The 121,896-nt window shown below is 35.1% G+C and overlaps 2 protein-coding genes across 16 annotated transcripts in view; one reads left to right on the top strand and one right to left on the bottom strand.

Moving 5' to 3' along the window:
• The first annotated feature begins 14,641 nt into the window (after positions 1 to 14,641).
• On the top strand, positions 14,642 to 61,259 carry LOC125650510 (MAM domain-containing glycosylphosphatidylinositol anchor protein 1-like). Of its 14 annotated transcripts, XM_048878874.2 has the most exons (10): positions 22,598 to 23,352; positions 26,917 to 26,996; positions 28,314 to 28,764; positions 51,841 to 51,971; positions 56,106 to 56,316; positions 56,546 to 56,575; positions 57,760 to 57,783; positions 58,858 to 59,148; positions 59,694 to 59,735; positions 60,118 to 61,259. In XM_048878874.2, exons 3-10 carry the CDS (start codon positions 28,695 to 28,697, stop codon positions 60,249 to 60,251), a joined length of 933 nt encoding a protein of 310 aa, XP_048734831.2. In that variant the 5' UTR covers positions 22,598 to 23,352; positions 26,917 to 26,996; positions 28,314 to 28,694; the 3' UTR covers positions 60,252 to 61,259. The 14 variants fall into 14 exon arrangements, with proteins under 14 accessions (XP_048734832.2, XP_056020800.1, XP_056020803.1 ...); XM_048878875.2 differs by lacking the exons at positions 22,598 to 23,352; positions 26,917 to 26,996 and adding an exon at positions 14,642 to 15,011; XM_056164821.1 differs by lacking the exons at positions 22,598 to 23,352; positions 26,917 to 26,996 and adding an exon at positions 21,338 to 21,404.
• Positions 61,260 to 86,464: 25,205 nt separating this feature from the next.
• The window catches only part of LOC125651417 (gamma-tubulin complex component 4-like), a 35,625-nt gene continuing 193 nt past the window's right edge, over positions 86,465 to 121,896 (bottom strand). The window contains exons 1-16 of one of the 2 annotated variants that reach the window (XM_056164820.1): positions 120,057 to 120,095; positions 119,472 to 119,607; positions 117,120 to 117,283; positions 114,469 to 114,525; positions 112,753 to 112,832; positions 110,725 to 110,920; positions 109,715 to 109,886; positions 104,411 to 104,535; positions 102,785 to 102,941; positions 102,376 to 102,480; positions 102,089 to 102,203; positions 100,702 to 100,879; positions 100,318 to 100,452; positions 99,504 to 99,620; positions 87,578 to 87,717; positions 86,465 to 86,593 (exon numbers count right to left, since the gene is read on the bottom strand). In XM_056164820.1, coding sequence (XP_056020795.1) covers positions 86,587 to 86,593; positions 87,578 to 87,717; positions 99,504 to 99,620; positions 100,318 to 100,452; positions 100,702 to 100,879; positions 102,089 to 102,203; positions 102,376 to 102,480; positions 102,785 to 102,941; positions 104,411 to 104,535; positions 109,715 to 109,886; positions 110,725 to 110,920; positions 112,753 to 112,832; positions 114,469 to 114,525; positions 117,120 to 117,283; positions 119,472 to 119,607; positions 120,057 to 120,080 — 1,908 coding nt within the window. In that variant the 5' untranslated portion in view covers positions 120,081 to 120,095 and the 3' untranslated portion in view covers positions 86,465 to 86,586. Of the gene's footprint in view, positions 86,594 to 87,577; positions 87,718 to 99,503; positions 99,621 to 100,317; positions 100,453 to 100,701; positions 100,880 to 102,088; positions 102,204 to 102,375; positions 102,481 to 102,784; positions 102,942 to 104,410; positions 104,536 to 109,714; positions 109,887 to 110,724; positions 110,921 to 112,752; positions 112,833 to 114,468; positions 114,526 to 117,119; positions 117,284 to 119,471; positions 119,608 to 120,056; positions 120,096 to 121,896 lie in introns of those variants that run through there. The other variant, XM_048879996.2, reaches the window with a different exon arrangement.

Raw genomic sequence — 121,896 nt, 5'->3', positions numbered from 1 at the left:
CCGACAACCTTGCTTCCATCACATTTTGCATGGTTTTCTCGTAGACAAGCTCTTAAGAAAACACCTTATGTAAGTTGTCACAACTTATGTAAGGTGTTTTTCTTAAGTCATGAGTTATTAGGTTCCATTTCCGGAACTCTGTTAAAGACTGAAACTATTACATGCATTAATAGAGATATCTTTTCAACCTAAAGAGATATATAACTATCTCTCGAAGTAAAAGAGATATCTCTTGATGTAAAAATTAAAAGAGATATCTCTCAATGAAAGACATCTCTCTATAGTGAAAAAGGTATATTTATAAGTTGAGAGATATCTTTTCAACCTAAAGAGATATCTAACTATCTCTCGAAGTAAAAGAGATATCTCTTGATGTAAAAATTAAAAGAGATATCTCTCAATGAAAGACATCTCTCTAAGTGAAAAAGGTATATCTATAAGTTGAGAGATATCTTTTCAACTTAAAGAGATATATAACTATCTCTCGAAGTAAAAGAGATATCTCTTGATGTAAAAATTAAAAGAGATATCTCTCAATGAAAGACATCTCTCTAAGTGAAAAAGGTATATCTATAAGTTGAGATATATCTTTTCAACCTAAAGAGATATCTAACTATCTCTCGAAGTAAAAGAGATATCTCTTGATGTAAAAATTAAAAGAGATATCTCTCGATGAAAGACATCTCTCTAAGTGAAAAAGGTATATCTATAAGTTGAGAGATATCTCATAACTTAAAAAGGATATCTCTTTGAAATAAGAGATATATCTTTAGATAAGAGAGATGTCTTATTTTCCGAATAAATAGTATAACAGATTGTTGTACAAATTATTTCATACAAAAAGACTTTCATATTTTTGATAGTTGCAATTTATATATTTTCGGAAGTGTGATTTTATAAAACTATTTTAAAAGTAATATCAAAGAATTATTGGGGGATATTTATTCTATTCACGATTAGTGTTAAGCCACTCTCTCCCTCTCTTGGACCGAACGTACATGAGAAAAGAAAGAATAATGAACGACATGGGTATCACCGAAACCGATATTGATCCCGATGCATTTAATAACCGGACACACTGCCACAAAGTCACCACTATATCTCCCGGTACCGTTGCTAGGGAATTGTGAAACAAATATTAATTATATCATGGTATCTCTATGGAATGATAATGCTGTCACATGTTCCATCGTCCCATCGCTGCGGTGATACGATGACAATGGTCCAATGATACGATGACAACGAATACGATAAAATATTAAAGTTTGTTTCGTTACATTTCATAGAATTGAGTAAAATAGAAAGATAGTCATAAAAACAGGGGCAATATGAATGTATACCGGTTCTGATATGAATAGCAAAAATGCATACAATACTTTAGACTCAGAAACATATACATGTATTTATACATGTACAATGAAGTATCGAACAGGTAAATATGTACATATACTTTTCCTCAAACAGAGAACAATTTTGGGACGATATTACAAACTTTGATCTGTGAATCTGCAGAATTATGTGCCCTTGATGAAGAAGATTTATATACATATATGTTAGGCAAAGCCCCAATTTATCCACTGTCAGAACAGAAGGAAAAAAAGTTACTACTTATGTGTGGGAATTATTTAATTAAAGTTTTTGCTATATACAAAAGGTGCATATGAATTTAAACTAAAAGTTAGTAGGCCTAATACACTGAGTTCCATGTATTTCACATTTCCCTTTTTTTTTATTCATTTACATGTAATTTTTTTCTTTGCTCTCACATTTTCATATTTGTACATATGTTGTATGATTCACCCTTAATGTAATATATAGATTTCTAATATACTCTCTGCAAAGAGGAATAAAATATTGAATGAATGAATGAAGTACGGTAAATTATAATTCATTTTAAAATACAGATCATTTATGAAATTCCTCTTGTGATAAACACCCAGTAACATCTAAATATTAAAGGGGGATATATGAAGATAACTACAGGATCCGCCTATTCCTTTAACGCGGGGAATATAATGCCAACTGACATAAATCGTGCATTGAGATGTCACATTTAGCCTCCAATTTTTTTTTCTTTTTCAAATCAAACAATTATAAATAACAACAATACATTCTGTTTGCAATTTAAAAGACAGTTAAAACTAAACAGAATTAATCAAGAAATTCAAAGTGGTAAAAAAGTAAGCGTAAATATATCGTATACAGTATTTTTATTTTAAGAAACTCATGAACTCGTTCATCTATTTAGTCGTATTACTGTTTTCTATTTGTTGATTGGCTAAAAACTGTAACAATAACGATTTGACCATTCACTTATAAGAAACTGAGTGTTTGAATTACAAATTGCACGTCAGTCTTGTATTTTTGGCATTCACAATTAAAACACGAATAACTGTAGAAGCAACTAAGGAACAAAACAAAATGGCGGCGCCCATATGGATCACACAATTTTCAGTGAACGTATGTAGAGATTATTTCTATTCATTTGCTGATTTTCTCCTTTTTTCCCCTTTACATACGTGTTACCTCTAGAGCCTTGCTTCGCGGACGGACCTTCGACCCGTCCGACTAATAAGGAAATTCAAATAACATCGACAAATGTTTCCGGTTACCTTGCTTGTGTTAGCCATAGCTCCTATCAAACGCATGCGTATATACACATATTAAAGATGGTAATGGTATGATGGCATCGCCATCGCGGAGATGGTACAACGGAGAACATTGCAGCAATAGGACTCCATATATCTCGGCTTCGTTGACTTCGTCATGTGGGGGGTAACGCAACGATGCGTTTGTAACACCTTTCTGTTTTGAATTTGTTCAGCATCCACACCGGAATTAAAATATTCCTCTTTGTATTTCAATTACCAGAAGTGTAGAAAAAAATGTTGCGGAATTTAACATATCTTCCATGAAATTCTAATGATAACATAAGATTCCTGTGGATTGCACTCTCTTCAACAACAATATTTGGGGCGGGAAGTTAATGTTTTATTGAAATAGATGCAAAAGAGATAAGTGCATGTGGTAAATAAATGAGCCTAGATAAATATAAAACACATGTAAATTGCCTAAATGCTACTAAATTGCAGGTAACGACGAAATAATGTTAAAGAGCAGATATTGAAGTAAGCCTTTGGTTACCGTTAACAGGTGTTGATTAAATTAATCGTTATGCTACAAGATTAAATCAAGTAAATAAGCTAATTCCAGATATGCACGCCATCGTTGGGTTAATTAGATTTCTTCTACATGCAACACTTTTCTGAGAACGAAGGCAATTTAGACAAAGCCGCACAAATCTTACCACCAAAAGGAGGTCGGTTATTTCGAACACAAACAGGCGGAGAAGGGATAAAAAGACCAAATTTTATGTTACGAAACAGACACCTTTCATGTATAAAAGAAAAGCAATTTCTTTGAACTCGAAATTCAGATATTTAGTGTAAACCGAACACGTTTGATAATGAAGAAAGGGGGTAAATAATAAAAATTCTGTGAAAAACTTATTTGAAATGCTTTGGGGATATGTGGTCTTATTCTTCAGCAACTTTCCGATCAGTTTATAACTGTAATTAGCGGCAGTGGAACCTAAATTCTCAGCATATATATTGCACTAAGTCTGTAAGGAAACATTGCGGTGACTCTTATTGAAATCCAACAAGTCTAAAATTTAAATTTAACATATTTTATGAATAAACTCAAAAGGATCGGGCAATAGGTATAGCCTATATAGACTCTTTCCCAAACAAGTTTACGACCAACATACAGCTGTTATTCTAAATGTTCATTTTAAGTTTCCTTTATAGTACAGGGGTATGCGAAAATCAATGCAAAAATATATGTGCAGACTGCTCTGAAAATTGCATCACAATCCTTTCCCTTGCAAAACATCATTACGGATTACCACGCTTGTTCTGTCCCTTGATGCAAGGAATTAACCGTCAGTTGTGCAAGAAATGTTTAGCTTTGGAGATGTTTCTTAAAGATGTAAAACACTGAACATTGCAGAAATACACAAAAAACACAAATTGGATGTTGACTGCGTGTGCGTGCTCGACTGGACTAACAGGAACCATGGTGTTGTTTTTTTTATATATATAAGGAACAATTAACCCTTTATTATAAACGTCTTTCCTATCCCATTTAAATAAATTTCATTTTGGTTAACTAGTTCATTTCGGGGTGGGACAATTAAATGCTTTTTGTTGATTGATTACAAAACTTACAAGTAGATAACTAAAAAACTAGTCCCCATGGACCTATTGCCGACAGACATTGCTGGCAATATCAATATGCATTTTTAGCGAAATTAGTGTCTTTAGATTCCTTTATTCCAATAACAACATCGTAACATTGTAATAACAGGGTAGGTATTCAATTACAAACACTTGTCTCTAGGGCATAAAGAGTGAGGATTGATGAAGCAATAAGATGTTATCTCGATATATAAATCAAGCTGACGATGGTGGCAAACTAATACGTCAGTCTTCATTAGATTTAATAAAAGATGTGCGGTATATTGTTCCATGAGAGTCATTTTCAAGCGAATGAAATTGGAATTGATTTGTCAATAACCGAACGCCTTAGCTACATGTTCAAACATCATCAACATGTGTGCTGACTGGTCAACGCATTTAATCTCCTCGGAATTGCCAAAAACAGTACGTCACATCAGAACAGACTCTGGAGAGGTAAATAATAGTGTTCAGTTTTGCTTGCAAAACCATCGATTCACGATATTTTTCACTACGTGCGAAAACAGTATGTGATAACCGGGTTTTGAATCCCTCCTTTATATAAATCATTAATGAACTAAAGAAATGTGTTGAAAGTTTTATTTTTTGATTGTCTAAAAGAAAACAGTTGGGGTTTATATTTTACAGTTGGTGAAAAGGCAGGTGCGACTCTCTGAATTGTTTGGGTATTAATTTATAGGACAACTTCTTGAAACTCTGTTAAGTTCCATATGCTGAAGTCGGCAATACACATGTACTGTGTCGTTTTGGAGGTCTTGTAATGCTCAATAAATTACAGTTACATACTAGATTGAGTCCCTCCATTGATGATATCTGGCAGATACATACTAGACCGAGTCCCTCCATTGATTATATCTGACAGTTACATACTAGATTGAGTCACTCCATTGATATCTGACACTAGATTGAGTCCCTCCATTGATGATTCGTGATGGCCTGGCGTTACAGTTACATACTAGATTTGATTCCGTCCATTGATGATTTGTGATGGTCTAGGGTTACTGTTAGATACTAGGTTGATTCCCTCCATTGATGATTTGTGATGGTCTGGGGTTAGAGTTACATACTAGATTGATTCCGTCCATTGATGATTTGTGATGGTCTGAGGTTACAGTTACATATTAGATTTATTCCGTCCATTGATGATTTGTGATGGTCTGGGGTTACAGTTACATATTAGATTGAATCCGTCCATTGATGATTTGTGATAGTCTAGGGTTACTGTTAGATACTAGGTTGATTCCCTCCATTGATGATTTGTGATGGTCTGGGGTTACAGTTACATACTAGATTGATTCCCTCCATTGATGATTTCTGATGGTCTAGGGTTACTTACTACGCTAAATGCTTCTCTGCTTCTTGGTTGTTTGAGGGTGATGTTGAATTCAAGCACCGGCGTTTTATGAACATTTGAGATTTCAGCTGAAATGTTTAGCTATCGCTGCTGTGTGAAGGTTTGAAAGTTGGGTTCGTCTATTGCTGGTTTTGGTTGTCTTCCACCTCCTGCAGTTACAATCTAGGTTGAGTTCGTTGCTCCTTATGATGGTTTAAGTTTATACATAGTATTACAAACTAAATTTGAATCACTTCATTGCTATTTTCTGATTGTTTGGTGATACAGTTCCAATGTAGGCTGATTCAACTAGAGATAAACAAGAGGTGCTGTGAGCAATGCTCACTAAGAATACCCCCCGCTTACCCCAATCTCCCAAAGGGTGTTGGTAATAGGTATAAACTTCTTATTTTCGCAAACTTCAGAATAAACTTCAGTATTATGATCCAAAAAATGAAAAAAGCCGTTAAAGAATTTAAATGGTGATATGGTGACTGTAGGTGGAAAGGATAACGCTTTAGAGCCCGGAAACTATATTGCTAATTCGATGTCCAGTGCGCTTGACCTTTGACCTTTAGACCCCAAAATCGGACTTATGTTAGTATCTGATAAACAAACCTATCAGACTTATGTTAGTATCTGAGTAAATAAACCTATCAGACTTGGGTTAGTATCGGAGTAAATAAACCTATCAGACTTGGGTTAGTATCGGAGTAAATAAACCTATCAGACTTGGGTTAGTATCGGAGTAAATAAACCTATCAAGCGTAGGTTAGTATCTGATTCTGACGCTTCCGAACACAATGTGCTGTAGATACATAAATACTCTACAGACTGTAACATTCAATCCACATTCTGTGCTGGACTGTACTTTTTACGGTTGTGGTGAATTCAGGGGCCTAACCTATATCTATATTGGTTAGTTACAGACTCTTCCTATATAATCTGTGTTCTGATGAAAGTGATTGGAATCTGAAGTCTGCACGCAAACCGAAAATTAATTGTTACGTGTGGTTTTTGGCCCATATCTTTGACTGAAGGAAAGATCTTTCATTCCTTCTTCTTAGAGATGCCAAAATAATTGAGTTCCTGAAAAGCTATTTCTCTTGAAATGATTCTGCAACGTTTACTCTTTTTCACACGAAGTTGAGAGTTGTATTCGGTTGAAATCAGTCATTACATTCATATGTACGTGTTGAAAGCATTTACTCTGAGAATGAATAAAAATAAAAATCCCGCAAGTTTTCTCTTTCCATATAAATTGTGACTTACAATATCCTATCAACCTTCATTTTCTGAAAACTTGTTGAAATAAAATGTTGACAGTAGGGAAAAGGTTTTCAAATACTAGTATTGTTTATATACTATCGAGAATTCTAAAAGTACTATTTACAATACATCGCGGTACCCAGTCTTGTCAAACACTCGTACTATAGTTTCCCCAGTTGGTAATAGAAAACCTTATCTACGAATGAAATTGTCACCGCATTAAGTTATTTGCCTGCACCATTCCCTTTATACATTTCATTAGACAGAGTAAAACTAGGACATTAATTGTATCGTAGACCCTATCAATTAACACGACCTTGACCGAGGAATTCATTATATCCGTGGAAGCTTCATTGTCCTGAATGGACATAAATGTTCATTAACAAGACGTTCCCTTCTAGTTCAAAGTCCTCCACACACTCGATCTCCTAAGTGTCACGTTGTACATGGCATCCAAAAACTGTTTTAATGGGAATTAAATTATCGTTCGTCTATACTGGCTTACGGCCATCATCCACCATCACGGATAAAAAATTCAGGTGGCGCTGCATTGTTTGTACTGCCTTTGACCGCTGTTTGTTTAAAACTACAAGTCATTTTCAAAAGGAAAAATCGACAATTTTAAATTTTGATATCAATAGAATTCAAACTAATTCATGATTTGGTAACAATCACTAACCATGCCACTTATTCCAGAAGCAAACAAAAAAATCTAGTAATTGGAAACTGTTACTGACATATAATTCTGAGAAATAGATGTATATGGGATACTCGACAAGTTGAGACACAAATTGAATTTAGAAGTTATACGTATTTCTGAAAACTTTAGGTATACATTTTTCAATATAATATTTTTATCTTTCATCTTTTCTGAGTTTTCCCATGGGCATTAAGTATAATCTTATCTGCAGGCATTTAAAGGTACACTGTGTATGGGTATCTGAGCCAAACAATCTTTATATGAATTTGAGTGCAGATATATTTTATGAATGTTAGAATTAAAACTTTTCATCGATTCTCAAGCTGAATAACCTCATGTTCATATAGTTATTTGACTAAAATCTGTATTTGTGTTGAATATTCATGAGATCCGCCATTATTCAACACAACTGCGCATGAGCGCGGGGAAATACAACATTGAAGTCATGATAACGAGTGTCGTTAACATAACGAAATTAAACAAATAATTTGGACATTGCATCACTGATTATTGATTCATTATGGACCAAAGATTTGTTTGATTTATGATAACTTTGAAACACGCGCGTTACCGACCGTCAACACAGCGACAGATAGTGGGGCCAGGTAAGAGGTATAGATATATGGTCATTTCTCACCAATTCGTGGTATCCATAGATTCGAGGCATTTTTTGGTTTCATTGTTGCGCATATGTTATATACCACCACCACCCCCCCTCCCCCCGAGAAATTGAAAGTACAGTTGCTGTATAAACTCATTTTCTATGATGGAAGTTTCGGCAAAAAATGCCAAAGAAACAACCCAAACAAGGAGATATTACCGGCAAACTAACAACTAACAAACCGGATGATTTCAGCTTCTCCATCGTCAACTTCCCATATTCATGTAGCAATATGCCATTATCACCTGCATATGGTGTTTATATCTCTCAACTGATTCGATACGCAAGAGCTTGTTCTGCTTATGATAAGTTTTTAAATCGAAGCAGGCTACTGACAAACAAATTGATGGTGAAGGGGATCCAACAGTCTCGTTTAAAGTCAGCATTTCGCAAATTCTATGGTCGTTAGAACGATCTAGTTTGCCAATACAACCTATCATTGGGTCAAATGCTGTCTGACGTGTTTCATACCGATTGTTAGGCCGTTCTTGGCACACTGATTTTGACTACGGATAACTCCGTTTACCTAATCAAGATTTAGGGCTCACGGCGGGTGTGACCGGTAGACAGGGGATGCTTACTCTTCCTGGGCACCTGATCCCATCTCTGGTATATCCAGGGGTCCGTGTGTGCCCAACTCTCTATTTTGTATTCCTTATAGGAGTTATGAGATTGATCACTGTTCGTTATCTTTACCTTTCATTAAATCATGATGGAATTACTAGTATGCCGAACACTTTGGAAATGGCACATTGTTTATGAATTTGCAAATATCATGGATACATGAGATACCCGCCTATATTAATCGTACTCAAGTAAATATAAATATGATATACTGGCGCTGAGTTACCTTTTCAAACAATACACTTAGTCATACTGAGACTGTTTAAAGGATTTGTGATAGTAGAGTCAAATTACCACACTTGTTTACATATCGATTGTTTATATTTCTCCAGTACGTTTATTTGATGTCTTGGCCCCGAACACCCTCCTGATAGTGCATGAACAAGGAAGTATATAAGTTCACACTTGACGTTCATACAAATCAAAAACTGGCTACAACTAATCTAAAAAACACATATTCCACCGTCTCATCCAACTAGTAAAAAGAAATCTTGAACAATATATTTACTACCACTATGTCCTTGAACGTTTCTACCTTACTTGAAATTTAATGGATGTTGCCATCTTCATATCTACATCTGAAATCAGAAAACAACAATATCACTGCACTCTCGTCATGTTGAACTGAAAAATGGAATTTTTTGGGGGTCCAACCCTATTTCAAAGTGGGCCATAAAACGGCATATTCTGTTCCCTATTTGCAAGATATATTTTATAAGTTAATTATGTCAACATGCGAGAGTAAGTCGACATGCAAGATGCTTCATTCTTCAGAAAATCCAATATTAAGATTTAATATCCCAGTCAATGGGACGAATAAATATGAGTTACCGTATCCATACTGGATTCCAAAACTGCATAAAAACCCTTACAAACAGAAATATGTTGCTGGGTCCAGTAAATGTTCTATCAGTCCCCTGTCTTTGCTCCTCACCAAAATATCAACTGAGGTGAAGAGAAACAACAAATGTATTGTCCTACAACATATACGAGAAACGATGTAAATCAAATGTGGATTCTAAAAAATTCCAAAGAGCTTTTAGTAGATCACAAAACTTTTCCAAAATCAATGACATCAAAACGTTTGACTTTTCGACGCTTTACGCAACCTTTCCACACAATAAATAAAAGACTAGGCTTTTTTTTTTTTTACACCATAGACAGCTGCATCTTCAATAAAAATGGAACACGAAAATATTCATATCTTGTGTAAACTATTCTCTGTAATTAATATTTAAAAAAATATGCTGGAGTTCCTCATTGACAATATATACGTAGTTTTTGGTGATCAGGTCTTCCAACAGTCTGTTGGAATATCCATGGGCACGAACTGTGCACCTTTACTAGCTGACCCGCTTTTATAATCTTACGAATCAGAATTTATTCAAGAGCCTCTACATGAGAAGAAAAATATTTTGCTGCGGCCTTCAACTCGACATTTAGATCTGTCGACGACGTTTTATCTAATGATGATACTCATGTCAATTTGATTGATTGATTGTATCTTGCTTAACGTCTCGCTCGAGAATTTTTCACTCATATGGATACGTCACCAAGACCGGTGAAGGGCTTCAAATTTAGGCCTACAGTGTATACTCGGCGCTGACGGCCATTGAGCAGTGAGGGTTTTTTAGCGTGCCACATTTACTGTGACACGGGACATTCGTTTTTAAGGTCATCTCCGAGGACCCGTGACATTCACATCTGATGCCGAGTGTTTGGCGATGGAACTGTCACTACCTATTTTAACGACTTCATGAGTTTCATGATCCCCGGGGTAGGGGTTCTGACCCCAGGGCGGGGCCAAACTTGTTATATAGTGTTTATGTGTAAAACACTTAAATTACATCTTCTTCAGTGCTATTGATACTAAATTGAAAGTAAATAGATATTTAGAAAGAATACGTAGTCCTTTACCAAAATTTTAAATTTGATTATTCCAGGGGTAGGGGTTTTGGTATCAGGGTAGGGCCAAAATGGTCAGTTATTAAATGTGTGAACAATAGACATTTTTAACTTCTTGATAACTATCATTCCAATTCTTTTCAAATTTGGTATGAAACATATTTGGAACAAAGGGAACATAATTTGTAAATTTCAGGATCCCTGCACCCCTGGGGCCTTAGGGGCAGGGCAAAAAATGACAAATTTTCAAAATCTTCTTCTCAAGAACCACACATATGTAAGAAAAACTAAATGCATAGTGATGTAGAACAGAAAGGCCTCTACGAAAATTGTAAATTTCAAGATCCGTGGGGTAGGGGTTCTGACCCCAGGGTGGGGCCACACTTGTTATAATGTTTATGTGTAAAACACTTAAATAACATTTTCTTTAGTGCTTTTGATACTAAATTGAAACTAAATGGATAGAGCAGGTAGTCTTTTACCAAAATTGTAAATTTGATTTTTCCCAGAGTAAGGGTTTTGACCCCAGGGTGGGGCCAAACTTAGTATATAGTATTTATGTGTAAGTTTGCTGATACTGTATAAAATCTAAATGCATACTTAGGAATAGCAGAAAAGGATGTACAAAAAATGGTGAATTTCACAACCCTGGGTTATGACTTTAGGATTAGTTCAAATTAGTCATATATTTTGATGTTTTAATGTTAATACACCTATGCTTTAAAGCCTTTCATCAGTGTATGCACTTTTGAGGGCAGTGAAGTTTTAAGAACACATCTTGCTTTATACTGTTGCTGAACATTAGAATTTAGCGTAGATATTCAGAACAGGCAATTTTTTCTAGATTTCATAGCCCATGGAAGTAGTGATACTTTTTCACTAGTATTCAGGTGACCGATAAGGCCTGTGGGCCTCTTGTTTATGATTCTCATATGAAGCAAATCATTTGATCCACATATGAAAATCATATGTGGATCATATGTGGCAAGCATGCCTGTATACCATTGTCGCCTGCATATGGTGTTTATGTTTCTCAACGGATTCCATACGCACGGACATGTTCTGTTTTGGATCGAGATGGGCTACTGACGAATGGCTAGATGTTGCTGGGTTTTTACGGTCTCATGTGAAGTCAGCATTTAGCAAATTCTATGGTCGTGGTGGCGATTTAAGTTTAAAATGCGGTCTGTCGTTAGGTCGGTTGCTTCTGATGATACCGGTCGTTGGACCGTTCTATGCTGGTTATGGCTGCAGATTGTTTCGTTTGATTAATCAATATGTGGGGCTCACGGCGGGTGTGACCGGACGGCAGGGGGTGATTGCTCCTCCTCGGTACTCTGGTGTGTTCAGGGTTCCGTGTTTGTCATGTTCTTGATTTTGTATTCTTTGTGCGAATTGTGAGATTGATCACTGTTCGTTATCTTCACATTTTATGCCAGAACTCTTTGGTTACTTACGTCCTTACTTATGGAGCGCCAAATTAACAAACTCAAATCATTGGAGATATCTTTCATTATTTAAAGAAATAATCAATCCATATGATGCGTGCAACAATTCAATCAAAGATCTCTTAAAATAATTAATGATATCTTCAAATCTAAATTATTTGCACGCATTAAATTGAATTGTTGATAGCATTAATTATTCTGTTGAATTGGTGCACGCAATAAGTGAATTGTTGCTCTTTTTAAATGGTTTGAGGATATCAACAACTGAATTGATGTGCGCTATAATTCATTTGAGGAGAGCAATAATTCAATTAATGCGCGCATCAATTCAAATAATGCGCACAAAAATTGAATTATCGTTTTCATCAATTGCATTATTGCGCGCATCAATCAGCAATAACTCAATTATTGTCCTCTTCAATTGAATTAATTAAATCATGAACTCAATTGAAGTGGGTAATGATTCTTTTACAGGGAGAGCAAGTATTTAATAAGAGATATCTTCAACACAACAAAATCATTTGTAGCAAGCTGTCAATATCTCAAGAGAAACATATGAAATAATTCTACACCAGTTAATTGTCAATATCTCAAAAATAACATATGAAATAATTCTACACCAGTTAATTGTCAATATCTCAAGAGTAACATATGAAATAATTCTACACCAGTTAATTGTCAATATCTCAAGAGAAACATATGAAATAATTCTACCAGAAAAATGTAAATTTTTCATAAGAAATTAATGACATGGAAATAGATCTACACCAGAAAATGGTCAAAATAGTTGTACACCAGTAAGCTGTCAATACATGTATTTCGAGATAAACATGAAATAAAGCTACACCAAAAACTCAATATCTCAAAAATATGAAATAGTGAGCTAGTACATGTAATTACCAACAAGACCACGTATCTTCCCCGATGTTTTTTCACCATAACACTACATTTCTTCTCTGAAAAGAAGTTTAAATCGCGGACATGAAGCGTGAATGAGTGTGCTCATTTACCAACTAATTAATTGATACCGATTTTTTTTTTCTTGGTTACTAATTACTAACTAAGTTTTTCGAGGACTTTAAACACTTTTAATTATGCTCATGGTGCAGATTTGTTTAATGTCTTTAACATCAGTTTATGTTCTACAGCAAGCCAACCAAGGTACCATCACAGAAAGAGTTTTTATATTTTCATTTATGATGAAATGTTGAAAGAAAGAAGCAAATTAGTGCATGTGACTTTGGAAAAAAGTACTCAGTGTAATTTGTTTGTACTTTTAAAGAATAATAAAAAAATATCTCATTTATTTTGTTTCATTAACAGAATACCGATTCATTGGCGGTCTTATTGGTTCACCTAATTCTTGAGGACGAACCATCGTCAGTGCCCAGTACACGTTTCACCTGCATCACGGCATTCACAGACTACTGCTAGCATGCATTATGTATGTAGATAATTTTAGGATTTATGTCTGCTGTTTGCAATGCCAATAAGCTAATCATGCACATTACACAAAACTCTCTGCGGTGTCTCTGTGCTCCCTGCTCACCGAATAGACTGTTATTAGATATGGTATGAGAGACAGACAATTTGTTATTTGCATATCTTTATGCCCCCGAGATTTAAGGTTGGGGGGGGATATTGTTTTTGGCTGTTTGTCCGTCTAGAAGTTTGATAACTTCGACCATAAACTCTGAAACCATGTGAGACTGAGATTTTTTTATTGAAGAATTCAAAGGTCAAGGTCAAAGCTTCATTATTTCCGGTCTGAATGAAGGTCCAGGTCTAACTTACCACCACCATCAATTTTGGCTACAGTCTGGGACGTCTATTCTTATCTTGGTGGTTGTATTTGTTGATACTTTAATTTTGTTGTGCTTTGTTTTAGTTTTGCAAAGCGGATGTGTTTAAAAACACTGGTTTTGTACCCCCCAAAAATGTCGACAGAACTGCCTTTTTGAAGGAAGATCTATGACATTATCGGATAAATTTTGAAATGTGAGTCTCTACAGTAATCCAAGCCTCTAAATAAACTACAAGAATGAATGTTTTGTCTTTACCGTAATATGCAACTCAAATACCATTTTTAAAGTGACGAGAAAGTCCAAGAAATTTATATTTAAACAAGATTTGTTTTATCATTATTCAATTTGTTTAAGAGCTTTGAATTTAACATGTTTTATTGACAAAACATCAAAAGTATTAGACATAGTTAACAACACAGATTGCCCACTCCCAGTACAATAATTTATAATCTTTGATTAAGAATTTATTAGAATATTTCTTTGATAAAATATGAAAGGGTGGACATAGAAAAAATTAATATCCTCTCATTTTATTTTTTCATATGAAGATAAAAAGGAATTGCATTTTATCAATCTTTTTCGACAAAGGCTTATATGAATTATACATGTTGGTTATATAATAATGCACACATGAAACAGATCTGGTTGTGTTGCTTCCAGCATAAATATCGTAGATCTGATGTACGAGAGAGGTTTGATCGTTAGCTTACATGTGGATCCCCGGATAACAGTCTATGCTCAACACGAAACAACGGAGTCTTCGTACAGTGAAAATCAGAGGTCATCTTTCGGTTGACTTACTTATTGTGTTAGGTGATTGGATATACCATTTTCTGTAAGAACTATACGGGCGTGATACCATTTCTTAATGGCGGCAACAATTCCAATTCTGTCCGTGATCTCCTTTGAAAGAGTAGATTTCCCGCCACTAAATTGTCTTAGCAGGCGATACCTTGTATGACTTCACGCGGAATGTATGCATTTTCACCAGCCAAGGTTGTACATTTGTAAGTATGAAATATGACTCTGAGTCTGTTTTATTGCGTTTTCTTTGTGGATCTATTGGAAAATACAATAGTATTCAATTACACACCAATGTGGGGGGAAATTTACATGGGTCTATTTAACGTGTTTAATAAAAAAAATTAAAAAAAATTGGTCGATAATCAAGAATTTGTTTCATATTCCAATCGATTTCAAGGTCATCGCCAGATAACCATGCGGTGTAGATCGGACTAACCATTTATGTGGCATTAAGTGAATAAGTAAATGAAAAAGATTTCATCAGAATATTGATTTTATTGCACATGGTGTGAATTCACAAGTTGTACATTGTTGATATTTTGTGGAAAAAATCTTTAAATTTAGATTTTCTGTTATCAAAACTTGTGAATTCACCAACTAGAGATGCCTTGTGATATCGTTTTGGAATTGATAAGGGGAACCATTTACCCATTCTTCTGTCGAAATGTTGCGAAAGCAACAGATATTCTTTGATAGAGGTTTTCTAAACAAACTCGTTTTGAAAACCAGTATGCATTCAATGATTCTGTCATAGAAGGTAACCATTAAATCTGGTTTTTATCATCAGGTGGTTACGCGTGTGTAGCTAATATAAACTTGCCTTGTAGGTTCTGACGTTCTAGAGCCCTTTGAGAAGTTCCTCACTTTTCCGCCGTTTTGTGAAAACCCTTCAGCTACATCATATTTTACCTACAGGGTTGTTGAAACTGTCATGTTATTATCTAAAGATTTACTATAAAAATTCAGAAACAAAAATGAAGTACCCTGGTATATTGAGTGACTAAATATTTCGAGAGAGTTGAAGTAGCTTTGCTAAATCAATTATATCTAAAGTGCAACCTAGAGAAGGGTTTCGTTTTTATCTTCACATTTATTTTTTCATCAATATTTCATGCAACATTCACTCGTAAGTAACACATATCTTCGAAAATATTTGAAACTAATCACTGTGGAATTAATATTTAGAAAAGTAACGTGTATACTATGTTGACATATATATATATATATATATATATATATATATATATATATATATATATACATATACATAATGTATATATATGTATGTATGTCATATGTTTAACACTTGAAAAGCATTCCCGTGAGGATCTGGGTTAGAATAGGTCCTCAATACCCCCTGCTTGTCGTAAAAGGCGACTAAATGGGGTGGTCCTTCGGATGAGACCGCAAAACCCGAGACCCCGTGTCACAGCAGGTGTGCACAAAGGCGGTAAGCGCCAAGCATAGGCCTAAATTTTGCAGCCCTTCACCGGCAATAGTGATGTTTCCATATAAGTGAAAATTTCTCGAGAGGGACGTTAAACAATATACATTCAATCCTGAAAAGCATGTTGTTCTACTAAAAATACCAAAATCATCTACAATCCAGATTTGTTAATCAAGAAAATGTATATGAGTTTTAATAAATAAAAGAAAATTTACTTTCGCGTTTTTTTTATGTTACCTAAATGAAAAGAACAGTCACAAAAAAGTGCCAAAAACAATTTAACACCTTGTTTTATCGTCAGGGGCTATATACAACTAAAATGAATTTGATAAAGCAAATATTTTGGAATTTGAATAGTGTGAAATCAAAAATGAAGAACATGCAAACTTTATCTTGTAAGTCGCATGATACCTGTTATCAGTTTCTCGGAGAAAATGATTCTTTTCAAAGGCCAACCCAGCCATCCTTATAGAAGATTAATAAAATGGCGCGCGAAGCTTTGGGATTAATTGCGCACTAAGTGGCACATGCAGAGCAGAGATAAGAACGACACTGATGAACGCAATACACTGTTGAAATATCCCAAGGTGTTTTTCACGGAAGAAAAATTAATTAGAATCAAGGCTAGATTTGTGAAGAAAGTTTGCAACTTGTCGGAAATATTTTCACCAGTGTAGCATATAAAATATTTGAGTTGCATAGAGAATTCATTTCGTTTCCCAATATAAATGAACGAAACAAAGAAAAAGTACAGTACTTTTTTTTATTTTCAGAAAAGGAAATAGACAAATACATAAGTGTTTCTGTCATCCTTCTATTCCAGTAGATGGGAAAGACTGTTCATGGCCTATTTGAAATACTGTAGTCTATCTAATATTTGCATACTTGTGCATGACAAGGAGTCCATAAATTGCCAAGAGATTTTGTACATATACTTGTCTTTCTAATAAGTATTAATCCGGATTTTGGGTTCTAATAAGTATTAATCCGGATTCTGGGTTATTTTTAATTGATTCGGACATTTTTTTCAGACGAAGAACTTATTTTTATGTTAAAGAAAAATCCGTGACTTTAAATCCTCTCGACGGCCGGAGATTTTGAAGAAAGTTCCTCTGAAGGGGGTGGGGTGGGTAGGAAAAAACATTAAAAAATATGTTTCAATACATATTCTGCCTCACGAAAAAGTATGTTTAATATCCTACAGAATGAGTCTTTAGTGCCTAAAGGTCAAGGCGCAGGGGTCACTCCGAAAAAGTAATACTAGTATGAGCGAAAGACTTCCTTTTGGGGAAATTTTTCACCTTTCTACCTTCCTTTTCTTTTGTCATCTTCTATTGAGTTTTTTCTTTCTTTTGACGCATATACTGGATGCGTTTCTGTTCAGCACCAGTCCAATTTTGAAGGGTAGGGAAATCCAGGGAAATGCTTTCATGAAACTCCTACGTTTTCACATGTTTGAGGATCTATAGAATTAGACAGGATAAGGGCAGGGCTTTATCATTTTAACAACCATTCCTCCTACGATCCATTCTAAATATATTATAATATCCTCTCCTGCAGCCTAGCGCAGGGGTCACAATCTGTAATTTTTGGCCGTTACAGATTTTTACACTAAGGCTGCGCAGAAAGAATATGCCATTATGACGTATTGGAATATTGAATAAATAGCGAGAAAATTGAATTGTGAAGCAAGAAAATATGATAAAGTACCCATCCATAGGATACTAAATGCTAATGATACATGGTGTCAGCACCAAGCAAGCCCTCAAGCATCCACGCCCTCCGCACTAGAAGCTTCCGTTAAAATTCTAGTCATTTTAAAGCAATCTAATTTTTCGGATTAAGTAAATGTTCATTCATTCGCGATGCATAATATCAATACGCACACTTTTAATGAATGAGATTTTTTAGAAACCATTATTATTAGATACTATATGTATTTCATCATTGAATTTGCTTACTAGTAAACGAAGAGATTAGTATAAAAAAGTTAGTAATAGAATCAAAATCACATCACTGGCGATCTTGTATAGACAGATAAAATTGTGAAAGTACCTGCACAAGGTGTTTTTTCGTGGGGAATTTTTATATCTTTTGTTAAGTCAAAAATCAATCAAAGATCGAAAATATTGTTTGGAAAATAGTCTGTCTGTAAATAAGCTTGTGGAGATATGATAGTTGATGCATTAACTCCAGAGAGAACATTACATCGCCAGAATGAAAAATATGGAAGGGTTCCGATTGAGTTATGTGCAATTTGGCTGAGAAAACTTAGAGGCGCGTATTTCCTTCGATCACTGTTCATCGGTGTTTCAACACAAGCCCGGAACAAACAAGGATCATAAACTTCAGAAATGACCCGTGACATATTGATATTTTTTGGGGTGAAAGAATGCAGATTGAAACCTTTTGATTCCAGAGCGATGATCCAGCTTTGTCTAATGACGATCCCATGTGTCGAATAACTTCTGAAAACGTGTAAAGCGATTTTTGAGCCAGTTTTGCCTGTTTGTAAGCGGTTTTTAGCATGATGTAGTAGTAATATTGAAAAGAACTGTCTTTCTTATCTGGTAAAAATAACAAGCATACGGGGAATAAAAATAAGCCCCAACTATCAAAGTGCTGAAAATATGATAACAAAAATGCATGCAACTTATGTACAAAGAGGATTTCGAGAATAGATACGATGTAACTAGTTGTGGTAACGAGAGGGTTAAAACTGTTCAACATTTTGTATTACTTGCCAGATTGTTCATGTTTTCTCCAGAATTCGTTATTAATAATAATGATATTGTCTTATATAAATAATTTACTCTAAGGTGCTTTATAACAAAGAAATATTTAAAATTGACATGGATGTATACAGTTGATAAATAGTGTTATAAGGTTAAGTAAAAGAAATCAGTTTTAAGAATGATACAAATAGGACACACATTAATTTTTTTATAATCGAATTGAAACTAGAGGGGGAAATGGCAAATTGTGTCCACACTGCATTTTCTTTCTTTTTTCTGCATGATTTTATGCTTCGATTGTATTGTATATACATGCAAACCATCGGTAAGGAGGGATATTCTCCGGACAGTTTGCGAAGAATTATACGGAATTTCCGAATGACAGGGTGACGCTTTAATGTACAAAATATTCATGTGTGTTAATCTAATTTCTCAAACGTCCTTTTGTTACCAGTTTCATGTATAAAACACCATTACTATTACATTTGCAAGACACTTCGCATGTATAATATTGGTTACCAATGGCAAATGACTGTTTTCCAGATTATTTGAGACATGAATGAATCTAAATATTGGCATGTGAGCAGGTTTCTTAATCCAGCGTCGGTTCACAGTTTGTGTGTAATAGACGGCTAAAAACCCCAGGATTCTTGCGAAGAGTTCATTCCAGTCTCTAGAGGTATTTCTTCAATAAACCATGTTTGGCAGAAACTGTAAAAAATCAATCATCTCTCAAGTGGTGTGTTCTATTGTGCCGTGTATATAGATATGACCTATATTTTTTGGACAAATGTAAAACATCTGCAGGATTTACCGTTGGTAGTTGGTTGTATATGCTTTTCGATAGCAACACACTTTCCATTACATGTCGTAGACACGACAGCGTGGGCATACGGGCTGCAGACTGGTGTTCCTCCTGAGAATTAAATGAATTTGCATTGATATAGGCCTACTTGGAAGACAGCGGTCTTTACTCTTTAATCTCTTTCAGCAAAGTAAAATTTACTATAATACCAACGTGTTATATTCCCCATATACAGCTGTGTAAATTCCCTCTTGATTAAAGGTGCTTCATCTTTTCTATGCTACAGTATTTAATGAGCAACATATTGTAAATATCTAACTTAAAACCCCAGGGTTTTTTCCATAACAGTCCACTTTTGTTTTCAAAATATTTTCAAGTCCATTATTTTTTTTTCAATCTTGTGGATCCCATGGGGGGTGGGGGGGGGGGTTAGAATATGTCCTCACCACACCTTGCTTGCCGTAAGAAGCAACTAAATGGCGCGGTCCTTCGAATGAAACCCCAAAACTGAGACCCCGTGTCACAGCAGATGTGGCACGATAAAGATCCCTCCCTGTTCAAAAACCATAAGCGCCGACCATAGGCCTAAATTTTGCAGCCCTTCACCGGCATTAATGACGTCTCCATATTAATGAAAATTTCTCGAGAGGGACGTTAAATCAATCTTGTCGAAAAATAACAGCATACATTATACGTTTAATGAATTTTTATTTCAACCTATAAACAAGACCAGAATCAACTCTCTTTACGAGAAATATCCATTATTATGAGAAACATGCACGTATGACTAATAAATATCAAATATGTAAATCAAAATTCAGTAGTCTCCAGTTCCTCATCAGAATGTGTGTATACATATTTATATATCTGCATAAACAGGATTGGACACCCTGCTATATTTGTATGAATGAAATGTAAGGGTCACTCATCAACTCTAATCACCGAAGATATTAATAAAGACCGGAACTGCAATTCCTGAAGGATACCTTGTACTACTTGAATGTCATACATAACTACCAGATGTTATACACAGAATATCGGCCAAGGGAACTCTTACTCTTTGGATTATTCCGATAAGCCGGGCTTAGACACCATTCATAAAAACTGGCCTGGGATCAAAGACGCCATATCAGTGTCATGCATCGGTCGCAATTGTCTTCTCCAAATATCTCTATCCTATGAACGCTTGCCGATTGCTCTTTATTGCGTACGAAGAACAAATCATTTTCATGATGTATTGATTGGAGGATCCTATTTGTACATAGATAATTGGATAAATATATTCTCAGTGGTACGCTTCTGAAACCCGATATCCCTGCTTAATTGATGTCAAAAACATTCACTCACGATATCCTACCACAAAATAAATCTAACCCCAGCCATAATGGAGGGATGTGCATTTCACTGGTCAATTGTCAGCTGATTGTTGAATGTCGAAAGCCAATTGGCTATAATATAATCATTCAGATGAGCTCCTCTAAATCTTTCATTGGCAGATAATCTGAAGGTTTCGAAACCTGTGCAATACGTGTAGTTATTGATAGGTAACATACAACTGATATGTACAGTGTAGCGTGATTCAGCGAATGTCAGGAATGAGTTTGATTGGGTGAGTTTAGTTTTTACTATTTAGGAATGTTTGTTCTTGAAAAAAATATCATTTTCATCATCTTCAGTCCATAAAAAAGGCCACGAATGCTTTTGGTGACTTTCGGAAATTACAAAAATGATGCATCGTAGCAATGGTCCCGAGTTCAGTTTATGTATGATTTTATAACGGGGCTAGAAACAGACTAACTTCACTCATATCGAGTTGCTTCCCCCAGTTAAACCGTATTTCAGTTTAAAGCATCGATTTGAGAACGTAAACCTTTTCAAAATTGCGCAGAGCCCTGTCCAGAGACTGTGTTCTCCATAACTTCATGTCAAATTCTCGAAATTAGCATCAGCGTAGAAATTCGTTGTCGCGACATCCTCGTGTTAGGTAGCACGCTTGGTGTAAGGTATCTTTTCATGTTTGACATCAACAAGACTTTTTGCAAATTCTTCCATGACATTTTGTAAATACATGTATAAGGTAATGCATGTTATGTGGTAAAGTTTTGTCATGTACAATATTAATGAAAAAGTACACTTTTCACTTCGTTTATCATGCTTAACTCGAATGGTATCGACACTTGCTAATTAATCCCTTGTGCTACAAATTGCAATTTCGCCTTAGCAAATTCTTACTTCAAAATGTTTTGAAGCTTTAAAGATTATTACAATGTAATACTTCTAGACATTAAATATGTGTAATTATATTTTCATAGGAGAAGATTCACCTCTTCCTATTATTCATTTATCGAGTTCAGAAACCGTCCGTGTGTTGATTCTGCCCTACTGTACAATCACAAAGTTTAAACTGATCGACTGTGTCTTAACAAAACTGTTTATTCGTTGATTCTGAAATCTTTACAACCAAATAATCGAACTGCCTTTGAAGTGTTAGGAATGAAAATGAAAACATTTGGTCAGAAATCGGGCCATTAGCATCAATAACAAAAACTCAATAACGACACTGATGAGACTAATGCGCCATGCTGGGGATTTTCATCACTATCTTTTTATAACGGAGGGAGTGAACAAATGTTCAATATGTTTATCATAAATCGTTCATTTATGGGACAAATCCAACTTTATTGATACGAAAATTATGAGATATTCCCCTTTTCATCTATTGTTGGTGTCCACTTAAGCATTCAATGGAATTTACCCAATATATATATGTCAGGATCAATTTAAGTTGCAAAATGCATTCATCCATTCAACTGACATTAGGAGAAAGTACACGCAAAGAAACAAGCATCGTGTTTATTTCACATCTCAAAAGCCTAGGACTTTTTTCTTTTGGAAGGTAAAAAAAACAACCCAGGTACACGATTATCGACCTTTTCATCCACTTTCTGTTTCAATTTTGGCGGTAGCTATACTGTAAATTGTCAGCCAATCTTTGGGCTGTCAAATTTCTTGGATTCACAACAGCAAACGCAAAAAGGTGCTATTGTAATTCATTAGAACATGTTACGAGGCGCTGGCTACAATCTCCGCCTTCTGTCATATTCTGTTGTGCAAGTCACAACCATCTGAGCTACATTGCAGCAATTAGTGGCTTCAGCGAAAGGAGTTTTACTAATTACACAAAATTACTCGCTTGTGCTATGTATGCGGTATTACTTTCATATTTTTCTTTTCGGATGAATATCGGGTGATCGATATGAACTTTAACGAAGGATTTCGATACACAGGCGGGTTCTTTAATACTTCATGAAATAAAAAGAATACATGCGCCACTAAACGGCACAAACTACCTGAGTGATATGCTTGTTCCGTTCCTGAGCAAGCTACAGGGAAGGGATTTGATTTCAACTGTGTCTATAATCAAATTAACTTGAAAACTGCGATTTTCTCCTCGTTTCGCCTTTTGTGACGAGGTTTTCTGCGTTGTGCATGACCTCAAGTGAGATATTATTCTCGAGAGGAAAACACGTTTTGTCATTTAATCGCTTGTGACAGAGGTATGTATTTTTGTGTCTTAATCAATTGGTGTTTGCTGTCAGCAATTTCTATAGTGTAAAATTGATCGCAAAAACATATATAATGTACTGTGATGACTGTGATGGGACTCAAATTTCCGAAAAAAAATATATCCATGAAGAATATATATATATATATATATATATATATATATATATATATATATATATATATACTTAAATACTCATATACTAAACGGTTTCTTGTTTTTTTAAAAAATCTTTTTACCTATATTTTACCGATCATCGCGAAAAGTAATTATCATATATATATATATATGTGTGTGTGTGTGTGTGTATAATATGATTCGATTCATCTTAACCATTATGCATTTTATTATTTCATGGTAGCTCACAACAAAATGCAATTTACTAGGACTAAATGGAACAAAGTGTTTACTTATTTATTCTGTATATCCAACATATAAAAGGTCTCAGTGCTTGATCAATAATACATCATAAACTCGTCTTTTGTTCTATGCACTTAATTGTGACTGATTGTTGAAATTTACTATCTAGATCTCGTATAAGGATTTTTTTTTTTTTTTTTTTTTTTTTTTTTTTTTTTTTTGTGGACACGGGGAAACAAATTCTTAGTTTGATATTCACAAGATCATCAATTCAAGTACATGTAACCTGACAACTCTCATAGTTTAAACGGAATCACACTACGATTGACTTTATGAAATGTACTAGTACATGAATTATCAATTAAACTAACTATTTAAAGTCCCTTACGCTAAGTCCTTGTGAAACATTGAACCATTTCCGACTTACAAACTAACTCTCTACTGGTCATTTGTTAGAGGCGCGATAATCTAAGGCTTATAGTCTTTTGATTAGGCCATCTTGTCGAAGTCGAAAGACAAACAGGTGCCAACATTCTTGTAAAACTTGTTTCTATCTGACCCTTGGTGGGTGTCGGAGATTAGTGTTAGAGAAGGGAATTTATATCAAATCCTTGCAGTTTTCTTATTTGAATATATGTCATGTCTTGTGCACAGCAGTATCAATACACAGAGCGGGACATTCCCTTGCAGCTGGGCATAGTTTAATAAAAGAACGGGAACATTTCTATTTCCTCTCTGCACTCCGACACAAGCGAAATAATTGGCTTTGTAAAATAAAGGCAAAAAGAGAAAGGCTGAAAACGTTGCTCATGTATTCGGGGTGCCAAAAAAAAGCTCAAGATGAAGATCTTTAAGTGTAAAATTCGTGTGTTTTATGTGTTTTTGTTTAGTTGACTTACAAAACGGTGCTGAAAGTTTGGCGTTTTGTGGCCAGTTTATATGGTTTAACGACGTTGGTACAAAGTAGGGGTCAAAATGAACTAATTCCGACAAATATAACACCTATATGTGACCTAATAATAAAACTATTAAAAGTAAAAGCTCTCTGCATTGTAAATATTTGATCATACGGAGCTGAAGAAATATGTTTTTTTTAAATATACTTCAAATACGCTTCTAAATTTTATAATTGTCCTGATTTCATAATCGTTGTAAAAACGTCAGCGATTTCCCACAAAATAAGATAAATGCAACACGGTGAAATTCAATGGTGATATTTTAAAAAAAATACATTATAGCTGTGATGGCCAAAGATACATGTTACTTGATGATGAAAATGACAACGATATTCTATTACATGAACAATGGTGCAAATATCGCGACGACGAGAAAGAAAACATTGAATAGATAAGTAATAAAAGTACCAATCGTGTGTGTGATTGCATAAGCCATCTCAGGTCTGGGTTGGCTAAATATGTAGTATGGAGTTTATGTACTGTGTAGGAGGATGGCCGTTTAAAACAGGGGTTAGAAATCAAATTGGTCTTTTTTTTCTGTTTCATTTTCTTTTAAAATCAATGACTGAAGTTCAAGGAAACACATTATGATGAATGAAATTGCCATAAGAATACAGACAGAAAAAATAAAACAAGCCACGATAGCATTCTGTCAAGTTATATCGAGGACTTTGACAAAACTCGTTCTGACAGGCGTGATGGTATATTCAAAGGAAATATGCGTCTAGAATTTTTTCTTCTTTAGCATTATTCAAATACGATGCACATGTGGTCAATCAAACATCCTGGTGGTCGATCCTGACGAAAAGTCGATATGACATGCCAAGTTCCATCCATCGACATTTTTTACGTTGCAGTCACTTGTCCCGATATGTCTTTTGGTCAGGGTCATCGGTACTGTAGGGGGGCCGCCAGCATCGATTTTTCAAGGGTGCTTCATTTTATCGCTTTGAAATATTTGGAAATATTTAGCTTGGCTGATTTGGACAGTTTAGATTATGATTGTCGTATTTTCGAGAGAAATGGCAGGTCTTTAAATGGAAGAGGTTCGGGCTGTGGAATCAGCGGAATGAGTAGAAGACAACGCTCCAAAGTATCTACATAGCTTTCAAAACATGGAGTCCCGTGGGGATCCAGGTTAGAATAAGGTCCATAGTACCCCTTCCTTGTTGTAAGAGGCGACTAAATGGGGCGGTCCTTTAGATGAGACCGCAAAAACTGAGGCCCCGTGTCACAGTAAGTGTGGCACGATAAAGACCGTAAGCATAGGCCTAAATATTGCGGCCCTTCACCGGCAATGGTGACATCTCCATGAGTGAAAAATTCTCGAGAGGGGCGTTAAATAATACACAGTCAATCAATCAATCAAAATATGGATTCCTGCATACCCACTGAGAAAGAGCGTACATGTAGTAATTTTTTCCATGTTCACTATCAATTTTCGGGAGCTTTTAGACAATTCAGAAAAATAGATTTCATTTCTACAAATAGGTGTCGCTGGTTATGCATATATATATCTTCATATTATAGTATAAACAAATATTTGTATTATCCATCGGAAAAACCAACAAGGGCGTATCGCTGTGTTTGTCCTCCTGCTAAAAAGCTTTTAAAAACCACAATATCTTGGGCTTATAATGTCTCTGATAAGATGTGAACTAAAAGAAGACTAACAGTTCGATTTTGTCAACGTGTCAACCTCGCTTCAGCGAAAATATTACAGGCTAAGTATTTTATCTGCGTATCATCTTATTTAGCGCCAATGAGATTTGATTGATTGTGAAATCAGCATATTTCAGTTGACTGGACATTCATAGTGAAGAATTATTCGGTTTTTACCAAAGAGACATGCAACTCAGGATTTAATTTCCGTCTGGGATTGATAAGGAACTCTACCGTGTTTGACAATCCAACCAAAGACTTGCAAACAAGGATTTCAGTTAAGAAAAAAATAAGAAAACCCTGCAATGCACATTCAATGAAAAAAAGGAGATGCTTTTGTATCGTGTATAGAAACATGCAAGTTAAATTTTTTTTAGTCAATCTATCGAATTTTATATTCTTAAAAAACAGATATAACCAATTGTATACTTTGTACCTTGCACTCTGTATATTCTAAATATGATGCTTCATTTAGTCCCCATTGCTTTCTATGCATTATTAAACATGGCTGGGATGCATAAAGCTTTTTGCTGGGTTCTAGATTAGATAAGCCTTCAGAAACACTGAATTTGTTTTAGATAACAGAAGCATATTTCCGGTTCCTTTGCTTCCATGGAGCCGGATAGAACAATTCTTTTGCAAAGACACGCGGATACAGGTAACCGACAAAGTCCTTTGTGTTGTGGAAATTCTGCACATATGTACATACCCTTCCTCGATGGCATGACAGAAAATTACATCTTTGTTAATCAACTGTTAATGGGGTGCTTCCATATCACAGCTATTACCGACTACCGAGCAAAGGGGCGATTAAAACCTGCTTAATAACATTTACGGAAAAAGCCATATACCAAATGATTGCAGCAAAACAAACACAAACGTTTTAGTCAGAAAATTATCACAAAATTTATAGCTGGCGGTCTTTTGTTCCGTAATCGGTGGATATTCAAAAAAAAAAAAAAAAACACCAAACAAACACCGGCTATATCGAGGGTGCAGCGGTGCCTGTAGAGGGATGCGCGACGCAAAAAGCGTTTGGTTGGAACGCGCACGATTGCAAGCGTCTAGGTCAATCTTGAACGTGACACAGTGTAATGTCATTAATATACATGTAGTTACTATCAACATGTAACATGACATTTATTAAACTGAGAAATAAACTTTGTACCCAGTTCTAATGGTTTGGTTTGAACGCATTTTATTGCAATACAATTACAAAGGCATCAGGCTCATGTTCTACAAAAAATACATTGTACATGAATTTTATAGCATGTAAAGTGCCGTAAAGATTGATATACCAATACTGTACACTAACATCCAGCTATAGTTTTATATAAAGACGGTAAATATATGTGTACATTTCTAGATCAACAACTTTGTTCAATAAATGTGTGAATGATAGAGAGAAAATATTAATTTTCCTCATTACTGAGAGAAACGTCACTTCACAGTAGAACACGAGTGTTCACAATATGAAAGTTGTCATTTCTAATCGTCTACATTAACGAGAACAGGTAATAGATAAGTAGAGATTGATGGCACATTCTGATAGGTAAAGTTTGATAAGACAAGCTATATTGAAATTTTCTGATTCTTTTGATATGAATTAGAAATACTCACTATGAAAACGAATCATTGGTTTCGTGTGGAATATGTATTGCAGGCATATTAGTGCCCACTGCATTTTTTTCAAAACATTAAACTTTAAAGCGTTCCTTTTTTAATGTACGTGAAAATAATTGACTCACAACAAACCAAATAATTGGAATGTTTATACATGCATAATTTTAAGGTGCATCATGTACTAGCTATTTTTAGACAATAAGATACAGGTAAGGAAGAGGTTTTATTACAGGTGTTATAAAGTATCGTTGACACAAGTAGGACATACAAAATTGAACCGATTACTGAATATGTTTTATATTTCAAAATATTTTTAAAATTTGACAAATACTCAGCTTTTTTATATTTCCAGATGTGACAGAAGCACACAGCGTTAAATGGATGGTTAAGGATTCATTCAATACAAATACTTTAGCAAACAAAACAACGATCGTTAAATACTGAAGTTATCTAGCGTCAGTGTTTAGAGTAGACCGAGAGGTGGTGGCGCTAACTCTTCTATTTGACGAAGCATGGTTGGCGCTCTTCCGTGATATTAGCCCGTAATTCATTTTATAGCCATGATGGGATTTTCGGATTTTTCCAATGCATTCATCATAAAATATCCCCAGTTTGTGTACAGTTGAACATTTTTCCCCAACTTTTTTGGCTGTGGAAGGAAACTTCTGATTTTTCGTTTGTATTTCCGCCGGAACACAAAATGTGATTCGTTTTACGTGACCAATGCCCAAATATGGATGGATTACAAATTATAAATGGCACCTTACTCTTGGTTTTGCTGATTTCGGCGTTACTGACGAAGGGTAAGTAGATTACTTAGTAATCCGACAACGATTAAGAATGATCCACCGTGGACCCTGTTTTATACGATTAATTATGAGATGTCATGATTTCTTTGATAAAATAATTCTTCTGTTTTGCTAAGGTATCCTTTGCCCGAGAAAAAGATCACCCTGTACTTTCATATCAACATGAATTGTAATGATAATCTTCCTTGTGAAATTACTATTGAAAAATTACCTAAGAAAATCTCAGAACGTCCATTTCATTTTACCCACAGTAAAAGGTTTATCATTCTTATACAGCTGTTCTTGCCGAAAAGGAGTTGTCATTGCAGTTTAGAAGCATGTACCGCTGACATGTCATTATCTGTTTGTGTATTTTCTCACTCTCTCTGTTCCTCATTTACACCAATATGGATGATTTAAGCATTTGATTATTTTGGCTTACAATGCAAGAAGCGATGCTTTCGATCGCGTGGAGCAGATATGATATAATTATCGTCTTCATATTGATTTAAGGAGATGAATTCCTAACTTCCAATTATTTCTGAATAATCGAGTTTTTTCCCCACATTCGGAAAGCATTTTATGTAATTTGTGTCGTGTCTTTAAAACCTTAGCAGGATAACTGAACAGGTTTCTCACCACTGGAGTTTATTTTTCCAAGGCAGAACACACTACAAATACTTGGAATGCATTTCTGGGATTGGAGAGGAAAACAATGACATTGAGTCCAAAACAGAAAAACAACGCAAATGATTAATTTTGTGTACATAGTAGATATGTATTGCAGATAATAATTCTGTCAAATTGAATGGAAAAAGTCAATTATCAAGGCATAGGTTCATCAAAAAGGCACTCGAACTTGTGTTATGGAACGGACTTACGCATTGTTACAAAGGTGCAAACTTTTAAAAACAAAAGAAATCCGCGGACGAGATTTTCTGATTACAGATTGATATCTCGCCAAATTAAACTAAATTTATTTCAGAAATTTAAATTGCCACTTCGAAGTAATCCTTGTCAAATTCACGCCATAAAAAACATTATTCTCATATATCACGAATTTCATTGCACCCGCAGCCGTATAAGGAAACCCGCCTCCTTAGATCAGGGATCGGATTAAATAAAAGCAGCCGATGGATCTGTGACGAATTTATGTGACACCAAATGTATCTATTTCATATCTGAAAACAAACCAGATTAACACAAGATCGCCTAAATATAATACGCAGGTTACATCTTGTCCGAACGCCCAATGATGGGAACCTTTGATTAAGAAATCATATCCTTTAATTCGTTCTGGTTAGTTTTAGGGTCTTTGTAGTTGAAATCGCCCATCGTTTTTTTTCTCTTTGACGAGCGTGTAACTCGTTTGAAACCTCTGTCAAGATGTTCATCAGGCGAATAATTGCAACAAGGACACACTAACCATCATTTTATATCGTACTAATCATCAATTTTGACGACACTGCCAAAGGAAGACTCTTTCCTTATCGAGATGATTTATGTTTATGCAGGAGAAAGATAAGAAATTATCAAAACCAGAGCGATGTTTCGTTATTCTTATTGAAATTTTACTCTTATTTGATGAATGGAAATCGTGTTCGTCACTAGTAGGTTATCCGTTGTATTGTGTGACTGGTTATCTCTCAGGACTTTACCATTTTATACACATCATTAGTGATTAGAAGCGTGGTGATGATGGGGAAGGGGGGGGGGGGGGTAGGTTCTCTTGTAGAGGAAGCACTTTAAGTAGCAAATCAAAAGAAGTTCGACTCCGGTCGTAAATTCTCCGTGCGTTCTGGATGCTTCAAAAGCAACCTTTGTTCACTCGTATGTTTTTCATTGATTGGCGTGCAAATACCCTGCCGTGCCCGGCGACAAGAAATTCAATAATGTTATGCAAGCTACCCTCCACTTTCTTTGAAAGTTTGTCAGATTTTGAATCAACTTTACTAAAAAGCAGAAGTCAAACCTCATGCGATGAAAGGTTTCACACTATTATTCAAAGTGTAGACCAGATATAATTAGAAAAACCAACAGTTGCTTTATATGTTTAATTGTGTTTCATATTAAAAGCTTCTCGTGTAATGTGCGAAGGACTCTTTATATACATTGACTTGAGTCTTTAACTTCGGTAGACAAAAATTCCTCCCGATCAAATTAAGAGAATAAGACTTTTATTCGCACCCACAAATTCTCAAAGGTCTTTACATCTAGTAATGTCGAACTCGTTTGACAAAAATGTTTTCTTAGAAATAAAATCATCAATTCCTCTTCAGGACAGTGATAACTTTGGATAATGTGAAAAGCCTAAATAAATTCAAAAGATATTCTAAACGATCGTTTTAGTAGAAGGTGCGATCGCATTGTCATGCAGGGAATGGATAGTGAAGCAGTTTGATTTAACGGACATTGTTATGACACATAGTTACTATTTAGTCTTCTGCTTCATTTGAGGGTTTTGTCAATCGCAGGCCATTACACGTAAGGAAAGTCCGCCATGGGGGCCATTTAGCCAAAACTGATACATTTATCTGTTTACAATAAAGTTTCTTCATCTGTTAGACTACGTTAGGGATTTATTTTCCTCTCTGAACTGAGTAGAATAAATTCTGTTGTTTGGTTTCAAACAGTGGTTATGGGAGACCTCTTCTCTGAATGATGTCAATACAATATCGATTACACGTTAAATATGATTAAGAACTTGTGCCGAAAAGACAGCGTAACCCCAATGGTTGTCAAACAACTTAATATTCATCAAGACACGACGTGTACCTGTGCATTCCTAACCTCACGATTGTCTACAAATCTCAATTTAGGTATATAGTTCAATATTTGCTCAGGGATCTCAATATGAACAGAATACAACGAACAGACGTAGTGCCAGTCTTCATAGAACTAAACATCATGGTTTTCATATCAATTTTATATATAACAATGTTTTCTTTTTGTACCGACTTTATCTAGTTGGAAATATTTAATGTATTTGATACCACGCGCCAGGTCTCTATTAACGAGATTCCGTAATGTAAATTATTTGCCCCCTTTGTCGACTTTTCTATAAATCGTAAAAAGGAAGCACAAAGTCTTAAATTTTGTGATGAATGCGTGGTTTTAAATTCTTTGAACACTGATGAATCACACTATGTGGACGCGATATTAAACGTTAACAAATAAAAAGGTCATTAAAATTACTGTTCCACGGATTTACCCAATAAGAGCCAGTAATGATTCTCGAACCTGCGTCTACAAGTGTCAGATTATCGCTTTCTGACTCCGGGCCTAATCTCATGGCGATGCTGAATTTTTTGGAAATTTTATTTTATGTGCACCTTTATGTTAATTTTCCATCCAAGGTCATGGATATAGGACGTTTCAAATTAAAATACACAGCGATTTTAATCACACACAAATATATTATATATTGTCCTATATATAATCCCTATATACATTATATACATACATATATATAATCCCTATATATATATATATATATATATATATATATATATTCTGAGTGTCCATTTTCAAAGCCACCTAACCCACACACTTTAATCCTCCTAATGATAATAGCCAGTGTATTGAATAATTCATGAAATGAGGTAACAATAAATATACATGATAACGGCTCTAGGGTGTGTATTGTCGGTTGCGGGTTAAACTCTTTGACACTCTACCGTTGCAAGCAAAATTGCTTTGTCACCCAAGTTTTTCATTTCCCGACCCATGCACTGTTGACAGGTACATGTATTGTCAGCTCGATTCAAAGCACAGCTTATGTTGCATCAGAGTATGCACCTGTGTTGCTACGGTGCACTTTTTCTCTGTGTTCATATACTGTAAGGGATCATTAAGACATTGAGATCAGAGACAGGCGTGTCAGTCAAAAGTAAAAAAAATTAATTAAAAAGAAAGAGAGAAGATTCGTTGCATCTCGACACACTTAGTTTCCTGTACTTGTTGACAGCAAGTGATGTCGCAGTGGTGTGTTCCTTTGAATTTCCTTGTCATCCTAGAACAAGAAGCATCCCGCCCATTCACCACCTCAAAGGGTGACACATATAATGCAACATGTATTGCTAATTAGTCGTTATTGACGAATTCCATCCATTTGTGCGTCCATCTGTCTATTTCTCTTGCCTTCTTTTGAGGGAACGGTAAATTAGCTAAGTTAGGGTGCTCGCCTCGCAGCCGGGACGTTCCGGGTTCCATTCTTGATCCCGGCGCTGTGTCAAACTTAAGACGTTTAAAATAGATAGTGCTTGTTCCTTTGTCATGTGCTCGTATCAAATGACCTGATAAAAGGGGGCCCCGTGTCCCGGTAGGCGTTAGCACGATATACAACCTGAACCCCCACAGCCTAGAGCGTCATGTATAGGTTAAATGTAGCACTTTACCTAGAGCTGGTAACATCGCGAATAGGGCGTAAAACAACATTCAATGGGGCGTAAAACAACATCAAATGAGACGTTAAACAACATTACATGAGACGTTATACAACATCAAATCAAACGTTATATAACATCAAATGAGACGTTATATAACAGCAAATGAGACGTTATACAACATCAAATCAACGTTATATAACATCAAATGAGACGTTATATAACATCAAATGAGACGTTATATAACATCAAATGATACGTTATACAACATCAAATCAAACGTTATATAACATCAAATGAGACGTTATACAACATCAAATCAACGTTATACAACATCAAATGAGACGTTATATAACATCAAATGAGACGTTATATAACATCAAATGAGACGTTAAATAACATTACATGAGACGTTATACAACAAACAAATGAGACGTTATACAACATCAAATCAGACGTTAAACAACATCGAAGGGGGCTTTAAACAACATTAAATCAGACGTTATACAACATCAAATGAGACGTTATACAACATTACATGAGACGTTATACAACATCAAATCAAACGTTATATAACATCAAATGAGACGTTATACAACATCAAATCAAACGTTATATAACATCAAATGAGACGTTATACAACATTACATGAGACGTTATACAACATCAAATCAAACGTTATACAACATCAAATGAGACGTTATATAACACCAAATGAGACGTTAAACAGCAAATAAATACATAGTATCCCATGAAGGGGATAACATCTGTCAATGTATCAGACACTACCATTGTTACTTTTATAAGTACAATGTAGTTTATTAGACGTGATATAAGTAGTGTATTAGACGCAGATATGGCAGTGCGTGAAGGAGGATAATGTTGGACATACGATCATTTGAGAATTATGAGAATCAAGGACTTCGAAAACCTTTGAAAATGTTTCAAAAATCGGTGACCTTGACAATGACAAGACTAAAATTAGCTGCCACCAGGGGCATCCGTATTTCACCAACATCTTGCCAGGAGAAATTTCTTGGAGCCATTTACATTCTGAAAGAACAATAATGGCGTATGTAATTGGCGGGTTAACGTTCTTACAGAGAAGTTGGTCGAGTCGGTAGGGGGCATGCTTTAACAATTCTCATACGGATAGTGTTTGTCATGCAAATTAACGAAATACAATGATAAGAAATAAGTAATAATAGAGAAAAGAAAACTTTAGATACAGTCGTAAATAATTCATATCAAGTGATATTGTGCGTCGATTCTTAGTGCGACGGTGAATCTGGAACATCATGAACAGCTTTATTTAAAAAAAAAATAATGGTCTTACACTAACCAGAACACTATCTGACTATTGCATACATAATTAGTATCGGTACGATAATTTTACTATGTTTGTCTTACAGACAGTCCCGCTGTCAGAAACGTCAACATTCAGAATGGTCGGGTCTCTGTTAATAAATGAAATCAACCAAGGTTATGATGTCCCCCCCACACACACACAGACACACAGACACACTGTTGCTTGCACTGTTTAATGTCACTATTGACTATACAGAAGAATCGATTAATTCTTACCAGTACCTTTGAAATCAGATGATATTTTTTAAACAAAGATGTTTTAGTAATTGGTTTTTTGTTGGGTTTTTTTTTTTGGCATAGATGTTTGGCCGATTACACTAAACAACTTAATTTCTCTTCCAACATTCAATTATGTACTCAGAACTGAGATGGTGAATTGGTTTCTCCAAGGTCAAGCACAAACAACTACAAAGTACTAGTCGGTCGCGTTCCTCTCACGAATTAAGCCCCTCAGAATTTCTCGTGAATCCTCCCTTCAGCGATCGTCAGGTGTTCAGTGTTATCGGGGGATCAAAACTGGCTGATTTACGCCACCTATATAAGATTGCCCACCCCGGGTGTTTGCCACATTGAAGTATTGGTCCAACAAGTTAAATCTGTTTGTTCACGAGTCGAATTTCAGTGTTATCATCTATCGAATCGCATGTGTTACTAATTGGAGCTTTCGTTGTTTTGTTTTTTTCTACTCCTCTTTGAGATATCTGATTGTAGATATAAATCTATGACTGGTACACCACCTTTAATATTTCAATATAAAGTTTATCTGCTAGCAAATGAAAAAAGACCACTATTCTGGAGTCTTAGGAATCGTTCAATATCTAGATACTGGTTTTAGGGGATTAGTTTTCAAGTATTCGCCCATTGATGAGTAGATTTTAGAAATAATTCTGTTTATGAAAGTATCCATAGAGAATCTGTTGTGTCATTATAACATTAATATAGGTGAGCATTTTATCGGATCTGCTATGTATTCATCACATTTTTCGTATCTCCATTAAACAACCGTAGAAAAATCTTCTTTCCGCATTTTTTGTTGTTGTTAGGCTAATACTGACTATGAATTCATTTCTGATAGGAAATTCGGATAACGGATTGCAAAGCACTTTTGAAATTATTTACACTCTCATACCGGTACACTTATTTTCTTTTTTTAAAATGCTGATCAGAAAGTGAAGGGAAACTATATCAAATGTTGGGAATACGTTACTGATGTTTGAAGTAGTTTTAATCTTTCATAAACCTTTCGTTCATTTCTTTGAAGTGATTGTTTTATGTGGTTTTAAAAGTTTTCACCTGAGAAATGCATTTTCTATATAATGCCAAGAAACTTGCACTATATGCATGTTTCGTTCTGGAAAAAAGAAAAGGATTTGCAAATACATTTCGATATTTCATTTTTTTTTCTTACAAAATGTAATCTAAAAATTCTAATTAAAACACATTTTTATTTAAATATAAGGATTTTAATATAGAAAACAGAAGCTGTACTGTGGTTAGATGTACGTTTCACATGCAATAAACACATACATATGGGATGGTTAGAGGTATCATATTGCCCATTTGTTGTCATCAAATAACAAGAATTGAGAGTGCATTCAGTAATATCAAAAGCCACATGACTATGTTTCTCTGGCTGTTATCAACACCTTGCTGTTGAAATTTTTTGTATTTTAAGCATACAGGTGGGCACGATAGAGTGTTGTTAGGTATATCACATTAGGAATGCATTTTGCTAGTTGTTCACGACTTTATAAATCTGAGATTTGAATGACACGCGGATATTAAATTCCTTCGTTTGACAGTCCAATGTGCATTATCTAGTTCGCAACACCGGATACAGGGTACCTTAAAATGTTTTAAATAAACATTATAAATATGCAGAACAAAATGCGACCGATTCTTCTACTTTTAAAGGTGCATAATTAACCGGAAGTGTAACACGTCGCCCTGATTATCGTACTCTTCCACTACACTATCACAAATTGCACATGTACTTAAAAAAATGTATTCATTGACAAAAATAGATATTTTTAGAAAGAAAGAATGGGGGAGTGAGACTTAATTCGGTAAACGACCTGTCTCTGGGTAATTAAATTAACACTCTGTAATTGCAACTAAAGACTTTCTTAACATTTTGTGAGGGCGAGGCCATTGGTTATGACAAGTATATAAAACATGAAAAGGTTAATCTGACCCGGAATGCGAAATCATGTGTTTCTCTTTATTTCCTACACCCTTTGCTTATTGAATATGCAATAATAATTTCTAAGAACCTCTTCACTGACGATATTTTCAGTGCCTGGGTTGTATATACATACCGTTATAATGATGTTGAAGGGGTCTATTATACCTATATCCAAAATAATTAAGAGGAACTACTTTACATTCATTGACTCCCAAAAGAGATTTCACAATATAATATATCCCAGATAGCTGACGTCTGTATAGTAATTTGCACTATTGTAATGTTGTAGCTTACAATATTGTTTTAAAGTAATTTACGATATTGCAATCTTTGTATATTTGTCAACACTTTGTGAATTCATAATGTACAATATGATTTTGACAGTATATTTTCCTTTTACTTAAGAGAATCAGAAGGGAAAAAATCACACACACACACTCACACACACAACATTTAATGGTCTCGTACACGAGGTAAAATAAATTTTTATTTCCGTTTACATTTAAATGCATTAAAATTGAGTGCGGTCCAGTAAATTTCAAGAATTCGATTATATATATGGCCCAGTAAATTTCAAGAAATCGATTATATATATATATATATATATATATATATATATATATATATATATATAAGCACTGAAAAGGCCACGACACTGTTGATTATTTTGTTTAAACCTCAAATTTTCGACACAACCCGCATCTTTATCAGGAGACATACATTACATAAACAAATATCACATACTACGCACTACGAAAAAACGACAAATATAAATAATCTACATTGTTAACAAGAATGATCCACTGATATATAATATTGGAATTGAGAAAAATGTTTGTCTTCGTTGCAAGCGTGTCGTGTCTGCAAACTATGGTGTCTAGAGAGTTTGTACCATCATCGGGTCAGGATGAGAATAGAAATATTTTTTGTTCAAAATTATAGAAATTAGACATAATAGAGAGAAACCTTCCAAAACAAAGTGATTGTGAAATAAAATGACGGGAAGATAATGATTTGGGTAGCAGGGGACAGTTTCGCACTATAGGCCCGGTCAACTTTTTCAAAAAATGGAATTACCCCGTCTTTGAAGTGATATTACATGTGTAAAAATGTATACAATAATTTTAGGATGCATGTCAAATGTAGCTGAGTGCTTAGTAAAAATGTTGATATACAACATGTAGGTGTCACCATGATTCCTAGCATATAGATGGGTGCAAATACGAAACTAAGACACGTGGTCAGTTGCTGAAGAAATTCCGGTGAAAACATGCAGGGTCTAGCAAAAGGTCTGTAGCTGTGAGGGAAGGTGGATGGCCCCATATGAGAGGTAGATTTTTGAGAAGGGCAGATAAGGTTCTTGATTGTGCACAGTGTCTAAATCCCCATGTTTGGTACTGTGATGGTGTGGGGGGGGGGGGGGGGGTGCGGATTAGCCCAAATGAGGGAAAATCAAAGCAAAAAAGGGGAACCTGCTCAGAGCATGTTTTGTGCACCAGCACCAGTATTTATAGATTACATGTGATTTAGGGTCATAATTTATTAACTACACTAATATGAAATACAAGTATTGACATAAAAGGGAAATATGATTTTTCATTAGTCTGTCATAATCTGACTTTGGTGTATACCCCCTATCCACATGTTTCAAAACCAAAGAAACTGTCCCCTGCCACCTTGGAGATACAAATTATTTGGTAATTCGTACCATTGTGGATTCGGATATGGTAAACAGTGCCAAAAACGAAAAATGATTGATTGATTGATTGATTGAATATTGTTTTACGTCCCTCTCGAGAATATTTCACTCATATGGAGACGTCACCACTGCCGGTGAAGGTCTGCAAAATTTAGGCCTATGCTCGGCGCTTATGGCCATTGAGCAGGGAGGGATCGTTATCGTGCCACACCTGTTTTTGCGGTCTCATCCGAAGGACCGCCCCATTTAGTCGCCTCTTACGACAAGCAAGGGAAAACCGAGGACCTATTCTAACCGGGATCCCCACGGGATACGAAAAATGATGATATGATTACTGCAACAACAAAAAAAAACAACCCACGATTAAACAGTTAATTAATAAACAAATGAACCTCGCACTAAAATCACCAATCCAAATCATGAGTGGGAGAGAAGTCTAGGAAAAAGATACTGTACTATTTTTTAAGGTCAATACTTTTTTTCTTTTATTTCTTTCAAGATCAAACAATCCTGAAATTCTAATATTAAAAAACCCAAAAAACATAGAGCTATATGAATTCTTAATGAATATTTCTAATAATGTTTTATCATAGTTTAGAAGTCTAAAGATGAATACTAGATTTCAAGGTCAATATTCTATTAATTATTTTTCCTTTTTAAGGTTAAAGGAAAGGTGAAGATAACGAACTAGTGATCAATTTCATAACTCCTATAAGCAATACAAAATAGATAGTTGGGCAAACACGGACCTCTGGCCACGCCAAAGGTGGGATCAGGTGCCTAGGAGGAGTAAGCATCCCCTGTCGACCGGTCACATCCACCGTGAGCCCTATATCTTGATCAGGTAAATGGAGTTATCCGTAGTTAAAATCAGTGTGCCAAGAACGGTCTAACAATCGGTGTGAAACACGTTAGACTGCAATGATAGGTTGTATTGGCAAACTAGATCGTTATAACGACCATAGATTTTGCGAAATGCTGACTTTAAACGAGACTGTTGAAACCCCTGTATCCTCAACTTGTTTGCCAGTAACCTGTCCCGACCTAAAAACTGACCATACGCAGAACAAGCTCTTGAATATCGAATGAGTTGGAATTAAATATGCATCATCCCACACCTACCCGGAGTTGAACTCACGACCTGTGGATCTACTACTAGCAAGTGACCAGTGCGCTAAAACACATCTAGGCAAGTCTTAACTCTTGCCTTCGACGACGATAGAATTCTCGCCTGCTGTCACACGCTACACGGTCATTGAGAAAGGATACAGTCATTTTGACGTAAATTTAAGAGTACCATACACAAGGGCTTGCTCCCGTTAAAAATGATATTGTAAACAATCCTATATTTTAACATATTGTCAACTTATCATATTTATGTAGCAATATATAATCATCACCTGCATATGGTGTTTATATATCTCGATTCGATACGAAGGAGCAAGTTCTGCGTATGATCAGTTTTTAAATCGGGGTAGGCTACTGACGAACAAGTTGATGTTGCAAGGGTTTCAACATCTCGTTTAAAGTCAACATTTCGCAAATTATATGGTCGTTATAACGATCTGATATACAAATACATTTCATTAGGTCGAATGCTTTCTGACGTGTTTCATACCAATTGTTAGGTCGTTCTTTACACACTGGTTTTGACTACGGATTACTCCGTTTATCTGATCAGGATATAGGGCTCAAGGCGGGTGTGATCTGACAACAGGGGATGCTTACTCCTCCTAGGCACCTTATCTCACCTCTGGTGTGTCGAGGGGTCCGCGTTTGCCCTAGGCCTATTCTTAATTTTGTATTCTTTATAGGAATTATGAGATTGATCACTGTTCGTTATCTTCACTTTTACATAGGATTGTTTACAACGTTTTCTTTTTAAACGTAAGCAAACCCCTTGTTCATTGATCATACAAGATACATATTGCATTTGAATTTTTTTTTTTTTTATAAAGCTCAAAGATTACAAGGAACTCTTATATATATTATCTGCTAAAGTAAGTATAAACGTGTACTTTGGTGTTTTTTGTTTTTTTTTAGCGCTAGTGGGTTTTTTGGGGGGGTGGGGGGGAGGGGGGGGTCGACGGTCATTTTAGTGCTTTGCATATTTCTTGTATTTGGCCATGTATCCACACGGATCCAACACTGATAGGTATCGGGTGTTGTTGAAACTCAGTGCTTTTATATATATATATATATATATATATATATATGATTGCATGATGACAACGTTTTTTCCATTAGACAGCCATAAAAATTTTGTGTAGATTTAACAGATACATGTATATATATTTACATAATTATTTTCAATATTAACATCAAAAGTACTTGATAAATCAAAACTCTTTTTATATTAACATCATTCAACATAGTAGACACACGAATTTCATTCAATCCAGCAGGGAAATGCCTTGTTGAGTATTTGTTTAACAATACAGAAAGTAAACAGTCAGGCTTTTTTGTGGACTCCTCCTAAATTACGAAAACGTGTCTAATGCTTACTTGTAAGTTGTTATTCTGTTTGTAAGACAGAGAAATTCAACCAATTTGCTTCTAAGAGCTCTCTACTATTTAGAAACGTAAGTCTTTGGGAACACCTACTGTATCATCAGAACATTGAAATCTGGCAATCAATCAGAAGTTATGCAATTTTTGAAAAAACCTCTCGGTTTGAAGTACTATGAAAAATGATTAATCTGTTTCAAGTTTTGAAAATGGCGTGATTTATGAGAGTAAATATTTTTCGTGGCATATGCAACTATAAAAGCGATAGTTGTAGTCTAGAGACCGCCAGCAAACTTCGCTGAGTGTTTATTAAACGCCTTTACACGTAAAAGCAACAATTCACAATTCAAATAAGAATTGAAGGTCCATTCGTTTACTAGTACTAACATCAAATAAGAATATTGGACATAAATGGCATTCAGGGGCGTTTAGAAACCACGAGTGCCCGTACCTGCCGATCAAACCAACACCTATCTTAACTAAACAGTCCCTAAGTCGCCATCAAAATGGAATTAGGGTAGAAGACCAGTTTGAATTCCTTTAACAAGGCAATCTGTTATAATATTTTATCTTGTTTTTCTAACGTTCGGCAAGATATATCAAGGGTGGGGGGGGGGCTATTATACAGAAGCAGTTAGCGAATGATGCCCAATATTTATGATCTCTTTTCTTATTCCTCGAGATGAAATTCTGCAGATTTCGCTTTGTAACATTTATGTCTTGTTGATCACTATTTTCGACATGTGGATTTCTTCATAGTTTGGTGAATTACGCAATCGATCGTTGTGATATTGTTGGAGACAATCCCTTTAAATGTTCTCTCTCTCTCTCTCTCTCTCTTTCTTTCTCTCTCTTAACATCATCATCATCACCATCATCTTCAACATCCTTCGATTATTAAAATGCACAGTTTCTCAAGGGACCAATTCTTTTGAAAATTTAATGGATTTATGTAGCATGGCACAGTACCGTCAATGTTTTACGTTGTTTTGTTGTATTATCAAATATTTTGGACTGTTTATGGATAAAATTGCATGAATAATTTCTAGTATCCTTTTTTTTTTTTTTTTTTTTTTTTTTGTTTTGTTTTAAAGAGACATATAAGTAAGGAAAATGATTTGAACATTTCAAGCAGCTTTAAAAAATAGTACATATACATGATTTTTGTGTTGGTACTCCAGCGTAAGAAAATGGGGGTAAAAATCGCATCAGTAACTGACTTTCATCACTAACAGTGATACCGGTTGTAAAAGATTAATAAACTGTAAAAAATTATTGTAATTTACCACATTTATTGCCCCGTTATTCATCTATTCCGTTTGGGTTTTAAAAGGAATCTACCATAAAGCTAGCGTAGATGTCCAATTTCTCGTTCATAATAAAATATTTCCCCCCTCTAAGTAAAAGATAATAAGTATCTGCCCAAGTTCTGATTCCAATCAATGATACGTTTTAATATACGTAATGGATATAAGACACGGTTATTCCCGTCAATGAAGAAAAAGATTTGCAGTTTTCAGTTCACATTTTGTCAGAAAGCAGAGAAAAACTGATGGATTTGGGCGGAAATCCGTCCTTTACCGTTTCCATTGAACTCTGCCTCTAGGCAATAACTGTAGTTTTCTTATACGTATGTGTATGAATATGAATGAAAAGTTTTAATCAAAATATGTACAACGTAATTAGAAATACTGCAATATGCAGTATTTGATTTATAAATATACTTTCATGAAATGTCCGTGGTTAAGTCTGTATGTAATAAAGTTCCTGTACTGTGCAAGTAATTAGATATTGCCATATTGCCTACGTTATTTAATTAATTTCCTTGGGGATAAGTCAAAATTAAACTTGACTTCATAAGAAAAATACAATTTCAAAGACTTAGTTGGGCGTGCAATATCTCCGGAAGTTGTGCAATCTCTCGGAAGTGATGTCATGAAGTATTGCAAACTCAGCAACCAATTGGTAGACTCAGTTGCAATTTGAAAAAAAAATATCAGTATTGTAACTGAGAAACTATAATTTCAATGACCTTTTTTTTTTTATACACAACGGCTTATGTAAAACATAAACATAGCTTGTATAACCATAATTTATGTAAAGTATTAATATTCATATAGCTATTGTGAAGGTGAAGGAAGTGTATGTTCATGACAAAAACGACATTCAAGCCATTCTGTTTGATGTATGTGCTGTTAAAAGCCACTTCCGGTGTAAACTTCCTGATATCAACACGCAAATATAATTTTCACCATCTACTGTTTCATCTTTTAGAAATTAAACCTTTGACCTTCAACTACAGGGAGACGTCGTCACGAATATTGTAGAACGGTTCTCCATATGTCACACGAATTCTATTTAGTCAGCATATCTTAAAACAATTCGGCAGGTACACAGTTAACGAAAGCAAGTGCATGTTTTGTTATGTCTACCATCCTGCTTTCACGACACATTTATCATTTATCTGAGGCCTCGGGGCTTGTGCTCTATAACCTATTTTTTCCCTAAGAATTAAATGTATCTATTTTCAGAGGGTTTTTTCACTATTGTCTTTCCTACGAAATCTAAATACACGCGAGAGGATCATTTGGGCGATATCTACTCGCACTGCGTTCAATACTGAAATTGCACTTTTATGCATGATTGTAAATTATTCATATATCATTGAAATAGTTCAGTTTCGATTCATTACGAGGAATTTCAATAAGTGTTTCAGAATCAATTTTACGTTGCATAATTCATGGAATTTCTTTGATGATTTTCGCGAGTCATTGTATATACCTATTTCTGATCTGTACAGTTCTTTTTTATTGTACAGTAAATTAGAGACAATGTACTGAGACATTAGAGACAACGTATTGAGATATTAGAGACGATGTGTTGAGATATTAGAGACAATGTGTTGAGATATTAGAGACAATGTACTGAGACATTAGAGACAACGTATTGAGATATTAGAGACGATGTGTTGAGATATTAGAGACAATGTGTTGAGATATTAGAGACAATGTGCTGAGATATTAGAGACGATGTGTTGAGATATTAGAGACAATGTGTTGAGATATTAGAGACAATGTACTGAGACATTAGAGACAACGTATTGAGATATTAGAGACGATGTGTTGAGATATTAGAGACAATGTGTTGAAATATTAGAGACAATGTGTTGAGATATTAGAGATGATGTGTTGATATATTAGAGACGATGTGTTGAGATATTAGAGACAATGTGTTGAGATATTAGAGACAATGTGCTGAGATATTAGAGACGATGTGTTGAGATATTAGAGACAATGTGTTGAGACATTAGAGACAACGTATTGAGATATTAGAGACAACGTATTGAGATATTAGAGACGATGTGTTGAGATATTAGAGACAATGTGTTGAAATATTAGAGACAATGTGTTGAGATATTAGAGATGATGTGTTGATATATTAGAGACGTTGTGTTGAGATATTAGAGACAATGTGTTGAGACATTAGAGACAATGTACTGAAATATTAGAGACAACGTATTGAGATATTAGAGACAACGTATTGAGATATTAGAGACGATGTGTTGAGATATTAGAGACAATGTGTTGAGATATTAGAGACAATGTGTTGAGATATTAGAGACAATGTACTGAAATATTAGAGACAATATGTTGAGACATTAGAGACAATGTACTGAAATATTAGAGACAATATGTTGAGCTATTAGAGACAATATGTTGAGATATCAGAGACAATGTACTGAGATATTAGAGACAATGTGTTGAGACATTAGAGACAATGTACTGAAATATTAGAGACAATATGTTGAGCTATTAGAGACAATATGTTGAGATATCAGAGACAATGTACTGAGACATTAGAGACAATATGTTGAGATATTAGAGACAATGTGTTGAGATATTAGAGACAATGTGTTGAGATATTAGAGACAATGTGTTGAGATATTAGAGACAATGTACTGAAATATTAGAGACAATATGTTGAGACATTAGAGACAATGTACTGAAATATTAGAGACAATATGTTGAGCTATTAGAGACAATATGTTGAGATATCAGAGACAATGTACTGAGATATTAGAGACAATGTGTTGAGACATTAGAGACAATGTACTGAAATATTAGAGACAATATGTTGAGCTATTAGAGACAATATGTTGAGATATCAGAGACAATGTACTGAGATATTAGAGACAATGTGTTGAGACATTAGAGACAATGTACTGAAATATTAGAGACAATATGTTGAGCTATTAGAGACAATATGTTGAGATATTAGAGACAATGTACTGAGATATTAGAGACAATGTGTTGAGACATTAGAGACAATGTACTGAAATATTAGAGACAATATGTTGAGATATTAGAGACAATGTACTGAGATATTATAGACAATTTACTGAGATATTAGAGACAATATGTTGAGATATTAGAGGCAATGTACTGAGATATTATAGACAATTTACTGAGATATTAGAGACAATATGTTGAGATATTAGAGACAATGTATTAAGACATTAGAGACAATGTACTGAGACATTAGAGACAATATGTTGAGATATTAGAGACAATGTACTGAAATATTAGAGACAACGTATTGAGATATTAGAGACAATGTACTGAAATATTAGAGACAATGTACTGAAACATTAGAGACAATGTACTGAGATGTTAGAGACGATGTGTTGAGCTATTAGAGACAATGTACTGAGATATTAGAGACAATGTACTGAGATGTTAGAGACGATGTGTTGAGCTATTAGAGACAATGTGTTGAGATATCAGAGACAATGTGTTGAGACATTAGAGACAATATATTGAAATATTAGAGACAATGTATTGAGATATTAGAGACAATGTGTTGAGATATTAGAGACAATGTACTGAAATATTAGAGACAATGTATTGAAACATTAGAGACAATGTGTTGAGATATTAGAGACAATGTACTGAGATATTAGACACAATGTACTGAGATATTAGAGACAATGTGTTGAGATATTAGGGACAACGTGTTGAGATATCAGAGACAATGTACTGAGATATTAGATTGATTAATTGATGTTTTCCGCCACATTCAACAATTTTCAGTTATCTGGTGGCGCCCAGTTTTTATTGGTGGAAGAGAGAACTCAGATACTGTGTACCTGGGAAGAGACCACCGACCTTCAGAAAGTAAACTGGGAAACTTTCTCGCTTACCGGTGCGAGCGGGATTCTAACCCGCACCGACAGAGGTGAGAGGCCGTGTGATTTTGAGCGCGATGCTCTAACGACTTGGCCACGGAGGCCCCTTGAGATATTAGAGACAATACACTGAGATATTAGAGACAACGTGTTGAGATATCAGAGACAATGGTTAGTTGGTTGGTTGTATATTGTTTATTGTATATTGCTCGAGAATATTTTACTCATATGGAGACATCACCATTACCGGTGAAGGGCTGCAAAATTTAGGTCTATGCTCGGCGCTTACGGCCTTTGAGCAGGGAGGGATCTTTATTTTATCGTGCCTCACCTGCTGTGACACGGGATCTCGGTTTTTGCAATCTCGTCCGAAGGACCGCCCAATTAGGTGCCTCTTACGGCAAGCAAGGATTACTGAGGACCTATTATTACCCTGGTCCTCACGGGGTTAATGTGTTGAGACAAATTTATTGTATTGTTGTGAAAACTGTAAACATCTATTTGTCAAATGTCTTTCATTGCTAGTTTTTACTATTACACTTTAGTAGGGGGCATTTTTGTGCAGTGTTTAAGTCATTTTATGCTTGCTGAATTCGGATAACGTTATTTCACAACTATTGAATGGAGAAAAAATGATTGATGTATGAAAAATTTGAAATCTCTTCATACATCGGTAATTTTGTACAACGAAACAACAAATAAGGAGTGTTTTACCTTTAATATATCAATAGTTAGAATTTCACACTTCAAAGTACACATGATGTAAATTGTTACCATAACACACAATTTAGATGACAAAAGAAGACCATTTATTCAACAGTCATTGAAATTTTGTAGGGTGAAAAAATCTTCTTTCATCTACAAATGACCGAAATCGAATGCACCCATAATGCCTTGTGCAATCTTGCTTACCCAAGTGCTTCCAAGCCACATGGAGCCGATGCTCCCATAATTTGTTGTTACTCCAGAGATTACACGTGATACTAATTATCATTCCTTTGTGAATAAGCATAATGATCCATGGGAAAGCAATAATACACTGAAATTGATAACAAATATACGAACAAAGGCAGGTTTCGTAACGAGATATCCATATTTCGTTGAAGTCAATTAATTACCCGAATTAAAATATCAACCGTAACTCGTCTCTGCCAATCTGTTTGGAAATTGAATATTTTGATTTTCTATGACATATTCCATTACAATTTATTTCAAATGAAGATATGCTTATCACTTCATATAACAATACTAGGAAATGACATTATTTATACTGAGAAAAATAAAGGGAATTTGTAGTAGATAATATACGAGTTAATTACTGGAAATGGTGTGAAACGCAGCGGCAGACGACCTTATTGCGTTCCCCGGGCAATTTTATCACAGAGGGTGCCGTGAAGTCAATTAACCAGTGGAAACATTAAAAGTATAAGTTGACATTGATGAAAATCAATTTTTTTTAAAACTATAACGTGTGTTTAATCCTTGAGTAGATAATGAATACATGATATCCTATGCGAGATCGATCTTGATGTAAAAGGGGAACTGGCCGCCTCTCAAACTCTCAATCCTCTGCTAGAATCCTTTCCTTTGTATTTCAATTTGGAACCCTACAAGCAAAATTCTCTGGCTTCGCGCAAGTAGCCTAATGCTATCAAATATTCCTAGTTATTGTCAAACCTTGAAAATTTAATAATCAATCATTGCATTAAAATCCAATTCAATCTTTAATGATAACAATTATAATCCATTGTATTAGATGATTTCGTTATACACAATTCCATTGACGTATATTTGTTATTTCGTTAAAGGTTCTATTTAGATAAGATATTGTTGTGACGCCATTTTTCTTTCGTGCGTCGAAGCTATGTCATCGCTAACCACGGGTTATAAGCTTCGAAGAATCATACAATGCTATTTGATTTCTGGATATTGTTTTTGTGTTGTTTCAAGATTATCAAGCACGAACTCTTATAAATAATTTTCAAAACATATTCTTGAACGGATATTACGTAATGTACCGGTATCTGATTCGAACACGGCGATAATTTGATTGGTGGAGACAAAATCGAATACTTCTAAGACTGAGCTTGCGATATTATGGACAACTACTCCTATTTCACCCCGTTATATTTGATAACCCATCGTAATTTGATATGATGTAGCATTTGATGGCGGCTTAATTTGAAGCAGTTGTGAGTCTTGGTTTGAACAAAGTACAGTTAGATTGGAAATAAGTTCTTATAATTTATGAGCTCCTCTCCATAAGTATTATGTATCCGATTGCCATAAAGTTTTATATATATATATATATATATATATATATATATATATATATATATATATATATATATATATATATAATCCAAATAGAAAGAGTTGATATCACACAGTCAATATAATTCAATAAAAAAAAAAGCAGGAAAATATACAGTTCCAAAATATATTTAAATCACTAGCGCTTTCTGGATTTTAACATCCATCCTCAGGTGAATACAAATTGTTAAAATCCAGAAAGCGCTAGTGATTTAAATATATTTTGAACTGTATATTTTCCTGCTTTTTTTTTTTTTTATTGAATTATATATATATATATATATAGAATAGACATGCAAAATATTGAAGTTAAGGATATACGCGACGTTTCTAACATTTTCTCTAAAAGCATTTTTTTTATCTTCTCGATATGAATAGTTCTTGTATGATTTCCAAAATAGGTTTAAATTTCATATTGTAGTAACATTACTATACTTTGTGTATAGGTCTGTGTAGCTCGGTGGTTAGATTACGTAACTAGTAATGCAAGTGTCCCAGGTTCGATATTCAACTGCTCCAATTTTTTTTTTATCCTTCTTTGCTACAGTAATGTCCGTTTATACAACTTACAGTAACATTACATTTTTACTTGTTACAAACAGGAACTCAAAATAGGGTAATATACAATAAAATTGTTTTGTAGAAACGAAATAGAATGCAAGTGAATTGTTCGTGGAATGTCAGGAAAAATTATATATTATTGAGACACGTCGTGTTAAAATACAACAAAGATAAATATATGGCAGAATATTTAGTAATTTTTGACGTAAACTCCGTACATTCACATTATTCAGTAATGCCTGATTCACCCACAGCAGGAGCTGTGATGTATCTGTATTCAGTAACAAAGTGTGCCTTACTTTTATATGAATTATATTTGAATTGAAAATGTGATTCTTATCATATCAAAGAGGGCTTGATTTTACCCAGAGTCTTTCACATTCTAGAATCTTTCATTGAGGGTTTTCTTTATCACGTACAAATTGATTTTTTTAACTTCATGCTAAACGTTAACTGAAAATGTGACGTTTTCTCATCAGAGACACGAATGAAAATGTTATGATAAAAGGAGCGTTGCTTCTCATATAGACTTTGGCACCAAATACTCCCGGGTATTTTCATGTATGGAAAACTAATGATGAATCCGTCATTTTCGATGAACGCACATTATTTTCCCCATTGATATTCGGCGACCATTTGTATATGATTTCTTGTGTGTGCATCATATATATATATATATATATATATATATATATATATATATATATATATATATATATATCACTAGTTTGGTAGAACTTGCGAGGCTTAATGAAAGAATTGCATGCTGTGGTGTAATCTTTCGTGGTAGATCATAAGGTCTTTTTTCCATTATTCCACACTTGGTAAAGAAAGGATATTATTTTCTACCCACTCACAGGTGATGGATGCGCTTGTATCTAATCTATTACACAAACCCTAGTGAGAAAACAATCTGCAATAATTATCACAGATAAGTACACATACTTGATTCTTTGAATTTTTGTCTTAGCAATTACAAGTGAACAAGCAAATAAAAAAAACCAACAAAAAAAACCCCACATTTTGAAACGTCTCTCAAGAAAAATAGACCCTTCCCTAAGGTCAGGAAAAGAATAGAAGAAATAAACCCTCCCCAATGTCCCAGAAAGAACGGAAGAACCATACCACTCCTCGCGGTCTAAGAGCAAACTAGAAGAAATAGGTTATTCCTCACGTTCTAAGAAAAAAGGCAAAAAGGAGACTATTCCACACAGTCCGCAAAAACAGAATAGACCCGTGTTCTGAGACACCCCCCCCCCCCCCCCAAGAAATAGACCCTTACCCATGGTTTGAGGGGAAAAACCAGAAGACATGTACCCTTCTCCGCGGGCCGAGATAAAACAGAAGACAGATCCTTACCCACGCATGCCACGGTTCGAGAAAAACAGCACCAGTATGTTAAACATCCTCAACGTCGATAACATTGAAAAGATTACCGAATTCTTTCGCAATTTTGCCTCCTTTGGGACGATGGTATTTTAATAGATACATTGATTAGACAAGACAAAGCTGTGGATAAAATGTTCGTCCTTGATAACAATAGTGTATAAGCCACCAGAAGCGCCTGTTGATGGGCAAAGCTGGACCGAGAATATTGAAAAGAGAAATGGCATGCATAAATACTTTATTACATCAAACGACGTGCATGCATCTTGAATACAAATCGTGGCTGTATATAAAGCAATACGTATGTTATAATTTTGATGAAAAATCTTTATGTAAGAAAAAAAAGGAAAGTGAGACTTTATGTGAAAGTGTGAGAGTAATGAATAAGTAAATTAATATTAAGAACATTTCAAGCAAAATATATCGTTTGATCTTTAGCAATTCATGAGTTTCTTTTTCGTGTGTGAGTGTGGTAAGATCTTTTATGAGAAGTCAAGAAGTCGAGGTATATTTAGAACTACCCCAGGCTTCAATAAATCAATCAATACCACAGTATCCTTAATTACATACTTACCGACATCTTCTGATTGACGTATTTTATCTCTCCTACTGACCACCATCTGCACATCATTATGTGACCATGGCGGTCGTTTCATCGAAACAAATCTTGCCGATTAATCGCATATGTGGACATTAAATCTCACTCACCCATGTGTCCGTCAGTCGGACACACAAACATATCCGTGTATATTCCTTGTTACCTCAATTCGTTTCGATACCACAATACATTGATTGATTCTCTTTGGGGGGAAATGCTCAAAACAAGAGATCGCAATTCTTTGAAATGCCTTGGAGAAAAGAAATTCAAGAGGAAAAATGTTTTGTTACTCAGTATTTTTAATAAAAACGATCATATTCTAATATTGATAATTTTGCTTTACTACAAATGATTATTCCACAGTCTTGGTGCGATTTTGAACAGTGATTAATTAAAGAATCCACCTTGATAGATAAATATCCAAAATGACATACTAAATTGCATACTGGCTTGTAATTTAGATTTCCATGGCTCGTTGCAGTAAATAAAAGACACAAGCATACATTTACCAATTTATGAATTATTTACAGTAACGGTACATTCGGGTGATACATAAAATGGACAATGCTCGGCCGCATGTGAATTTTTGTGGGGTAACTGGGGAGTCACCCAGTGTGCCAGTTTAACTCAACTTGTAAGGGGTACACTGGGGGCCCAGTAAAACACCCGAACGGACGCCAGCGTTCTAACTGTCGAATGAATGGGTTCGGTCTCAGAGAGTACCAAGTGTGACGTAGAGCATACAATATTTAGCAGATTAAGTCATGAAGACCCGAAATACAGAGTGTATCAAAATTAATACGGACTATTTGATATAAAATCAAATAATCTCTATTATTTACTGTTCTAGGACTAGAATTTATTCCTTTACAAATTTCATGTAGGGTTGTTTTCTTTTTGCAGCTCAGTTTCATGGTTTTAAAAGCACTTCAGTCATTCACCCATCTTTCAATCCCAGCAAGCGTAACGTAACTTATCACGTGGGAGAGACAGCCCTGTTGGAGTGCTCGGTGGAAAATCTTGGAACCAAAGAGGTTTGTCATCTATTGTAGTGTGCAACGATAGCTTGTAAAGCGGCCCCATGCCAAAATAAAGTGTTCCAAACTAGAGGCTATCAGTAAACATTAGGTAAAATCTCTTTAAAATCTCAATTTAACTAAGGGACCACAATTGAAGTGTTAAATCAAAATAGTTGCTATTTCATTGACTAACTAGTATGAATAGATCAAGAAAATGTGCAGATATAAAGAGATTGTAAATATCTTATAAATTCAGACAATAAGCGGTCTATAATTGCAACAAAATATGTATTCAATTAATCATAAACATTATTCAACTTGTATTTACACAAGATTCCAATTTTAGCACAGTAAATTTGAAAGGAAAATAAATTCAATTCTTATTTATTTCTATCAATCGCTATCAAGGTGGGAAAGAGCAGAAATATTATTACTATCACTGAATGAAAGATAAATGCAAAGAATTTGAAAAGACTTTGTCAAATTCATGAAATGACATAACATAATGCAGAAATTTATTGTTCTGGACGATTTTGTATTCGAAAAATAATTCAAGGAATTAAAGTATAATTTCTACTCATTTTATGAAATATAGCAAGCTAGTGCTACCAACAGTTTACGCAATATAGATCTCGAAGCGAAAGCGTAGATTGTCCCAATTTGTTTTCACCGTAAAAAAAAATATTAGAAAATACATTCATTGTTTATAGTTTATTGTTTTAAGACACATTCAATGTAATTTAGCGAATAATTAGACAGAAAACTTAATCATAACGAGGAACAATATTGTCTCAGAAACAGAGGAGCCAAACGCATTTTGACGTCATTCAAGAGACTTGATGTGAACTCAGTTTACTGTTGATAAAGTCAAATAAACCATTCAAATAACGTTTTACAATTGAAATCAAATTATACATTCCACATATATAGAACCTCAATTGTCAAGAAAAATAATAAAGTAACAATCATGTTTGGTATCTGCAAAACTACGGTTCATCTTGGCCAATTTTTATAAGCATTACATGTGCATTCTTGTTTTTATCTTTAAGCAAAAAAAAAAAGCAGCTAGACATCAATGATAAAATTTACTGCAACATGACAAGTGTGATACATTGTATCAGTCGTGTAAGAAACCATGCAACTCATCCCAGTTTATTGGTTGGATATGGGGATTCAAACAAATGGATAGTAATATCGTAGGAAAAGCAAGCAGGCTAGAATTTATTGATGGATTGTTACAGTGTATATATAAAAGTCTAGCGTTGTTATGTAAATTAAAGTTAGATTACGGTATTCTCAAGAATGCAACATGGCCATTGGCGTCTGGATTTGATATTTATGATCTCGCATAAAGAAGCAACATCTGTAAATGTGTTGATCTTCATCAGATGAAAGATCAAATATGTTCTCTTTTAACATGTGCAATTCAAATGCTTTATGGACTATTTGAATGCATTTAGACCCGATGATATATTAATGACGTCATAGTTCAAATTTAAAGTCCACTTGAAAGAAAGCATCTTTTTGAAATTAGGATAGTTTCTTGATCCTGAAGGCAATCGGAAGTGTAACAAATTGATAACTAAAGAATTGTGGTATGAAATATCGGGGCGAGCAAAGAAACAAAGTGATAGCTAAGAGATTTTCCTTTTCAAATCACTTCCTCAGCGTAACATATGTTCATAGAAAAAAAAAATCAATTGAACCTGTCGCATGAAACAATAAAGTACTTAACAAGGCTATGGAATGATATATCTGTTTTTAATATAAGCTTTATAAAATCTGTTTCGCGTTTTATTGATTTCCGATGAGGATGACCTCTTACCAACAGTAAGCTACTCGTTTTCTTTCCACGAAATAATTCTCAAGAATATGAATTTGCAAATCATTCCCCATCATGCTTTTATATAGACTTTTCATTGTGCAGCGCTGTTAACTCTGTCCTCAATGCCATCGACCAAGAGTACTTTAATGAAAACCTTTGCACAGAGTGCCAACTGTCCTTCATTTAAACCAGATCGTGCTTTTCAATGATGAAATGCATCTTTTTTTAAAATTCTAGTACTTTCCAATGTTGATAGAATATCTTTTATATATATAAGTGATGTCACAATATGAATGAAAATATTTCGAAGGGACGTCAGACACACAATCAATCAGTCTAAAGAAAAATAAACCAAAAGTCATCTATTCCATACACGCTATAAATTTGAAATAACTGCATCTTACAACTTTCCTTCAGGCTAAATCTAGTAGTTCAAAAACGAAAGCAATAAATCAAAGTTTTTGTAGTGTGCAAACAATATGTCGCATATTAGCAAAATCACCATGGAATGTGAAGTTGGCTGGTCGTAAACGCAAGCTATGGTGGATGGTTTCTGCCATTGACGCTTTTTCGTCTAACGGCAGTCCGAAAAGACGACTAAATTCAGGGGGGAAACGATAAAAATACCGCAAATCTGCTGCTTTTTTGTGTTGTATTTTCGTCGCTTCCCTAATTTGCTTCTTTTTTTTTAATGTTGGTTTCTTCTAACGTTAAGCTTCAATATACGTGTATCAACTTTCAAATTAGGATTGATCATAATGATCAAGTCCAATTAACAAGAAAACTAGTACATACCTTACTTTGGAAAATTCGGGGAGCTTTAGGACATGAAACACCCTGTTGAGCTAAGACGCGAAAATGGACAATACAGTCACTATTTTGGAACGTCAAGACCTCCAATAATATACCTAGGGTCCAATAATATACCCCTATTGAACTCTACGAAATTTATCGGTGGAACTGTGAATAGAACAACCAGTGCACAAACTAGATTATAATATATGCTTCTTAGGTATAATCGGAGTCACAAGGGTCAAGTCTGTTTTGACCCGAAACTCCTCATAACCATGAATAAAGAAAGGTATCGAACTTTGACCTTGATAAGTGGGGGGGGGGGGGGGGGGTCCAAAATGTTACCATTTCAAAATTTTCTCAATAAGGGCTAGATGAGATGGAATTTACGTGAAAATTGCCTGATATAGAGTAGATTCAAGTTTGTTCAAATCATGGTCCTCGTGGTAGGATGGGGCCACAATTGGGGATCATAGTTTTACATACAGTTACATGTATATAGAAAAAAAATAGCCAATTAGAATATTTAAGACAACAATGGAAAGGTTTAGTAACAATTGAATTTGATATCTATGTATAATCTTAAAATGCTGTTTCCGTGTTTCCTATTTACCAGGACACGAGGCACATGTTTTTGTTGAAATATTTCGCCAAATAAACCTAGATAATAGACACTTTTTGTATTGGATAACAAGCATCCAATTAGACTCGGTCTTTCTTGTGGACTTTGGTATTGACAAATTGGCTGGTTTTGTTAGCAGACGACGTTGTTGCAGAATAAAAGACCCAGATATAGCATACATAGAGAACTTTATTGAAATATGAGTAAGTAGCATAGGCTATGAAATTCCGTGCAATAGATGTGAAATTTGTCCCGCTTGTCTGAATTTCGCTGTCGTAGAGGAAAAGTCAACGGTTGACCCGGAACAGTAAATGTCCGAGTAAAAATAAACAAGTGAAATCGCGAAATCTCTGCTCTTCTAAGACCATATGACTAGAAATTCGGCATCTATGAAGTTAAGATATTACTTTATGCATGGCGACCAGTAGATTACTTATTTTTAAACGAGTTTGAATTAAAAATGTTTAGGCGTTTGATACAATTGGGTAGTGTTTTATCAAGGTCTGGAAAAAATTGCAAGAATGGCAAATCAGAGCGGCGAAAAGAGGACAAAAATTCGCAAATTCTTGGGGCGAAAAGACGACAGAATGCCCGTCGTTTATCTGCAGGTTGCATTTGTCGTTTTTTCGCTTGAATATTGTCGACGTTTTGTTCTGTCGTTTTGTCTTAAATAAAACTGCGATTGTCTAGCATTATTGTAGAGATGGTCACTTTGAAGATATATTTCGCTTCTGAGTTTGATATGGTGGCATGTTTTCTTTATTTCGGTGCGAAATGATGCAAATTGTCGTCTGCTTGTTCTGTTTTCATTTCTAGTTGTTATATGACAGGTTCAAAATCCACGTACAATATTCTTAAAATATATGGAAGTGAAAATCCTCATTACGTCATACGTGTTCGTTTTTAACAGGTAATCTGGAGAAATAGAAACCAGAAGCACGTCATCACTGTCGGTACATTCGTATTCGTAGGAAGTGGTGCATACAGTGTGAGTCATCCCGCCAACAGCCCGCACTACGACCTCGTCATCAAAAACGTACAGAAACACCACGCGGGAGTGTTCGAATGTCAAGTTAGTACACAGGAAGAGATGAGCATCGATGTTACGCTTAACGTCGTCGGTAGGTTATTCTATTGGAAATTTCCCCCTAATTTGATGTGACATTCCTATTTATGTAGCGGCATATCTGGAAAAGAAAAATATGAAAATGTGAACGAAATTTGATTTGTACAAGTGTTTTGTTTTCATGTATTTTGAATTTCTATATGCCTTTCAAAGTTTGAAATTAATCTAATAAAAAAATAAGTCAGTTATTGCAATGACAAATGTGGATTTTTTAAAAATTTCAGATGCACCAATGGGCAAACCCACATACTCATGTGAGTTCCTTACATTACTTTTACAAAGTTGCATATAATCTCTTTCATTCTTATTTATTCAATTATCAGCTCTTTCAGTTTGCTTACTTTTGCAAACTCCATTTTTGAGTTAATTACACCTCGGATTAATTTGCTCGGCTCTGCATACCCCCCCCCCCCCCCTCCTCCTCCTCCTCCTAAGTGGTTATATAACAGCTCACGGTCGTGAATCACGTGACTTTTCATGGCATTGCAATCATTACACAAGATTAACAATTGATCTAGAATGTTGATAATACAATTCATGACTGCCCCGTACTGTACAGTAATTGAAGAACAGATTGTGGGTTATTGAGAGTACTTTGGCTAAATTTTCTCTCTTTTCATTAACATTTCTAAAACGTTTTATTATCATTTTGTAAACATTCTTGTCAAGTATTTGAATGTACACAAGGTGAGAAACAAAGTTGATTTGATGCTTTGGACAATCTAAATGCATTAAAAAATTAGTGCATGCAAATAACCCCACTCACCAGCTGTGTGGCTGGAAATCCTGACTTTCATAGAATTAGTACTATTGGAGTGGGGATTTTAAACTTGCGTTTGATTATGTGAAACACCATTGGCAATTTTATTTATTTTTATCTCTCACTGAAATCGATTTGATTGACCAATGGCATGTCGCATTACAAAACGTTAAAAATAAGCCTCGCTCCTATGGGCTAGAAACCGATCGCAGAGTTAATCATCGGGATTAGTGGAGCTTCCAGTTCCTCACTTAGGAGCAAAAAAACCAACGAAAACTCTACCTCTAAAACCAAGGCTTTTTTTAAACTTGCGTTTTGTTATGCGACATGCCATTGGTCAATCAAATCAATGATAAAGATTTACAAATCAGTGTGCTACATAACAATACGCATTAAAAAAACAAAACAAAAGGAAAGCAAATAAAAGCAACTTTGTGTCTCACCTTGCTTATTTTCTGTATAAATTGACTACAGAATATGAAATAGTGATAAAAAGAGAAAAAAAATCACATATTTAAAGTAATAATTTTGATACAAGGGGGATACACGGCCAAATAGCTGTGAAATTTACGGGAAAGTTTGTTCCAACAATTATATGTTAGAGCAACTGTTACAGATGTTTTTGTATCATTTCATATATTCATTGTGATTATTGAAGTGTGTTTTCGTTGCTTACAGCCTCAACAAGAATACCCAGACCAGGTACATAATTTAAAACAAATGTTTACAGCTAAGAATAATTTTCGGCAAACATACACTATCTGTCATTTCACTCTAACACCACCACTCTATGAACGGGCGGATCTAAACTTTGAAGAAGAGGAAATTTTGTACGTAAACTGCAATGTGCAGAACCTCAAAAAGTTAACCACAGGACAGAAACTGATGTACTTTCTTAAATTTTTGTAATAGATAAAACAGAAGCCATTATTTTTTACTCTATTGTATATCAGAAACTGGTTTTAGAATCAGAAGTATCCAAATTTTAGATCCATCTTCACATACCCGATTTCACTAAATTAGCAATTCATAGTCACAAACTAACAATGCACTATAACATGCAGAAAATGGATTTAAGCTTTAAATAGGACAACAGGTGTACACCTTTGGGCATCTTTACATGTAAAGACAGATACCTAACTTAACCATGTCACATAAAAAAAAAAATATTAACTGTTTTGAAACGAAAATTACTACCAGTATGAACATTACGTTTATGTACATACAAAATATCCATGCTTTTTTAGGCTTGCAAATATTGCAGCTTTTAAAATGCACACCGTCCAAGTTTTAGATTGGACCAGGGTTGCTTTGCTTGATGGGATTATAGAGCTAATCTGGTTTTCCAACTTTTAACAAAAAGTTGATAGTTTTTACGATAAAAGAGAAAACCGAGTTAAATCTGTGGACGAAGAGTGATTTCCATGTTATAATTTCCAAATTTGCTTTTATTTTATTTTAATTTGGTCTAAGTTGCGAAAGGATATATGCTATTTTCTCGGCATTATTATCAACTTGTTTTAATTGTCTGGCATATTCGTAATCAAGAAAACTTTAGCAACTTTTGAACTGAAGCACCTTAACTTAAGTCGAGAAACAAGGTCAATTTGCAACAGATGACTCTTTGGACTTAACATGTGACCCTGTCAACAAACAAGACAAGACAAAAGTAAAACTCGATCGGCAAAAATCTTCAATAGATATGACTTTTAAAAGAAGCCCTCTATGACCATTTTCCAGAAAAGACGTGAAATTGACGTATCTGTGCTTTTTCAGCCCTGTCTCTTTCTGGAGAGGAGTTCGTAGACCAAGGAGATCCCATTCGTCTCTCCTGCAATGCAACGGGAGTCCAACACGCGCCTGAAGATGTCGATTGGTTTTTCAATGGACTTAAAATTCAGAGCAGTGTTCAAGAGGAAATTATCATTACAAAATTTCATAGTCCAGAGACTAAGACTCTTATTAGTACTTTAGAAATTGAACGCAGTAAAATGAATAATTCAGGATCTTATATCTGTAGAAGTACTGATCTTAAGATTGAAAGCCACAGCGTGATGGTGATTAATGGTAAGTGTTTTCGCCGTTTCAGTTTTGTTGTAATTGCTTTAAAAATATGGATTGTATCGTGTAGACTGTCATACCCCGTCTTCGTGCCTTATTTGGTTAAATTCCGTATTTCACTTTAGCGGTCACTTCACCTGAAAATTTGATTTTGATTTGAAGAAGCTATGTATGAGAGGCTATGATTCCATAAATCGCATTATATGATTTTATATTAATCATATTCGCACACACGGTGTATTCGAAATTTCATTTTCTTATACGAGAAACTCCCACACTGTATTTAAAATATCGTGATATGCTTTCTTGCAATTTCGTTAATACCCTACACTGAAAAAACATTTACATTTCCCCCACTTTGGAATGATTAAATTGACACCATTCGTCTTTGCCTTGTAACTTAATAGAGTTTGGATTTATTTTGCGTGTGTTTTTGTGTTTTAACTTTTGTTAACAAAACATTTTAGTTCACAACTTATATCATTAAAATGATTGACAGGTATTCATTACAGAGCAAGTCATAGTGACTAGTCAGAAATTTCTTTTTTCAGCAGCGAGTAATACTAAAGAGAGAGCGGTGGCAGAAGCTGGAGGTAAAACAAGGATAATGTAAAAATCATTGATTTTCTTTCGTTGTTGTTTTCTTCATAAAGACAAACCTAAAGTAAAGAACGGCAACTCGTTATTCACGCCCAAATAGTTAGTGAGTGTATGAACATTGTAAAGGAGCGAAGTGTTAAAGACTTCACCCTAAAAAAAAGTTCTAAAATTTTAGGATCAAACTTTTAAGAGAGAGAGAGAGAGAGAGAGAGATAAAATGAACGGATTGGCTAATGCTTTGTTTTTGTTTTGTATATGTCGTGGCCATCACATCATTTCAACATCTGATTCTCAGGTGAAACTCTATTGTATATTCCTGAAAAAACTTCAATATTCCCGAGAAGCACTGACATATTATTTTGGTTTTTATTGTAGGAGATATGGATGATAGAACCAACCGACACGTGGCACAGCACAGAGACAATAAGTGTTCATTATTAACGATTTATTCACCTACTCTGGTGTTCTTATCGACATTATCCTCTATATATATCTATCTACCAAGGTGAAGCTGTACAGATCAACCTGTAAAAATGAAGTTTCCTACCCGGGTCTTTCAGAAATGAGACCTCTATTTTGAATCTAGACTGAGGCTGATGGTATCTAAAGCGAAGCAGATTTGGTAATTGTTCGATTCCTTCGAAACATCATTATCGAAAGGCCAGTTCGTGAGATGATTTAACAGGCGACTTGTTGAGAGATCAGACACTAGTTTCATTTTAAAACGATCGTTGCACGCTAGATTGTGATATTTATTTTACAAATAAATCATGTTTCATTACAGGTAAATCTCTCGTGCAATATTCCATTGTATATTTCTGTCGTTTATTTACGAATTTCCATCTAGAAATCATGACTTGCACATTCTGCCTACGTGTACTTGTGAAAATATCATTCCATTCCATATGTACAGATTTTCAAGTGACAGTTGGTTTTGTCTTTTGAATTATGTAAATCTGAATATGATTTGTACTTGTTACTACGAAAACTATGTTGATTTACAATTGCTACATTATTTTTTATTCGCTGAAATAGTATATGTTTATATGTTGTACTTATGTAATTTAGTATAGCCCGTGAAAGCAAGTTACTCCACGGTCATAGGGCATAACAGGGAAGACAGTCTCGCGACCAAACGTCACAAAAAAACAACAACTACTGTATTTTCAATAATGATTTAATCAAATGTTATACTTTTCCGTTCAAACTTTGTAATTGATTTCAAAGATACTTTTCAATTATTCATGTAGAGAAAATGCTTTTAATCTCAAGATCTTTGGGCTTTTGATTTGAATAATTAATGTGGCATCTGAATTGCATTTATGGTAGTTTTTGTGTTTGCTAAAATGTTGCATTGAAGTACTCCATGAATATTTATGAAAAATCTTTTGCACACTTCCCGATCTGTTTACAGGGTGGTCGTTAGTTTTGGCGTCATTGAAAGAATCAAAAAACGTGTAGATTTATGTGACTGTGTGGTGAATTTATAAGAAATAAAGAAAATTTTAAATAAAGAATTATAGTTAGCGAATTTACTGTTTACATGTGTATGAAAGGTGAAGATAACGAACAGTGATCAATCTCAATACCAGAGGTGTTATCAGATGCCTAGGAGGAGTAAGCATCCCATGTCGACCGGTCACATCCGCCATGAGTCCTATGTCTTGATCAGGTAAACTGAGTAATCCGTAGTCAAAATCTATGAATAAGCACTCTTATTCAGCGATAATCTTTCTCAAAGTCATCTTATTTTGGCGGTAATTTTATTCAGCGATAGTCTTTTCCCGTGGTAGTATTATTTCAGCCCTACTCTTATTCCGCGGTAGTTTTATGTCGTGGTAACCTTATTTTAGCGGTGATCTTATCCAATGGTTATCTTATTTCAGCGGTAGTCTTATCTCGTGGTAATGTTATTCTAGCGGTGATTTTATTCAGCGGTATTTCATGTGGTAATCTTATTTAGCGGTACTCTTAATCAGAGGTGATCTTGTCTCGTGGTAATGCTATCTTAGTAGTAGTCTTATCTTTTGTTTTGTTTTTCAATCGCGGTAGTCTTATCTCGTGGTAATCTTATTTTAGTGGTGATCTTAGATCTTGTGGTAATCTCATTTTAGCGCTATAGTTTTATCTCGTGGTAATCTTATTTTAGCGGTAGCCTTATCTTGAGGTAATCTTATTCAGCGGTAGTTTTATCTCGTGGTAATTTTATTTTAGCGGTATTCTTATTTTAGCGGTAATCTTATTTCGTGGCAATCATATTTTAGCGGTACTCTTATCTCATGGTAATCTTATTTTAACGGTAGTCTCATTCAGTGATAGTCTTGTCTTATTTTAGCGGTAATCTAATTTAGCGGTAGTCTTGTCTCCCGTTAATGTTATTTTAGCTTATTTAGTGGAAGCCTTACTAAGCGGCACTCATATTTTTGCGCGTTTCATTATCTTTTTGTACTCTGCTGATATATTTTACTATATTCTGTATTCAACGAACAAATTGACGTAGCTTCAAAATCTTGAATGCGACAGTTTCCGGGCACGTGGAACGTTTTTCAATAGGAGCAGCCGGAGGAGAAGCTGTAAGTTGACTTGTCTAAAATCCTTGACAAGCAAATAGTAAAAAAAAAAAAATTTACCCAATCTTCAAAATCCTTAATTAGAGGGTGTGGTGTAGGGTCATCTTCAACATTTTTGAAAGCATACATACTCATTTACTACAATTTTACAGTCACCCAATGTACCTTTATTTGCACATGAAAATTATCATTTTTTTTTTATTTTTTTTTTAAAAGGGGGGGGGGGCTTGATTCTACCACCATGTACCTGATTTCTGATTGCACTAAACTGATTCTATATATGTGTGTGTTTACATTTACAGTTGTTTTGTTAGTGATGATCCTTAGCTGCAGAACTGTAGCTCTCTGATAAAATAATATCCTACAATTTTCTCAGAGAGCTACAGTTCTGCAGCTAGACAATCCTATGTTGATTGATTGACACATACTGAGAGTTCAGCCTATCCTTTCCTGCGATCTAGACCGAAAGGATTACGGTAATGGTGTAAATAAAGAGTCTAGAATATGAAGAATTTGCAATACGAAGACTTGCTTTGTAATGTTACAGTATTTACAAACACACTGATAAACACCCGAGAAAATACAATATTATCCAGAAACTTCGTGAAATAAGCAGACATCAATACAGATTCAGGTGAATATACTGCAGATCATATATTCTTTGGCAAGCTAGAGAAAGAGAGATACAATTTAGACTGATTTATAGTCCTTAGGACCTAGAATGGTTTTTTCATAGCGTTTGTTATTTTGACGGTGTTGTGAAAAGAACATGCAGTTATGGTAAAATGTTTCTCTTAAAAACTTAGAAAATCGTCAAGGTCCACTGTTTTTAAGATAATACTCGCCTTTCTGCCAGAGCATTACCAATTGAAAATCAGATTACAAGACAAGAACTGTCTTATAATAGAACTCTCTGTGGTGCTAAGAGACGGAGTTCCCTACAGAGCTAAAACAATGGAGAAGAGTGTCCTTTCTGCGCTATACACGGAAATAGTTCGCAAAGAAAATTGTACAAATACCACCAAACGCACCAGTGGGAAGGCTTCTTTTGTTGGGGGTATGCACTGAAAATAATTTTTTTCAAATCAAATCAAATCACACAACCGAGTCTTCCGCTTTTGAATTGGGTTTTTCAACAAAGTTCGTGTTGACATTGATGAATTTCATTCAAGGAGATCAGAAATGCTTCACAAACAAAAAATGGCTACAAAATAAGGCCTTGGTTTTTTAATTGTCTATTTTTATTTGAGGGTACACTGTTGAGCAATTCGACTATTGACCTCTCAATGGATTTTTAAGTGGTTTGAACTGCAGCGTCAATCAATTCAAATTGTGACGTCCAACAGACACCTTTGGTCTAGATAATTGACATTGGAAACGAAGGTTTAATGTCATTGCCATGTGCAGGATTCCAGATACTGCACTATTCACGTTCCAGATTTTATGATTATTTTTTGAAATACAACAGAAGATGTCTTGAAATTATAAAATCTTTACAACTCGATCCCAGATATAGTCGCACACAGCTCTGCATAGAATATACCCTAATGTATTGTGTCAACTTTATTTTGACACTAAAATTTACCCCAAAAAAGACTCTAATGATTACATGGAATAGAATGCAATATCCACGTCTAGGTAAACGTAAGTTTATATAATGCATGGATAAAACTATTGATACCAGGGGCGGATCCAGGAATTGCGGTTACGAGGGGGGGGGGGGGGGGGGGGGCACTTTATGAGGCAAGTAATCTGGAGGCCCCCAGGGGGTGAAGCCCCTGGAAGCTCCCGGATTTTACAGATTTATAGGGCTTGAAATATGTCTCCTATTTAAGTCATTTATACTATTTTCTATCATTTTGATAAAGTGAAATTTGTAAAATGACGCAAATTTTAAGGGTTTTGGAAAAAATTAAGTTTCCCAATAAAGTAATTCAAAAAATCAAAAGATTTTGTCATTGATTCCTTCGAGAGTGGTAGAAATTATTGCTTCTTTTATCGTTTAGTACATTTTTCTAAACAAGATACCATGATTTACATGTACCTTAAATTTGAAAAATTTAGGGGGGGGGCCGCAAATCCGCCACTGGATACCATACATTTTTATAAAACGTTTCATATTTCTGTTAGGGATTGAGTCTGTTTAACAAATATAATGTGATCTCTCATCTATTTGAATATTTCTCCTTAGATAGAGAGAGGGGGAGGGTCAGTAACAGCATTAGAGCCAGCGCATTTGTTGAATGTACCCCACCCATGCAGTGAGCATGTATATAAGTTTCGTCACAGCAGAACCTGTTTGAGTTACTAAGAATATAACCCGTACCCCGAGATTTATCTGAGTTTTTCTTCCAAAAAATATAGGTCAATTACAGGACATGAAGCAAGTTTGTTTGAATTTATTCCTACATGTATCATGCATGCAAATTTCAAAAATTTAACTTAGTTACGATATCGTGAGCGAGTTTGATGTTATAATTGAGCTATAATTTCTCGATGAGTGGTCATTTCAAAGTTTTGTGAGCATTAACTAAATATTCTACAGTGATGAAATATGAATTCATTGTACCTGGTTCCACATATTCTGAATAAATTTTTTACCACGACATGTTATTTACATTGACTTATGTTTTTTAAAAGAAGAATTTTTAGTCAGTGCATGCAAAGCAATGCACTGCAGTCCACTGGTACCGTGTGGACCACGATCTCGAGTTCATGGCTATAAAAATAGCAGAAATGAAAAGTCTGAGGAAATTGTAAAATCAAAACTTTTAAAATGTGAACAAACCACCATTTTTCAAATATTACTGTAGTGTTTAATTAGAAATTTTTATAAACAAGTTAACAAAATACATGTATGTCAACTTGCTACACACAATGGTTTTACCGAGTGTTACGAGTATCTTCACACACAAGTACACGCCATGCAAGTTCATCTAATTCTGATGTAAAAAGCAGAACATACAGTGGCTATAATTACAGTGAGACACGTTATCAAAATATGAATATACAGTACAGCCCACGACCCCGGTAACTCCTCCATGTCACCAACAGAATATGAATATACAGTACAGCCCACGATCCCGGTAACCCCTCCATGTCACCAATAAAATATGAATATACAGTACAGCCCACGACCCCGGTAACTCCTTTATGTCACCAATAGAATATGAATATACAGTACAGCCCACGACCCCGGTAACCCCTCCATGTCACCAATAGAATATGAATATACAGTACAGCCCACGACTCCCTCCATGTCACCAATAGAATATGAATATACAGTACAGCCCACGACCCCGGTAACCCCTCCATGTCACCAATAGAATATGAATATACAGTACAGCCCACGACTCCGGTAACCCCTCCATGTCACCAATAGACTCATTTTACCGTATGTCTTACAACTCTGTGTAGGCGTAAAATGAAACTCAGTACCAAGATCTCTGATTCGACACTTGCTTTATTAAACAATAGATCTTTTGTAAATCAAAGCATGGACAGAGTGAAATATTGTTATAAAGGACGAACATGGTCAAGTTAACATTTACCTCATGTTGTTGAATTTTGCTGAAAGGATGGATTGAGGGTTGAATGGAGGCAAATGTTCCATAGAGGTTAAAACCAGGCGAATGTTCCATAGAGGTTAAAATCAGGCGAATGTTAAATAGAGGTTAAAATCAGACGAATGTTAAATAGAGGTTAAAATCAGACGAATGTTCCACAGAGGTTAAAATCAGACAAATGTTCCACAGAGGTTAAAATCAGACGAATGTTAAATAGAGGTTAAAACCAGGCGAATGTTAAATAGAGGTTAAAATCAGGCGAATGTTAAATAGAGATTAAAATCAGGCGAATGTTAAATAGAGGTTAAAATCAGGCGAATGATAAATTGAGGTTAAAATCAGGCGAATGTTAAATAGAGGTTAAAATCAGGCGAATGATAAATTGAGGTTAAAATCATGCGAATGTTAAATAGAGGTTAAAATCAGGCGAATGTTCCACAGAGGTTAAAATCAGGCGAATATTCCACAGAGCTTAAAATCAGACGAATTTTAAATAGAGGTTAAATTCAGGCGAATGTTCCATAGAGGTTAAAATCATGCGAATGTTAAATAGAGGTTACAATCAGGCGAATATCAAATAGAGGTTAAAATCAGGCGAATATTAAATAGAGGTTAAAATCAGGCGAATGTTCCACAGAGGTTACAATCAGGCAAATATTCCACAGAGGTTAAAATCAGGCGAATGTTAAATAGAGATTAAAATCAGGCGAATGTTAAATAGAGGTTAAAATCAGGCGAATGATAAATTGAGGTTAAAATCAGGCGAATGTTAAATAGAGGTTAAAATCAGGCGAATGTTAAATAGAGGTTAAAATCAGGCGAATGATAAATTGAGGTTAAAATCAGGCGAATGTTAAATAGAGGTTAAAATCAGGCGAATGTTAAATAGAGGTTAAAATCAGGCGAATGTTCCACAGAGGTTAAAATCAGGCGAATATTCCACAGAGCTTAAAATCAGACGAATTTTAAATAGAGGTTAAATTCAGGCGAATGTTCCATAGAGGTTAAAATCAGGTGAATGTTAAATAGAGGTTACAATCAGGCGAATATCAAATAGAGGTTAAAATCAGGCGAATGATAAATTGAGGTTAAAATCATGCGAATGTTAAATAGAGGTTAAAATCAGGCGAATATCAAATAGAGGTTACAATCAGGCGAATATCAAATAGAGGTTAAAATCAGGCGAATGATAAATTGAGGTTAAAATCATGCGAATGTTAAATAGAGGTTACAATCAGGCGAATATCAAATAGAGGTTAAAATCAGGCGAATGATAAATTGAGGTTAAAATCATGCGAATGTTAAATAGAGGTTAAAATCAGGCGAATGTTAAATAGAGGTTACAATCAGGCGAATATCAAATAGAGGTTAAAATCAGGCGAATGATAAATTGAGGTTAAAATCATGCGAATGTTAAATAGAGGTTAAAATCAGGCGAATGTTAAATAGAGGTTAAAATCAGGCGAATGTTAAATAGAGGTTAAAATCAGACGAATGTTCCACAGAGGTTAAAATCAGACGAATGTTCCACAGAGGTTAAAATCAGGCGAATGTTCCACAGAGGTTAAAATCAGACGAATGTTAAATAGAGGTTAAAATCAGACAAATGTTAAATAGAGGTTAAAACCAGGCGAATGTTCCACAGAGGTTAAAATCAGACGAATGTTAAATAGCGGTTAAAATCAGGCGAATGATAAATAGAGGTTAAAATCAGGCAAATGTCAAATAGATAGATTGATTGATGTTTTCCGCCACATTCAACAATTTTTCAGTTATCTGGTGGCGCCCAGTTTTTATTGGTGGAAGAGAGAACCCAGATGCAATGTACCTGGGAAGAGACCACTGACCTTCCGAAAGTAAACTGGGAAACTTTCTCACTTATCGGCGCGAGCGGGATTCGAACCCGCGCCGACAGATGTGAGATGCCGTGTGATTGTGAGCGCGATGCTCTAACCACTCGGCCATGGGCGCCCTTCAAATAGAGGTTAAAATCAGGCGAATGTTAAATAGAGGTTAAAATCACGCGAATGTTCCACAGAGTTAAAATCAGGCGAATGTTTCACAGAGGTTAAAATCAGGCGAATGTTCCACAGAAGTTAAAATCAGGCGAATGTTCCACAGAGGTTAAAATCAGACGAATGTTAAAATGTTAAATAGAGGTTAAAATCAGACGAATGTTAAATAGGTTAAAATCAGGCGAATGTTAAATAGAGGTTAAAATGGTAAATAGAGGTTAAAATCAGATGAATGTTAAATATAGGTTAAAATCATGCAAATGTCAAATAGAGGTTAAAATCAGGTAAATGTTCCATGAGTTAAAATCAGGCGAGTGTTCAAATGATGATGAAATCAGGCGAATACTCAATTGATGTTGAAATCAGGCAAATGTCCTATCAATTTTGAAAGCAGACGAATGTTTAACCGATGATTAAATCAAACTAATATTCAATCAAGGTTGAATTCCATTGAATGTCAGTTAAGGTTGAATTCCATTGAATGTCAGTTAAGGTTGAATTCCTGTGAATGTCAGTTAAGGTTGAATTCTGGTAAATGCTCAGTTAAGGTTGAATTCCTGTGAATGTCAGTTAAGGTTGAATGTCAGTTAAGGTTGAATTCCTGTGAATGTCAGTTAAGGTTGAATTCTGGTAAATGCTCAGTTAAAGTTGAGTTCTTATGCATGTCAGTTAAGGTTGAATTCATGTGAATGTCAGTTAAGGTTGAATTCCTGTGAATGTCAGTTAAGGTTGAATTCATGTGAATGTCAGTTAAGGTTAAATGTCAGTTAAGGTTGAATTCCTGTGAATGTCAGTTAAGGTTGAATTCTGGTAAATGCTCAGTTAAGGTTGAATTCCTGTGAATGTCAGTTAAGGTTGAATTCCGGTAAATGCTCAGTTAAGATTGAATTCCTGTGAATGTCAGTTAAGGTTGAATGTCAGTTAAGGTTGAATTCCTGTGAATGTCAGTTAAGGTTGAATTCTGGTAAATGCCCAGTTAAGGTTGAATTCCGGTAAATGCTCAGTTAAGGTTGAATTCCTGTGAATGTCAGTTAAGGTTGAATTCTTGTGAATGTCAGTTAAGGTTGAATTCCTGTGAATGTCAGTTAAGGTTGAATTCATGTGAATGTCAGTTAAGGTTAAATGTCAGTTAAGGTTGAATTCCTGTGAATGTCAGTTAAGGTTGAATTCTGGTAAATGCTCAGTTAAGGTTGAATTCCTGTGAATGTCAGTTAAGGTTGAATTCCGGTAAATGCTCAGTTAAGATTGAATTCCTGTGAATGTCAGTTAAGGTTGAATGTCAGTTAAGGTTGAATTCCTGTGAATGTCAGTTAAGGTTGAATTCTGGTAAATGCCCAGTTAAGGTTGAATTCCGGTAAATGCTCAGTTAAGGTTGAATTCCTGTGAATGTCAGTTAAGGTTGAATTCTTGTGAATGTCAGTTAAGGTTGAATTCCTGTGAATGTCAGTTAAGGTTAAATGTCAGTTAAGGTTGAATTCCTGTGAATGTCAGTTAAGGTTGAATTCTGGTAAATGCTCAGTTAAGGTTGAATTCCTGTGAATGTCAGTTAAGGTTGAATTCCGGTAAATACTCAGTTAAGATTGAATTCCTGTGAATGTCAGTTAAGGTTGAATGTCAGTAAAGGTTGAATTCCTGTGAATGTCAGTTAAGGTTGAATTCCGGTAAATGCCCAGTTAAGGTTGAATTCCGGTAAATGCTCAGTTAAGGTTGAATTCCTGTGAATGTCGGTTAAGGTTGAATTCTTGTGAGTGTCAGTTAAGGTTGAATTCATGTGAATGTCAGTTAAGGTTGAATTCCGGTGAATGTCAGTTAAGGTTGAATTCCGGTGAATGCTCAGTGGATGGCTGTTGAATAGAGAGGAATTTTCAATATGTGTCTATCATTTATACATGGATGAAGTGTTGGCTGCTTTATAAACTATTATGTGTGGCGTGTGATGCTCTTGATGACTTGTAGAAATATTACACAATTTAATGTAATTTGATGAGGTCTCCAGTCTAAGAAATATCATCTGGAATACAGCATAAAATACAATGTTATTCTGAACCAAACGGTGCTTATAGTATTGATCCTTTTTGGGTGGCACCTATCATAATAAAGCATGCATTTCTTTGACACGGGAATTTTCGGTTATCGTTTGGATAATGAAGACATCTCGAAATGGTTATTAATATAATGGCGCAGAAGACAAAGAAATAGTCCATAAAAACGAAAAGAACCCAAAATAACAACCTTTTAGAAAATACAATTTCACCAGATGTCAATCATTATGACATGGGATATAAACAAAACTCGCAGCTTTCTAAAAGTCAGACTATAGCTTTTTGTCGTTCTTGTGAATAAATGTAAATAAAGCTAGCCGAATTTTGACAAGGGGTAATATTGCTAAATGCTCCATCATAGAACCAACCAATGATGTCAATAGCAAACACGGAAATAATTACATCAGCCATCAGAGTCAGTGACGGGATTTTGCGTGCCGTATATTTGGTTTCGGATGGTAATTGGCCACGAGATATCATTCCTCTTTTGTTATCTCTTTTCTAGGGAAAACAATGAGACAGAAGAAGAAAAAAGGAATTCGATCCCCCCTAAGAACGTGTAAAAAGCATGCATTTTATCACTCTCTTAATTCAAACCGCTACATGTGACTATGGAGATACCTCGACACAGTATCTATTGATGGACCCTCTTAACTGATACCGCTATATGTGACTATTGATGGACCCTCTTAACTGATACCGCTATATGTGACTATTGATGGACCCTCTTAATTGATACCGCTATATGTGACTATTGATGGACCCTCTTAACTGATACCGCTATATGTGACTATTGATGGACCCTCTTAATTGTACCGCTATATGTGACTATTGATGGACCCTCTTAACTGATACCGCTATATGTGACTATTGATGGACCCTCTTAACTGATACCGCTATATGTGACTATTGATGGACCCTCTTAACTGATACCGCTATATGTGACTATTGATAGACCCTTGTGTGCTCTAAGTTTACTTTGTCTTTTAGAACGAATAGAAATTGATTTTTCCCTTTATTTTCATGAGCAAAAAATATGTCATGGTATAGTTCTATTTAATCAGTTTCTTGGTGCAACCACTGACCCTAAAATGAAGGAGTATTTGCTTGATCTTGTAGTCTCATCTCTTAATAATTCATTATAATCATGGCTTTTGCCGTGATTCATTGAAAATGTGTTTCGTTTGGCTGATATTTGACGATCGTCCCGTCAAGAAATAATGGAAGGAAGCTGAATTGTTTGTAATTCTGATGAATTATAATGATCCTGAGGCCAAAAGAAACTTAAAGAAAATGTGTTTGTTACAAAAAATATGCCCCCGATTATGACCAAGTTATAATGTGGGCTTTTTTAACGTAAAGATGGATAACATCGTCATAATGTTCGACTTCCTTTCAAACCATAAATGGAAAAACAAGTTGCTTTTTAAAAAATGACTGCAATACGTGGACCATGTGTTTCTAACAGAAATTCTGGGTTGAAATAAGAATGTATTTTAAAACAGTTTTTCTTCTTCAAAATCTTGAAACATGCAAATATTTCATTATAAATGTTATTGATAAAGTTGTAATGACACATGTATATAGGGCTAATAGATATTAATAAAATTGACCTTTAACCTCAGAATTAAGAGTCACCCTTGTATTTGATGCGGACATTAACATTAGGTTAACGTGTGAGGCTGCAGAACTTAAGAATCTCCCAGCGGTTTTAACAGTTTAATCCCAATTTCCGGGTACTTTCTACAAGAAGTGCATTTTTCATTTAAAGTAAATTTGAAAGTTTTCATTTTCAAATATAATTGCAGATATCCTCCACTTTCCATCAATAACAGTTTTCTCTCGTTTAATTACATCCTTAAACCATCATTGTTTATTCAATTGTTACCACATATGACATGTCACTGGCAGAAGATAAGAAGAATTAATCTTAATTTTTCCCCAAGTACCCTGACGCTTACCTTCAAACCATGACACCTGGTTTCAATGATTTTGAAATCAAAAACAAGGTTTTCATCAACTACTGATGTCAGATGATGGCATACTTCACTTCTGATGTAAAAGCAATATATGACTTAGTCTCGTTCACTTAGACGTATACTTCCCAGAGGTTCGTGAGAAGTAGACGATAGACACTAGCTATGTCTGTACAGCATGAATAAAGCAGAAGAACAGAAAGACCAAAACAATACTCCTCCATTCCGATCTTGAGGTAATACTTAAATATTTATGCTAGATGGGATATTTTTAGGTCACCTGAGTCGCCTAGGTGACCTATTGTCGTTGGTCTTCGTCCGTCGTTGTGCGTTGTCCGTTAACAATTTTAACTTCTTGAAAATTACAATGCCGATTGTTACCATTTTTGGTGTGAAGCTTCTTTAGGATAAGAGGGATGTAAATTGTAAAATTTATTATATTACCTCCCCCAGGGTCTCATGGGTGGGGCCAAAACTGCAAAAAAGTCAACTTTTCAAGTCCTCCTCTCTTTTTCCACACGTATGGGAGAAAAACTAAATGCACGGTTACGATGCCATGAAGATTTCTACCTAAATTTGGAAAAATCATGGTCCCTGGGTTAGTGGTTTAAGCTCTAGAGTGGAGCCAAATATGGCTCTTTAGTGAAATTGTATTCAGTCTTAGACAATATTTATGTGTGAGGAAAGCCTAAATGCAAGGTTATGATGTCCATGAAGCTCTCTACCTACATCATGAAACTCACGAAAATCAACGTTTTTCTACAAAATTCTAGTTTACAGAACTCTTTTGACATTTTACGCTACACAGCAAAATCATCTTTTGGAATGATTGGTTACAGGAAAACAGGTGACTTTCTAATTAATTGTGGATGATCATTGCACTTGTGGCCAATAGTTTAAGAGGCCTTTTTAATTTTTTTAATACACAAAATCTTTCTTTTCAAAATCCTTTCAACAGAATTTACGCTTCACTAGATTCTTAATTTCAGACTGGTAATGAATCTATAATTGACATACAAACATTATAGGTCTCATGCTCATCTCAGCATCTTATGCTCCATTTGCATTAATCTCAGTTGAGATTCGACTCGATTTAACATTTGTAGCCTTCACCGAATCTCGGAGCAGTCCTTCATAATTCATGTTTAGAAATTTACTTTCAACTTCGGCCAGTTCTAGCAATTAATGTGCACTTAGGTGACACTGCTGTGTGCTTCAGATAAGTGATTTGACTATTAAACCAACTCTGTATCACTATTAATGCTGTATTACTAACCGTCTAAGTATGTAAATTCCATAAAATAAACTATCACTAAACTTTCCATTCAAATGAAGACTTTCATGGCACAATATTTTATCTCCCGAAATTGAAGAGTTCCTACAGTTTTTTTTTTTAATTAGCGATGCACAAGTGGGTATGTGGAGATACTATGTATCAGTAATTTGATAAAACAAACTATAGGAACTCTTCAATTTCAGGAGATAAAATACTGTGGCATGGAAGTCTTTAATTGAACGGAAAATTTAGTGACCGTTTTCATTTTGGGATTTTCATACCTACACGGTACGCTATGCAAAATTAATAATGATAGAGGTTTAGTTTAACAGTCAAATGAAAGTTGAAGATAACGAACAGTGATCAATCTCATAACTCCTATAAGCAATACAAAATAGAAAGTTGGGCAAAAACGCACCCCTGGATATACCAGAGGTGGGATCAGGTGCCTAGGAGGAGTAAGCATCCCCTATCGACCGGTCACATCCGCCGTGAGCCCTATATCTTGATCAGGTACACGGAGTTATCCGTAGTCAAATCACTCAGTGTGCGAAGAACGGTCCAACAATCGGTATGAAACATGTCAGTCAGCATTTGATCCAATGATAGGTTGTATTGGCAAACCAGATCGTTCTAACGACCATATAATTTGCGAAATGCTTACTTTAAACGAGACTGTTGGAACACACCATCAACTTGTTTGTCAGTAGCCTGCTTTGAAGCAAACAGCAGTACCACCGAAGTGCACATTAGTTGCTAGAACCGACCGAAGCTGAAAGTAAATTTTTAGACTTGAATTATGAAGAACTGCTCCAAGATTCGATGAAAGCGTCAGTCTAAATATTCAGTCGAGCCGAATCTCATCCGAGATTACATATACTGTATATAAATATATATATATATTATATGTTTTATTTGAAATAGATGTTAACGGTAAACTAACAACTCAACTTTATGACAAACGGGATGATTTCAGCTTCTCCATCGTCAACTTCCCATGTTTATGGAGCAATATTCCATTATAACCTGCTTATGGTGTTTATGCCTTTCAGCTGATTCGATACCCAAGGGCTTGTTCTGCGTATGGTCAATTTTTAGATTGAGGCGGGCTATTGACAATTAAGTCAGCATTTCGTAAATTTTATGGCCGTTATAAGGGTCTAATTCACCAATACAAACTGTCATTGGGTAAAATGTTGTCCGTCATGTTTCCTACCAATTGAGGCCGTTCTACTCGGTTTACCGGTCGACAGGGGATGCTTACTTCTCCTTGTCTAGGGGTCCGTGTATGCCCTACTCTTTTCGAAATTATTCTAGTAAATCTTTATCTTGAAAGTACATAACCCTCCATGCATAGGATATCAAAACCAGTTCTACCAATGTTTAGGTCACCTGAATCACTCAACAACTGCACATGTTTAAGAAAAACTAAATGCATGAAAAGTGAAGATAACGAACAGTGATCAATCTCATAACTCCTATAAGCAATACAAAATAGAGAGTTGGTCAAACACGGACCCCTGGATATACCAGAGGTGGGATCAGGTGTCTAGGAGTAAGCATCCCCTATCGACCGGTCACACCCACCGTGAGCCCTATATCTTGATCTTTGATGATCCCCGGAGTAGGGGTTCTGGTCCCAGGGTGGGGCCAAACTTAGTATATAGTATTTATGTGCAAGTTTGCTGATACTATATAAAATCTAAATGCATACTAAGGAATAGCAGAAGAGGATGTACAAAAAATTGTGAATTTCACAACCCAGGGTTATAACTCTAGGATGGGTCCTTTGTCATTTCTTTTATTGTTTTAATGTTAATACACCTATTATATTATGTTAAGCATTTCATCTGTGTATGCACTTTTCAGGGCAGTGGAGTTTTAAGAACACATCTTGTTTTATACTGTTGCTGAACATTATAATTTATCTTAGATATTCAGAACAGGAATTTTTTCTAGATTTCATAGCCCTTGGGAGTAGTGATACTTTTTCACCAGTACTCAGTTGACCGATAACGCCTGTGGGCCTCTTAATTTAGTGTAGGATTCTCAAGTATGAATTGGTCCACGCAATCAAAATAAAATTTGTCAAATTTCCGGGAAACCTTTACGTTTACAGCTAAGAAGAAATTGTTGAAATATCGTGCCGCCCCAGGATGAATTATCTGTGAAAAGAGATGATAGCGTAGAAAACCGAATTTAATCAAAATGTAATTCAAGACTTGCACCATTAAACCCGCATCTGCGGGTCCACGACCGAGGATAAAACACAATGTCGCACGCGTCTCCTCAACAGACAGTCTTTAATTAAGTTAACATTTCAAAGAATCGCAGTATCAAACTACCAGGAGCAAATTATGTGCCCCTAATATCCCCCTTTTGATTCTATTACAATAAATTCCACTGACGATTTTCTTTCTATAGTCACACGACTCCTTCAAGCTAAACAGTAAACGTTTATGTATATGAAAAGATGCTGCGATGCTAGAAGAGCACGATTTCTGTTGAGACATATGTTGTAATTTTTGCCAGGTCAAGTAAATAATATAGGATTTTTATGTTTATTCGAGAAGCTCAATTTCTCGTTTCATATACAAGTTGGTAAAGAACTAGGTAAACCAGCTAGTGTTGCAATGTTTATGATGTGCCCCAAATGTGTCAGAAGTATGTAATGGGATAATAAACATTGTCTGTTGCAATAAAAAGGATAATCAAACAATAGAAAAATAATTAAATAGAATTCTTTATGTTATTTGATGTTGTTGTGCAAAGAGAAAAAAAGAACACCTCAGTTGCCATGCTTATATTTTGGCGCATACCAATATTACAGACAAATTTCTGATATTATTCTGCTGCTGTCTTCCTCGAATCATATATGACTAATTAAATATCCATTTTTTCCTAATCTGAAAAAGTTCTAAAACGAATTTCACCTTGGAATATGCCAGTGCTCAGTTCATTTTTTAAAAAAAAGCTAATTACAACGTTCCACACAGTCATGCTTTTCATGAAACGCGTTATATTCACATTCTCCTTTCATTTCTGTTGGAATATTCCCAGTCGTTAAAATACACATACTATATTTATCAGGAATCATACGCGCATCACAACTGCAACACATGAGGAAATGGCTACCATTGTAAGTTTGAAAACATATCAAAGGCAAAAGCACTGAAAATGTAAATATCATTGTCCAAAGTCATAAATTTTCGACACTCGTAATTTACAACGAGTTTAAAGTCTTAATTTCTATTTTGTATACATGTATATATTTCTGATATCGGATCGATGGTTTTTAATATCTATTTTGTATACATGTATATATTTCTGACATCGGATCGATGGTATTTAATTTCGAGAACGTATCGTATCATTTCAGAGGTTTGTCTCTGCAGCGTAAAAAGAAATCGGAGCGATATGAAAGAGAAAATGGTCTCAATCCTTTTCTTTAGAATACCCTTCTACCAAAATTCATAGCCTATTCCAAACTGTGTATGTATTTGTGCAATAACGTAAAAAAAAATTGAAATTCATAGATTTTGTCAAATTTGAAGCTTAAATTCTACTAACACTTGAAATTTTAAAGATTTCTTTGAAAATCAAATGTGAGTAGCCAACATCTTAAAAAGCTATTTTGTATCCCAGTCTCACAGCACTGTCATATTAAAAAAGCTAACTCTTTGAATACCTTCAAGTATTAAGCGTCAAGAACGTTAATCGATCAAGTGAGTCACGCTTGCCCCAATAATTAAAATCATTGTTAGCCTGACTATCTGAGAGGTGACGTAAGGAAGTACAGCTGCGTTTGAGAGAACTATCAAAGTCGTGTGATTTTGTATGACATCTCAAAGAAACAGATGTCACACAGAACACGGTACAGCAAGATTTAGAAGTAAATCTCAAAGTACTTCAGAAAGCTTTTACTTGTCTCTGCTGATCCCAGGAGAATATTTTATTTCATATCTCTACAATAGTATCATTGGTAGAGACGTATCACTCGAAAAGTTGACCATTCTTCTCTTATCTCAAACCCGATTACAGAAGATGCATTAATTCTAGAATGCTATTTGCTTTGCAAACTTAAAACCTTTCGCCATTAAACTTATTTTCTACAGCTCTCGCCGAGATTTAAACTCTGAATCTAAATTTCTACCTTTCCGATGAAGTCAGCAATTTTTCAGTTCCATCATGATGCTTCATTAACTTTCAGAATTTTTAATTTTTAAAAACTACGTCGTCATGATCAGAACTTTTACTGTCATGTGCATCATGGTACACGGACAGCTGTTCAAAGACACTCTTACTCCGAAAAACATCGATTTCTCATATATCATTTTCAAATTAATAGAGAGAGCTTACAAAGTAGTAATAATGGAACATAGAAATATATATATTTGCCACATAAAAGGCTATTGAAAACCGATCCTATGTGACAGTACCTACATTTGTAACAGAGAGAGCGGAAGAGCAAAAGGGAAAAAAACCGTGATAATACTCTCAATTACCGATCGGCCAACTACAGATGAGGGAAATGAAATTGGTTTTTCATATTATTTCAATTACTAATAGTAATGCGATCTACTGGCCAATCGATAAGCCATTCCGATGTCAGAAAAAAATGTTGTTTTGTATTGCATGTCTAGAATAACTTCGTCGACGTTAGGACTGGGAAAACAGCTTTCCCATAAGGGCTTTAAACTTAAAAGGGGGCCAGTTTTCGTCACCTCAGTAACATCGTCGCTGGCAACAGATCGTGGTAGATTTGAACTACTTAATCCATCATTTTATTATTTCCTGTTTTATAATTAGCTCACCAGTGACCATGCTTATAGTCGTTGTTTGTTTAATGACTATTTTGTATAAATCGACTTCAATGAGTAAAACTGAAGAAAACTAATGTGATGTTTGATCTAGATTCCGGAGAATCATTGCCCGTCTGTTTGTCTGTCACCAGTGAAACTCCTTCAACAGAAGTACAATAATTTACATGCTACAAGCATGCTGTTGCACTTAACAAAATCAAAGATCTATAGGCATACATGTGTATACTAGTGATACTACTAAAGGTGTTTTGAAATGTCAGAAGCAAACATAGACAAGGTTTTAATATATCTCTACAAACAAACTTAGTAAGGTTGGGATGGGGATCGGGAGTTAATGAATCACTATATCTGCCCTTCTTCGGTTCCACTTCCCTTTTAACTAACTTTGTAATGGGGATTTTAGAATCTTAAACTTCCCACAAGAGTTGCTTTCGACCAGCCATGACCCTTCACTAAGGTAAATTGACCAAGGTCAAGGGTAAGAGTGACCTGCAGAGGATATCAGTTCGTCATCATCACTAGTCCGAGTCTCAACAAGACGGAGGATTTTTTTCAGGCTAGCATTTCGGTCCGATCTTTTTGACCGTCTCTCCCTTTACACCACAAATGGATATTTGATGAGTTTTTGTTTCAAACAATGTGCAAAATGTATTGTCTGTGCTAATGGGGTTACAAGAGGTTGCACGACATCTCGTACGACCTTTTCTTAGACTATCCAATGTGTGCGATATTTTAGAAGATATGCTGAATCGGGAAAAAACTAGATTAATAAACAAAAGGTAAGAGATGTCTCTCCAAAAGTATAAAACTAGATTAATAAACAAAAGGTAAGAGATGTCTCTCCAAAAGTATAAAACTAGATTAACAAACAAAAGGTAAGAGATGTCTCTCAGACCAAAAGTATAAAACTAGATTAATAAACAAAAGGTAAGAGATGTCTCTCCAAAAGTATAAAACTAGATTAATAAACAAAAGGTAAAAGATGTCTCTCCAAAAGTATAAAACTAGATTAATAAACAAAAGGTAAGAGATGTCTCTCAGACCAAAAGTATAAAACTAGATTAATAAACAAGAGGTAAGAGATGTCTCTCCAAAAGTATAAAACTAGATTAATAAACAAAAGGTAAGAGATGTCTCTCAGACCAAAAGTATAAAACTAGAGTAATAAACAAAAGGTAAGAGATGTCTCTCAGACCAAAAGTATAAAACTAGATTAATAAACAAAAAAGGTAAGAGATGAGTATAAAACTAGATTAATACACAAAAGGTTAGAAATGTCTCTCAGACCAAAAGTATAGAACTAGATTAATAAACAAAAGGTAAGAGATGTCTCTCAGACCAAAAGTATAAAACTAGATTAATAAACAAAAGGTAAGAGATGTCTCTCAGACCAAAAGTATAAAACTAGATTAATAAACAAAAGGTAAGAGATGTCTCTCCAAAAGTATAAAACTAGATTAATAAACAAAAGGTAAGAGATGTCTCTCAGACCAAAAGTATAAAACTAGATTAATAAACAAAAGGTAAGAGATGTCTCTCCAAAAGTATAAAACTAGATTAATAAACAAAAGGTAAGAGATGTCTCTCAGACCAAAAGTATAAAACTAGATTAATAAACAAAAGGTAAGAGATGTCTCTCCAAAAGTATAGAACTAGATTAATAAACAAAAGGTAAGAGATGTCTCTCAGACCAAAAGTATAAAACTAGAGTAATAAACAAAAGGTAAGAGATGTCTCTCGGACCAAAAGTATAAAACTAGAGTAATAAACAAAAGGTAAGAGATGTCTCTCAGACCAAAAGTATAAACAGTAAATGAATAAGCATAGCAGTAAACAGATTAAGGATTCAACTGCATGCACATTCTTCTTCCCTGGCTTGTGCTTAATATTTAATTCACTGGTTATTACCCTCTTTATTGGTTTGTTTGTTTCCGTTATGAGACGTACATGTATTATGACACTAACATCGCAGGTGTTGGGGTCCCACAGACAGCGAGACTGGGAGAAATAGTGACTCTGTTATTGACTTGACTTGCTTAGTTTACCACCTTGTTAATTCTTTCTCTCTTTCTTCCTCTCTCTCTCTCTCACCCCAGGATAGTGTCTATTGTGGAAAAATTGGCCATTTGTTTTTTTGTGTGTTTCTGCCAGATCTAAGCTTATGACACACATTTAACTACCATTGCCAAAGATCTGATCATAGCCAAAATCAAAGTAATGAAGTTTGTCGAAAATTGGTTGTAAGATATGAATCTGTTTGAAATGCTATATATGATCCCATTCTATTTAGATGAAATTCAAATAGGTCATCCTCACGATTGTTAATTCAATAATATACCGATGTTCTGTATTGTATTTCAGACATTATGTTCGACTTCGAGGTACGATCAAAGAGACGATATGACGTCACCATGCCATCATTTGGTCATATTCCCGTGGCTCCTGCACATCACATCATTCATATTTCGATTTTATGTCTTTGTCTCAGGTTAAAAATACCATAAAACATATCATTTAGATTTTTCTGATTTTATTTTTACTTCTTTCTGATGCACCTCGGGGGGCTTTTTCACACATTTATTAACAAGGAAAGTCATTCAAACATTCCCGACATATAATGTTTCAGATTTCGAATAGTACAATCGAGACTCAGCTATGTGTACAACCACCTGCATTTAGCCAAGAAAATCCTGAATTGCTGCAACATGAACCCTATATGAACGCAATTTATGAAAGCAATCAAAAAGAAAGCTACCTAGCAACATTTGTGTTATAACAACTTCATGTTTCTTTGGGAGGGGGGGGGGTTCAAATAAGACTTTTGTATGTCACCAAGGAGTTTTTAAGTCTACATTTGATCCCATGAAATTCTGATTTCACGTAGCTGAAATATATCTACACGACAGCATCTGAGTAGCTGCGAATTTATGAATACGATATACCTAGTGTCATGTCAGAGAAAGGCCTCCGAGAGAGAGACGCACAAAGTACAAACATTTATCGCAGTAATTAGACACTCTGCGTGCTGAAGCGACACCTCCTATCGTGTTCATCTAGCGTCTACGATCAGTTTTGGTGTTTATGGTTTTCCAGTCAGTACAATTAGTCACATCGCCCGCTGCACTGCCGCTTATGCCAAAACTATTAGCCGCTAAACGGGAATTATGGGATTTCGTGTGCATTTCCGTCTTGTGAAAAATGATTTTATATCATTTCATTAATTAATGAAGATAGCTATCACTCTGCTTAATACATGATTTGGGCGCGTTACGAGAGGGGAAAAAACGCACACATTTACTGAAATTCACATGCCTACGTCACATTTAGTGTTCGTATGTAATTTTCAATACATCAAACGCCTGCGGTTTATGTGCTTGCTTTCACCCAGATCTCAAACATGTAATTACTATTGTTGTAAATGTATAACAATAGTATTCTGTAATTTTCAATAAATCCAAATTACACTCGACGACAACCAACAGCTTTCATTTCTCAAATATCTCAGCAACGTTACATTTTTTTCTTTAGCTATAACATCTTCCTTTGATCATAACCAATACAAGCCGGAGAACGGTGAAGAATATATTCTGTGAAAACGAAATCTACACGGCCTCGTGATCAGATTTAACAGTGTTTGTTTCTGTCGTGTGAAGTGAGCATATAACACGAGGAGAGAAAGGAAGTTCAATAAACAATATGTTACGAGGGGGTCAAGAATATATGCAAAGTATACTATATCACGTAACCTCTAACGCACATTAATCTGACGCTGATGAGAAAAACAACAGTTAGCATCGCGGTGGGTTTTGTGTATTCAGAAAGTTCAACGTTGTTGCAATTCGCAAAAGTACGTCTATGTCAAGTCCGATTGCGTCGATTATAACAGTATATCTTGCACTGACGTATATGTATGACAAAATACAATAGGAGATGATATTCATATCTGTTCTTGGCCTCGAATACTATTTAATAGTATCTGATATGAACAGGTTATATTTATAAGCTCTAGAAACGCCAAATGTTATAAGGTCGACAAAAAATGTAATAAATCACTTTCATTGCAATATGTGTTATTACATTTCACGTTCAGATTATAAATCAAAAAGCAATATATATTTCTTTCAGCGATGTATTACAGACTACTTAATGAATTCTATTTCTTTATGATTACGAACACATTTACACCAGACGTCGTCTGATCGATCACCAAACTTATACTTAGAATCGGTTGTTTTTAACTGTGCAATAAGTCATTCTATTCCATTCATTAATGGCAATGAAATGATTTTATGATACCATATACAATAATGGGAAAAAATTATTCATGTTATTACATTTCGCTTTAATCTCGATGCCAAATAATGAAGTTTGTTACATTTTGCGTCGTTTTCTACTATTCTGTGTATCGGTCACGGGTACATGCCAAAACTTTAATGGCAAATTAGCAAATGACTCAATCTTGGAAAACGGGGGAAAAAAAACCCTTGTCATTTTCAAAGAGTCATTTCTGACATGCTGTGTACCTTAATGTCATCATTCTGAAATCACTTGTACTTTCCACGTTCACAATGTGACAGATAACCGATATTTACAACTTCTGATATACGAGATGATAAATCGAGTTTGTAAGTTGTTACACAGTGTAAATAATCCTTTGAAAATCAAAGAACACCAAACATCAGGGAGACGTGCAAAAGCGAAAATCGAACAAATCTGGACAGCCGGATGGGATATTTGCATGAACTAATTACTAAAGTAGGCGATAAAAATACTAAACGATTTTCATCATCAGGGCATTTGCCAATGATAGACTGCTTTTTGATTCTGTTACTCTGGTAGTTTACAAGATTAATAAATTGTACTATCACTTTTGAGTACGTAATTAGTATTCCGATACTTCAAAAAATCACACTGGAAAGGATTAAATGACAGTGTATCCTTGATCAGTTATCTTATAAATCGAGAAGTATTGTGAGGCCCAGAGTATAATGTACCGGTATACAAGTCATAAGCAGGTTAGTGTTTGAGGCAGACTGAAAAACGTAGGTCCTCGCATATATATAACGTGTTCCTTTTGTGTTGCCTTTTATTTTTAATTTCGATATTGTGTTTGTCTGTGTGGTTGTAACGGTTAAACCAAAAATAACAAGACGTACAATGTACAAGTAAAATGGAAAAGTTTAGTGCATATATAAACCCGAAAAAAATGTACACATTTTCGGAGTTCAGTCTACTGAAAAATAACGCAGTGATCTCAAATCCTTGTACAAATTCTCAACTGGAATTAAGGTGACTAGATCAAAGAAATTATTAGTTCAAACAAAAATGGAAAAAGAAATCGAAAGATAAGCAACTTGAAGAAATCGAGAAAAAAATCCTTGCTGACTTTTACTGGAAACAGTACACTTTGATCATCTTTGAAATAAAAAATACCAAAATCAATCACAATCATTAATCTTTAAACTTTTTTACATTATTAATTCTATGAACAAAAGTTTTCGAATTTGAAAATTCCCGGAAGAATTACCAACAGATTTGTATATTATGAATCTACAACAATTCTCTTTTATTTTCTTTAATCACGTAAAAAGTTCATAAAAACAATTACATTTAAAGGCCGTGCAAGTTTATGCATCATTTAACTTCAAGACTTTGGTGATGCGGAATAAAATGCTAAGAGCTGAATCGTGTTCGTAAATTGCTAAAAAATTCTAATTAGTCTTCTCCAAAGTTCCAGACACTGTTACGAACTGTCAATATTTCATCAGCTTCATTTTTCGATGAGAACATTGATTCAATATCGAAAGAGTGCTATGACAGATTGAAAAACTGGGCGTCTATGCGATGCAGTAAATTCTGCTGCATGGAACGAGGACGTAAATTAGCCGTGCCAACCTATTGTTTCTGATTTCTCAACTGCATTCGGGATATTTGCAAGCTTGGGAATCGGAAACTTTTGCAAAGCTTCTTTCAGATTAGAAACCTCTATGAATCATGCTGATTAATACCGATATGACAGGTGGTCCTTTTTTGCATTATGACACAAATCTTATGAGTCAGGACCTATCGAACTGATGTCATTATTAATTAGCGCTCCTCCGTGAAGTTCTCTGTGATTGCTAAAAAAATACAATACAGCTTGACTCACTGAGAGCATTTTAGATTTTGTCATCATTTTGTGTTTCTGTTGCAACTAAATACATTAATTTTTATGCAGAGGTGGACTTCCCAACGATATCGTGAAATTCGCGATTGTTGCGGGCTAGCATTGAGGACCTCTGGGCTTGTTAACATGCAATGTACACGCAGATATCCCTTTCTTCAATGGGAATTCCAGCAGCATATCTTTGATATATGAAAAATTAACCTCTCATTAATTGGCTTGCAATTACGGAAAAAAATTAAAGGTTTCTGAGACAGATTTTTTTTTACACAACACAAAAATTGATAAATGGTGTTTCCATTTCCTGAAATGGAAAATATACTTTAACTCATTTTCCCATAGATGTTCTTCAAGACATCCGATATGATATCAAAATATGATTGAAAATGTCTTCAAGAATGTCTATGGGAAAACAAGCAAAACTTATCATCAACCATCATTCATTAAAGATTTTTTTTTTTTTTTTTTTTTTTACACAACTTAGCTGTACAGCACTGCCATTTAAATAGAGTAGGTAAAAATTAAATAAATCGTGTAAACAATAAAATATTTCTTTTAAGTAAATTGTTTCAATTCTAGACCCCCCCCCCCCTTCAAATGGCATGAATAGGCTGTCGTAAACGTTTATACGTGTAGTTAATCCCCCCCTCCCCTTTAAAAACTAAACCTATATGCTGTACTAGTATTTGCTTTCTCGATAAATAACCTTTCACTTGACAAAATGCTGTATATGTAACAAATCTAAGAAAATAAAATTTAACGAAAAGCGTATTACCGGACAAACTTTGTTTTTTTTAATTATTTTTCACTAGCTTGGTTTGATATGTTTTCATCATTTTCCATAAAAATATATTATGTACATGTATAAAAAATATGATATATATAAAATATATATGATGTATGTCCTCTGCGATGAAAGAAGAAAAAACTCACCAAAAATGAAGCAATTTAGATACGGCTGTTCTTCTCTTTTTCTATACTTATTGATAATAAAATGTTCATGTAAACAAGCCTTTCAGTAGGTAGTGAAGATGGGGGATAATAAAAACAAACAATCATGGAGGCACGGGGCGAAGCTGATTACACAAATTACCCCATACTGCTAATGTATTTAACTATTTATAACCCCCACCCACCCATAATGCAAACAACAGACATATATCTCTCCTTTTCACGAGAATTAGTTAAATGCCGCAAATGTATATTTACTAATTACATAATGTCTATATATTGAAATATATATACACTTTTAAACGAGGAAAATAATAATTCACAAAACAATTTACATTCATCTAAATATGTCGAGTTGTCAAAGCAAACAGAATCTAAATACATGTGCTAGTCTTTACACCGTGCTGAAATGTTAATTTCCTTCATCTACCATAATATGGAACGTTAAAAATCTGAAACTTTATTTTATAATGGCTAAATTCAATCAACAGCTCGAAATCATTTGTCAAAATATAGCCCACTAATACGCACTAACTACGGACACTAATATTGGCATAATGAAAATAAAATGTATTCAATAACGGAAAAACTCCAGTCTTATGCCAGCCATGTAACTGACGTTTCAAATTACAACAGTCTAGCAAGATACAAATTCCCATGCCCAATGCAAGAACAAGACATTTACGGTTTTGACGGTGCTAAATCGACGAACTGCATCCGTTAATAAGTTCAGAGTTCAAACCGCGTGACTAGCGTAACGGATTGTATCTTCATTACACGTGTCATAGTAAACAATTTCCATTATGTAACAATATGTAATTTGCATGTTTATTCACTTCTCAAGTCGATAAAACATAATTATCTGGCAGAGTGTAAGTTCCGGCTATTATGAAACCGGACATGAAAAACAAATTTTCTGTGTAATTGAATAATTTTGTTTCAAAGATACAATAACACTTAGCATGATACAGCAAAACATCAACTTTGTTGTTAATTAAGTTTTACTCTAATTAATGGAGTTTGCAGCCTTGATTCTGAGATAAACATCTCTCTCAATTGAAATGAGGGATGTAGTGTGCCCTAACAAAACATTTATGTGTAAAATAAAGCTGTGTGAGTTTTGTGTACAGACTTGACATTTCTTGTATTATTTTTTTTTTGAATCTGAAGTAAGAAAAGCAGATGAACTGCATTAAGAAACCGGCTGTACCTATCTACGTTAGAAGATTTTACCTAACTATCTAAATAAACAACCTAATGGACATTCAGATCGCCCGTATTTTAACAATTGCGTATTTCTGGTGTAAACCACATCCATACACTAGAATAACAACGATTCATTCAACTCTACAAGTTTAATAAGAATAACAAACACGTCAATTTACAATTAATCACTACGTAATGCTTCCATACTCAAGTTTTCATGGTCTTCAATTCATCACCCACCACTGGATAGGTTTCATTAGTAGCTGAAAAAGAAGAATTTTACCACTTACATTCCATCTCAACAAAAAAGTTGATATGCTACTAACTGCTATTAAATGAATTGATGCTACTAACTGCTATTAAATGAATTGATGCTACTAACTGCTATTAAATGAATTGACAAAGTCTTTTCATGTTGACATCATTTGAAATAATCAATGAGACTTTCTTCCTGTATCAAAATAGCTTAGTGTCATTGAGGGAAAAACAAAATATCTCATGTAGGTTACATGTATACTCCAAGATGGTCCTCCATCGATATAGCTTTAATACTGTCCTAGTTACATGAAGTCCTCCATCGATATAGCTTACCTTCTAAGCTAGTTTTCACTGGTGTCGCTTACCTTCTAAGATAGTTTTCACTCTGTGTCGCTTACCTTCTCAGCTAGTTTTCACTCCGTGTCGCTTACCTTCTCAGCTAGTTTTCACTGGTGTCGCTTACCTTCTAAGATAGTTTTCACTCCGTGTCGCTTACCTTCTCAGCTAGTTTTCACTCCGTGTCGCTTACCTTCTAAGCTAGTTTTCACTCGGTGTCGCTTACCTTCTAAGATAGTTTTCACTCCGTGTCCTTTACCTTCTAAGCTAGTTTTCACTCTGTCGTTTACCTTCTAAGTTAGTTTTCACTTCGTGTCGCTTACCTTCTCAGCTAGCTTTCACTCTGTGTCGTTTACCTTCTCAGCTAGTTTTCACTCCGTGTCGCTTACCTTCTAAGATAGTTTTCACTACGTGTCGCTTACCTTCTAAGCTAGTTTTCACTCGGTGTCGCTTACCTTCTAAGCTAGCTTTCACTCTGTGTCGTTTACCTTCTAAGCTAGCTTTCACTCTGTGTCGCTTACCTTCTAAGCTAGTTTTCACTTGGTGTCTCTTACCTTCTAAGCTAGTTTTTACTCTGTGTTGCTTATCTTCTAGGCTAGTTTTCACTCGGTGTCGCTTACCTTCTAAGCTAGTTTTCACTCTGGGTGACTTACCTTCCGAGCTGGCCTCCTGCTATGGAGAAGTAATGGTTGTAATCCAAACGTAACAGGAGCTGTGCCAGATGAGGGCTGGCGTTGTGGCTCCGGACACTGGATAAAACTGTAAACAGCAGATTGGACTGTCTTTGGAAGTTCTGGAAATCAAGGAAAATGTAGGTTGTATGCTAAATCCATTCAGTAATATTCACACCGAGATTAAGTGCAGTTGCACAACTTTCAACTCTTGTTCATTACTACTAACACCAAGATTTGGCCAACATTTACAAAGTAGTACAAAGAAAGTTATGTGTATATAAAGTTACCACTTTGAACAAACAAATATGGACAAATTTGCCTTCTGAACAGTTGTGGAATTGCAGGGTTATTTATTGCATGCAGATAAAAGTTGATATACAGTAGTATGCAATTATTTCTAAAAGTGGATCAATATTTGTCCATTTTGTGGAAAGCTTCGGCCACTAAATTCAATATGTTGACAGTGCTACCATTAGGGCAAGCACAGTTAGATAAATACACTCTCAAGTATTAATATCATTCTCCTGTTTATCTGATATTATATACTCCTGTTTATCTAATACCATACTCCTGTTTATCTAATACCATACTCCTGTTTATCTGATATTATATACTCCTGTTTATCTGATATCTTATACTCCTGTTTATCTGATATCTTATACTCCTGTTTATCTGACATCTTATACTGTTTATCTGATATCTTAAACTGTTTATCTGATATCTTATACTCCTGTTTATCTGATATCTTATACTGTTTATCTGATATCTTATACTGTTTATCTGATATCTTATATTCCTGTTTATCTGATATCTTATACTGTTTATCTGATATCTTATATTCCTGTTTATCTGATATCTTATACTGTTTATCTGATATCTTATACTGTTTATCTGATATCTTATACTCCTGTTTATCTGATATTTTATACTGTTTATCTGATATCTTATACTCCTGTTTATCTGACATCTTATACTCCTGTTTATCTGACATCTTATACTCCTGTTTATCTGACATCTTATACTCCTGTTTATCTGATATTTTATACTGTTTATCTGATATCTTATACTGTTTATCTGATATCTTATACTGTTTATCTGATATCTTATACTGTTTATCTGTTATCTTATACTGTTTATCTGATATCTTATACTCCTGTTTATCTGACATCTTATACTCCTGTTTATCTGATATTTTATACTGTTTATCTGATATCTTAAACTGTTTATCTGATATCTTATACTTCTGTTTATCTGATATCTTATACTGTTTATCTGTTATCTTATACTGTTTATCTGATATTTTATACTGTTTATCTGATATCTTATACTCCTGTTTATCTGTTATCTTATACTGTTTATCTGATATTTTATACTGTTTATCTGATATCTTATACTGTTTATCTGATGTCTTATACTCCTGTTTATCTGTTATCTTATACTGTTTATCTGTTATCTTATACTGTTTATCTGATATCTTATACTCCTGTTTATCTGACATCTTATACTCCTGTTTATCTGATATCTTAAACTGTTTATCTGATATCTTATACTGTTTATCTGATATCTTATACTTCTGTTGATCTGATATCTTATACTGTTGATCTGATATCTTATGCTACTGTTTATCTGATATCTTATACTGTTTATCTGATATTATATACTACTGTTTATCTGATATCTTATGCTACTGTTTATCTGTTATATCATGCTACTGTTTATCTGATATCTTATGCTACTGTTTATCTGATATCTTATACTACTGTTTATCTGATATCTTATGCTACTGTTTATCTGAAATCTTTTACTATTTATCTGATATTATATACTACTGTTTATCTGATATCTTATACTATTTACCTGATATCTTATACTCCTGTTTATCTGATATCTTATACTGTTTATCTGATATCTTGCACTGTTTATCTGATGTCTTATACTCCTGTTTATCTGATATCTTATATTCCTGTTTATCTGATATCTTATACTGTTTATCTGATATCTTATACTTCTGTTTATCTGATATCTTATACTGTTTATCTGATATCTTATACTCCTGTTTATCTGATATCTTATACTGTTTATCTGATATCTTATACTGTTTATCTGATGTCTTATACTCCTGTTTATCTGATATTTTATACTGTTTATCTGATATCTTATACTGTTTATCTGATATCTTATACTTCTGTTTATCTGATATCTTATACTGTTTATCTGATATCTTATACTCCTGTTTATCTGATATCTTATACTGTTTATCTGATATCTTATACTGTTTATCTGATGTCTTATACTCCTGTTTATCTGATATCTTATACTGTTTATCTGATATCTTATACTCCTGTTTATCTGATATCTTATACTGTTTATCTGATATCTTATACTGTTTATCTGATATCTTATACTGTTTATCTGATATCTTATACTCCTGTTTATCTGATATTTTATACTCCTGTTTATCTGATATGATAAAGTAAACATTTACATATTTAGAACTACAAGGTTGAGAATGCGTCACAAAGGTTTTAAAGGACACTCTGCATAGTTACCTGTAGAGAAAATTTACACATACCCTTTTTATTTATTTTGTACAGGATCAGTGCTTGATGATGTTTGGGATTAAATATTGTGAAGCATACTGTTAATTTCTAATCCATAGAATTGTCCAGGTTTCGACATTTCATTTCTAAATATCTCTGAAGACATACTGGCTTTATTTCTAAATAAGAATTAAATATTTGTCCTAGTTTTGACATTTCAACTCTAAATACCAATATTTGATATTCTCTGATGACACTCCAACTACATGCTTTATTCTAAATAAGAATTCAATATTTGCTATTTGATAGGTGCAAATTGTAAAAGTTAAAAACCCTTTAAACACAGATTAGAATAAGTTTTAGGACAACCAGAGAAATGCATCCTTTCATGTATAAAGCAGTCACCCATTGTACTTTCTTCATAGGGTACGTACGGGCCTTCTTATTCCAATGTAAAATTCTGTAAAATTCCAGTACTGAGCCAAAAGTGTGTAATGTTTCTACAAACCACAAAATTATATGACAACAAGCATTCTGTAAGTATTGCAAAGGAATACATGTCCCCTACTGGCCCCAAATGAAATTGTTTACGTAAAATTCCGCGTAAATAATCTTATGTTAACAATTTCTGTATAATCATAAAGGGATAGGAATATAAAATTGATCATTCATCCAGTAAATAATTTTGTACATGTACATGTAGCTTTGTGTGTGAGATTCAATTAAAATAGCTCATTTAGGAAGATGTAAATGGCTCTAAATACAAATCAGTCTATGCAGAATTTTACTTACATAATAAATATGCTTGTGTGCAATTTGAATTCAAGAGAATTCAGATAGATAGGTTTGGATCTTCATCATTCGATGTACAATTTTATACCTACATATTTAAGCTGATGTATGATTTGATTGAAACAAAATACGTAGATTCGAAAAACAATCATTAGACACACTTTTACATAAATACGCTTGTATGTTATAATAGTTTTACCATAAAGTATGACAGAAATGTTCTCATGCCATCATATGACAATGTAACTTAAGAAGAAGAGAACAGATCTGTCACTTGCAGACAAATTTCAAGTTGTATTTAGCTTCTTCAGAAAAATATACCACAGACAGATATAGCAGTGCTGTTCTCAACCTCATGTCAAATTATCACAATGCCAGTCGGAAAGAGTACCAGAAAAATATACCACAGACAGATATAGCAGTGCTGTTCTCAACCTCATGTCAAATTATCACAATGCCAGTCGGAAAGAGTACCAGTATTTTTATCCCTCTTAATATTGAATAAAATATGGAACTATAAACTACAACTTTATATATTTTTTATTCATCATACAGAAAAACGAGGGTTGCACTGTATCTCCTATTCTTTACACATTGTACATCGGGTTCACATGGCAGCTGCTTGCAGTAATATGAACAAATAATAATAATTGAATAAAGTCTAATAAAAGCAAAATGACAATACAGTGAAACTTCTCCAAACCGGCCCCTCAGAAAACCGGTTCTCCCTGAATATCGGCCAATTTTCAAAGTCCCGGCAGAAATCTTAACATTTCCTTACAAAGAAAGTCTTACAAAACCGGCCACCCCTGAAAACCGGACATCGGCCACTTTTTAAAGTACATTTGTTAACAAGCATGTGTAATTTACCCTTAACATACTGGCCACTTTTTGAAGACAAGAAAAGTTTGGCCAGAGAAAGATCAAGATCGTCCAGGTGTAAAAATTGACTGACTAACTGGCCAGGTGGGAAATTATCAACTGGAGGTGTGAAAAACACTAGTGGCCTCTTTATTTTCTAATGTTTACCTGTGCTGTTAAGGGTGTTAATTGACACTTAGCTAATCCAAGAGAACCTTCCAAATTCTGAACAAAATGTAAAAAACAGTTCAGAACATATCGAATGAATACAGTATCAGACGCCATATTGTTACACTACATTACCGTATGGATATAAGCGGTAGTTAATAAAGAACAAACCCATGACTGTTAATGATAATTATTAAAAGATAGATTAATTTTCTTGGTTTCCATAGACTTAAAATTCCAAAGAAATATTCAAATTACAATTTCATTTTTACTACTGTACTTTTTAAAAACGTCAAAACAAAATTGTTAATGACATAAGCGATCAATGTAAACAGAGTTTTTATAGGTAAGAGGAATTCCAATAATAGGCCTCTGTGTTTTCTTTATGTATCCTGTTATAGATTTTCAGTTGAAAATTAGATGATTTCAGCGAGAATATTTCTTGTAATTCATAATTACCTTTAGGTACAAGCGGACTAATTTAATCTCCACCGATAATTGATCATAGATCACCAGATGAAAGTGAACAGTACCTACTTTGTGAATATTGAGATAAAACGTCTGTAATTGCTAAATTCTCGGTATACCAGCCATCCCTCTCAACCGGCCGTTTTTTCCAGTCCGAGAGCCGGCCGGTTTAGAGAAGTTTCACTGTAAATCAATTCACACAGAAAATACTAATGAATACTTATGTATGAAACATAATACTACCAATAACATAGTTCACTGTAATGATGTGAAAACGCTAAGCTATGTACATTATACAATCATAATAAAGTTTTCATATAATTATATAGGTGCGAGAGGTATATAAAGTCTACTGATTTAATAAATCGGCTAATCATATTCAGCTATTTTCCCTGACAAATTGGCTATTGGTTTAAACAGAACCCTTCCGTTCCCAGGCCAAACCCTTCCATTCCCAGGCCAAACCCTTCCAATCCCAGGCCAAACCCTTCCATTCCCAGGCCAAACCCTTTCATTCTCAGACAAAAGTGTTCTGTTCTCATCTAAAACCATTCATTCTCAATAAACCATTCATTCCCACGTGATCATTCACGACTCACTAAGCATTATCGAGTCATTATAGATCAAGAAGGCACTTTGGTCGGAAAACACAATTGCTCTTGATTTGGCACAAAAGGTTCTACAAATGTGACTTGATGCACTGTTAAAACAAGAGGTACTGTAAGCAATGCTCACTAAGAATACCCCCCGCTTACCCCAATCTCCCAAAGGGTGTTGGTAATAGGTATAAACTACCTCTTTTCTGGGTGTAAAAAACAAATGGCATGACAAACCGAACCATATTGCTACTTCGATGTCCAGTGCACGTGACCTTTGACCTTTTGACCCCAAAATCGATAGGGAACATCTTCATCCCATGGGTAGTCCATATGTAAGATATGGTGACTGTAGGTGGAAAGGATAACGCTTTAGAGCCCGGAAACCATATTGCTACTTCGATGTCCAGTGCGCTTGACCTTTGGACCCCAAAATCGATAGGGAACATCTTCATCCCATGGGTAGTCCATATATATGATATGGTGACGGTAGGTGGAAAGGATAATGCTTTAGAGCCCGGAAACCATTGCGTCTACAGACGGACGGACGGACAGACAGACGGACGGACAACCTGATTCCAGTATACCCCCCCACAACTTGTTGCGGGGGGTATAATAAGGTCAACTTACTGGAGAGTAAAATGGAAAAAGGGTTTTGAAACAAGAAAATAATTTTGAAGAAAAAAACATGAAATTTGTGTAGATGGGGATATTTTTGGATCATTTGGAAAGGGGTCTCAAAACAGATAAAATTTCAAGATATTTGCCTAGTTTAAGTACATTTAACTCAGAAATAGATGTAAATTGACAGATTTTAATAAAATTATTGGAAAATTAAAACGAATTCTTAACTTGTTATAATTTTAAATTGTTATGGTCTTTAAATGCAGGAATGAAGTGAAGAACTGAGTTGCTAGAACAACAAGAAATCCACTCTAGGTTCTCACCTAAATCGACAAATGAACTTGCACACAGGTTTGACAGGCTATATACCGTATATCAGTTTTTTTCCGCATCATGTTTTATTCCGCAAATCAAAACCTAAAACAGTATATTAAATTTACGCAAATCAAATTTTCACTATATGAAAGTCATAGAGAAAAAAATAATTCATGATTATTTAAACTTATTGGGAAAGTTCAAAGTACTCTGAACGCAGAAATTTCAATGTAGTATTACCTGAATGCTATACAACGCTATTAAAACAAAAAACAAAACTTTGTATCAAAGGATGAAGTGAAATGGCAATACAAAATGGTCCCCGATATATTTATAAAAATTAATTTTCTTGTTTCATGTTAAAATTTACATGATTCAACTCATTAACATTTGCACTTTTATGATTTTTAAAAATGTTACATGGCGCATAAATTCGCCACAAACGGTATATAACTCCGAAATTAAACTTTGGGTTTCCTTATTAGCTGAAATTCCCATTGGAATTTGGCCCCGCTCATACCTTTACAGATCTGGAAATATATGGACAATAGTAGGTACAGTTAAATCATTTAGGCTATAGTTGCATATTTTTAAAATCTTTTAAATGTCGTATGGCGATGAATGTAGCCCATATCGTCGATATCTAATAAAAAAGATAAGCAAAATATTCACTAGAGGCTTCTCCATTATGGAAACCTGTTTCAACTTGATGACCTACCCGGAGCAGCTTGCTCTATACAAAAGACGATACCACGTGAATGACCGTGACTCGAATGTATTGTCCGATGTTTTAGGAACATAAACACGCCTTCAAGATGATGTACTTTAAACAGAGTGTATTCGATCCATACGGTGTACCGGTACATGTATATGTAATTTATTTACCACTACACTAAATTTTGATCAATTGTATTTAGTTACAGTGAAACTTCTCCAAACCGGTTCCTCAGAAAACTGGTTCTCTCTGAATATCAGCTGATTTTCAAAGTCCCTTACAAAGAAATTCTTACAAAACTGGTCACCCCTGAAAACCGGACACCGGCCACTTTTTAAAGAACATTTGTTAAAAAACATGTGTAATTTACCCTTAAAATACTGGGCATTTTTTGAAGACAAGAATCTTTTGGCCAGATGGGTGATCAAGATCGGCCAGGTGTGAAAAAGACTGACCAACAGGCCAGGTGGAAAACTGTCAACTGGAGGTGTGAAAAACACAAGTGGCCTCTATAATTTCTATGGTTTACCTGTGTTAAGTGACACTTGGCTAATCCAAGTGACCCTTCCAAATTCTGAACAAAATGTAATAAACAGATATGAACATATTTAATGAATACAATATCTAACACCATATTGCTGCACCATTCTATCATATGGATATAAGCGGTAGTTAATAAAGAACAAATCCATGCTTGTTAATGATAATTATCAAAAGTAAATCAATTTTCTTGGTTTCCATAGACTTAAAATTCCTAAGAAATATTCAAATTACATTTTCAAATTTGCTACTGTACTTTTCAAAAAATGTGAAAACAAATTTGTTAATGACACAAACGATGGCTGTAAACAGAGTTTGTATAGGTAAGAGGAAGTCCAATAGGCCTCTGTGTTTTCTTTATGTATCCTGTTTTTGGTTTTTAGTTTAAAATTAGATGATTTCAGCGAGAATATTTCTTGTAATAAGGCCAATTCAACTTAATTGATAGATTATCATTCCTGCCCGCCCCTCAAAAATTGGCCCGCTCCGATTTTTTTTATTTTGCGAAACTTGCGATTTCCGGAATATTTCCATGTCCGACTCCGGTATTTACACTTCTTGTTTACATTTCCAGCATAGGAACATGAAAAGCCACAAGAAGAAAATAGATCTATATGGTTTTCTTAATTTCTCGTGTTCTTACAGACGTAAATCTTGAAGAAGTTTGGTATATTTCTGTTATATCCTTAAATTAAAGCTTAACCTGGAATTAGTGTATGAAAGTAGCATAGATTGATATCCATCTGCAATTATATGATGCGGATCTGTTGAAAAAAACCCTCGTTTGTCTTTAATAGCGAGCGAAGCTCGCGTCGCGAAGAGCTCGCTCCAATGATTACACATATGAGTCACGTGATTTTCTCTTCATCAGCTGAAAAAAGATGAGTATTGCCCATAATGCTTCTGGAAAAATGTTACCGTCACTGCGGTATACTTCATTGACAATTCCGTAATTAAAATAATTAGATTGTTTAGGAAGTACCATACACGTTTTTAAATTCCACACAAGCTTTCTCAAACGTTTTGTTTTTGCTTGGTTTGAGAGAAGAAGAAAAAAACATTGCAGCTAATATGACGTCACAATGTAACTGTTTACATCCACCTCATTATATTTCCCGTGTTAAACGAAGAGGCGGATAAAATATCTATAAGTCGTGTTGCAAGGTGTTAATGGGCTTCGCTCGTTTCAACGGTCACACTGTACAACATATTAGCGAGCAAAGCTCGCGTCGCGACGAGCTCGCGTCGCGACGAGCTCGCTCCAATGATTATGCAATTGAGTCACGTGATTTGCTCTTCATCAGCTGAAAAATGATGGGGATTACCCATGATGCTTCCGGAAAAATGTCGCCGTCACTGCGGAATAATTCATTGACAACCCCGTAGATAAAACAAATAAATAGTTTGGGAAGTACCACAAATGATTTTAAATTACAGACAAGCTTTCCCATACCTTCGTATATTTTGTTGTGGATAATTACTTGATTTGAAAGAAAAACAATTGCAGCTAGTGATGATGGTTGGGGGGGGGGGGGGGGGGGGGGGGGGGGGGGGGGGCGCACATGAATTGAACAATCTTGATTCTACACTATGTCAGAAAGCTTTTATATATATTGCAACTTTTCTGGGCCAGTAGTTCTTGAGAAAGTGGAACAAAGTGCACCTACAGTCAGTAAGGAAAACGATAAGATTATGAAAAGTGACTTCTTTTTAAAGATGAAAATGCAAGAATTATACAAGAGACCCACAGGTCGGTCACCTGAGTACTAGTTTAAAACAAGAGGCCCATGGGCCACATCGCTCACCTGGGCCCATATCTAGAGATTTCCCCAACATATTCGCATGTAAAACTTAGATTCCTATTGTGGCCCCAACCTACCCCCAGGGCAATGATTTTTACAAACTTGAATCTGCACTATGTCATGAAGCTTTCATGTAAATGTAAACCTCTTTGGCCCAATGGTTCTTGAGAAGAAGATTTTTAAAGACTTTCCCTATATATTTGTATGTAAAACTTTGATCCCCTATTATGGCCCCATCCTACCCCCGGGGGCCATGATTATAACAAACTTGAATCTGCACTATATCAGAAAGCTTTCATGTCAATTAATACTTTCTTAGCCCAGTGGTTCTTGAGAAGATTTTTAAAGATTTTCCCTAAATAAATGTATGTAAAACTTTGATTCCCTATTGTGGCCCCATCATACCCCCGGGGGTCATGAATTTAACAGAGGGCGTGGTCCTTCCTTTGAACAAACTTGATAATTTGTACCAAGTTTGGTTGAAATTGGCCCAGTGGTTCTCGAGATGAAGTCGAAAGTATGAAAAGTTTACAGACAGACAACAGGTAATCAGAAAAGCTCACTTGAGCTCTCAGCTCAGGTGAGCTAAAAATCATCACTAGTCCAGAGAGCTATGGAATCTAGAAACAATTTCCTGTTCTGAAATATCTAAGCTAAATTCTAATGTTCAGCAACAGTATAAAACAAGATGTGGTCTAGCTTAAAACTTCAATGCCCCCAAAAGTGCATATACTGATAAAAGGCTTTACATAATATATGTATTATCATTAGATGATAACACAAATTTGAACCCACTCTACAGCAAAAAGCCTGAGGTTGCAAAAAATTCACCATTTTTTGTACATTCTTTCCTGCTTTTCCTAAATATGCATTTAGCTTTTATGCTGTATCAGTAAACTGAAAGAAGTCCTTCAAATGATAAAGACAATAATCACTATAATAATTTTGGCTCCATCCTGAAACCAAGCCCTTACTCCCTAGAATCATGAAATTTACAAATTTGGTAAAGGACTCCCTCCTCCTTCTAAATATTATGTTTAATTTCAATTTAGTATCAAAAACATTAAAGCAGATATCATTTACATGTTTTGCACATACACTATATACCAAGTTTGGCCCCGCCCTGGAGTCAGAACCTCTACCCCAGGGATCATAACATTTACAATTTTGTAGAGGCTTTTCTGTCTACATCACTATGCATTTAGATTTTCTTAAAGATATGCAGTTGTACAGAAGATTTTTGAAAATTTGTCAATTTTTGCTTTGCCCCCAAGGCCCCAGGGGTGAAGGACTTCTGAAATTTACAATTTATGTCCCCCTTGTCCCACAGATGCTTCATACCAAATTTGAATAGAATACGCCGGTTTTGAAATACATCTGAGTTATTTCCCTTTGGAGAACTCTCATACATAGTAAGGTGCAAAACAACTTGTTTACACGCGGGAGTGGGACAAATATTCACCACTGCATAAGTGAATCTACTCAGTAAGTTTCTCATACGCAGTTTCATCACCCGAATTCAAATGATACACAAACTAAGTAAGTGATAAGCATTCAGGAAGAAATTAAATATCTGGAATTCTTATCATATCACATTATTTCACATTGTCCCAAGCCATGGCTATTGATACGTCTGAGTTATTTCCCTTTGGAGAACTCTCATACATAGTAAGGTGCAAAACAACTTGTTTACATGCGAGAGTGGGACAAATATTCACCACTGCATAAGTGAATGTGCTCAGTAAGTTTATCATACGAAGTTTCATCACCTGATTTCGACTGATACACAAACTATTAGTACGTGATAAGTATTCAAGGAGTATTTAAATACGTGGAATTCTTATTATATCACGTTATTTCATTGCACCTACCTATCATACCTAGGATTTTACCTGCAAATAGGGCATTGTATTTATGTTCCCACTTTAGTAAATCATTTCTTTTGATAGTGTTTTATATTTCCTACATTAAATATTTTAAAATGAGAAGTTGGTTTTGATAAATTTTATCATCTTTCTCACTGACTGTATAATCCACTTTGTCCCACTTAGGCATTTAAAGTTACACTAAATGCACCTCCTACACAGGAGAGCTATAATCTTGAAACTGGCGTATTGGAATGGTAGGTATCAAGAAGTTAAAAATGTACTTCAATGATGTTTTATACTGCAAAAAATTACTTTCCAACAAGCCCTACAAAATGTAGTTAAATACTTGCAATTCTTTCCTTGACATTATGCTAAATATAATAGAAATCTCTGCTGAGGATTTGGAATGAATCTGCCCTTCGTACATGGACAGTTTCCATTACATTCTATACTAAATTCTGGGAAAGATTTTAATCAACTTTTGACACGCTCATCTAAAAATGTGTCCAACTACCCTTATAAATTCTTTCTTTTAGATTTAACTCATCACATAGGGAACATATCAAAGTTAGAGTGAAATCTTTATCAACGAACACAGTTTTTAAGTTTTCAATACCTTGGCAATGAACTGCAGATGTGATAATTCTCCTTTGGAGAGAGGAGAGGAACAGTTAACTAGTAGCTTGCTGAACTGGCTGCACTGGTCCAGAATCTCATGTAAACACCTAAAGACCTAAAATAAATACAAAGACATCCAGAATCTCATGTAAACAACTAAAATAAATACAAAGACATCCAGAATCTCATGTAAACAACTAAAATAAATACAAAGACGTCCAGAATCTCATGTAAACAACTAAAATAAATACAAAGACGTCCAGAATCTCATGTAAACAACTAAAGACCTGACATAAATACCGATACATTATGCAATCAACTGGCACTGGTTAATTTCACTTTTTCTACACATATCTGACAGTTCCAAGTTATTGAAAGTTTGTCTTTCTTTATACAAAATAAACTTTCTTTATACAAAATAAATGAAACTATTAATATCACATGGATGCTGACCCACAAAGAAGTAGACATTTCAATAAACTACTGTAACTGGTGAGGACTGATAATCCTGATACAGGACTATTAACACACACTATAATAAACTACTGTAACTAGTGAGGACTGATACAGGACTATTAACACACACTATAATAAACTACTGTAACTAGTGAGGACTGATAATCCTGACAAACTCCTGTCAACTAGTGGGGACCGATAATTACTACTGACAAACTCCTGTCAACTAGTGGGGACCGATAATTACTACTGACAAACTCCTGTCAACTAGTGGGGACCGATAATTACTACTGACAAACTCCTGTCAACTAGTGGGGACCGATAATACTGTTACACATAACTACAACAATACTTACAGCTTTCATGTGAACAAAACTTTGAGACAGTAAAGCTGACAAGAACTGGTCATGAGCGAGTTTAACAGCCTCAAAGTCTCGAGTGGATGTTATCTTCTCCATAAATGTGCTGAACTGAGACTCGATCACATCAACCTGAAGCAAATTACGACTGTGCAATGTTTCAGAGCATCCAATATTACTGAATGTGTGTGAAGCCATTACCCAGTACTTACAGTGTGTATCATTAGACAAGGTCAGTATCGTCAGAACCGACAGTCTGTCCATTCAACAATTAATGTTTTGCTTTAAATACTTCCTCTGCTACACAGGGAAATATTCAAAATGGCTGATCAAAAATCAAGATCCGTAGACAAATAAAATGTACTGATACATGTGAATTACCTGTAGATAATACTGCAGATTGTCCACTAGGAAAGCCATGTGAGTCCGAAGCTGCCATTTGGCCACTTCCTCTGGATTGGATGGTTTTTGTTTGTATTGCATTTGTAGAGTCCAGCAGTGCTGTAAATCTATCTGTGCTCGCTTCACTGCCAACAGGAACCGAAACAATCTGTTGTACCTATCCAGTCAATAACACTATTATAAACACCATCAAACTATCATTATAACTGCTGATACTGTACACCCAGAAATATCAATAGGACTTGAATTTAACATGGTCTAAATTGATCTTAACTTGAAAAGAAATTGTCTTTAGTGATTGATTTGAACTGAGATAAACAAGCAACAGGAAGTATTGCAAGAACTAAATATTTGTGAAATCGTACACGCAATCTTGCTAAATTACACACATAAAACAAGAGATGTCAGAAGACAACACAGCTCACCCGGAAGTGTGACTCTACTTAACCTATCCCCTTTATTCAAAACATAGCTAAGATTAAAGCTTTTGAAAACTAAGTCAAAGTCCAAGGTCACAATATCAAATGTCTTGATACCAAAAGAATGAGTTATCTACCATACATGTGAAATATCAAAGCCCTATCCCCCTCTAGTTCAATAGATATAGCCAAGATTAAAGTTTTTCAAAAGTAGGTTAAAGTCCACGGTCGCTAGGCCAAAAGTCTTGGTACCAAAAGAAAGGCCTGGTCATGAAGCATCTACACCAGTATATGTGAAATATCAAAGCCCTATCCCCCTTGGTTATAAAGATATAGCCAAGGTTAAAGTTTTTCCCTTAAAGTGTGATGCCGATGGCAACACTAGGTTCATGACAATATCTCTCTGGACATTAGTCCCAGCAAGCTAATAAGAGAAGTCTCACAAAAACATGTAAAAACCAAATGTACAGTACATGTATACGTCTTTTGCTTGCAGTAAAAACTTATAAGATAAAAGAAAAGATTGCCATGTCATGCACAGTTTAAATTCAAAGCCATCAGTTTATCAATTTTCTCATATTGATGCATTTGTATTATTTTAAGCAAGTGTATCCCATACTTCTATTTCATCAAGATACAGGATAAAAGAAAAGACTGCCATGTCATGCACAGTTTAAATTCAAAGCCATCAGTTGATCAATTTTCTTATATTGATGCATTTGTATTATTTTAAGCAAGTTTATCTCGTACCTCTATTTCATCAAGATGAGAGGATACAAACAGCTCAATTTCTTTACAAGAAAAAAACACCCTGACGTAGTAAAAATCATTTGCTATTCAATTACCTAAATTACCATATCCAGTCAATATTTGTACTTATATCTACGCTACTGAAGTAGATCGCGCTGTTCTTACTACACATTTTGCTACAAAGCTAAAAGTTTTACTTTTCTAGTACAGAGGGAGTAAGAAGGATGTGCAGTGGCCACTGAACCATGTAAGACAGACTCAGGCTGTTCCATCCACATTCCACTGTTTGGCCACTTGCTGAACTATCACTCTCTGTAAAAATAATTGTCAACAACTAACAAGGCAAATGTAATTTAACATTTCTTAAGGAAAGAATCAACTACTTTTGCGATGAAAAGCCAGATATATATTGAAAATTAAAAAAACCCAACATATCAGCATAACAAAAAAGCTTTACACTTCCAAGAAATCTATAAAGACTTACTTTTCTCACTGCCTTTCAATTGAACCCCTAGGTGGAACCTCTGCAGTAAGCTTTCATCATCTATCAGTACATTACGAGCAGCCTGGTGGAAGGCCATATTGACATCTACAAACATCAAAAGACACTGTTATTACTTAGTAGTCAGCTAGTACTTGTACCAGTATATGCCCATTGCATATTGTTATAGACAGAGTAAATGAACTCTCTTGAATATCCTATCAATGAATGAATTGATATATATTATTTCAAATCTAAAATGTAACAAAAGAACTCTACACTAATTCATCTTTGTAAGCACTTGTCAGAATTCATAGAATGGCATTATTTTCATGTTCCCCGGTTTGTTGAGGATTTGAATTGGTGTGTATGGCCATACATAATGTTAATCCTCTAGTGACTGACCCCTCACCATGTTCAGTTGTGTTAACTGGTGGCCCTCTCAGCAGAGCCTGTGTTTGATCTATAAAGGCCAGAAATAGTTCGCCACGCCCCAGTAAAAAGAAATCTTTAATGATTCGCAACTCTCCAGCGAGACTGGCATCCTCAACAACAAGTATGTACAGATGCTACAAAAAATTAAATAAATCAGCGTAAAATTAAAGAAGCACACAGTGTATTGCATAAATAAAAACATGTACTTCAATGGTCAACAATTGGGTTAGATGACTAGCTAGAGTTAGTATTCCACTGGTGACAAATGTCGTTTTTGTTGTGTCTCTCTAGATCTTTGACATGACACTTAGTCTTAATTGCATTAGTTCTACTAGCTAAGATCCAGCTCCCCTAGGGATTAGCTTGTGAAAGACTGGCATCTCATCAAGGGGATGTCTATGAATTCTTTTGTTTGGTGGGTAGGCATTGATTATAAGAGATTTCCTGTCTAGGAGAAGGCTTTACAATATAATACACATAGAAGACCTAAAATCTGTAGATCGTTTGAAAGGTGACCTGTGAGTATTGGATCTAAAAACATGTCTGGAATCTTTTGGACTCAAAATTTGACATACCCTTAATATGTCTATCTTTAGTACATATACCGATTTAGTCACACACTGTCTTGATCTGCAAGTGGATAAATTTCCATGAAAACAAGATGTGTTTGGGAAATACTGATCTCTCCCCCACCCCAATGGCCAAACTACCAAGGTCAAAGTCATGGGGTAAAAATTTCGGTATGAAAAAAAAATCTTGTCACAGGAATACACAAGTGAAATATGAAAGCCCTTGCACTAACCAATTAAAAGCTATGGCCAAGGTTAAATTTTTTCAAAAGTAGGTCAATCTCCAAGGTCAAGGTCATGATGTCAAAAATTCTACTACTTAGAGATTTTGTCAAAAGGAATACAAATGTGAAATATGAAACCCTATCACCACCCATTCAACAGTTATGACCATGGATAAAGTTTTTGCGGACAAATAGGCAGACCAAAAACTATATACCCCCCAATCTTCAGTTATTGGGGCATAAAAATACTGAAAATCAACCTGGACAGAAAAAGAAAATTAATCCTTGATATACCAGGTATATTTTACCTTTAAACTTATTTATGCAAGTCATCTATGGTAAAATTGCTGGACCTTTATGCAGGCTAGCAGTTTAATTCATAACCTATTAGAAACTCCCAGATTCACATGCAATATGAACTATCAATGACAGAATCTAATATTGACACCACTAATTCAGTGGGGCCCTATACAATATGTATAAATTGTCATATATCCAGACATAATACTGACTTAACACTGGTTTTTGCACAATTACTCTGTCCATTGTCATCAGTTTTACTGTTTAATGTTTATAACAACTTTCCTTTAGAAATTCATCAAAAAAGCAAACAAACAGCTAGTAATAAGGATGACAAAAACAGGTTCATTTCATTCCGATTACCTAGGAAGGAAACACCTGATTTTCTAAGGATCAATGAACAGACACAGCAATACTGAAATTCTCAACAATGACAGCTCTAGTACAAACTGTATCTCCCATTACAAAGTAAATTAGTACACAAAAAAATAAGAATGAGATTTATAATACCTCTGCAACATGAGTTCGTATTTTGTCTATCAGAGATTCAAAAGCCATGGGATTGAATTCCTCCTCCTGGGAAAGTTCATGTAGACCCCTGGCAAAATCCTCCTCCTTATTCTTTAAAATGCTTCCTAAATTCAGTAAATATACGTATCAAATGGTACATCACACAAATCTCAGTGTAAATAACCAAATTACTATCACTGTTTATAACAAAAGAGCAATAACTCTAAAAAGATTATATATCATTGGAATGTATACTTCAAGATTTTGATGCTGCAGAATAAAAATGTATACCGTAACAATAACTGTTCTAATGGGACAAGTACCTAACCCCCCCCCCCCCCCCCCAACCCCTGAACCCCCCTGGAGCACAATCAAACTGGTTCATATTTCAAATACTGCTTATTTCAATACCATGAACTTCTAAATCTATGCACGACAAAATCATGTGTCAGACAAGAATTGAATTCCTATGAACCTTGACCTATCAATGACCTTGGATGAGCTATAAGCCACACCTTTAAGGTCATAGTAAACCTTAAAAATGATAATGACCATCAAATATTTCAATCCTGGAAACACAGATTCAGCAACTGATGAAAGAATTATATATTTTTATCAAGTGACCTTTATAACTTTGTAGTAGATGAAGGCACACTATGGTTGATCAAGGTAGCCTTGCTTGTAAAGGTCCAAAGATTTTCTGATAATAATTAGTATGGTTGTCAATTCAATCGATAATTTAACAACTGGCTACTTGTCTACTTTGATCAAGTACTCAGTCATGTCATATTCAATGAAAGTTTTTAAGTTTTAAACCTACATCACCAGGATTTTGGAGGAAGGTGGGGGAGGGGTTAATGCAACTTTGGTTTATTACTAAATCAAATTTAAATACACTGATAAATGGTTTTTGTCAACCATTATCATCGAATGAAATCCATTAAAATCACTAATGTATATGATGGCTCTTGTAATATCATTATTCTGCTTGCCTGATAGATTTCTGCTACGCAGCAAATTTAGAAAGTTTAATTCAGACAGTTGCTTCTATGGTGTTCAGACATGAACTTTCATGCCACCACGTTTAATATGTAAATAGTTCAACATATTTGTTGTACCTCTCGTATAAGTGAATTCAACTTCACAAAGTTGACAGCTTGGATTCGTAGGTTCATTTAAAATATTTCCACACTTTAGAAGATGGCAGGGCATTTTTGCTAACTAAAATCAGAGATCATGATATATTTCTAGTACTATTTTCAACTGTGTTTAAATTGAACATTTTTCAGAAACCAAATTAATGTGCAATACCTAATCCAAAACAACATATGTTTTTCCCAAATTGCAAATGAAAATCCAAAAAGAAAGCTGTATCATGATATAAAATCATTTGTATCAAACTTCCAATACAGATTTAAAATTCAGTAGAATCTATAGGGGAATTTCAATGATAACACTGTACATTTACTCATTACCACAATGAAGGAGTAAAAATGATTTAATTATGGATGAAATCATGAGACACATCCTTAGGCCAATTCAATTTAATTGATAGATTATCATCCCGCCCCCCAAAAATTGTGCTACCTGTGTGCTTTTTATAACTCTCCATTCTTATATTTTCAATTTGAACTAGATGATGTACATGTATATATCTATCATACACAATTATTTCATAAAAAAATTCAGTTATATCACATCACAGCGAAATGCGATACTCTATTTGAGTTAAAAGGGCAAATGAATTTATACAGTTTTCAAAGAGGGTTCATTGCTCATTAAGCATGCAAACAGTTTGTCTGCTTGATGTCCAACTGTAAAGAGGATTCTCTAAAATATATTTCAACATATGATCAACTAAGCCCCATCCTGGGACCTTAGCCCAGGGGTCATAAATTTCAGTGCTCATTATCATCATACAAACACTTTGTCTACTTGAAGTTCAGCATTAAAGAAGAATTGCATTTGTATATGACCAATCTAACCCCATCCTGGTATCCAAACTCTAGGGTAATAAATTTCATGAATTTCACAAATTTGGTCAAGGGCTCAATGCTCTTTATAATAATTTTTCCTACTTCATGTCCAGAAGAATATTTTCTAAGGTACATGAATTAGCTATATTTGTCCAACTTAGTCCCACGCTAGGGCCTGAACCCAGGGATCTTGAATTTCACAGTTTTGGTAGAGGGTTCACGCTCATTATAATCATGCTAATAGTTGCTTGATGTTCAGAAGTAAAAAAGACTTTCTAAGTTTATATAATGCATTTTAAATATATGACCAAGTTGGCTCCAACCTGGGACATGAACCCTAAACCCAGAGATGATGAATTTCACAGTTTTTTGGTAAATGGCTCATTATAATCATACCAACAGTTTGACTGCTTGATGTCCAGAAGTAAAGAAGTGTTTTTTTTAAATCTAAGATATAATGCATTTCTAATGTTTGATAAACTTAGCCCCACCCTGGGGCATGAAGCCAAAACCCAAGAGTCATGAATTTCATAGTTTGGTAAGGGGCTCATTGCTTATTGCAGTTTGATTGCTTGATTTCTAAGAGTAAAGAAGAATATTTTTGAAGATGACATTAATTTGATGTCTTAGCCCCAGAGAGGAAGGGTCCATGAAATTCACAATTTTTGTTCCCTTTCATCCATAGGTGTTATATATCAAAATTGGTTGAAATGTGTTCTGCCATTCCAGATAAGAAGCTGAAAATGTTCAAAAGTATATGACTATGACTGATGAACAACAAGAGTACCACCAAAGGTACATAATATGCCCATGAAATGCTAATATAGCTAGGGTGTTTTTCTTACACCATGATTTGTAGAACTTGGCTTCAAGTAGTATCAGCAATCATCAGGGTGTGACATACTTTCTTTGCATAATAAAAACACGACAAATCATGAAATCTCTATGTAATATTTTCACTTGGCATAAGATGTATGTGTAACAAGTTTGATGGTCCTTGCCCTAACGAATTAGTCTGCATCCTGCTACTGCGACCTTGAACTTAAGAAACAATAGGCATCCTCCATTTCGTATAAAGTGTATGTGTACAAACTTTGACGGTCCTAGCCCCAACAGTTCGGTTTGCCTACAAGGTCTTCCTACTGTGATGCTGCAACATTGACCTTTGACCTCTAACATTGAAAAACATTTGGCATCTTCCTCTCATCATGGTGATCAAATGTACCAAGTTGCAATAAACTAGAGCTTACGGTTTGGTTTGTATCCTGCCTACAAGGTTTTCCTACTAAGTAATACTATGACCTTGACCTTTGATTTCTGACCTTGAAAAACAATAGGTATCTTTCTCTCATCATGGTGATCAAATATACTCTGTTGTAATATCCTGGAGCTTACACTTCGGTTTGTATCCTGCTCACAAGGGTTTCCCACTAGGTTTTCCTATGTGATACGACGTTGACCTTTGATCTTGAAAAACATTGGGTGTCTTCCTCTCATCATGGTGATGAAATGTACCAAGTTGTAAAATCCTGGAGCATACAGTTTGGTCTGTATCCTACCCACAAGGTTCGGACAGACAGATGGACAACGCCATACCATAATACGTCTCGTCTTCCACGAGTGTATAAAAACAGATAGCAATAGCAGTGATTCCGAAGGTCCGTCGGACATTGGCAAATGTCCGGTAATTTTTGTTTTGGTCCGATCAATATCAGTTGCTGGCCGGACCAGTGTCCGATAATTTCTTTTCCAATGAAATACATGATTTAATAGATAAATTTTCAATTTTTAGCAGCATATATTATGTCCCAAAATTTATTCTGTTCTTTAGTCATTGCAAACAGAAAACATGTTTACATTTAACTCAAATATTTATCAAACTTGCAATCATCTTCAATTCCCCCGAGAGGGTGATAATACAATTGAGCAATATATCCCATGAAACTACAGACGTCTTTGAAGCGTTTGAATTAGGTAATAAATAACACGTAAATAAAGCATTTAAACTATACTCCGATCAAGAAGTACTTTGAACAACATGGGCACGTTTGATTTGAACAATTTGCATTTGAGTTACGGGAATTGCTCGTTTTTAAAAAAAAAGTTTACTCCACTGACGAATCTGAAGTGCAATGCTTGAGCTAATAAAGTACGTCGCCGATGCCATTCTGGGCCATACAGTTCAAATTTACACGAAAGCTTCCTGACATTTTGTTAAAATTATGGGCCCCGGGGGTAGGGTAGGGCGACAATAGGGGATCAAAGGTTTACATGGGAATATATAGGGAACATCTTTAAAAATCTTCTTCTCAAGAACCACTGGGCCAGAAAGTTCAAATTTAAATGAAATTTTAAGCTTCCTGATATAGTGTAAATTCAAGTTTGTCAAAACCATGGTCCCAAGGGTAGGGTGGGGCCACAATAGGGGATTAATATGCATATAAATTTTGGTCTGGTAAAATGTGATTTGGTCAAGTAATATCTCAACCATTACTGGACCAAATGTCCGGAAAGTACCAGAAGACCTTGGGAAGCACTGCAATAGGTCACTCAGGCAAGCAAAACATAGCTCAAAATAGCTGTAACTTTCTCAAAGTTGAATGAATCAATATAAATAATACCTTGTGCACCAGATTAATTTTAATACAACATGTCCACACATTCTTGGAAAGAAATCAATCAATAGTAGTTGAGAAAATTCTGACTACAAGAAGTCTATGACAGACAAGGCGGCTCTAAAATAACACAAACAACCTATCAGGCTAGTTCAACATAACTTTCTCAAAGTTACAATATATACATAATCAACCAATACAACCTATCATTGGGTCAAATGCTGTCTGACGTGTTTCATACAGACTGTAAGGCCATTCTTAAGGCCGTTCTTGGCACACTGATTTTGATTACAGATAACTCCATTTACCTGATCAAGATATAGGGCTCATTGCAGGTGTGACCGGTCAACAGGGGATGCTTACTCCTCCTAGGCACCTGATCCCACCTCTGGTATATCCAGGGGTCCGTGTTTGCCCAACTCTCTACTTTGTATTGCTTATAGAGTTATGACATTGATCACTGTTCGTTATCTTCACCTTTCACACACCCCTCCCATATTTTAACACTAAATAATATTTACTTATGCAGAACATCTTTCCAACATTTTTCTTCCCTGAAGTGAATGTACCATTTTGGTCACGCATCTCACTGGTTTCGAGTCTTATGAGTCATGATAAATAAAATCAAAATAGAATGCAATGACTGTGAAGTAGGAAATATCTCCACCACTTTAATGTCATTCGATTACGATGGACCTTAATCTTTCTCATACCTTTCTTTTGTGTGTTTGGTTTTTTCTCATTCTCAAACATCTGAACAGATTCCCCAACGAACAAAATTTTATTGGCCACCCTCACCGGGATGTAACATGGTAACAGCTCCGCTCTCAGGGCAAATCTATGGAGACTGGAACTTGCATCTGAGGTATTCAGGGACAAAATTTTCTGTAAAGAAGTATTTCATTGAGAGATCCTTATCCATTTGTTTACATCCCCCAAACATTTGCTGATACACTGCACTTAACAGTTTTCTTAATAATCAATTCTCATGACAAAACAAATATTTAAGTGACAAAACATTTAAAAATAAGCTAATATTTCACACATTGTATAAACATTTTTTAATCTTCACTGGGATATGAAGTGGTAAAGTCTAGTGATCAAAGCTTGTCAAGGACATATACCAACCCCCGTTACACGTCCAGAGAAGTTTTTGTAATGGCTATTCATATACTTATATATGCATTTGAAATGAACAGGCCATTTCAAAAGGCGACACTAACCATCTGCTGTATACCATTACAACAAGGTGATCAGAAACAGGGGCTGTGTGTTATGCTGAACTCACTCAGTTCACAGGTCAGGGTGTTTGATTACAGATGTCTCTTTTGAACATTAAGAAATTTCAAACAAATGGATTGCAGACTCACAACTAGGCCTAGCTCATTGTGTTGCTATAAATTTTTATTGCAAAACTGAGTGAGCTAGCCTTTATTTCTAATTGAGAGATTCTTGTTACAATCAGGTGTTTTCTCTGGTTTATGTAGCTGCTTTGAAAAAGTATCTAAAGTTATCATCTTTGACCTAACATTGGACATTAAAGCTAATTTGGTTTGGTATACTTCTACAACAAAGGAAAATCAAAAATGCTCATATTCTACCTTAAAAGATCCTGTATATACACTGTACCAAGCTGAAAGGATTCTTCCTTAAAAAGATATGTATTAAAAAGTATTAAAAATGTATTTCATTTCCACACATATAAAAATAGGGTTGGACATACCTGTAGTTGCCTCCCAGTAACCCCCATGATTGGTAGTTCATCATCTTCCTCTTCCTGTTTGTTTATGGTGCTGACGTTTTCTAAGTCTTCTGTGTTGAGCTGTACAAAGAACTCTTGGTAGGGGTCATTCAGACACCCGTACAGGAGCCAAGAACACAGCTGTTTGTATAGCAATCCATGACACACAAACACAATCCTGTCAAAATATTGCTGTCATAATTACTGACATCATCTACCATGAACAGGTATCACACAAAGTAATCTGGACTCTGTGATTTCGTAATTTTTCATTCAATACCAAATTCATTGTTAATAGTTTTGTGCTTATGAAATACCATGAAATTATGTTCTCAAAAACAAACCAAAAAAAAAATTATTTTTTCCTCATGATGGAAGAACAATGAAAAGCTTTCCACAAAATTATGTTTCAACAAAACTATATTTTTGCACATATCTATAGAATTTGATTTCTATGACAATTGAGGAACCAACAGTAAGGTATGCTCATGGGTTAAAACAACAATTTAACTAGATACAATTGTAATGGCAAGCAACACAAAAGGGCCCCACTTTCTGGCATCATTGACTACATTCAGGGTCCATAACTCTTTCAAAAACAGGTCAACAAAGCCCAAACTGAAACTTGATCTGTAACCCACTGATAAATGTTCAAGGTCAGTAACTCTTTCAAAAATAGGTCAACAAAGGCAATTAAATAGCTGCAGGAATACCCCCCCCCCCTTCCCAAAGTCCAGAAAACTGTTAAATGCCTGAAATTGATAATGCACATATGCACAGGCTAAATCTCTTTCACAAATAGGTCAAGAAAGCCCAAACTCAATCTTGGTCTGTAACACATTAAAACAAGTTTAGAAATAAATTTTGAAATCAATAGTTGCCGAGATAGCCCCCCAAAAAAGTACTGCACACAGGCACGCACACACAGGCTAATTAATATAGGGCTCCCACCTATCAGTAGCACCTTAATAACCAGTGATGCTTTGTTAGAATGTTCAGATCTATACATGATTTTTTTGAGACTTGCATTTCAATTGGTAAATATACTGAGGAAGCATTTACAAGATGTGATGTCATAATAGAATGATGCAATCACATAACACAAAATGTACACATTTTGAGATGCAGATTATGAAAACTTCAATGATACAAGAGGAAAATATCAAGTAAAATACTGAGTTACATAAGAATAAGAAAACAACGCCCCACCCATAAACTCAGTTTGTGACTGTCACACTATCATTACTACACACAAAGACAGTCACCCCTACACTCAGTTTATGATTGTCAAACCATTATTACTACACACAAAGACAGCCCCCCCACCCCTACATTCAGTTTGTGATTGTCAAACCATCATTACTACACACAGACAGCCCCCACCCTTACACTCAGTTTGTGACTGTCAAACTATCATTACTACACACAAAGACAGCCCCCACCCCTACACTCAGTTTGTGACTGTCAAACTATCATTACTACACACACAGACAGCCCCCACCCCTACACTCAGTTTGTGACTGTCAAACTATCATTACTACACACAAAGATAGTCCCCCCTACAATCAATTTAAGACTGTCAAACTATCATTACTACACACAAAGACAGCCCCCACCCCCTCCTACTCTCAGTTTGTGACTGCCAAACTACCATTACTACACACAAAGACAGTCCTCCTACACTCAGTTTGTGATTGTCAAACCATCATTACTACACACAAATCTGAAGACAGAGGCTAGTTATTCCACAAGTAATATTGTTGAAATAATTCTTACTGTTTCTATTGTATATCATCATATCAAATCTGTAATGTAATCTCAGCACAATCACAAAGAAATTCTAAAGCCAGAACCAGTGTACATCTCACAATCAGGTGAAATCAAAATATTTCTGTAACAAGATTTCAAATGAAACACGAATCTATATAAGAAATGTCCCTGAGCCAGCAGATGAATGTGTGCAGAATTAGAAACTATAGTGCTCCTGTACCATTGCTAAAGAAGACTTACCTATTTAAGGCATTTCTTACAATGGGCAGACCACAGACAGCATTTTTATGGAGAATATCTAGAATGTAACAGCCATGTGCCTGAAATGTAAATATATTGATTCAGGAGAACATCACTCTTAAGTTGTAGTGAAAGGCTTTAACTGCTATAACTTCGTAAAATAAATAAACATAAGCAGAAGTGTAATATTTCCTTGATGCATAGAAGTTATAACAGACAAATGTTGACAATAATGTGTATAACAAATGAATGAGAAAATCACAATGTCCGGTATAAGATATTAAAAGTAATAATTAATGTAACGCTTGAGGATTATGAAATGAAGGCGCTTGTGTTAAAATGTTAACTTTGGGTACTGTTCATTTTATTTCTTTTAATAGAGAGAGAGAGAAAGAGAGAAAGAGAGAGAGAGGTTGTATGTTTTATTTCTGTTTTACATCCATGGGTAGGAACCTTTTTTGACACAAAATTCCAGTGCAGAAAACAAACACACACCCGACAAGTTATTGTTATTTTTCCAAAACTCAAAATGTGTTGAATCAGTCAGTGATATTCTATTTGCAAATACACTAGCACTATTTTTACAAATTAATGTTTATATACAATTTATAAGTTTCTTCTTTAAAACTGACCAGTAGTTTGCAATTTATGGATGTCCAGGTAGCGCTCTCGCTTCTCACCGCTGTGACCCTAGTTCGATATCTGTGATCGGCAGTGGTTGTATGTGAGAGGGTATGGCAGTCACCCGCTCGGACATGTGGGTTTCCTCCCACATAAATGACCCCCTAGCGCAAACATCCCTGCATTAAAGGACCCCATTGGAAATAAGCTTTCATGGATTATCCTTGGTATTTATGTATGTATCTACCGTATAACATTTATTTATTCTATTTTATCCCTGTGAGCTGGAAATAAAGGACACCACAGAGTCGTCCACTTCTGCTTCATACTTAGATATTTTATTGAAAGTAGACATTAACAGCAAACTAACAACTCAACTGTATGACAAACGGGATGATTTCAGCTTCTCCATCGTCAACTTCCCACATTTATGTAGCAATATTCCATTATCACCTGCATATGGTGTTTATATATCTCAACTGATTCGATATGCAAGAGCTTGTTCTGGGTATAGTCAGTTTTTAAATCGAGGTAAGCTACTGACAAACAAGTTGATGGTACAGGGATTTCAACAGTCTCGATTGAAGTCAGCATTTCGCAAATTCTATGGTCGTTATAACGATCTAGTTCGTCAATACAATCTCGCATTGGGTCAAATGCTGTCTGACGTGTTTCATACCGATTGTTAAGCCGTTCTTGGCACACTGATTTTGACTGCGGATAACTCCGTTTACCTGATCAGGATATGGGGCTCACGGCGGGTGTGACCGGTCAACAGGGGATGCTTACTCCTCCTAGGCACCTGATCCCACCTCTGGTGTGTCATGGGGTCCGTGTTTGCCCAGCTATCTATTTTGTATTGCTTGTAGGAGTTATGAGATTGATCACTGTTCGTTATCTTCACCATGCATATAGAAGATGGTTTTCTCCGGGCATTTTTATTTTGCCTGGCTGCAGGGGTGTCCTTTTTCAAAAGTGGTCAAAGGTAAAACAGAGAAAAAAACATAACATGGCCTCACCAGACTACAAAATGTTAGCTGAATTACTCTAAAACCTAACTTTGTAATGCATTACATTCAAACCCCTTCAGCATACCTTGTGACTCATGATTTGCTCCACAACTGATGCCAATGCAGGGAATAAAATGTGGTACTACAATAAAAAAAATACTGCATGTTAATGTTTAAGGTCAGTTTATCGAATTCCTTCTTTCAATAGTTTTAACTAAAACTTCGAAATAAATCAAAACAAGATGCATTTGTGAAACACTGATGCCCCCATATAGCAGAAAATTAATTATGGTACCCAAAGAAAGATCTTGTCATAAGGGATGCACATGTGAAATACCCTTCAAAAGTTATGGTGTAGGTTAAAGTTTGTCAAAAGGTCAAACTCCAAGGTCAAGGTGTCAACAATTTCAAGATTAAAAAAAGGTCTTGTCATAAGCAGTGTTTGAAATTGGTTTGAAAACTTGGTGTAGACCACGGCTCTATGTCAAAACAAGATGACATAGACCTTATTGTATTGGCATAGACCACAACATTGAACAAAAATAACACAAATTTAAAACATTGTTCTTTACTTCTATTGTATTTATAAAGCATATTTTCTTTCTATTTCCATAACAATATCCTCCTTTCCTCATAACGTTAATCAGACAATGACTGACCATGGTCCTTTGGGATAACTCATTGCTTTAAACCTAGAAAATCGGCATAGACAATTTGGTCTATCTCAATTACAATTGGCATAGACCAGTGTCATTTGACATAAACTCGGTCTATCGGTCTATGGTTAATTTCGAACACTGCATAAGGGATACACATAAGAAATATGAAAACCTTACCACTAACCATTCTGAAGTTCTGGCTTAGGTTAAAGTTTTTCAAAAGTAGGTCAAACTCCAAGGTCAAGATGTAAAAGAATTTGTCACCTTAAGAGAGGACTTATTAAAAGAAATAAACATATAAAATATGAAGCCCTATCACTAACCAGTCAAAGGTTATGGCCAAGGTTAAAGTATTTCAAAAGTAGATCAAACACCAAGTTGAAGGTTACAAGGTCAAAAATTTTGTTACCCAAAGAAAGGTCTTGTCACAAGCAGGGCTCAACATTTACATTTGTCTGCTTGTCCATTTCCAGTTCATTTTGTGTTTGGACAAGTAAATCATTAACACTTGTCCGATTGAAAAAGTTGCTTTTTTTTTTTTTTTTAAACTTACCATTATCGAATAGTACTAAATTTGAAGGAAAAAAAAATCCCCACATAACTACCGTATATACTCGCCTATAAGTCGGTCCGCCTATAAGTCGATTGTATTTTTTAAGGTTATTTTGTAGGAATTTGCCATTGACCCGCTTATAAGTCGGTACAAATTTTTGTCAGAATCGGTTGACAATTTCAAGTCAATGCTCTAGTGTTTTTACCTATGTTTCAAAAAATAAAAATTAAATGCATCCCTTGATCTATTATGGACGATGATCCCTTGTTTACCTAAGCAATTATGGTCTCCTAATTGCCATGTATATACCAGTACCTGACACCGTGTTTACTTAGTGGCATGTGGCACGCGCCTCTCGAAAACTGTTATTGTGGGATTCCGGTATAATTCATTGTATCAACTACAGAGTTTTTAAGAGTCAAGAATGATAATCTAAATTATCTGTTAACAATATTCAATCTTTTATGAAATATATTTCAGCCGGTATACAAATGAATATTTCAATATTAAATCGGGTTCGTAATTCAATTTTACCGATAAACGACAGATTAGTTGAATTGAAAGTATTAGTTACCGGTATGTAAATAATTTTTAACTAAATAAAAAATATGTAAATACTTGTACTTTTTACATAATTTTAAATACATAAACAATACAATATGTCTAGATATTTGTGAACAATTATCATCTGTGTGGTAGTACATGATAATCATCGGAGTTGTTTAAAAAACACTACATTACGCCGCCCAGAAAAATGCCAATCTTCTTAGGACGCGCCTAAAAGTCGGACATAGAGTTTTGGACCAAAAATTGACTCCCAAAAATCCGACTTATAGGCGAGTATATACGGTATATCATTAAAGGTGTAAAAGCGCTCATTTTTTAAAAATCACAATCATTGAGTGTAATCTGGTCTTTGTTGTTACTAGAACTAGTAAAGGAAAGCAGACCGACTATGCACAGGTTTATAATTTAACTGAACTCCATCTAACTGAATTCCACAACCAAACATCCCCCATTTAAAAAGTGGTGTCATTCAGCTTCTGCACCACCAATCATCTTATATTTAAAAGTTTTATAGTATGTACACATGATGTCAATATCATTCCATTTTTACCATTCATAGAGATTTATAGGTATTTTCCTATGTCCAAAGTTCATTGACCCTTGACCACGTGACCTCAAAATCAAAGGGGTCCTCTTTCACTCATAACCAATCCACACTTGAAATATCATTACGATCAAGTGAATGGTTCTCTAGATATTGAGCAGACAACATGTGGTCTACCGACTGACATAATGACAGGTGCAAAGCGATATGCCACTCCTTTTTGAGAGGGGGGGGGGGGGGGGGGGGGGGGTAAAAAGGATATTGGTCTGATTTTTACTCAAGTCTGGAATATGTACATAGGACTTGTGATATTTGACATCCTTGCGTCCCAAATGAATTTTCTGCGTCTAGGATGCAGATTCCTGCATTAGTGACAACCTTGTGTAGTATTTGGATCTCATGACTGTATCTACCTCTTGTAAGAAACTGACGAGATGGGTAACAGGAAGATGTTCGTCACTCAACACATCCATTTCCAGCTTACGGAGAATGATGCGGTAGTTTTCTAAGACCCTGTCCAGTCCTCGACAAAAAGACTTCAGGTACAATCCATGGATGTCATCTAAGCTACCAACCACTGAAAGAAAAAAAGCACACCATTTCTAACACGCATATATAACAAGAGGCCCATGGGCCACATCGCTCACCTGAGTCACCTTGGCCCATATCTGCAGACTTTCCATATATATTTGCATGTAAAACCTTTAGTCCCTATTATGGCCCAAACTACCCTTTGCAAACTTGAATCTACACTATGTCAGAAAGCTTTCATGTAAATGTCAACTTCTTTGGCCCAATGGTTATTGAGAAGAAGATTTTTAAAGCTTTTTCCTATACTTGTATGTAAAACTTTGACCCCCCCCCCCACTTGTGGCCCCATCCTACCCCCCGGGGGCCATGATTTGAACAAACTTGAATCTGCACTATGTCAGAAAGTTTTCTTGTAAATATCAGCTTTTCTGACTGAGTGGTTATTGAGAAAAAGATTTTAACTATATATTTGTATGTAAAACTTTGATCCCCCCTTGTGGCCCCATCCTACCCCCGGGGGCCATGATTTGAACAAACTTGAATCTGCACTATGTCAGAAAGTTTTCATGTAAAAATCAGCTTTTCTGGCTCAGTGGTTCTTGAGAAGATTTTTCCTATATATTTGTATGTAAAACTTTCATCCCCCCTTGTGGCCCCATCCTACCCCCGGGGGCCATGATTTGAACAAACTTGAATCTGCACTATGTCAGAAAGTTTTCATGTAAAAATCAGCTTTTTTGGCTCAGTGGTTCTTGAGAAGAAGATTTTTCCTATATATTTGTATGTAAAACTTTGATCCCCTATTGTGGCCCCATCCAACCCCCGGAGCCCATGATTTGAACAAACTTGAATCTGCATTATGTCAGGAAGCTTTCATGTAAATCTCAGCTTTTCTGGCTTGGTGGTTCTTGAGAAGAAGATTTTTAAAGTTTTTCCCTATATATTTGTATGTAAAACTTTCATCCCCCCTTGTGGCCCCATCCTACCCCCGGGGGCCATGATTTGAAAAAACTTGAATCTGCACTATGTCAAAAAGTTTTCCTGTAAAAATCAGTTTTTCTGGCTCAGTGGTTCTTGAGAAGAAGATTTTTAAAGATTTTTCCTATATATTTGTATGTAAAACTTTGATCCCCTATTGTGGCCCCATCCAACCCCAGGGGCCCATGATTTGAAAAAACTTGAATCTGCATTATGTCAGGAAGCTTTCATGTAAATCTCAGCTTTTCTGGCTTAGTGGTTCTTGAGAAGAAGATTTTTAAATTTTTCCCTATATATTTGTATGTAAAACTTTCATCCCCCCTTGTGGCCCCATCCTACCACCGGGGGCCATGATTTGAACAAACTTAAATCTGCAATATGTCAGAAAGCTTTCAGGTAAATTTCAGCTCTTTTGGCCCAGCGGTTCTTGAGAAGAAGATTTTTAAAGTTTTTCCCTATATATTTGTATGTAAAACTTTCATCCCCCCTTGTGGCCCCATCCTACCCCCGGGGGCCATGATTTGAAAAAACTTGAATCTGCACTATGTCAAAAAGTTTTCCTGTAAAAATCAGTTTTTCTGGCTCAGTGGTTCTTGAGAAGAAGATTTTTAAAGATTTTTCCTATATATTTGTATGTAAAACTTTGATCCCCTATTGTGGCCCCATCCAACCCCAGGGGCCCATGATTTGAAAAAACTTGAATCTGCATTATGTCAGGAAGCTTTCATGTAAATCTCAGCTTTTCTGGCTTAGTGGTTCTTGAGAAGAAGATTTTTAAATTTTTCCCTATATATTTGTATGTAAAACTTTCATCCCCCCTTGTGGCCCCATCCTACCACCGGGGGCCATGATTTGAACAAACTTAAATCTGCAATATGTCAGAAAGCTTTCAGGTAAATTTCAGCTCTTTTGGCCCAGCGGTTCTTGAGAAGAAGATTTTTAAATGACCCCACCCTATTTTTGCATTTTTGTGATTATCTCCCCTTTGAAAGGGACATGGCCCTTCATTTGAACAAACTTGAAAGCCCTTCACCCAAGGATGCTTTTGGCAATGTTTGGTTGAAATTGGCCCAGTGGTTCATGAGAAGAAGATGAAAATGTGAAAAGTTTACAGACAGACGGACAGACAGACTGACGCTGGACAAAATGTGATCAGAAAAGCTCTCTTGAACCTTCGGTTCAGGTGAGCTAAAAAGAACCATAAAGTTTAGCTAAAATTGTACTGAATATGACAATTACTAGTATAATAATTTGACCTGAATTCTTCACACTCAGTGTTCCTCCATGTTTCTTTATAAAGTTGTTGAAATCTTTGTAGTATGTTCCCAGCTTGCATAATCTATTTAGTAGATCTACTTCTGATGGACAGATAAATGGAAGATCACTGGCTACCTGACACAGTAAAACTACATCCATTCAATATTCATTACATTTTGATGACGCTAATGCATGCAAAAATGCACAAATTATAATCATATAATTGAATCATAATGGAAATGTCATGTACCGTAAATATAACTGCTGTAAGAACTTTTGTAACATGAATAATGATCAAAAGTTGATCTGGCTCATGACAAATGAAAATACACTAATACTCAAACAAATCAGTAAAATGATTTTAAAAACAGGGATATAGAATACTAAGTCTAAGGGTTGTATAACTATACTTGTATGAATAATTTACTCCTTGTCGCTTTCAAATAAACACATCTATAAATAAGCTAGCTGTCTCGAATACTTGGGGTACAAGACTACCAATCTGATTGACTTGGCAAAGGCATCATCCCTTGGTACCCCCTGTATTCGTGACAACATTTTATAATATTGTTTTATTTTCCTACCCATGTAACATCCTTGTTGTACATCGCATTTTCAATCAGTACTATAAGCCAACTCGAGACCAACATCAATGTAGAAATGGTATTCATCTGTATATCGTATTGTGTAGTTCTATTTAATTGTATACAATACCCAAGTAAGCTGTCTTGAATATATAACATCTGTATATGGTATGCATGTGTACATATTGTGCAGTCTTCGACGTTAACCAGTGGCCCGATGGCCGAGGCCAGTAAAATCGGGATCGGGCTTCTTAAAATATTGAACCCAGGAGTCCGGCGGGCCTATAAATGTTTTCTTATATGTTCTGTATATATTACAAATAAAGCGTGAGATTGACTCAGACTTTGTCATGACTTAGTAGTCAAATTTCGCATAGAAAAACGATCAACCATGCTGCCTTTCCTGAAGTATAGGGAGGGGGCTCGTCCGGAAAATTCAAAACCACCCAAGCGTATTTCACAATAACAACCATCAGATCATATGAGGAGAAAAGAACGAAATTTTATGCCCCATCGGACCGAGGGTAGGCCTTGGCTAAGATTTGATTCTGGAGACAACAAAATGTTTTGTACGTGGTGTATACAAAACAAAGTAGAACATGAGCTGCTGATGTCATCTGCGAGATTAATATGTTGAAAAATAAACTAGGATAATCCTTTTAATGTCTGTTGTTCTCTAAGTTAACTATGATCATCTTGACCTGTATTTTCCTACAGTAGAAATGTGCATGTATCTATAGAGTAGAATCAGCATGCAGCACCTTGCAAATGACAAGTGGTCAAATTAGAAAAAAACATTTTGGGCCTGTAAAATATTGTTCGGGCTTGCACAATTATTATACTGGGAGGCCCGAAGGGCCTGTGCTTCACAAAGTTTTTCGTGAAGACTGATTGTGGTATCGTGTGTTTATTTTTGTGTATACTATAAATAAGCTGTCTTAAACACTTAGGGTACAAGACTGCCAGTCTGATAGACTTGGCTCAGGCACCGTCCCTTGGTACCCTCTGTGTTTGTGACAACATTTTATAATATTGTTTTACTTTACTTCCCATGTAGCACACTTTTTGTACAGTACATTTCCAATCAGTATTGCGATGAGAATTCAATACCTATGTCAATGTAGAAACCCTTAACGTGTATATGATACACATGTGTAAATTGTATCATGTAGTTATAATGTTTAATTGTTAATTTGTATATGCCCCCTGAGGGACCTTGATTGGTGAATAAATAAAAAAAATAAATAAATAAATATACCTGCATATAACTTTACACATTTTTCATATCATATACATGACTATGATTTGAGGTGTATTAGCAGAGCTTGCAGTAAAAATGTTGTAGTGAAATATATATACCCCTCTGGCTCAGATTATTTGAAAAATTCCTATTACATGTATTGTACCATAGGAAAAACCTAGTTGCAAGGATCACACTCACAAAAATCATAGTTCACAAGTTATATAGATAATCATTTTTAATCAATGAGACAATGCTCAATGTCAAATGGTTGTCAAATGTGGTACCATTGGGGGATTGGGGGGGGGGGGGGGGGGGGGGGGGAGGAGTGTGTAGGGGGGGGGGGGGGTGTATCGGACAGTATAGAGGGAACCTACATTGCCTCGCTTGTGAACTAGCTTTTCTAGTGTTGTGATAGTCTCTCGAGCTAACAGTGAGCGTGATCAGTACTTGGCTGAGTGACATATATATATATATACAATTACTGTATAAAAATGTATTTACATTGTAAATTGAAATTAAATTAAATACAGCTAATATTACCACGTAAATTGAAATTAAATTAAATACAGCTAATATTACCACGTCCCTGGTTGAAGC

This window comes from Ostrea edulis, chromosome 5 (assembly GCF_947568905.1).
Source record: "Ostrea edulis chromosome 5, xbOstEdul1.1, whole genome shotgun sequence".
Lineage (NCBI taxonomy): Eukaryota > Metazoa > Mollusca > Bivalvia > Ostreida > Ostreidae > Ostrea > Ostrea edulis.
The sequence above is the reverse complement of the archived record's forward strand: the minus strand, read 5'-3'. Positions and strand labels throughout refer to the sequence as shown.

Bases quoted from the DNA above. Each gene is read 5' to 3' on its own strand.
- LOC125650510 (XM_048878875.2), top strand. From the start codon at position 28,695: ATGGATGGATTACAAATTATAAATGGCACCTTACTCTTGGTTTTGCTG. The intron at 56,317-56,545 runs GTAGGTTATTCT...TAAAAATTTCAG, and splicing joins TGTTACGCTTAACGTCGTCG to ATGCACCAATGGGCAAACCC. The intron at 59,149-59,693 runs GTAAGTGTTTTC...TTCTTTTTTCAG, and splicing joins CAGCGTGATGGTGATTAATG to CAGCGAGTAATACTAAAGAG.